General features: G+C 46.9%; 10 protein-coding genes across 24 annotated transcripts in view; 6 read left to right on the top strand and 4 right to left on the bottom strand.

Moving 5' to 3' along the window:
- LOC310701359 (zinc finger protein RFP-like) overlaps positions 1-6,306 on the top strand; it is a 13,000-nt gene extending 6,694 nt beyond the window's left edge. The window contains exons 5-8 of the mRNA XM_083492126.1: positions 1,603-1,718; positions 3,923-3,949; positions 4,818-4,844; positions 5,184-6,306. Coding sequence (XP_083348252.1) covers positions 1,603-1,718; positions 3,923-3,949; positions 4,818-4,844; positions 5,184-5,917 — 904 coding nt within the window. The 3' untranslated portion in view covers positions 5,918-6,306. The remainder of the gene's footprint in view (positions 1-1,602; positions 1,719-3,922; positions 3,950-4,817; positions 4,845-5,183) is intronic.
- Positions 6,307-11,253: 4,947 nt separating this feature from the next.
- LOC310701915 (tripartite motif-containing protein 10-like) lies at positions 11,254-26,022 on the top strand. 3 transcript variants are annotated; one of them, XM_083493435.1, is made up of 7 exons: positions 11,254-11,433; positions 14,798-15,223; positions 16,750-16,845; positions 18,202-18,432; positions 19,661-19,776; positions 22,405-22,458; positions 23,957-26,022. In XM_083493435.1, exons 2-5 carry the CDS (start codon positions 14,810-14,812, stop codon positions 19,664-19,666), a joined length of 747 nt encoding a protein of 248 aa, XP_083349561.1. In that variant the 5' UTR covers positions 11,254-11,433; positions 14,798-14,809; the 3' UTR covers positions 19,667-19,776; positions 22,405-22,458; positions 23,957-26,022. The 3 variants fall into 3 exon arrangements, with proteins under 3 accessions (XP_083349561.1, XP_083349563.1, XP_083349562.1); XM_083493437.1 differs by lacking the exon at positions 11,254-11,433 and adding an exon at positions 11,525-11,573; XM_083493436.1 differs by lacking the exon at positions 11,254-11,433 and adding an exon at positions 12,015-12,083.
- Positions 26,023-27,906: 1,884 nt separating this feature from the next.
- Positions 27,907-45,262, top strand: LOC310701572 (zinc finger protein RFP-like). Of its 4 annotated transcripts, none has more exons than XM_083492690.1 (9): positions 27,907-27,985; positions 30,301-30,714; positions 33,610-33,705; positions 36,073-36,303; positions 38,124-38,146; positions 38,270-38,388; positions 40,348-40,374; positions 43,117-43,947; positions 44,680-45,262. In XM_083492690.1, the coding sequence occupies exons 2-8, from the start codon at positions 30,313-30,315 to the stop codon at positions 43,662-43,664; spliced, it is 1,446 nt and encodes a 481-aa protein (XP_083348816.1). In that variant the 5' UTR covers positions 27,907-27,985; positions 30,301-30,312; the 3' UTR covers positions 43,665-43,947; positions 44,680-45,262. The 4 variants fall into 4 exon arrangements, with proteins under 4 accessions (XP_083348816.1, XP_083348814.1, XP_083348815.1 ...); XM_083492688.1 differs by lacking the exon at positions 27,907-27,985 and adding an exon at positions 28,100-28,175 and having other exon boundaries at positions 43,117-43,719; XM_083492689.1 differs by lacking the exon at positions 27,907-27,985 and adding an exon at positions 28,100-28,175 and having other exon boundaries at positions 43,117-43,887; positions 44,861-45,262.
- A 3,730-nt stretch (positions 45,263-48,992) lies between these two features.
- Positions 48,993-55,086, top strand: LOC310701744 (uncharacterized protein). Of its 4 annotated transcripts, none has more exons than XM_083493065.1 (5): positions 48,993-49,274; positions 51,063-51,555; positions 52,703-52,807; positions 53,072-53,146; positions 54,464-55,086. In XM_083493065.1, the coding sequence occupies exons 2-5, from the start codon at positions 51,063-51,065 to the stop codon at positions 54,949-54,951; spliced, it is 1,161 nt and encodes a 386-aa protein (XP_083349191.1). In that variant the 5' UTR covers positions 48,993-49,274; the 3' UTR covers positions 54,952-55,086. The 4 variants fall into 4 exon arrangements, with proteins under 4 accessions (XP_083349191.1, XP_083349193.1, XP_083349194.1 ...); XM_083493067.1 differs by lacking the exon at positions 48,993-49,274 and adding an exon at positions 49,278-49,354; XM_083493068.1 differs by lacking the exon at positions 48,993-49,274 and adding an exon at positions 49,833-50,021.
- Positions 55,087-60,568: 5,482 nt separating this feature from the next.
- Positions 60,569-67,572, top strand: LOC310701927 (E3 ubiquitin-protein ligase TRIM11-like). 3 transcript variants are annotated; one of them, XM_083493471.1, is made up of 3 exons: positions 60,569-60,707; positions 64,690-64,894; positions 66,323-67,572. In XM_083493471.1, exons 2-3 carry the CDS (start codon positions 64,819-64,821, stop codon positions 66,958-66,960), a joined length of 714 nt encoding a protein of 237 aa, XP_083349597.1. In that variant the 5' UTR covers positions 60,569-60,707; positions 64,690-64,818; the 3' UTR covers positions 66,961-67,572. The 3 variants fall into 3 exon arrangements, with proteins under 3 accessions (XP_083349597.1, XP_083349599.1, XP_083349598.1); XM_083493473.1 differs by lacking the exon at positions 60,569-60,707 and adding an exon at positions 60,717-60,953 and having other exon boundaries at positions 66,323-67,176; XM_083493472.1 differs by lacking the exon at positions 60,569-60,707 and adding an exon at positions 62,825-64,222 and having other exon boundaries at positions 66,323-67,176.
- A 1,730-nt stretch (positions 67,573-69,302) lies between these two features.
- LOC310701829 (galectin-9-like) lies at positions 69,303-88,133 on the bottom strand. Its single transcript, XM_083493261.1, has 9 exons — positions 88,074-88,133; positions 85,782-85,861; positions 85,500-85,659; positions 82,264-82,368; positions 78,765-78,863; positions 77,294-77,407; positions 73,609-73,688; positions 72,157-72,328; positions 69,303-69,518 (listed from the first exon to the last, which is right to left on the bottom strand). Exons 1-9 carry the CDS (start codon positions 88,080-88,082, stop codon positions 69,372-69,374), a joined length of 966 nt encoding a protein of 321 aa, XP_083349387.1. The 5' UTR covers positions 88,083-88,133; the 3' UTR covers positions 69,303-69,371.
- LOC310701462 (uncharacterized protein) lies at positions 78,392-105,369 on the top strand. 3 transcript variants are annotated; one of them, XM_083492365.1, is made up of 11 exons: positions 78,394-78,473; positions 91,251-91,417; positions 93,106-93,179; positions 93,645-93,771; positions 95,726-95,839; positions 96,277-96,359; positions 97,429-97,555; positions 98,140-98,250; positions 98,951-99,208; positions 100,472-100,885; positions 103,617-105,366. In XM_083492365.1, exons 2-11 carry the CDS (start codon positions 91,327-91,329, stop codon positions 103,961-103,963), a joined length of 1,746 nt encoding a protein of 581 aa, XP_083348491.1. In that variant the 5' UTR covers positions 78,394-78,473; positions 91,251-91,326; the 3' UTR covers positions 103,964-105,366. The 3 variants fall into 3 exon arrangements, with proteins under 3 accessions (XP_083348492.1, XP_083348491.1, XP_083348490.1); XM_083492364.1 differs by having other exon boundaries at positions 98,948-99,208; XM_083492366.1 differs by lacking the exon at positions 95,726-95,839 and having other exon boundaries at positions 78,392-78,473; positions 98,948-99,208; positions 103,617-105,369.
- A 2,729-nt stretch (positions 105,370-108,098) lies between these two features.
- Positions 108,099-113,024, bottom strand: LOC310701832 (uncharacterized protein). 3 transcript variants are annotated; one of them, XM_083493265.1, is made up of 2 exons: positions 112,087-113,024; positions 108,099-112,016 (listed from the first exon to the last, which is right to left on the bottom strand). In XM_083493265.1, the coding sequence occupies exon 2, from the start codon at positions 111,716-111,718 to the stop codon at positions 110,762-110,764; it is 957 nt and encodes a 318-aa protein (XP_083349391.1). In that variant the 5' UTR covers positions 111,719-112,016; positions 112,087-113,024; the 3' UTR covers positions 108,099-110,761. The 3 variants fall into 3 exon arrangements, with proteins under 3 accessions (XP_083349391.1, XP_083349392.1, XP_083349393.1); XM_083493266.1 differs by having other exon boundaries at positions 108,099-112,019; positions 112,094-113,024; XM_083493267.1 differs by having other exon boundaries at positions 108,099-112,350; positions 112,526-113,024.
- A 1,992-nt stretch (positions 113,025-115,016) lies between these two features.
- Positions 115,017-119,926, bottom strand: LOC310697546 (E3 ubiquitin-protein ligase TRIM7-like). The gene is made up of 4 exons (XM_083484268.1): positions 119,828-119,926; positions 118,169-118,258; positions 117,082-117,165; positions 115,017-115,760 (listed from the first exon to the last, which is right to left on the bottom strand). The coding sequence occupies exons 1-4, from the start codon at positions 119,907-119,909 to the stop codon at positions 115,237-115,239; spliced, it is 780 nt and encodes a 259-aa protein (XP_083340394.1). The 5' UTR covers positions 119,910-119,926; the 3' UTR covers positions 115,017-115,236.
- A 5,195-nt stretch (positions 119,927-125,121) lies between these two features.
- Positions 125,122-134,943, bottom strand: LOC310701903 (E3 ubiquitin-protein ligase TRIM39-like). Its single transcript, XM_083493407.1, has 4 exons — positions 134,448-134,943; positions 131,293-131,382; positions 129,066-129,149; positions 125,122-127,426 (listed from the first exon to the last, which is right to left on the bottom strand). Exons 1-4 carry the CDS (start codon positions 134,527-134,529, stop codon positions 126,906-126,908), a joined length of 777 nt encoding a protein of 258 aa, XP_083349533.1. The 5' UTR covers positions 134,530-134,943; the 3' UTR covers positions 125,122-126,905.
- Positions 134,944-138,069: the final 3,126 nt, after the last annotated feature.

The raw sequence follows: 138,069 nt of genomic DNA, 5'->3' as shown, positions 1-138,069 counted from the left end.
ACAGTCAGTCATTAGAAACCATTTCCTTCCAACGGCAGTAGATGAAGGTTCTGGAGTTTTATGTTCTCTGAAAAGGGTGACTTCTCTACAACCTCACAATCAGATGCCCTTCAGATACCTAGGAGGGAGTAGTGGCCTTTTTACCTTTAGACTTAAAGGTAAAGGGACCCCTGACCATTAGGTCCAGTTGTGGCCAACTCTGGGGTTGCGGCGCTCATCTCGCTTTATTGGCCAAGGGAGCCGGCATACAGCTTCCGGGTGATGGGGCCAACATGACTAAGCCGCTTCTGGCGAACCAAAGCAGTGCACAGAAAGGCCGTTTACCTTTCTGCGGGAGCGGTACCTATTTATCTACTTGCACTGGCGTGCTTTAGAACTGCTAGATTGGCAGGAGCTGGGACCGAACAACGGGAGCTCACCCCGTCGCGGGGATTCGAACCGCTGACATTTTGATCAGCAAGTCCTAGGCTCTGTGGTTTAACCCACAGCGCCACCCGCGTCCCTTCACCTTTAGACTTAGTCCTCTGCTATACAGTCGTACCTTGGAAATCGAATAGAATCCGTTCTGGAAGTCTGTTCGACTTCCAAAACATTCGGAAACCAAAGCGCGGCTTCTGATTGGCTGCAGGAACAAAATCGTTCAAAAACCCGGAACACTCACTTCCAGATTTCGATTGTTCGGGAGCCGAGGCGTTTCAGATCCAAGGTACGACTGTACTTGGGATCCTTTTTATTGAAGCTGCCATGGAAAGAACATGCAGACATGTTCATGTGAAGTGCCTGCCCTGCCGCTGGGCAATCGGCCCCTGCTTTCTTCTGCGCTGGTGTTTCCATTTTGGCCAGGCCAGGCCCACCTGCTCTTAAACCTGTTGCCGCCTGCGGAGTAAAGACTCAGGTCGCCAAAAAAGGGGCGCCTGCAATGTCCGGTGACTCAGCACTTTGAAGCCCCGCAAATGCACCAATGATCAGCCAATTGCCTTCTGTGGCAAACACCAGATTGTCCTCCTGCCTAAGGCAAGTGTGGGAGACTGGGTCTAGGCCAGTGGGCCAGGTCTTTACCTCTCTCCGCCCCCCGTGACCCCATTCTGGCAGGGGGGTGGTCTTGGCCACCCCCTTGTCACCTGAGATTGATAGTCATGGGACTCATTTCCACCTGCACAGTGTGAAATTAAACCACGTGTGTGCCATCAGCTGGTTATTGGGGCTTCAAAGTGCTATGTGTGGCCTGCTAGCACCCAAGTATCTTAACTGCACCTCTGTTGATGTTTGCTTCATCCTTTGACACACGTATTTCGTTCTTGGCGCTGGGCCTTTGCTTCTCCCTTCCCTGCAAGCTTCCTAGGCAATTTTTATAACCAATCTAGATGGTTCTCCTCCAGGGTGGACAGGTGCTAGAGGAGGAAATATAGGAGGCTGTCCCAGTTCAGGATGAATTTGACCGGATTAGAAGCAGTTGGCTCAAAAGATCTCAGGCCGCGAAACAGTAGTTTAGGGCACCTTCCCGATAAGTACATCTTGAGTAAGAGCTCAGCCCTCTCGTTTAACGTTTCGAAAGCTGTACGTCTGCTGCTGTTATTTAAACTTGACCGCGTTCCCTTCCAGGTGTGAGAAGAAAGCATCCGAGCACGAATCGGACCTTTCTCACTGGTGGGACGAGACGCTCAAAATCGCCGTGGAGAAAAGTTCTGCGCTGGAAAAGGCTACGGAGAAGTATAAAGGTACCGCCAAAAGCATAGCAGGGTTTCCTTTACTTGCTAAACACAAAACACAGTTGCTTCAAGAAGGCCTCTCTCTGAGCCCAGAGAGGGCTTTCAGCTTTCATAGTCCTTGCTTAAAGTGCAAGTTCAAAGCCCTGCAAGTTTAGTCTTCTATTTCTTCTTCACATGTCTTTCCATTTCTGTCTTCCAACAATCCTTCTCCACAGTTCTGCGCCACACAGTACCACAGAATGCTGTAATTGGAGCTTATGGTATAGGCCAGAACTACGTGCCTGACCACACAGGAACAGAGATAAGACAGTCATGAGTATTCTGCAGATGCACCCTGGAAAGAAAAGCATTTTGTACCAACTTATGGAGAATTAACTCACTCCTTAACCTGTCCTACCCTATGAGATTCCGCAGAATGTCTGAGGAGACATCTCAAAAAAAATCTTTTCCCCCTTTGGTTCTGCATCAGCAAAGAAGCAAGGTTCTGCTTATAATATCATGAAGCCAATTTGAGGAGGACAAACTGGTGTATAAGTGACCTTACCTTTAAACCTCCCCCTCACCATTCCATTCCGAAAGCTGTCCATTTCTTGTTGAAGAAGAGAAACTTTCAGAGCCAGGCCCACCTTTTTCTGCAAGGCGGCATACCGGGACGCGGGTGGCGCTGTTGGTTAAACCAGAGAGCCTAGGACTTGCCAATCAGAAGGTCAGCGGTTTGAATCCCCGCGACGGGGTGAGCTCCCGTTGCTCAATCCCTGCTCCTGCCAACCTAGCAGTTTGAAAGCACCTCAAAGTGCAAGTAGATAAACAGGTACCGCTCCAGCGGGAAGGTAAACGGTGTTTCCGTGCGCTGCTCTGGTTCGCCAGAAGCGGCTTAGTCATGCTGGCCACATGACCTGGAAGCTGTCTACGGACAAACGCCGGCTCCCTCGGCCTATAGAGCAAGAGGAGCGCGCAACCCCAGAGTCGTTCACAACTGGACCTAATGGTCAAGGGTTCCTTTACCTTTTACTATATCAGAACACAGTGTTTCTCCTAGTCAACAAGAGATCAAAGCAACATTTGTTTTGGGAAGCTTAAGTGAAAATGCACCCGATTCGCATGGAAAGTGTCGCCTCTTGCTGCTTCAAAGTCCTCCTTGTGACTTGGCTTCCCTTTCATCTCCTTGCCATTAACCTGGCCTTCAGATTTAAGCAGCAAAACATTATTGCAAGCAGCATAATCTTAATTTTGAATTGGGTGGGGCAGCCCAGGGGCCACGGTCCCTTATGGCCATCTTTCCAGAGGCAAAAGCAGGCAGAGCAACGAACGTTAATTTTGTCGTTGGTACAGAAGGCTAGTTTCCACACACCTTCGTGGATCCTTTTCTAACCATCCCCCAGACAAGCAGGCAGGCATGGTTAGAGTTCAATGGCACGTTCCAGGCAAAAAAACTAGATGAATAATAATAATTTACTATTTATACCCTGCCCATCTGGCTGGGTTTCCCCAGCCACTCTGGGCAGCTTCCAACAAAACACTAAAATACAATAACCTGTTAAACATTAAAAGATTCCCTAAACAGGGCTGCCTTCAGATGTCTTCTAAAAGTCAGATAGTTGTTTTTCTCTTTGACATCCAGTGGGAGGGCGTTCCACAGGGTGGGTGCTGCTACTGAGAAGGCCCTCTGCCTGGTTCCCTGTAACTTGGCTTCTCGCAGCAAGGGAACCGCCAGAAGGCCCTCGGAGCTGGACCTCAGTGTCTGGGCAGATGACTAGTAGAGGATGTGTCCTGCTGAGATAGAGGCCTGGAGGTGGCTGCTGTTTTTAACCTTTGGACACAATGAAAACTTTCCTGTTTTCCTGTGCTTCCAAGCTTAACACAGGCAATTAAGAAAAGGTGTTTCTGAAATATTTGATCTCTGGTTTCAAGTACTAACCTGGTCTTCATTGCGTGTGTGTGTGTGTGTTGTTTGTGGTTGGAAACTGCTTCAGCCTTTACCGTATGGTATAGCAATCTACAAATATTTTTATAAGTAAACACGAAAAGGTGCTGATGTAATAGCACAGTCCTATATGTGTCTACTCAGAAGTAAACCCCACTGAATTTAATGACAATCCCGTTTAAGGGAGTGGGAACCTGAAGGTGAAACTGCTGCGATTCTTTGTTTGCAAAACAACTTCCTGTATATATTATCTGATTGATTTATTTTTCTGTCTTTTCTTCTGCATCAGCATCTCTGGAGCAAGTTCAAGACACAGGTAATTCTCTCAGACATTTTGGATGGAAGAGGGGTGTTTGGAGGAGCCACACAGCTGCATCTAGGAAACCATTTGTGTGGTCCATGGGGGGAGGGGGACTTCCCACAGCAATGAATTCCAACAGAAAATCAATTAAAATGCTAAATTTAGTTGCACTTTAACGTGAGATGTTTTTATTGCACCAACACACGTTAGGATAGTCCGGCTTTATCAAAAGATCCTAGGGTGTTGTACAACATTAAAAACATTTTACAAAACCTGGTACAAAGCATAATAATAATACAAAGCAGAAAAGCATAATAATAATATTAACAGGTCCCTGTCCCCCCTGAGCTTTAACAGACCATAGAGTAAAAATAAAAAAAATTCCTTCCAGTAGCACCTTAAAGATGTGTATCTGAAGAAGTGTGCATGCACACGAAAGTTCATACCAAGAACTAACTTAGTTGGTCTTTAAGGTGCTACTGGAAGGAATTTTTTTATTTTGACTATGGCAGACCAACACGGCTACCTATCTGTAACTGAGACCATAGAGCATTTAATGGTCAAAAGCCTGGGTAAAGAGGAATGTTTTTGCCTGTTGCCTGTAATGATGGCACTAGGTGAGGCTCCCTTAGTGAAGGAAATTATCTTGGAACATGGAGATCACAAGGGAAAATAAAGTAATCCATTTCATATCTCAGAAGGTGGTGGGCTTTCCTTCCTTAGAGTTATTTAAGCAGAGGTTGGATGGGCACCTGTCATGGATGCTTTAGTCGACATTCCTTCAGGGAGGGTCCCTTCCAACTCTACAATTCATTGAGAGGGTTTGTTTTGGTTTTAGTGCTAATCTGTCTCCAAACTTGTCACTCTTTCCTCCCTGCCGCAGCTCCTCTGATGCAAGACCTGAACAAAGGTAACTCGGGGAATGATTTGGATAACGTGGGGGTGGGAGAGACTGGATGGTTCTTAGGACCGGAAGAGGGCTGAAATGGGTAGAGAAGCAGCAGGCTTTATGAAGGCTTAGTCTCAGATTGCTTGGGGGGAAACGCTGGAGAGGAGAGAATGTGGAAGGCTGTGGGGAGGTGGGGCTTTTCGTCTTGGCAACAGATCCATGGAGTGAGACCCTAGTGGGGATGAGCTGCTGTGTTCATTAGGCCGGACGCCCTGCCAAGCCTGTGTAGATAGTGTGATTTACTTCCGTCTCGCTCCTGACACCGCCACCCGGCATCCTCTCCCCTCTTTTCTCCTGCAGTGGATGTCACCCTTGATGCAAATACCGCACATCCTTGCCTTACCGTCTCTGAGGATTTGAAGAGTGTGTGGTGGGAGGTGGAGAAGAAGAAGAAGGGGGGGAAGAAGAAGAAGAAGAAGAGCAACAACAGAGGGGCAACGGGGGACCTCCCAGACAACCCAGAGAGATTTAACGGGGAGCTCTGTGTGCTGGGCCAGGAGGGGTTCACGGCAGGGAAACATTGGTGGGTGGTGGAGGTGGAAACCTGGGGGAGGGCAATGTGGGCTGTGGGGGTCGCCCGAGACACCATGAGGAGGAAAGGCGTTATCTGCACCCATACGAACGAAGGGGTGTGGGCGGTGGGGAGGTTTTCCCGTAGCCCATCTAGGCCTTGCCAGTTCTTTGCTTTCACCTTCCCCGCACCAACCCCTTTGGCCTTGGCAAAAGATCCCCAGAAGATCCGCGTGTCCCTGGATTACGAAAGGGGTCAGGTGCAGTTTTCTGACGCCGACACCGACGGTTCGATTTTCACCTACCACACGGGGTCGTTCTCTGAGGAGAAGCTCCGGCCCTTTTTCCAAGTGAGGAGCTGCGGGACGGCTTTGAAGTGCTGGCCTCGGAGCCCTGCTGCCGTGAACGGAAATGATAACGCCAGAACAGCGACGGGGAACCGGTGGTTCTTGGATGAAGTTAGACTCCAACGTCCACCAGCCGCGGAAGCGTTCCACATTGATGAGGGATGGTGGGAATTCTGATCCTGCAACGTCAGAGAGGACCGCAGGTTTCCCTGTTCCTCTTCTGTAGTTGTATAAGAAGCCAAGGAGGACCACAGTCTAAATGGCAGGATTTCCAGTTCCTCATCGCAGATCTTGGAATATTCCACCTGCAAAATATTCCACCTGCAAATGATGTAGGCTGGTTTTGGAGTCGTCTTTGTGTGGCTGTACCTTTGAAATGATCATTTATTGAGATAAAATAAAATAAAAAGAGGAACAGGCTCTTTGTGTTACACAGAATGATTCGGTATGTTCAGGCTCAACACAGTTGCTATGTTGAGTCCCCACCCCAACCCCACTTTTGTGTGATTTATAGGCACAGAAACTCTGCCAGGGGAAAAAATGAACCCAGCCAGGGAAAAATGTATGTACAGTGGTACCTCAGGTTACATACACTTCATGTTACAGACTCCGCTAACCCAGAAATATTACCTCAGGTTAAGAACTTTGCTTCGGGATGAGAACAGAAATTGTGCTCTGACGGCACGGCAGCAGCAGGTGACCCCATTAGCTAAAGTGGTGCTTCAGGTTAAGAATAGTTTCAGGTTAAGAACGGAGCTCCAGAACGAATTAAGTACTTAACCCGAGGTACCACTGTTTAAAAAAGAGTTCCTGTATGCCAAAAATCATGTTTGGGGCAAGGACTCTTGGTGAGAGAACCCCTGCAGAGATTTAAAGTAACAAAATATGCAGCAAAGTGAAATGTGAAAATATATGTTGTTAGACCTTGAAAATACACCATTCCAAAATTTCCCTCTTCCTCCAGCCTAAGAAAAGGCCACACTCTTAGCAAGTTAAAAATTAGTTTACAGTGGTGCCTCGCAAGACGAAATTAATTCGTTCCGCAAGTTTCTTCTTCTTGCGAGTTTTTCGTCTTGCGATGCACGGTTTCCCATAGGAATGCATTGAAAATCAATTAATGCGTTCCTAGGGAAACCGACTTCAGACCAGGTCCGGGGACAGTCTGTCCCCCGACCTCTTCTGAAGGCTGGGGGGGGGGGACAAGGGCTTTTCTTCCCACCCCCAGCATTTTAAAAAACCCCGGGACAGCGGAGGGCTTCTCCGCTGTCCGGGGCGATCTTAAAATGCTGGCGGGCGGCATTTTAAAATCGCCCCGGGACAGCGGAGGACTTCTCCGCTGTCCGGGGTGATTTAAAAGCCCCTGGGAAGGCAGGCAGGGGGGACAAAGACTTTTGCCCCCCGCCAGCCTTCAGAAGAGGTCCTGGACCTCTTCTGAAGGCTGGCGGGGGCGAAAGTCTTTGCTCCCCCCGCCTGCCTTCAAAAGCTGTCCGGCCAAGGCTTCGCGGACCTCTGCCGGCATGCCGAAGCCTGCGCGCGCTGACATTAGCGTGCCCAGGCTTCGCGGAGCGCTCCGCCGGCAGCGCTGCCGCTGCTGGCGGAGACTTGCCTGCATCCCGAAGCCTGCGTGAGCTGACATTAGCGCCCCCAGGCTTCGCGGAGCGCTCCGCCAGCAGCGGCAGCACTGCCGCTGCTGGCGGAGACTTGCCCGCATCCCGAAGCCTGCGCGCGCTGACATTAGCGCGCCCAGGCTTCGCGGAGCGCTCCGCCAGCAGCGGCAGCGCTGCCGCTGCTGGCGGAGACTTGCCGGCATGCCTCTCCTGCCTTCAAAAGCCGTCCGGGATAGCGGGAAGCGCTTCCCTGCTATCCCGGACTGCTTTTAAAATGCTGGCGCTGGGGAGCAAAGCCTTTCGGCCCCCGCCAGCCTTCCTGGACCTCTTCTGAAGTCCGGGGGGGGGGAAAGGCTTTGCTCCCCACCGCTAGCATTTAAAAGAGGTCCCCAGAGATTTCCCTATGGGCTTTCGTCTTGCGAAGCAAGCCCATAGGGAAATTCGTTTTGCGAAGCGCCTCCAAAACGGAAAACCCTTTCGTCTAGCGGGTTTTCCGTCTTGCGAGGCGTTCGTCTTGCGGGGTACCACTGTACTTACAAACTCTTCAAAGGTCCAGTTCATGTGCTTTTCCAAACACCAGTCAGGAAAGTTGCATAGGCAGTAAAGCAAGTTATAAAGTAGTTATTGGTACAGGAGTGGCTGGTGAGAGCCATGTTTTTGAGCTGAATCAACCAGCTGAACCCTCTTCACAGCCTCAGCAGAGGGAGGCTGGAACACAACAAAAAGCTTGATTACCTATTTCCTCCCAATATGAGGGGAAGTGACATGGCTAAGTCTGGCAGGGCAGCCTATGCTATGGTAGTGCTTGGTGGGTGTAAAACTGGGTGCCAGACTCCTAATTCCCAGCTTCAGGAAGTGTTCAAATCAAGCCAGGCTATCCTGGTTAGGTGTATGGAGGGCAGAGGAAGGGGCTCTGGCAGATGAATGGGGGGGGGGCTCTACTCAAGGAGAAATAAAGCCAGTTTAGGGGAGATAGCTTTGTGAACTAGCAGGCTGGAATGGTGGAGAGAATGCCAAGCCTGAATTCGGAGTCCAAGGCTGTGGTTATGGGAGAAGACCAACCCTTTTGGGGTGTTATTACTATTAACCCCTCCATCATAGGCTCAGGTTGTATATACAGTGGTACCTCGGGTTAAGAACTTATTTTGTTCTGGAGGTCCGCTCTTAACCTAAAACTGCTCTTAACCTGAAGCACCACTTTAGCTAATGGGGCCGCTGCGCTGCCGCAGCACGATTTCTGTTCTCATCCTGAAGCAAAGTTGCTGGTTTTTTCCTTCATTTTTTGGGGAAAAGTTTTTATTATTAAAATAATTCAACATTAATACACACATATGGCGAATATACAAGCATATATTTCTGTACAATCCTTAAAAATGTTCAAACATACCTACACTCAATCCCACAGATAATTCCTTCTGGAGGTCTGTTCTTAACCTGAAACTGCTCTTAACCTGAGGTACCACTTTAGCTAATGGGGCCTCCTGCTGCCGCCACGCCACCAGGGCACGATTTCTGTTCTCATCCTGAAGCAAAGTTCTTAACCCGAGGTACTAATTCTGGGTTAGCGGAGTCTGTAACCTGAAGCATCTGTAACCCGAGGTACCACTGTATGTGTCAATAAACCATATATCCTGGAGACGCCACAGTCTTTGCTGTGCCTCAATTCCAAAAGGAAACATGAACCCCGCAGCCTGGAACCCCTGAAATGTCACCTTTCAGAGTTTGGGGTGGTGGTGAGCAACACTATTAAACCCTGCATGTGTTAATAAGACTAGCATCTTGGCCACGTGAGGCTGTTTATCCCACTAAAAAGCCCCCCTTTATGTTGCTTTCTTTCAACTTGTGTGCCCAGAGAACTGGATTATCCAAAACATTGCAACGGAGAGAAGCTGCTAATCTTGTTTTGTGGTCTTGGCAGTGATCCCTCTTTTTAACGCCAAGGACACACAGCTGTTCCACCTTTCTTCATCTTTTGACGGTTAGCAAAACCTAGTAGCAAAGGTGCATTTGCACGCAACCCTATTTGAGTCCTCGGCCAATAAAGCAAGATGAGCGCCTCAACCCATATTCCCCTCTTTTTCCCTTTCTCCTCCTGTGATGAGGCTGTATTTTAATGTTTTAATGTTGTATTTTAATCTTGTTTTTCCGTTGTATTCATTCAACTTGTTTTTATTATTGCTTGTTAGCTGCCCTGAGCCCAGCCTTGGCTGGGGATGGCGGGGTATAAATAAAATGTATTATTATTATTATTATTATTAAACTCCAGAGTCATTCACGACTGAACTTAGCTGCCAGAGGTCCTTTACATTTACCTTTTTTATTGAGTTCTGTGAGGTTTCTTTCAAGGAAACACCAGATTGCAGCCATGTTACCTTCCCAAGGAATCTAGTTTTGGCTCAATCAGCCAGGCAGGACCTGGGGGGGGGGCACCTCAGGTTTCCCACTCCCCACCCCCTGTTTTGCATATGGTAGGTGAGAGTTAGCACCAGAAGCTTCCATGGGCATAACGAGGATTTAGGAGGGGCAGGCTTTGTGTTGGGGGTGGGGGGAGAACTGAGTTATCTGTGACACAATTGGCCAGTTAAGTATTTTATTTATTTACTTACTGACTTGATGGGATGCGGGTGGCGCTGTGGGTTAAACCACAGAGCCTAGCACTTGCCGATCAGAAGGTTGGCGGTTCAAATCCCCGTGACGGGGTGAGCTCCCGTTGCTCGGTCCCTGCTCCTGCCAACCTAGCAGTTCAAAAGCACGTCAAAGTGCAAGTAGATAAATAGGTACTGCTCTGGCAAAAAGGTAAACGGCGTTTCCGTGCACTGCTCTGGTTCGCCAGAAGCGGCTTGGTCATGCTGGCCACATGACCTGAAAGCTGTACACCGGCTCCCTCGGCCAATAAAGTGAGATGAGCGCCACAACCCCAGAGTCGGCCACGACTGGACCTAATGGTCAGGGGTCCCTTTATCTTTACTTACTTGATGGGGGGCAGCTGTCTCCCCCCCCCCCCAGGCTATGCCCATGGCAGTTCTCCTGCTTCACTCTCAGACCCTAGAGAGTGAAATATTTTGATTTCCTTTTGAACAACACATAAAACACTACGGTCATACCTCATCTTACGTCCGCTTCATGTTACGTTCTTTTAGGTTACATCCTGCGTGGACCCGGAAGTACTGGAAAGGGTTACTTCCGGGTTTCGCCGCATGCGCCAAATGATGTCACGCGTGTGCGCAGAAGTAGCGAATCGCAACCCACACGTGCGCAGACGCGCTGCTGCGGGTTGTGTTTTTTTCATGTTGCAAACGGGCCTCCAGAATGGATCCCATTCGCAACCAGAGGTACCACTGTATATGCATATATGGTGTACATTTTTAAAGAGATAATCTTAATTGCATTATCCTTTTTTTGTAAACCGCTTTTGGAGGTTTTTCCCTATGACTGAGCCATATATAAAATTTTATGAAATAAAAAAATTATAAATACAGGAAGATTTCCTTCTCCCCCCCCCCCCCGCCCCCAATAAAAGCTCATAAAGATCCCATACAAAAATAATTTTTTAAAATCTTATTTCATATCCTGGTGGGCTCTCCTTCCTTGGAGGTTTTTAAGCAGAGGTGGGATGGCCATCTGTGACGAATGCTTTAGCTGAGATTCCTGCATCAAAGTGGGTTGGACTAGATGACCCCTGGGGTTCCCTCCCAACTCTAAAATTCTAACAATTCCTTACACGGAGGTTTTAGAGAGGGGACTCATGCAGCCACTTTGCACAGGGAGGGTCCCAGGTTCAAATCCCCGTGGGAGGCAGCTAGCTCTTATTTCCAATTCTTCCCACCCCAGACAGCATGGCAGGAAGGGCTTGGAAAGAAACGAGATTTCGGGGCGGGGTGCGTTTGTGTGTTTTAATTGCCCTTGGTCCGCCCCGCCCCTTTCCCCGATTGGACGGAGGAGCGCAGCCTGAGCCGTCCTGACCAATCCCAGGCGAGGCGCTTTCGAATTTTCAGAGGGACTAGCGCCTTTTAGCCTCCTGTTTTGGTTTGTCTCCCATTCGCAGCCTGGGAAAGCGGCGCTCGCTCTGCAAGCGGATAAGCTAAGGTGATGGTTTTGTGCAGAAGGGCTGTGAGAAGCGAAAGAGCCTTGGGGGGGGGGGGGTTGCAGGGTTTGGGTGGTCCGTTGTCCTGAGCAAACCGTGCAAGAAATTCAATCCTCCTCCTCTTTCGTAGAAATATTAGAAAGTATGTATTGTATTTGGTTGCATTTTCTATCCCGTTTTCCATCCAAGGAGCGCAAGGTGGCGCACGTGGTTCTCTTCCCGTTCAAAATTATGTGTAATTTATTAGTTTATTTCTGAATTCTTTTTTTTAAACACTGTGTTTTAAATGGCTGTGACCTGTCCCGAGGCCTGGGTAGGCAGCAAATCAAATACAGCCAGTAAAAAAAAAAAAATCTATATCTGGGTTGCTGTTCTTTTAATTTTAATTTACCTTAATTGCCTTCTGGATTTCAGCTGCTTCTCATCTACCGTTTATACTAGAGCCTGCTTTGATTAAGCGGTTCATAAATGCTATTAGAATGAAAAGTGACACACGTGGGTTTAGCAAAGGGGTGTGTAAGTGAGAGTGAGGGCTAAGCGTTTCAAAGTGCCAATTTTTAAAATGACCTCCCCCCCCCCCCAGCTTGAGTTTGCAACAGGGTGTGGTTAGCAGCCAAGAAAGCTTCAGCTTTCACGTTGGAGGCAAAACGAGGTAAGGTAACAGCCTTGCTGTTTCAATGTGTTAGCCCCACTCCGATTCAATATTAAATGCTGAACATGAAACGTATCAGCTATCAGCTCCCCTTTCCCATCTATGGTCCATTTGTGCCACAGCCCCATGTAAAGTTTTATTCTACAGTGGTACCTCGGGTTAAGAACTTAATTCGTTCTGGAGGTCCGTTCTTAACCTGAAACTGTTCTTAACCTGAAGCACCACTTTAGCTAATGGGGCCTCCCGCTGCTGCCGTCCGATTGCTGTTCTCATCCTGAAGCAAAGTTCTTAACTCGAGGTACTATATCTGGGTTAGCGGAGTCTGTAACCTGAAGCGTCTGTAACCCGAGGTACTACTGTACTTGAACTGTGCCCAGTAGTATGTGAAATGGTATTCAGACATCTTGTGAAGGCGTATCTTCTTCCTCAGGAGTTGCCTGCTCCTTGATTTTATTATTGTATTGTGTTTATATCACATTTTCTCGGAAGAGCTCAAGGTGGCGTTCAGCGTTTTCACCCACCCTCCTTTTTTCAGGGTTTTTTCAACAACCCTGTTAAGCTGAGAGTTGGAGACTGGCCCAAGGTCACCCAGCCAGCCTTCATGTCTGGTTGTTTGGGGATTTTAACACTGGTCTCCTGATTTTCTGTTTTTATAATGCTGTTTGTTTGCATTTTTTTTGTGTGTGTGAGAGAGATAATAAAAAAATTCCTTCCAGTAGCACCGTAAAGACCAACTAAGTTAGTTCTTGGTATGAGCTTTTGTGTGCATGCACACTTCTTCAGATACACACGAAAGCTCATACCAAGATACTGGAAGGAATTTTTTTATTTTGACTATGGCAGACCAACACGGCTACCTATCTGTGAGAGAGATAGGTAGTCTTTTAGTCTTTATTTGTTATTTTGTTACACCCCCTGGGAATTTTAAAGTGGTTTAGGCATGGATTTCGAATGAGATAAAATCTCAAAAGAATATAGTTCTTGAGCAAGTGCAGAGTAATAATGACTCTGAAGCTCCTCTTCCAAAATTGCAAGTACTGCTCTTCCTCCTCATAAGAAGAAAAGCACATTAAAAAGGTGGAAACAAGAGCCCTCTTTTGCCTTCAGCTTTGTTTAGCACAACAAAAGGACAAAAAGCCGAATGTGGGAGAGGAAACATTTTTTTAAAGAAACAGTTTGATTGGTAGAATTAAGTAGGAATGGAAAATTTAGTTTTTTCTCAGTGCACAACAGCCAAGCTCTACAGATTCCTCTTTCCAGTCCATCTTAAGGAGCAAGTCTGTACTTCCATAGGTGGTGGTTTGGGTGATGGTAAAGGAAGGGACGGATTATCCCATATAAAATAATCAGAGCAGCAGAGGAGTGAATGTAAAAGAACTGGAAAAATTAAAAAGAGGTGTGTGAAAGCAGTCCTATGGACCCAGGGGATCTCAGTGGGTCTCCCTGCCCCCATCTCCCACAGTTCTAGGCAGGGGAAGGCAGTGCGGTGTAGTGGTTAAGGCTAGGACCTGGGAGACCAGGCTTCAAATCCCTGCTCAGCCATTTTGTTGACAGGGTGACTGTGAGCCAGTCTCTGGTGGCCTTCCTCACAGGGTTGTTGTGAGGAAAGACCACGCATGCTGCCTTCAGCTCCGTGGGCGAAAGGTGTGATAAAGACAGGGCTTGTTTTTAGCCAGAACTGAGTTTCCGGCACCTCTCAGGTGGGCGCCATTGCCATCCTAAGAGCACAAGGAGGTATTCATGGTGAGTTCTGGCGCCTTTTTTTCCCCCTAGAAAAACAGCACCGGATAAAGATGTACAGTGGTACCTAGGGTTACATACGCTTCAGGTTAAATACACTTCAGGTTACAGACTCTGCTAACCCAGAAATAGTGCTTCAGGTTAAGAACTTTGCTTCACGATGAGAGCAGAAATTGTGCACCGGTGGCGCAGCGGGAGGCCCCATTCGCTAAAGTGGTGCTTCAGGTTAAGAACAGACCTCCGGAACAAATTAAGTACTTAACCCGAGTTACCACTGTACAGTGGTACCTCGTGTTACGGACAAGATCCGTTCTGGAGGCCCGTCCGTAACACGGAACTGACGCAAGCCGAAGCGCCACATTTCCGCATGCACACACGCAATTTAGCGCTTCTGCGCATGAGTGAGCAGCGAAACCCAGAAATAACCCATTCTGGCACTTCAGGTTGCTGCGGGACGCAACACAAAAACATGTAACCTGAAGCGGACGCAATATGAGTGTGACTGTACAGTGGTACCTCGGGTAAAGAACTTAATTTGTTCTATAGGTCTGTTCTTAACCTGAAACTTTTCTTAACCTGAGGTACCACTTTAGGTAATGGGGCCTCCTGCTGCCCCCCCTCCGCCTCACGATTTCTGTTCTCATCCTGAAGCAAAGTTCTTAACCCGAGGTACGATTTCTGGGTTAGCAGAGTCTGTAACCTGAAGCGTCTGTAACCTGAGGTACCACTGTAGTGATAAATAAACGAAGCACAGCCTCATTGGGTTGGACAAATTCATGGCGGACCGAACTATCAAGGATGACCATATCAGAGGAAATGCTCTGCTGAATAACAGGGGGAAGGGAGGGATGTTGTCCTCACGTCCTGCTCTCAGGCTTTTGGTTGGCCACTGTGAGAAAATATTGCAGGCCTTTGATGGGCCTTTGGCCTGATCCACAGAGCTCTTGCTAACCAAGCCTGTCCTTTTGCTTCAGAGGGAGGCAGCCATGGCAACCAGGAGTCCCACCAGCGCGTCATTCTACGATGAAGTAACCTGTCCCATCTGCCTGGACTACTTCGAAGACCCAGTGACTGTAGACTGCGGGCACAACTTCTGCCAAGCCTGCATCACCCAATATTTGGGCGAGTCCGACACAGACCCTTCCTGCCCGATGTGCAGAGAACGGGTTGAGGCAAATAACTTCAACCCAAACTGGCAACTGGCAAGCCTTGTGCTTATCAAGAAAATTCAGGAAGAAGGACAAGTCGAGGGAAAGGATGGGGTATGCAAGACGCACGGGGAGCCCCTGAAACTCTTCTGCATGGATGACAAAGTCCCCATCTGCGAGGTGTGCGACGGGTCGAACTTGCACAGAGGCCACAGCGTGTTTCCCACTGAAGAGGCTTCTCACCAGTATAAGGTAGGAAATGGCCATAGCAGGTGGGTGAGGAGCAGCGTTCGAAATTAGCCAGGCGCCAGGCGCATTTTGCACCTGGCTCCCGGCCACTTGCTGGGACGCGGGTGGTGCTGTGGGTTAAAACCACAGAGCCAAGGACTTGCCGATCAGAAGGTCAGCGGTTTGAATCCCCGTGACGGAGTGAGCTCCTGTTGCTCGGTCCCTGCTTCTGCCAACCTAGCAGTTCGAAAACACGTCAAAGTGCAAGTAGATAATTAGGTACCGCATGGTGGGAAGGCAAATGGTGTTTCTGTGCGCTCTGGTTTCCATCACGGTGTTCCGTTGCACCAGAAGTGGTTCAGTCCTGCTGGAAAGCTGTCTGTCGACAAACACCAACTCCCTTGGCCTGAAAGTGAGATGAGCTTTCTCCGGCAAGTCTTGCGCAAAAAGTTTTTGCAAAACTAGGAGCCGACACTGATTGAGTGCCGGAAAGCCCTATGCGAATGTCCAGTACTGTTATGGTTATCTCCATTTAGGCATAGTATTTAGTAATAATAAGTACTACTTTTGTTTCAAACCTTCTGGGTTTCCTGTTTTCAGTTGCTGTTTACTGTTCTGTTTTGCATTGGCTGGAGACGTTGGTATGTTGTTGTTTAGTCGTTTAGTCGTGTCCGACTCTTCGTGACCCCATGGACCAGGGCACGCCAGGCACTCCTGTCTTCCACTGCCTCCTGCAATTTGGTCAGACTCATGCTGGTAGCTTCGAGAACACTATCCAACCATCTCGTCCTCTGTCGTCCCCTTCTCCTTGTGCCCTCCATCTTTCCCAACATCAGGGTCTTTTCCAGGGAGTCTTCTCTTCTCATGAGGTGGCCAAAGTATTGGTATAAAGGTAAAGGGACCCCTGACCATTAGGTCCAGTCGTGACCGACTCTGGGGTTGTGGCGCTCATCTCACTTTATTGGCCGAGGGAGCCGGCGTACAGCTTCCGGGTCATGTGGCCAGCATGACTAAGCCGCTTCTGGCGAACCAGAGCAGCGCATGGAAACGCCGTTTACCTTCCCTCCAGAGCGGTACCTATTTATCTACTTGTACTTGATGTGCTTTCGAACTACTAGGTTGGCAGGAGCAGGGACCGAGCAATGGGAGCTCACCCCGTTGCAGGGATTCGAACCGCTGACCTTCTGATCGGCAAGTCCTAGGCTCTGTGGTTTAACCCACAGCACCACCCGTGTCCCATAAGTATTGGTATAGAAGGCGATAAAAGTAATAACGAAGCATGTGACCCCAAAGTTTCAACCTCTTATTGAAGTTCTTCCCATCTCTTCCCAAAATATTGCCACTTTGAGCAGGCTAGTCAGTGATGGGGACAAGAAGAAGAAGAAGATAAAAGCAGTGATACTTGATTGTCCTGGAATAAAAGGGGGGGCAGGCAGGGCAGGGAAGAATCTGTTGCCTTGAATCGGGCTTTATTTTCTAAGAAAATGACTGCTTAACGTCAGGTGGGTTGAACTCCTGACAGAGCTAAATGACTTTTCTCTTCTCTTCAGGAGAGAATTGGTGTCCTGGTGAAGTCTTTGAAGCAAGAGAGGAAAAGGCTTGTGGACCGGAAATTAGCTAAAGATCAGAAAAAGCAGAAATGTCTGGTAGGTTTATGTCATTACGGTGAGGAATCTGTGGGCCAGTATTGACAGATGGGCAGGGACCACCCACCTATCAATCAAATGACATCATGGCCGAGTGACTGATAAAGTCACCTGTGAAGGTCAACCTGCAGGACTGAGATGGGGACGGGTTTGCCTCTCCAGCACACCTCATGCAGACAATCTCTTGTCAGAGAGATTGTGGGTACGATATCAAGGCAAGGTGCCCCCCTTTTCTGTACCCGCAAGTTCTGAACAACCAGCTGTTTCGGTTTTTGTAATTTAGACCTGCCTGGCTTGGTGCCCTCAAGATTGTTAAAAAAAATATTATTAAGACTTTTCATAATGTGTTACACTAAAAAAACTTAACCTAAACAAAAATAAAACAGAAAAAGAAGAATACAAAATCCTCTCTCCATGGGCATAGCCAAGGGGGAGCGGGGGCCAGTTGCCCCCCCCCCAGACAGTAAAAATAAATACAAATCTGAAGTTCTGTCCTCCTAGCAAAAGCCTACCCACTCCCAAAAAATCATGGCTACTTCCATGCCTCTCTCACAGTCTTATCCTACTACGAAAGAGGTAAACTCTCCCAGCTGTCCCTTGGGAGCGTCTCTTCCCATCAGTCCCAACAAGGACAACCAATGACCAAGATGGTGGGATTTGTTGTTCAGCAATATCTGAAGGGCCCAAGGTTCCCTCACCTGATCCTCTCCCACCCTTTTGGGGGCCCCCCCAAAAATTAAATGGGGGAAAACTGGGTGTACATTTCCAAAATTATATTTCAGTTCAACAATTACTTTGATAAAATACATATTTTGTTATGTGCAAATGGCTTTAGAAACCTATGAGGTCCATAAATTACCATATAGCATATATTCAACACAAAACACAGCGACAGTTTGTTGTTGACAAAGGACAGCTGGACATATAAAGGGCCCCATTACCTTCAGTAGCTTGTTGTTGTTTAGTCATTTTGTCGTGTACGACTCTTCGGGACCCCATGGACCAGAGCACGCCAGGCACTCCTGTCTTCCACTGCCTCCCGCAGTTTGGTCAAACTCGTGCTGGTAGCTTCGAGAACACTGTCCAACCATCTCGTCCTCTGTCATCCTCTTCTCCTTGTGCCCTCCATCTTTCCCAGCATCAGGGTCTTTTCCAGGGAGTCTTCTCTTCTCATGAGGTGGCCAAAGTATTGGAGCCTCAGCTTCAGGATCTGTCCTTCCAGTGAGCACTCAGGGCTGATTTCCTTCAGAATGGAGAGGTTCGATCTTCTTGCAGTGGCTTAGGGACTCATCAAACCTAAATCTGGCCCTGTTCTTCTCCCTTATTTCTTCTTAATGTGTTTTCTCCCACTCCCAGGAACAGTTAGAAACGGAGAAGCAGAAGATCATGTCCGCCTTTGAGAAAATGCACGAGTACCTCATTCAGAAACAGCACCTCTGGCTAGACCAGCTGGAAGACCTGACCAAAGAGCTGGAGAGGAAGCAGGAAGAGAACCTCGCCAGAGTCTCTGAGGAGATTTCCCGGCTCAATGGGCTGATTGCAGACATGGGAGGGAAGTGCCGGCAGCCCCCGAGCGAATTCTTGCAGGTGAGACTTAGAATCATACACACACACACACAAAATGCATGTTTCAGGACCCTTGGAATGAAGGAGGCAGGATCCTAGGAACAGCCATTTGCTTTACACAGTCAAAGAAATCGGCACTAGGACAAGAGGAAGCCCTGTGTGTGTTTTGTCTGGGTAAAGGTAAAGGGACCCCCAACCATTAGGTCCAGTCGTGGCCGACTCTGGGGTTCCAGCGTTCATCTTGCTTTATTGGCCGAGGGAGCCGGCATACAGCTTCCGGGTCATGTGGCCAGCATGACTAAGCCGCTTCTGGCGAACCAGGGCAGCGCACGGAAACGATGTTTACCTTCCCGCCGGAGCGGTACCTATTGATCTACTTGCACTTTGACGTGTTTTCGAACTGCTAGGCTGGCAGGAGCTGGGACCGAGCAACGGGAGCTCACCCCGTGGCGGGGATTCAAACCGCTGACCTTCTGATCGGCAAGTCCTAGGCTCTGTGGTTTAACCCACAGCACCACCCGCGTCCCTTTTGTCTGTGTAGCTGAGATCTATTTCTCTCTTTCTTTCAGGACATTAGCAATGTCATCAGTAGGTATGTAGCTCCTCTTTTTGTGTCCTTTGCTCTTTGCATGGACGAGTTTCGGTCACACTGGGGGTGTTCCTGCAAACAAATGACGCTGTGTTCCTTCACTGTGTGTGGTTCACACTGTTGTCTGTCTGTCTCTCTTAATTTTGAGTTGGTGCTGCCCTACTATTTTAAAAAAACAAGCATAAATGGATCTCTGTAAAATATAGTTCTAACATCCCTTAGATGCACTCAACTGCTGCAAGCAGTTTTCTTCGTAGGGATAATATGGAAGATTGTGGCTTTCTTATTTCCTCTGCAATGTGAGAGCTGTCTACCTGCTTTGGGGGTTTCATGGAGGATAGGTTTGTCAACGACAAAAGGATACTGGGCCAGATACAATCTGGGCCTGATCCAGCTTTGGGAGAGAAGCTCTTTTTTTATTACTATTTTACATTGTTTTATGTGACCCTCTTGGAAGTTTTTTTCTTTCATGATTAAGTGGTCTATAATTTTTGTTTTTACTAAAAAAATTAATGTTAAAATGTACAAGAGGTCTCAAGTTTTAAAACACCAGGCCCAGGCACTTGTTCAAGAGTGGTTCTTGAGTTAAAAGCCTTGTCCTTTAATGATACACGTTCACAGGAGAATGGCATTATTTTACTATTTTGTATTTCCTTCTAGGTGTGAAGAGAATTTAGTAGAGCCTGTGGTGGACCGTCATTCCTGCTTGGAAGCCCGTTTCAGAATCTCCATTCAGAAAACCACTGCTTTAGAGGAGGCCATGGAGAATTACAAAGGTACAGTTTGTTGTTGTCTGTGTGGCATTTACACTTTTGTTTTCTTCTTCTAATAGACTTGCAGCGGAGTTTCCTTTTAACTGAGTATCTTTATTATTTACAAACATGTACACTGGTTGGATACAAATAAAATAACACAATCCTTTCCTCTTCCACCCATCTGGCCAGAAACAACCCTTGTTGATCACATGCCCTTAGTAAAGGCACCTGTTGCTGGGTAGATTTTTCTGTTGCCAAGCAACCTGTTCAAGACCAATTCTCAAGTTCTTTCTAGAATATTCCAACACAGTTGATATTTGAAGGAAGGGAAATGGCTACAGGTGTTCTCAGAAAGCTCCAATTTCAGGCTGTCAACTTTTCCCTTTTCTTGCGAGGAATCCTATTCGGAATAAGGGAATTTCCCTTTAAAAAAGGGAAACGTTGACAGCTATGTTGCTCTGCAACGAATGTAATTTAAAAAGGGGGGGGGGGAGAGAATTCCCCTGCAAAGTCCCTCTGTAGGTCTTCAAAAAAAGGCATTGTCTGCTTCTATTTCTCCTTCACACAATATATATTCCAGCTACGGAATTTGCCACCACAACATGTAAGGCTGCTGTCTTAGATGAGTTTACAAAAGGCTCTTGGGGGCTACAAATCATAATAGCTGCAAGTCCTGTGAAGGTCCTGAAGTGTAGGTGAGTTCCCACAAGGCAAGACACAGTGAATAACAGCAAGAACCTTTATTGAACTAACAGAACTGGACAACAGGGGCAAAGCAACTGCTTATATACCTTTCTGAAGGCATGGGCCACTCCCACCCCCAACGTGATTGGCTGTCTGAACTTCCAAGCTGCCAATCATGACTCAGCGTTTCATTTTTTTAAAAAAAAGATATTTATTGAAGGTTTTTAAGGTATAACAAAAAAATGAAAAAATAAACATACAAAATAAAAAACAGTTAAAAACATCCATTAATTTTCGATAACATAACCTTCTTACCCTTATTTCCCCGGACCTCCTCATACCTCCCTTCTTTGTATTCCAGTTCAATTTGTTAGTTCAGCAAATCCTTACCATTAAGCTTTTACCCATTTGTGAAACCTTATTATTTTCATATCTCTTAAAGCATTACAGCTGGAAACCACTTAGTTTCTATCCAACATCCTTCTAACATTCATTAATTTTACAGTATTTCTGCAAGTAGTCTTTAAATTTCTTCCAGTCTTCTTTCACCGACTCTTCTCCCTGGTCTCGGATTCTGCCAGTCATTTCTGCCAGTTCCATGTAGTCAATCACCTTCATCTGCCCATGACTCAGCGTTGCAGGGCCAGTGGCAGAGGCCCAAATCCTGAAATGTCCTGTGATTGGATATCATGTATCGAATCAGAACACAGGGGCTCAGAATCCGTAGTCCAGACTCAAGCTCAGGCAAACACAGCCCACTGAATAAATAAAGGGTGATCCTTTGTGGCTTGCTCAGTAGGGCAGGTGGGCATGGTTGACCGAAAAGGCTTCACAGGTATAAATGGGCAGACACAGCACCACCATTGCTCTATCTCTGCCCCAGTTAGCAAAAAGTCTCTGAGTGCACCGGCACAAATGGAAAATGCCTCCTCTTCCTGCTTTGGGAATCCTCCCCTCACTTTCACCTCCGTATGTCGTTGGACTCGATTACAGGCTTTAAGAATAAAGTGTTATTCCAAACAGCATGATCTCAATTTAAATGCTGACTCCCTAGGGTTTTCTGCGCCATGAGAGAGCTGGTTTTTGTTGGTGTTGTTCATGAAATCACCTTCAAAATAAAATTTATATACTGCCCTATACCTGCAGGGAGGTTCACAAGATAAAATTACAATAGAAAAACACAAAATACATAAAATATAAACAAAAGTGGCTGGATAATACCCCCCCCAAACACACACACACACAGAGTGTTAAAACAATTTTTAAAAACGTAATTACAAAGCAGTTTAAAAGAATGTAAGCAGTACTCTCTGCTGGGTGGTAAGCAGTCCTTTTGTAGTCTAGATTCAGGTAGGTAACCGTGTTGGTCTGATGCAGTAGAAATAATAATAATAATAATAATATAATACAGTGGTACCTCAGGTTACATACGCTTCAGGTTACATATGCTTCAGGCTACAGACTCCGCTAACCCAGAAATAGTGCTTCAGGTTAAGAACTTTGCTTCAGGATGAGAACAGAAATCGGGCTCCGGCGGCACAGCAGCAGCAGTAGGCCCCATTAGCTAAAGTGGTGCTTCAGGTTAAGAACAGTTTCAGGTTAAGAACGGACCTCCGGAACGAATTAAGTACTTAACCTGAGGTACCACTGTAATAATGAATTGTCCAGTAGCACCTTAGAGACCAACTAAGTTTGTTCTTGGTATGAGCTTTCGTGTGCATGCAAAATACCAAAAGCAGATACGAAAGCTTATACCAAGAACAAACTTAGTTGGTCTCTAAGGTGCGACTGGACAATTTATTTTATTTTTAATATATATTTCTTTTGTAGTCTGTCAGGCCCCACTCTAGGCCTGGGGAAGAGAGGCAGGAACAGGACCCTCAACCTCTCTGCAGATGTTCCTTCCTTGCCCATGGCCATTTTCTTTATGTTTTAGGGTCTGAGCAATTTCCCTCTCCTTCACAGATTCTCTGGAGCGAGCTCTGGACGCAAACAACTTGGAGGAAGCTGTCAACACAGGTAACTTCCCTGGCAAGACAGAGAGAGGGGACATTTTAACAGAAGGTGGTACTTAGGCGTTGGGGTCTAAGAGAGCCCCCTCTGCATAACCCAGGGGGCTACTTTTGCAATGAGGATGTACGGGAGATGGAATAGCATAGGATGAGGTGAACTGCCCTGAGTGTGAGATCAAATGGCACTCCGGCCACAAACTCACAAAATTGGTTGGGAAACCTGTGGCTGTTTGCTGTGCCTCCTTGCCTACATTCAGCTGAAGTTTTGGGGAAGAGTCTGGGGGTGATTCTGCAGCAGATGAAGATTATCCTTTGCATGGGAAGCTGTGTTGTACTGACTCCAACTACAGTTCTCGAATGGAGTCCGTTCCGTTCAAGATCCGAAAATGTTCAGAAACCAAGGCGCAGCTTCCGATTGGCTGCAGGAGCTTCTTGCACTCCGTCGGAAGCCATGTTGGACATTTGACTTTTTGGAACGTTTGCAAACTGGAACACTCACTTCCGGGTTTGTGGCGTTCGGGAGCCAAAACGTCCGAGTCACAAGGCGTTCAAGAACCAAGGTACCACTGTATTGGCCGATCCAGTTCAGTATGGTCTACAACCAGGGTTTCCCGAACTTGGGCCTCCAGCTGTTTTTGGACTGCAACTCCCATCATCCCTAGCTAGCAGGACCAGTGGTCAGGGATGATGGGAATTGTAGCTGGAGACCCATATTTGGGAAACCCCGGGCTCTCCCGGTATGCCCCATGGAGAGCCTCAAGGTCCATAAATAGCAACACCCTAGTGGTCCCGGGCCCTAAGGAGGTTAGATTAGCTTCAACCAGAGCCAGGGCCTTTTCAACACTGGCTCCGGCCTGGTGGAACGCTCTGCCTCATGAGACCAGGGCCCTGCAGGATCTGATTTCTTTCCGCAGGGCCTGTAAGACAGAGCTGTTCCGCCTGGCCTTTGGCTTGGAGCCAATTTGATTCCCTCCCTCTCTTTCTTTTTTCCTTTCCTTCTCCTCCTGCGATGAGGCTACATTTTAATATTTTAATGTTTCAATATTTTAATGTTGTATTTTAATTTTGTTTTTAAGTTGTATTCATTCAACTTGTTTTTATTATTGCTTGTTAGCCGCCCTGAGCCTGGCCTTGGCTGGGGAGGGCGGGGTATAAATAAAAATTATTATTATTATTATTATTACTCTGACTGGTAGGGACCTTCAGGCTTCTCAGGCATGGGTCTCTCCCAGCCTTACCTGGAGTTGCCCGGGATCTAACCTAGGACCTTCGACATTACCTGTTTAGGGAAGCTTTTAATGTTTGATGTATTACAGTGTTTTAATATTTTTTTGGAGGCTGCCCAGAATGGCTGGGGAAGCTCAGCCAGATGGGCGGGGTATAAATAAATTATTATTATTGTTGTTGTTGTTGTTGTTGTTGTTTATTATGCAAGGCATGCACCTCTACCGCTAAGCCACAGGCCTTCTTCCCTGAAGCCACTCAATCTTCCCTCTTTCCTACAGTGAATGTCGTTCTGGATCCAAACTCAGCACACCCCTATCTCGTTCTCACTCCGGACCGGAAGAGCGTGCAATGGGAACCATCGTGGAAGGAGAGGGAGTGGCGGAAGAAGAACGTTTCCCAGCATTTGGACAGATTTGACTGGGAGGTCTGTGTGCTCGGCCGCGAGAGGTTCATTTCGGGGACGCAATGGTGGACAGTGGAGGTCTTGGGAGAAGGAAGCTGGACTCTGGGGGTGGCGAGAGACTCGCTCGCGAGGAAAGGACCCTTCAACTTCAGCCCTGACGAGGGCATCTGGGCTCTGAGGAAGCCCTTTTGCGACACGTACCTGCCTCACGAAGTCTTGGCCTTAACTTTCCCCGAAACCACTCCGTTGATGTTGACAAAGGAGCCCAAGAAGATTCTGGTGGCCCTGGACTACCCGTTAGGCTGGGTGGGCTTCTTCGATGCCGATACCGACGAATTCATCTTTGCTTTCCACTCGGCGTCATTCGCTGGGGAGAGGATCAGGCCCTTTTTCCAGCTGCGGGAGAGGGGATTCACTCTGAAGTGCTGACTCTTGAGGGGGGGCCTCCTGTCACCCTGAAAAATCCCACCCAGAAAGATGGTGACACGCTAGAGCTTTATCTGTGACTATATTAGGGTGGCCATTTTAACTGGTTTTCAGGCAGGACTTCGTTTCCTGACCACAGCTTTTAGATTGTTTTCCCATCTGCTTTATTTGCATGTTTTCAAGAAGGCTTAGGGGCCCTCCGTGTCATTACTGTGTTTTGAAATAATGATTCCTTCTATCCTTTTTTATATATATATATAAAGAAGCTGCAGACAATCGAAAAATTTAGGGGTATTGATCCAGTACCTTTGACAGGGGGGGGGGAAATGAACGGATTTGAGAATTGCCCTCACTGTGCAAGTGTCGGGGGCAAACAGAAAATGTGAACTCTACCAGAAAACCTTTTCAAAAATTATTTTGGGGTAGAAAGCAGGTTTATTTTAGGATATTGCAGTTGGAAGAAGCGTCTTAACTGTGTTCACTAAGGGCTTTTGCATTTATTTCCCTGCGCTTTATTTCCACCATTCTTTCCCTCCATATGAAGGAATATATATATCTGTCCCTCAACAACTGCAAAGGGGCAAGTTTCCCCCTTGTAGCCATTCCACGCAGTTGGGTCCCCTCCATGACCAGGGGTTGTGATCGCAAAGAGTGGTCTGTACTTAAACAGCTGCTCATGCCTTACTCTCTCTTTCGGAAATGTCAGGGGGTGGGTTTGGGGTGCAATTTTGGGATGGGGCTCACGGTGCATGCCTCTGCTTCCCTTCTACATAAAGAGGCTTGTAGCTGCAAAGGGGAGGTCTCACTGGTGAGGAATACGTTTATTTTGGTGGGTAAAGGGCTTAGGTAGTCACATGACATTTTAGATCAGGTGACTGAATCTGAGAGCCGAGGCAGAAGTTTCCTGCAGGAGGGGAACCACTATAAAGAGTGGACAAGTGTGGTAGCGGAATGAGGTCAGAATTAGACAAGCTTAATTCCCATCTTTGCAAGACGTTTGAAGCTATATCATGATGCTTTGAATAGTCATGGCTTCTCCAAAAGAGTCCTGGGAAATGTATAGTTTATTAAGGGTGCTGAGAGTTGTAAAGAGCCCTCTATTTCCCTCGCAGAGCTAGACTTTCCCTGGGAATGGGGAATGATTGGAAACCACTCTGGAAATTGAGGCGTGTAGGGGTTTTCTAACAACTCTCAGCACCCGTAACAAACTACAGTTCCCAGGATTCATTGGGACTGTTCAAAGTGGCATGCTACAGCTTTAAATATTTAGTGTAGGTGGGCCCTTAGAGATTGGGACATACCCCTCAAGTGATTTGATTGCTAATAGGGAGAAATTCCCACTTTTAAAATTCTTCTTTTATTACCTTTGACACGATACTGATTTGGGAACATACAGCTCACACTTTCCTCGTAAAAGTGTCGTTACTTCTGTTTTTAGGGGTTTTTTAGCCATCATTTGTGTGCTTTTAAAAGGATTATGTAACAGAGAGAATAAAGTTACTTTTTTTGAAATTTTCATTGCTTCAGCTGGCTATGTGTGTCCCCCCCCCAAAAAAAAACCCCTGCAGGTGTTCATAACATTTTAAAATACTTGCAATTTGAATGCTAGCAGCTTGAATTAAACACTTCTGTCCTGTCATTCTGCACTCTTACGATATTGCATCCCTGATTTTAAACACACACACGAACACACAAAAGCAAGCAGCGAAAACACACCAGTTCCACTTTAAAAACTGAAGCAAAATATTCCCCATAGGCATGTTTGAGAAAACAACCAACACAAAACAGCTGTTCTCAACTTTTGGGCCTTAAAGCACTCTCTAAAGAAGAGGTGGCGAATCCGTTGACCCTCAGGATAATAGAGTTTTATAAGCAGCGGTTGGATGACCATCTGACATGGATGCCTTAGCTGAGATCTCTGCATTTCAGGGGGTTGGGCTTGATGACCCTCAGGGTCCCTTGCAAATGTATGATTCTATGATCCTTGCAGATCCTGCCATCTTCCATTCTGTCGACGTGGAGTAGCATAGACCTTGCTGAGACAGGTGTGTGAACACCTGACCATGAACCTGTTTACTAGCAAGCAGGGCATCACTCGCAAACAAAAACTCTTCTGAGAAACGAAGCTGGTGGAGGCGAGACGACATAGAACATCCCGGGCAAGATTTGGAGATATCACTAATCCTCTCCAAGGTTGCAGAAAAGGCCTTGATTCCTTCTCAGTTCTCCTCCCAGGCCAAATCAAGCACTCAGTTGCCTGCCAAAGCCTTGAGCTCCGTTGACCTGCGTGCAGACTGGTTACGCTTTTAGATATCATAGTAGAGTTGGAAGGCACCCAGTGGTCATCTGATCCAACCCCCCGCCACAAGGCAGGAATCCAAGCTAAAGCATCAGTGACAGATAGCCCTCCAAACTCTGCTTAAAAACCTCCAAGGAAGGAGAGCCTAACGCCTCACGAGGGAGTCCGTTCCACTGTTGAACAGCTCTTACTGCCAGAAAGTTTTTCCCCATATGTTTACAGTGGAACCTCGTGTTAAGTGCTGTTTTTTTCGCACCTTTTCCCCTTCAAAAATTAAGGGGAAATGTGTGTGCGTCCTATGGAGCGAATGCAGGCTCCCTGGCTTCAGCGATAGCAACACAAAGCCCCCGAAGCCTGCGCTCTGGAGGGTTCGCGTTGCTTCCGTTGAAGCCAGGAGAGTCTGGTCTTTGAGGCTGGCGGTGGGGGAAAGCAGCGCTTCCCCCCACTGCCAGCCCCACAGGCTCGGGGGGCATTGGGAAGGCGCACAGCGCCTTCGCGCTACTCCCCGACCTGGTTGTGAGGCTGGCGGTGGGGGAAAGCAGTGCTTCCCCCCACCGCCAGCCCCACAGGCTCGGTCGAAAAGCCCGCAGGAGCTACGCGCTCTTTAAAAGGTCCGCGGCTCCTGTGGGCTTTTGCAGGAGATGGGGGAATTCCCCCACCTCCCGCAAAAGCCGCACGCTCTTTAAAGGGTGCGCGGCTTCTGCGGGCTTTTCTACAAGGTGGGGGAATTCCCCCACCTCCTAGAAAAGCCCGCAGGAGCCGCGCAGCCTTTAAAGAGCGTGCTGCTCTTGGGGGCTTTTCCCCAAGGAGGAAAAAGGGACTGACTGGCCGAGTCAGTCCCTTCTCCCTCCTGTGGGCTTTTGCGGGAGATGGGGGAATTCCCCCACCTCCCGTAATAGCAGGGAGAGGGTCTGGGAGAAGTGTGCAGGCTGCGTGCAGCCTGTCCGCTGCTCCCAGAGCTGGGGGGGGTGTCATATTTTTTTCCTTTACTTCCCCCTCTGAAAACTCAGTGCGCCCTATGGTCAGGTGTGCCCTATAGAGCGAAAAATATGGTACTTAATTCGTTCCGGAGGTCCGTTCCTAACCTGAAACCTCTGGCTAGGTTTCCCCAGCCGCTCTGGGCGGCTTCCGACATATACAAAAAACATAATAGAAACAGAAAGCTCCAAAGAAAAGCAGGTGGTCTCCTCAGGGCAATATTGGAAGGGGAACTCACTCGCCCCAATAGCTGTGGGTTCAGCCTAGGCAGCCAAAAGAACCCAGACCCCAATTTGTCAAACCGGGCGCCTTTATTAAAAGCATTGCAATGGTTGTCACTTCACCCCCACAGATACCCTTTAGGCAAAGAGGAAAGTGCCACTGCTTCGAGGTAAAAGACACAATATTGATGCCACAAGCATTCATAAACAGCAGATGTTCTGTCTCGCTCCAGCAAAGTTGCATAGCAACGGCCTTCGGCCTTCACTCCTTATCTTCTGTTCCCTCCAACCTCCTCCTGCTTACGTGCTACTTTGACCTTCTCTTTTGAAAACGCAAGCTTCCCATGCTGAACCCTTCCCACACATATTTCGATTTTCATTCTATACTTTCTAGAATCACTCCAAAAGTCTGAGTGGACTTATTCAGGCACACCCCAAGCTATTTTGTGGGGCGAGAATGAGTTAATCAGCTTTTATCCACTGCTCGTATTAAAATGTCCCATCTAAAGTTTTTTTGACATTGGCCGAAAACATTTCTCCCCTGCGTTGACAAATGAGAATCAGAGAATTGTAGAGTTGGAGGGGACCCCAAGAGGCATCTAGCTGAACCCTCTTGGCCATGCAGGAATCTCAGCTAAATTAGCCTGCTTTAATTTCTGCATTTTTCCCATTCCTGTCGGTTTGGACACCTCAATATTGTTTCTTTGCAATCTGTATAATGCTTTATTTCATACAATGTGTACAGTGGTACCTTGGTTCTCAAACTTAATCCGTTCCGGAAGTCCGTTCCAAAACCAAAGCGTTCCAAAACCAAGGCACGCTTTCCCATAGAAAGTAAAGCAAAATGGATTAACCTGTTCCAGACTTTTAAAAACAACCCCTAAACACTCAGAATAGAGCACGTTTGGCTTCCGAAAATAGTTCGCAAACCAGAACACTTACTTCCAGGTTTGAGGTGTTTGTGTTCCAGGTTGTTTGAGTACGAAGGCATTTTGAGAGCCAAGGTACCACTGTATACCTCTTGATGGTAAAAAAAAAAAGTGGTTTTGTAAAAACGATAAAATGATGAGTAAAAACAGCTATTTAAAGCATTCAAAAAGTAACCAGAATCATCAATAAGCTAATAACGGACGCAAACACATGTCAAATGTTGTACAGTGGTACCTCAGGTTACATACACTTCAGGTTACAGACGCTTCAGGTTACAGACTCCACTAACCCAGAAATAGTACCTCGGGTTAAGAACTTTGTGCAGCGGCAGCGGGAGGCCCCATTAGCTAAAGTGGTTCTTCAGGTTAAGAAAGGACCTCCGGAACGAATTACCGTATTTTTCGCTCTATAGGACGCACTTTTCCCCCTCCAAAAATGAAGGGGAAATGTTTGTGCGTCCTATGGAGCTAATGCAGGCTCCTTGGCTTCAGCGAAAGCAAAGCGCAGAGAGAGCGCTCCCTCCGCGCTCCGGAGGCCACGCGTTGCTTTCGCTGAAGCCTGGAGAGCGAGAGGGGTCAGTGCACACCGACCCCTCTCGCTCTCCAGGCTTCAGGGATAGCCGCCTGAAGCATTTGGAGTGCAGCGGTACCTCGCGCTGCACTCCAAAGGCTTCGGGGTTATCTGCGCAAAGCCTCCGCAGGGCAGCGGGGTGAAGGCACCCCACTGCCCTGCGGAGGCTTGAAAGGCTGTCCCCAAAGCCAGAACAGAGAGACGGAGTGCTGCGCAGCGTCTCGCTGTTCTAGCTTGGGGATGTCGGGGCTTTATGGGGAAACCCCGGGCTTCCCCCTTCAGCCCTGACACTGATTTGATTCAAAAAATTTTTTGCTTGTTTTCCTCCTCTAAAAACTAGGTGCCTCTTGTGGTCTGGTGTGTCTTATAGAGCAAAAAATACGGTAAGTTCTTAACCCGAGGTACCACTGTATTTTGTAAGTGTTATTGTCAGGTGGGTGGTTTGACTGGAGATGGGAAGCTGTTCTATGGTGGCATACATTTTTGCAGGGCTTTTTTCTATTAAAAAAAAAATTAAGGTAATCTCATTTTCCTACTCATATTGAAATACTGCCCCTCAATGAGGCCAGAAGTAGATTCACAAAATGTTTAGGGGTATACGTACCCCCAGGAAAAAGCACTGCGTTTTTGAACGAATCTTTGGCAACGGTCAACGCCCACCTTCTAATATGAAGGGATGTGGCTTAGAACGCTTAATCTGGGATGACTCATGCTGGAGAGCCTGGCAGTTCCAGGAAACAGTCGGTGCCTTGAAACCAAAAGCAAAACATCCTCCCTTTCTCCCTTCTCTTTCAGAGCGGAGCAGACATGGCGAGCGCGAGCCTGACCAAGCAGTTTGTGGATGAAACCTCCTGCCCCATCTGCATGGACTATTTCACGGACCCAGTGATTCTGGACTGCGGGCACAGCTTCTGCAAATCCTGCCTCGCCATGTGCTGGAAAGAAACCCAAAGGCCAGCATCTTGCCCCCAGTGCAGGCAAGTGGTCCAGAGAACCAGCCTCAGGCCGAACCGGCAGCTGGCCAACGTGGTCGAAATAGCCAAGCAGTTCAACTCTCAGTTGGAGACAACCGATTGCGAGAGACATGGGGAGCCCCTGGAGTTTTTCTGCAGGGTTTGTATAGCCTCCATCTGCAACGTCTGCAAGAGGTCGCAAGAGCACAGCGGACACGCCTTGGTTAATCTGGACCAGATTTCACAGCGGGTGAAGGTAGGAAATCTCCTTCAAGCATCAATTCTCAGAACTGTGTCTTAGGTTGCATGAGCGCTATACCTGGAAAGCCCATTTTCCCCTTCAAAGAATTCTGGGCATTGTAGCTAGTTCCTGAGAGTTGTAACCCTGCGTGGGGTAAACTATAGTGGCCAGAATTCTTTGAGGAGGGAGATGTGCTTCAGAGGTCTACCTTTAATCCTCACCATGCTATGATGTGTAGATGGTACCTAATGCCAAGCAAATTAGCCAAAATATACCATATTTTTCACTCTATAAGATGCACCAGACCACAAGACGCACCGTTTTTGGAGGAGTAAAACAAGAAAAAAAATATTCTGAATCTCAGGAGCCAGAACAGCAAGAGGGATCACTGTGCAGTGAAAGCAGCAATCCCTCTTGCTGTTCTGGCTTCTGGGATAGCTGCGCAGCCTGCATTCGCTCCAGAAGATGCACACACATTTCCCCTTACTTTTTAGGAGGGGAAAGTGAGTCTTATAGAGCAAAAAATACGGTATATAAATCAACGTCAGATCTTTGTTGGAAATGTAAAGAAGTAGATGTATTGTATAAATAAAAGTTTGTAGGGAGGTAAAAGGAAATTATATAAGAAATATGTAACTGGGCGGTATAAAGTAATGGATAGATAAAGTACAGTGAGATTAATTGGAAGTCAGTTTGAATTTCTTCTCTATAAGTTTTATAATTGTGTTCAATACCAGGAGTATATACGATGAGAATTATATTAATCTTCTTATATCTTATAGTGTGGTGGTTTGTTTGATCTTTCTGTTATTTGTTTGATTGACTGGATGCTTGTTTACCTGTATATACGTCTGTTTTTTCATAAATGTGTTTATTTTAAATTAATAAAGATACATTTTTTTTAAAAAAAGAAGAAGTAGAAGGCTCCTTTTACCACATGTGGTGGACGTGCAAAGTAGCTAAGGACTTTTGGGAGATTGATTTATAATGAGTTGGAAAAGATATTTAAGGTAGCTTTCCCAACAAGACCGGAAGTGTTGCGGTTTGTTTCCTAAGGTTAACTGGAGCAGCCTTTTCCATTTGCAGCTTCTGCTTAAAAGGTGGTAGCTGAGTCACCTCCAAAGTGCATATTTGTCCTTTAGCATGAGAAAAGTTGAGCTACAACACACTTCACCCCTGAGAATAAGGCCGGGGCAAAAGGTTATCGCAGTGATGGAGAAACTTGGCCCTCCAGCTGTTTTGGGACTACAACTCCCAACATCCCTAGCTAACAGGACCAGTGGTCAGGGATGGTGGGAACTGTAGTCCCCAAACAGCTGGAGGGCCGAATTTCACCATCACTGGTTAGCGGTTTCCAAAGATGGATTTGTTACCAGTAGGAAGCGGTATCGTTGATTTTGCGGCTTAATTCTATGTTTTGATATTGTAAAGTGCCCTGTGATCTTTAAATCTTCAGGCGGAGCGTATCGTTTAAATTTAACACAGTGGTATCTGAGGTTACATACGCTTCAGGTAACATACGCTTCAGGTTACAGACTCCGCTAACCCAGAAATAGTGCTTCAGGTTAAGAACTTTGCTTCAGGATAAGAACAGAAATCATGCTCCAGCGGCGTGGCGGCAGCAGGTGGCCCCATTAGCTAAAGTGGTGCTTCAGGTTAAGAACAGTTTCAGATTAAGTACGGACCTCCGGAACGAATTAAGTACTTAACCTGAGGTACCACTGTAGATGTAATAATTAATTGCCAGTGGATTATGTAGTGCGGAGCCTACTAATAGATCTTTGGTGATGGAAGGAATCGGGAGGAAGGATTCCACTTATAAATGGAATTATTAAATAAGATATCCGCAAGGATTTCTGACTCTGAATTGTTTCACAATGGCGCCACCTGCACATTTGGAGCACTATGCGTTTAATACCGTTTCAACAGCCATGGCTGTTCTGGGGCCTGGAGCTTGTAAAAAGTGCTGAGCGTTTTTAGGAGACTCGCTCTTCTCCTCACAGCTACAGTTCTCAAAATTCCCAGGGAAGAGGGATTGGTTGTTAAACTAGGGTTCTCATATTTCAAAAAAGTGAAAATCTGGACACAAAGGTGTTGAGGTGTGGGGTTTTTTTTGGCAAAATCTCCAAAAATATTTTAAAGGAATTTTCCCCTCAGGCATTTTAGACGTCTGGAATTGTACCGAAAGTGAAAATCTGGAATTGTTCGAAAGTGAAAATCTGGACACAAAGTGTTGAGGTGTGGGTTTTTTTGGTAAAATCTCCAAAAATATTTTAAAGGAATTTTCCCCTCAGGCATTTTAGACGTCTGGAATTGTACCTATGAGAGGCGAATGAGGGGCTCTCTAAACAGCTCTCAGCACCCTAAACAAACTACAGCTCCAATATTTTTTTTTGGGGGGGGGGCGGGAAGCCATGACTGTTTAAAGTGGTATGGCAGTACTTTAAATGGGGATAATGACAACCACAAAAAGACCCTTTCTTTCTCTCTCTCCACACACCCATCAAACTTCTGAAATGAGGAAGCTTGTGGGGCAAAACTGGGTTCTTGAAAAGTGTGGTTTAAAAAAAAAAAAGACTAATAGCATGTACACATACCCCACAAATGAATAAAAATGAATGCTCAGTAAAGACTGGACATAAGGCACTTCCAAATGACTTGTTTATTGAGCATTAATTCTGATTTGTTTGTAGGGAGGTTAGAGGGCGGAGGCTATTTGATTAGCGTTAATTCCGGTTTATTTCTGGGGAAATTCGATGACTTTTATCCCATGCTTTCCAGTGCATTTCCTTGTCACTCTCCTTATTGCAAAAATAAAAATAAATCCAATATTTTGTGGGGGGAATTGTGTCTGGGCATCAAACTGGCTGATTTCTCACAGCTCAAAAAGCCTCATTTTGTTTTCCACAGCAAGGAATCCAGACTCGGGTGCAGTTTCTGGTGCAAGAGAGACAAGTGGTTAGGGAATGGAAACTGGCTGAAGAAGAGAGGATCAAGGCATTTCCGGTAGGTCTTTGCTGTTACAGTATAGTTCTCACATTGGGGATGAGTCCTGGCTGGCCAACAGTTCTGTCATCCTGGATATGTATGCCGGCAGATGTATCAGGCTGTGTTCACGTTTGTTTGTTTTTAATGATTTTTATTAAATTTCCAGGGACGCGGGTGGCGCTGTGGGTTAAACCATAGAGCCTAGGACTTGCCGATCAGAAGGTCGGCGGTTCGAATCCCTGCGACGGGGTGAGCTCCCGTTGCCCGGTCCCTGCTCCTGCCAACCTAGCAGTTCGAAAGCACATCAAAGTGCAAGTAGATAAATAGGTACCACTCCGGTGGGAAGGTAAACGGCGTTTCCATGCACTGCTCTGGTTCACCAGAAGCGGCTTAGTCATGCTGGTCACATGACCTGGAAGCTGTACGCCGGCTCTCTCGGCCAATAAAGCAAGATGAGCGCCACAACCCTAGAGTCGGTCACGACTGGACCTAATGGTCAGGGGTTCCTTTACCTTTACTATTAAGTTTCTAGCAAATATAACACCTATTACAACAGAAACTGAAGAGACAAAATTAATAATATAAACAAAAAAGATAATAAGAAAAATAAAAACACATATTAACACACACACCCAAACCGCACAAATTAATTGACCATTTAAACTTCTAGCGTCATTAACATCATTTCAACTCCGTCTGAGCCCTCCCTTCTGAATTTCCTTGTACTGTATTTAAATGTAGCAGTTTTCCAACATCATTATTAAAACACAATATTCCAATTAAATTCTAATTTGTTAACTTTTCTTAAAGTTCAGATCTCAGTTATTTTACAACTCTTACTCTCTAATTTCTTAGTTTCTAATTTTTCTTTCTTAGTTTCTAATTTTTAATATTACAATATTTGTTCAAATAGTCTCTAAATTTCTTCCACTCTTCTTGATGTTCCTCTTCTTTCTGGTCGTGGATTCTTCCAGTAAGGTCAGCCAGCTCCATATATTCCATCATTTTCATCTGCCATTCTTCCACAGTTGGTAATTCTTGTGTTTTCCATTTCTGAGCTATAAGAATTCGAGCAGCGGTTGTGGCATACAAAAATAACTTTACATCTTTATTGGGCATTTCAGAACCTATTATCCCAAGGAGAAAGGCCTCTGGTTGTGTTCACATTTCTGCCTTAGAGCTCAGCAAAGTTGCTGTGCATCCCCCGTCAGGGAAAAAACAACACATCTGTGCTGTGTGCTCATTTGCAACTGGCTCAGTGTGCTCCTGTGTTAATACGAAGAGCCCTGAACATCTTGCGTCCAGGATACCTTAAAGCAGGGCCGGCCTAGGACATTTTGCCAGCCCTGCCACCAAGACCACCTGAGCCCTTCTAATCAAAGACGGGGATAACATGAGGGAGCAATGTTATGGCAGGCAGCCTTTGCAGGGCTGGATTAAGACCTTTGGAGTCACTTTAAAAAATTTGGTGCTCCCATATATATCTAATTCAAAATATAAACATGTGAACCGAGTGGCCATTTTTACCAGTTACCTGATTCTAACTTTGTTGCATTCCCAAGATTAACGTATATCATTAATCTCTAATATTGCTATTTATCTATTTATTTAGTGTATTGTGTGTACAGTGGTACCTCGGACGTTGAACAGAATCCATTCTGGAAGTCCGTTCGACTTCCAAAACATTCGGGAACCAAGGCACGGCTTCCGATTGGGTGCAGCGGAAGCTGCGTCAGACGTTCGGGTTCCAAAGAACGTTCGCAAACCGGAACAGTCATTTCCGGTTTTGCGGCGTTCGGCAGCCAAAGCGTTCGACTCGCAATGCGTTCGGTAGCCGAGGTACGACTGTATGTAAATTTTTTTCATTTATTGTGAGAGCTTTTCCCTCCAGCTTGTACCATAAGCTCCATGGTAAATCTGGCAACGGAAAAAATTCTGCAGGCAGTCCCCCTTCCAAAGTCAGTACAGTGGTACCTCGAGTTAAATACGCTTCAGGTTACAGACGCTTCAGGTTACAGACTCCGCTAACCCAGAAATAGTACCTCGGGTTAAGAACTTTGCTTCAGGATGAGAACAGAAATCGTGCTCCGGCAGCAGTGGGAGGCCCCATTAGCTAAAGTGGTGCTTCAGGTTAAGAACAGTTTCAGGTTAAGAATGGACCCCCAGAACGAATTAAGTACTTAACCTGAGGTACCACTGTACCACAAACAAAAAAAAAGGTTCATTCTTAAGAATCCTGTGGAAATTTACTGCACTGTGGTACGTTAAAGAAGCATTATGTATAGAATTCTTTTGCAGTATCTGTTGCAGGCCTGTAGCTATGCTCCCTTGAACGGCACTCAGCTTCCACCTCTACTCCCTCCCCAATTTCTGTTTCCCCTTCAGGCGGAGCTAGCGGAGGAGAAGAACAAGATCACAGGCGCTTTTGAGCAAATGCACACCTTCCTGCACGAGCTGCAGCGCTTTTGGCTGAATGAGCTGGAGGATCTGGAGAAAGAGATGAAGAAAAAAAAGGAAAGTAATATCTTCAAGCTCTCACAGGATATCGCCTTTCTCAGTAGCCACATCACAGACATGGAAAAGAAGCGCCAGCTGCCACCTATGGCGTTCCTGCAGGTGAGACAGTGAAACATAAAGGCAGCTCCCTGATCCCAGGAGTACGGGTCCCTGGTGAAATATACTCAGAGTCAAGGGTGGATTTCATGCTCTTTATTCAGCTCATAGTGGTGAGGAGGAATGAAAGTTTCCCCAAAGTATCTGCTTTATATACATTATTTACACAATGGGCTGCACGTGATTGGCTAATTCTGGGATTCTCCTGTAGGCCAATCAGGTTGTGGATTCACTTCCATCTGGAGCTGGATTGGGTGGCTCCTGCAGACCAATCATACTGCAGCATTGTTCTAGGACCAATCAGACTGCTGCATTCTGAATCCTATTGTTCTAGGACCAATCAGACTGCTGCATTTTGGATCCTCTTGTTCTAGGACCAATCAGACTGCTGCATTTGGATCCTATTCAACTCAGTACATAACACCTGGGGAGGACACTTATTATCCATTTGTTGCACAAAGGAGTAGCTTTTTCTTAGCGTGGAACCATGCATGCTCATCCTCAACATGCTGGTTTCAGTCCTGGTTGCTTCTAGAACCTTCCATCCCCCAAAGTGGGTGTGGTTACTTGATACACATTTGAAGATGCTCTTCTTGATTAGATTTCTCCTGACTTTTCCTCCTTGCCCCATATCCCAGGTGAACAAAGAAGGAATTGTGGGCTGAAATCTTGGCGTACACCCAGCCACAGTGACATTGGGCAGGTCCCAGCCCCCATTGCTGGGGCTGCCTCCGTCCATTTTCAAATGGAGGGGGGCGGGTAACGCAGAATTGATCTGCGTTAAGCTTTTATTTTGAGAACAAAACTGATGTGTGAAAAAGGTCCAGGTTGTGTATGGACTACTTGATAGAAGAAAATACAGTCTCTGTGTCCATTGAATGTATAATGTTTCCGTGCGCCCTGGCTTCCGTTATGGTGTCCCATTGCGCCAGAAGCGGTTTAGTCATGCTGGCCACATGACCCAGAAAGCTGTCTGAGGACAAACGCCGGCTCCTTCAGCCTCAAAGCGAGATGAGCACCGCAACCCCATAGTCGCCTTTGACTGGACTTAACCGTACTGGGGTCCTTTGTGGTTGCTTAGTTGTTTAGTCCTGTACGACTCTTCGTGACCCCATGGACCAGAGCACACCAGGCACTCCTGTCTTCCATTGCCTCCTGCAGTTTGGTCAAACTCATGCTGATAGCTTCAAGAACACTGCCCAACCATCTAGTCCTCTGTCGTCCCCTTCTCATTGTGCCCTCAATCTTTCCCAACATCAGGGTCTTTTCCAGGGAGTCTTCTCTTCTCATGAGGTGGCCAAGGTATTGGAGCCTCAGCTTCAGGATCTGTCCTTCCAGTGAGCACTCAGGGCTGATTTCCTTCAGAATGGAGAGGTTTGATCTTCTTGCAGTCCATGGGACTCTCAAGAGTCTCCTCCAGCACCATAATTCAAAAGCATCAAGGTAAAGGGTAAAGGTGTCCTTTACCTTTTTATAATATTGTGTGCATGGAGCCTTCCAAGAAAAGTAATATCCAATACAGTCATACCTCGAGTTGAATGTGCTTTGGGTCGAGCGCGTTCGAGTTGCATTCCGCCGCAAGCCGGAGGTAACGGAGCGCGTTACTTCTGGGTTTCACTGCTCGTGCATGCGCAGACGCTCAAAATGACGCCACGCGCATGCACACGCACAGACGCGCCGTTGCATCTTACGTTCCGTTTGGGATGCGAATGGGGCTCCGGAACGGATCCCGTTCGCATCCCGAGGTACCACTGTCGAGCAAAATGCCCTGTTTGTGTTCTGCCTGTGCAGCTGAGACCCATTTCTCTCATTCTCTCTTTCAGGGCCTTGGGACTTGGGTGATCAGGTACGTGGCTCTTTCTCAGTCTCCTTCCCATCCTTTTCCAGTGGCCGGTCGCCCACACTGGGTGCTGTTGTTGCTGCTGCTGCTGTTTAAACCATCTCTTAGGCTGACCCACCTTCCTTACAGGTTTGTGCGGTGGAAAAGAAAGCGGACAGTGCTGGAAATCTCTACAGGCATGGAAGAGAGACTCCAAAGTTACACTCAGAAAAATTCGTTTCTGAAGGATACCCTGGAGAAATGCAAAGGTATTCTTTGGGGTCGGGGGGTCAGTTCATGGAATGAGGAAGGACGCTGTTTGTCAGGCAGTTCCGCATCTCTGTTGGTTGCTGCGAAAGTCAGAATTTTGCTAAAGAGGAGCTGGAATGATCCAGCGGGTCTCGAATCACATTTTCCGCATTCCATCCGCTTCCTAGAATTCCTTTGATGCAAAGGAATCCTCCTTGCCTGTGCGCACACTTAGCCATTTGTAGCACAAAAATGCAGTTGATCTCAGTCTGGAATTTTTTCCTGCTCGTCCTCAACATGCTGTTTTCAACCTACCGTATTTTTCGCCCCATAAGACGCACCGGCCCATAAGACGCACCTAGATTTTTTGGGGGGAAATAAAGGAAAAAAATTTTATTTCCCCCCCAGGTGCGCTGCGCTACACCAGGAGCTTGGGGCGTGCGGAGCTCAGCGCGCCCCAAGCTTCTGCGTGCTGGCAAGGTCTCCGCTAGCGTGGGAGAGCCGGGCGCCTCTCCCAGGGCTAGCGGACCCCTGCGCTAATCCAGAAGCTTGGGGCAAGCTGAGGTCAGCGCGCCCCAAGCTTCTGCGTGCCGGCAAGCAGTCCGCTAGCCCTGGGAGAGCCGCGGGGCTCTCCCAGGGCTAGCGGATCGCTGCGCTATACCAGGAGCGCGCACCTAGAAGCTAGCAGTCCGCTGCCGCCCCAAGCCTCGCGCACCCGGCAGGAGGTCCCACCGGGTGCGCGAGGCTTGGGGCGGCAGCGGACTGCTTGCGCGCACCTAGAAGCTAGCAGTCCGCTGCCGCCCCAAGCCTCGCGCACCCGGCAGGAGGTCCCACCGGGTGCGCGAGGCTTGGGGCGGCAGCGGACTGCTTGCGCGCACCTAGAAGCTAGCGCACCCGGCAGGAGGTCCCACCGGGTGCGCGAGGCTTGGGGCGGCAGCGGACTGCTTGCGCGCACCTAGAAGCTAGCGCACCCGGCAGGAGGTCCCACCGGGTGCGCGAGGCTTGGGGCGGCAGCGGACTGCTTGCGCGCACCTAGAAGCTTGGGGCGTGCTGAGCGCCCCAAGCTTCTAGGTGCGCGCAAGCAGTCCGCTGCCGCCCCAAGCCTCGCGCACCCGGTGGGACCTCCTGCCGGGCGCGCGAGGCTTGCAGGCATTCGCCCCATAAGACGCACCCCGATTTCCTCTTCATTTTTGGAGAGGAAAAAGTGCGTCTTATGGGGCGAAAAATACGGTAGGTGGATTCTAGATCCTGCCATCCCTAATGGGGCATGTGGTTACCCTATAGTTGTTTGAAAACCCTTCCCTTGAATAGGTTATCCATGCCTTTCCCTCCCTGAACATGACCCAGCTGAGCGAAGAAGCAGGGAAGTGGTGTTTGTGATCTTGGTATATACATGGCAAGGTCACGCAGAATCCATCTGCGATTATATTTTTCCTCCCCATGCCAGGGATACTCTGAAAAGAAGAGGGGATGAGAAAACCTGGGATTGAGGAAGGCGAAAGTGTGGGGAGGTGGTGATTTAGAGGGGACCCATCATATGGGTAACAGAGAATTGACGGAACCTTACAGCCCACATTAAACAACAGTATGGACGAGCCCTTAGAAGATGGAGAGAAAACTAGAAATAGTTTTCTTTGCTTGTCATTGACTCTGGCGCCATCTAAAGTTTGCCTTTATGCCTGCCTACTCCCCATTCCCAATGGCCGCCATCCACTGCTCATCTATGAGCAGAACGTGTGACAATTTTATTCACAGTTGTTGTTTTTCTTTTTAGGCGATACATATCCTTGTTTTCCGTCCACGAGTAATTGGCCACCTGACCCATCTTCCGTCCCCCCAATTATATCCACGATAGGCCTCATTAACCAAGAATTTAGTATGAGGGTGGGGCTTGGGGGGCAGGGACGGTTAACAAATTATATACTTGATGGACTTTTGACCACGTTTTTTAATTTGTCCCTCTTTCTTCTGTGTAACAGAGCTGCTGATGCAGGCACCGAACAAAGGTAAACTATCTGTAAGGAATGGAAGAAAAGAAAATGTTCACCAGTGACAATCCCTCGTTCAAGTATTTCAACTGGTTGCCTTCATTTTTCTTTTATTTAGTTTGTTAAATTTAGATACCCAATCTTCATCAGAAGATCTCAGGGCCTTAGGCGGGTGGCTTCTTGCAACACTCTTCTTGAAAAGTCAATTTATTTCCTTTCATGGTTCCAGTAGTAGATAGGTAGCCGTGTTGGTCTGCCATAGTCAAAATAAAAAATTCCTTCCAGTAGCACCTTAAAGACCAACTAAGTTAGTTCTTGGTATGAGCTTTCGTGTGCATGCACACTTCTTCAGATACACTGAAATAGAAGTTGCCAGATCCTTCTATATAGTGAGAAGGTGGGGAGGGGTGTTACTCAGAAGGATGGTGGGAATGGGAGATAGGCAGATAGCTGGGAGAGCCTGTTGACGACTCTTAACGACTGTAATAGGTCTTACAGGAAAAGGCAAGGGGTGGGAAGGTGAGAAATGGTTTAGTTATGTATAGTGAGATAAGAATCCAATGTCTTTGTTAAGCCCAGGTCTTTTCATGGTTTTAAGTTTGGTAATGAGTTGTAATTCAGCAGCTTCTCTTTCCAGTCTATTTCTGAAATTCCTTTGTAGTAAAACAGCTACTTTGAGATCTTGTATAGAATGCCCTGGGAGATTGAAGTGTTCTCCTACTGGTTTCTCTGTTCTGTGATTCTTGATGTCAGATTTATGTCCGTTTATTCTTTGGCGTAAGGTTTGGCCTGTTTGTCCAATATAGAGAGCTGAAGGACACTGTTGGCATTTGATGGCATACACAATGTTAGACGATGAGCAATTAAATAGTCCCGAGATGGTATGTGTGATGTTGTTGGGGCCAGTAATGGTGTTGTCCGGGTGTATGTGGCAGCAAAGTTGGCATCTGGGTTTATTGCAGGCTCTGGTGCCAGTGTCTGTGTTAAGTCTGGTTGTAGTATTATTGTGGGTTAGGAGTTGTTTAAGATTGGGTGGCTGTCTGTAGGCAATGAAAGGTCTTCCTCCCAGAGCTTGAGAAAGAGAACTGTCATTGTCCAGGAGAGGTTGTAGACCTCTGATGATGCGTTGTACTGTTTTAACTTGGGAGCTGTATGTGATGACTAGAGGTGTTCTGTTATTTTCTTTTTTGGGTCTGTCTTGCAGCAAGTTCTCTCTGGGTATCAGTCTGGCTCTGTTGATCTGTTGTCTAACTTCATCTGCTGGGTATTTTAGTTCTGAGAAGGTTTGCTGTAGATCCCTTAGGTGAGAGTCTCTGTCTGTAGAATTGGAACAGATGCGGCTGTAACGTAGTGCCTGGCTATATACAATGGACTGTTTGGTATGTTTGGGATGGTAGCTAGAGGCATGTAGATATGTTTGTCGGTCAGTTGGTTTGCAGTATAAGGTGGTGTCTATGCGCCCATCCTGTATTTTTATAGTAGTGTCCAAAAAATGTATTTCTTGCATAGATTGATTCATTGTAAGGTTGATTGTGGGGTGAAAATCATTAAATTTCTGGTGAAAGGTGTCCAGGGTCTGTTGACCATGTGTCCAGATGATAAAAATATCATCAATGTATCGCAGGTACAAGAGAGGTTTGAGTGGGTAGGAGTTCAGGAAACGTTGTTCTAAATCTGCCATGAAGATGTTGGCATACTGTGGGGCCATGCGGGTGCCCATTGCTGTGCCGCTGATCTGAAGAAACAGGTCATCACCGAATTTGAAGTTGTTGTGGGTAAGGACAAATTGGCAGAGTTTGGTGGCAAGGTCCGCTGTGGTTTTATCTGATATGGTGTTCCTTATGGCTTGTAAACCATCGTTGTGTGGGATGTTGGTGTACAGAGATTCCACATCCATAGTAGCTAGTATATTTCCTTTCATGTGAACAGAAATTGGGCACATCAATAAGAGGACAACTAAGATGCTTGATGGCAGAGATTCCACATGTGGTATAGTCAGTGCCTGCTTAATCCAGAATGGGGCAGCTAGACTGGTGACTAGGAGCAGCTGCTGAGACCATATAACACCAGTCCTGAAAGACCTACATTGGCTCCCAGTACATTTCTGAGCACAATTCAAAGTGTTGGCCTTTAAAGCCCTAAACGGCCTTGGCCCAGTACACCTGAAGGAGCATCTCCACCCCCATCGTCCAGCCCAGACACAGAGGTCCAGCTCTGAGGGCCTTCTGGTGGTTCCCTCACTGAGAGAAGTGAGGTTACAGGTGACCAGGCAGAGAGCCTTCTCGGTGGTGGCACCCGCCCTGTGGAACGCCCTCCCCTCAGATGTCAAGGAAATAAACAACTACCAGACTTTTAGAAGACATCTGAAGGCAGCCCTGTTTAGGGAAGTTTTTAATGTTTGATGTTTTGTTGTGCTTTTAGCATTCTGTTGGGAGCTGCCCAGAGTGGCTGGGGAAACCCAGCTGGATGGGCAGGGTAATTAATAATAATAATAATAATAATAATAATAATAATAATAATTTAGGAATGTGGGACTTCCAAAATATCCATATGTGAGTGGGGGTCCACAGTGCCTCTCTGTCCTCATCCTGCCTGTAATTGAAGGAGTGGTCCTTTCCACTCTTTGCTGGGCCCCAGAAACAGGCCTGGAGTGTTTTCGAGTCTCTCTCCAGTAGTGAGACTGAGCCTTCACCTGGCATCATCAACCACCCAACCTCCTTTGTCATATCCTCCTCCTCCTCTTCTTCTTCTTCTTCGCAGTGAGCATCACTCTGGATCCAGGAACCGCCCACTCCTTTCTTGTTGTAACCGAGGACCTGAAGAGTTTGAGAAGAAGAAGGGAAATGCAGGACGTTGAGGACAACCCTGGGAGATTCGACAACATGCTCTACGCGCTGGGCCATGCAAAATTCACCTCAGGAAGATATTGGTGGGAGGTGGAGGTGGAAGAGGAGAAGGAGGAAAGGGAACGGGCCAACTGGGCCATAGGGGTTGCAAAAGAGTCTGTCAGGCGCAAAGGCTTTGTCCGCTTAAGTCCTTCTGAGGGGATCTGGGTCATTGGCAAGGGAAAGGATGAGTCAGCCTCATCTGATCCCTTCTGGGCTTCAACCCTCCCTGAGCGGACCCCTTTGATCTTGAGCTATGAGCCCAGGAAGATCCGGGTGTCCCTAGACTATGATCAGGGCTGTGTGGAATTCTATAATGCCCACACCGACGACTTGATTTTCAATTTCCAACAAGCCTCATTCTCTGAGGAGAAGGTCCAGCCCTTTTTCCATGTTTGGTGGGGAGCTGGTCTGAAGTGTTGAGTCCTGAGGACGAGCCTCACCGCCCTCTGCTCTACCACCCCCACCCTGAGAGGAGGTGACAGCCTAGCAGTGTTATGAATTTGTGGGTGCCAGACACCCTAAATTTCTGGATCCAGTAAATGTTAGAATTTAATCTGTATGTGGAGTGTCAGAAGTGGATGCCAAACAGTAGGTTTAGCAAGCATTAAAATATAAGCCAGGCCAGCTCCCCCATGTCAGGAAAGTGCCTGGGAGACGAGCCATGACACCCACACCAGCTCTACCACCCCCACCCTGAGAGAAGGTGACAGCCCTTCTCCAAGATTTGGTGTTTAATATCAAGGTCTATCAAAAAGACCGGCAGAGAGGAACTGAGAGACCATTAAGAGCCTCGGATGTGAGATCTCCAGGCTGATAGTAGATTAAGACTGATGGACATTGCTGGGGGCTGAAACCGGGAAAGGGGGGGTGGAGTTTGGGAATCTAAAGGGTCCATAATTACAATTTATTTCGTTTTTTATTTTGTTTGTTATTGTTATGTAAATTGGGAAATTCGTGGAAGGGAATCTTGGTCGACCTTAGAAAAAATGTTTTAAGAATAAGAAGTGATGTATAAGTTCGATGTTTAAGTTTGGACAAGGTAAAACTGGATTCTCTTCTTTTTTTTTAATGAACTAAACTAAATGAAAATAAGGTTATCAAAAACAAATTGAAGGAAGGGCTGAGAAACATAGCAAAATTAATGAATGGTAGAATGATGACGGTTTAGAAGCTAAGTGGTTTATAGCAGTAATGTTTAAGTTAAAAGAAAAGAAAGGTTTAAAACTAAATGAAATTAAGGGAGAGGATTTGCTGAATAAATAATTTGAAATTAGAATACAGAAAGGGGAGGTAGGAGGAGGTCAGCGAAGTAAGGTATAAGAAAATAAGGGATTGAAATTATACTTGGTTTTTTGTGTGTCTGTGTTTTGTTTGTTTTCTTTATATAATTTCTGAAACTTCAATAAATATCTATTAAAAAAAACAATGAGAGGAGGTGACAGCCTAGCATTTTCTCTGCAGTGTTAAGAGTTTGTGGGGTGCCAGGCACCCTAAATTTCTGGATCCAGTAAATGTTAGAATTTAATCTGTGTGTGGTGTGTTAGAACTGGATGCCAGACAGTAGGTTTATCAAGCATTAAAATATAAACCAGGCCAGCTCCCCCATGTCAGGAAAGTGCCTGGGAGACGAGCCATAGCTCCCACAACATTATTTTTCCACCTTATTTTGTACAACTTTATTTTGTGCAACTGAAAAACTTTAAAATGTTAATAATAATAAAAACTACATGGTGGAAGGAAGAAAAGAAGGAAGGAATGGGCCATTAAGAAAAGTCAAGGAGAATGGGATTCTGGACCAGATAGCTGTTGGGTGGGGCCCCTCCTGCAGTTCTGAGTTGGTTCAGAAAACAAAGCAGAGTTTGAAAGGAGAGTCTTTAGAATTGGTGACCTGGGGGGAAGAGGTTGCAGTCTGGTAAAGGCGGCAAGCTGGGGAGAGGGTCAGAGCACAACGGTTGATGTTATTTTCTATGGAAGAGTTTGTTTTTTGATAAATAAAAAAATGAAAAAAAACCTACAAACTTTTGCAATCCTATTTCATGTTCTTCACACACACATTCCTATGAGGTCAATAAAGGTAAAGGGACCCCTGACCATTAGGTCCAGTCGTGGCCGACTCTGGGATTGCGGCTTCTGGCGAATCAGAGCAGCGCACGGAAACACTATTTACCTTCCTGCTGGAGCGGTACCTAGTTATCTACTTGCACTTTGACGTGCTTTCAAACTGCTAGGTTGGCAGGAGCAGGGACTGAGCAACAGGCGCTCACCCCGTTGCGGGGATTCAAACCGCCAACCTTCTGATCAGCAAGTCCTAGGCTCTGTGGTTTAACCCACAGCGTTGCTTTCGCTGAAGCCACCTGAAGCCCCCGGAGCGCAGGGAACTCCCGCTGCGCTCCGGGGGCTTCAGGCAGCTATCCGCAAGCCTTCGGAGTGCAGCAGGCGTTCCCGCCGTACTCCAAAGGCTTGCGGATGGCCGTCTGAAGCCTGGAGAGCAAGACGGGTCAGTGCACACCGATCAGTCTTGCTCTCCAGGCTTCGCTTCATTGGAGAGACGCTGCACAGTTTTCCCTCTCTGCGCAGCGCCCCTTCAGCGAAGCGGGAAGAGAAATGGAAGGGGCTCTGTTTCTCCTGCCGCTTCGCTGAAGGGGCACTGCGCAGAGAGGGGGAGAGTTCCACCCCCACCCCCCGTTCTCCCCCTCCTATGGTCCGGTGCGTCCTATAGAGCGAAAAATACAGTATATCCTGCCTTTCCTGCAAAAGGAGCCCCGGCCAACTTAGGCAGAAGGCAGCATTCTTTGGAGAGGCCTGGGACCCCATCCTGACCTCTTTCACTAGAACTTTCTTAGGTCCAAGCTTGAGAGTTTCCATGGCCCCACCAAGAATCCTGGGAACTATAGTTTCCCCCTGGAAAAGGATGCCATTTGTGGGATCCTCAACAAACTACAGTTCCCAGTATTCTTTTTTGGGGGAGAAAGATGTGCATTGAATATGCTATAATTGTATAGCACGGATCCACCCTAAAAACTTTTATTCATGCTAATCAATAAAATTGGAAATAGAACTAGCGTGGCTTTTTGACCAGAGATGTTATACAGTGGTGCCTCGCAACACGAAAAGAATCCGTTCTGTGATTCTCTTCGTCTAGCGGTTTTTTCGTCTTGCAAAGCAAGCCCATTGACGGATTAGCGGATTAGCGCTATTAGCGCTATTATCTGCTGAACGGATCAGCTGATAAGCGGTTTAGCGGCTTAGAAAAAAGGGGGAAGGAAAAAAAACCCGTAGGAACTCGCAAGGCATTGTCGTCCCATAGGAAATTCGTTTTACGAAGCACCTCCAAAATGGAAAACTCTTTCATCTAGCAAGTTTTCCGTCTTGCGAGGCATTCGTCTTGCAGGGCACCACTGTATTGTAGGAACCATTAATGCCTCCATGTTCTGGTTGCCACAAGATCCCTTTGCGGCCATCGCTCATCCACAAGCCTAGGGGCTGAGGTCCTTTCACACACACCCCAATAAAATATTTGAGGTGGCTGCCCCCCCCCAGTTGATGGCCGTTGCTATTCAAATGGTGTTCGTGCACCCCGTCATGTGATCAGTTATGCGAGGTGACGCTTACCTGGGCTCCCCATATTTTATTCAACTTGGCACCCCTGTCGCCAAGGGCATAATGGGGGGCAACTCCCATCTCTTGCGGGGGCCCAATTAGTGCCAGCACCGTCCGTAAGAGTTTGGGTGTAATCTTTGACACCTCCCTTTCCATGGAGGCGCAGATTGCAGCTATAACAAAGGCGGCATTTTTTCATCTCCGCCAAGCTAAGCAGTTGGCTCCTTATCTCTCTCGCCCTGACCTAGCCACTGTGATCCACGCGGCGGTCACCTCCAGACTGGATTATTGTAACTCGCTCTACGTGGGGCTGCCCTTGAGACTGACCCAGAAACTCCAGCGGGTGCAGAATGCCGCGGCGAGACTCCTTACGGGGTCCTCACTGAGAGATCAGCCAATGCTATACCAGCTGCACTGGCTCCCGGTGGAGTACAGGATCAGGTTTAAGGTGCTGGTTTTAACCTTTAAAGCCCTATATGGCCTAGGACCCTCGTACCTACGGGACCGCCTCTCCTGGTATGTCCCACAGAGGAACTTACGGTCTTCAAACAAAAACATCTTGAAGGTCCCAGGCCACAGAGAGGTTAGGCTGGCCTCAACCAGAGCCAGGGCTTTTTCAGCTGTGGCTCCGATCTGGTGGAATGCTCTGTCACAAGAGACTAGGGCCCTGCGGGACTTGACATCTTTCCGCAGGGCCTGCAAGACAGAGCTGTTCCACCAGGCCTTTGGCCAGGGCACAGCCTGACTCCCTCCTTTGGCAATCCTCACAGAACCCTAGCCCAGTTGGTTGCCATTAATCTGATTTGAATTAATTTTATAATGAAATGATTTTAGAATGTGTATCATTTTATTGTTGTTAGCCGCTCTGAGCCCGGCTTCAGCTGGGGAGGGCGGGATATAAATAATTTTTTTTAATTATTATTTATTATTAAATGTGCTTCCTCACACCACTGAGGCTGGGTTAGGTTCTGTTGACCTGTATCCGAGATAGATAAGGTACCTCCAGAATGGGATTCAGTCATGTACTATCAAATTCAGATTGCACCATCGAAGTTGTTTTGGCGCTGTTGTGGATTAAACCCGCTTCCCCTCCAAAATCAGTCTGATGAGGGCTTGGGGGAAAGCACTGGGAGGTGTCAGATAACACTTGCTTTGACGCAACATCATTTAACTTCCCTGAAATCAAATCAGGATGTTCCATAAACAGCCGGCGTCCCTGTAAGCTTTCTCAAAACAAATCAGACATGTTCTCCGGAAGCTGATAGCTGAATAGATATCACTGGGCATATTTCATCAAGGCTGCCAATTCTGAAATTAATTTCTGAGCAACCGGAGGCAACAAGGACTATTCCGCTCAGGGTCACCCCAAGACATTTTGCTACCCGAAAGGGGTAGCAAGAAAGAAAGGGGAAAAGTTGACAGCTATGCTTGAGCTCCTTGGAAGATGTAAAGTGGTCTAGGTAAAGGGACCCCTGACCGTTAGGTCCAGTCGTGACCGACTCTGGGGTTGCGGCACTCATCTTGTTTTATTGGCTGAGGGAGCCAGCATAAATCTGGTCATGTGGCCAGCATGACTAAGCTGCTTCTGGTGAACCAGCAGCACACGGAAACGCCGTTTACCTTCCCGCCGGAGTGGTACCTATTTATCTACTTGCACTTCGATGTGTTTTCGAACCGCTAGGTTGGCAGGAGCAGGGACCCAGCAATGGGAGCTCACCCCATCGTGGGGATTCAAACCGCGACCTTCCATTCGACAAGCCCTAGGCTCAGTGGTTTAGACCACAGTGCCACCCGCGTCCCGTAACGTATATAAATGTAATGAATAAAGAAGTAAAACAAGGCATTTAAGCCACATGCCAAAGTTAGATTGTTCCACGAATAGGGCAACCCATGAAATTAAAAAAAGAAACCGGCGCTTCTTTTGACATGCACTGGCCAAGGTCGGCTATACTACGAAGGGCTGCCTGCGGCCAAAGAGGGAGGGAACCACAGAATCGGGACCCCCCAGAGTCATCTAGTCCAACCCCCCTGCTATGCAGGCGTCCAACCTAAAAAGGAGGCGCGTGGCTGAAGGAGCTCTGCTGCCCCCCAGCGCCCAAACCCGGAGTAGCACGCTTTCAGTAACGATACGCGCACACAGCCCAGGGCACCTCCCAGGAAGGAGCAATCCGAAAGCAAAGCTCCACGGATCCACCCACTTCCGCTGACTTTCCGCGCGGAGAAAGCCGTGGGAATCCGCGGTGTCCCCCCCCCCCGCCCCCGCGCCTCGCTACAGGATTGGACGAGGGGGCTTCCTGGAACGTTCCTGAGCCGCGCCAGGTCCAATCAGAGGAGCCGCTCCGCGCCGCGACCCCCGGCGACTCGAGCCGCCTTTTGTTTTGGGCTCCGCTTTGCAGGCGCGGCTCCTCCTCGTTGCTTCTTCTCTGCAAGGTGTTTGGTGAAAAATCCGTCGGTGTTTTTTTGGGGGGGCGGCAGGGGGGTGCAATGGTTTCCGCGTGGACTCCCACCTCGTAAGCTGTTGCTGCCAAGCGGGGAGGAAGGCGGCGGGTGCCCCCTCTGTGCTGAATCGGGAGGCATTTTAGGGTGGGGTGGGGCAGATGCAGGGCCGGATTGAGGTCTGATGAGACCCTAAGCAGCCTTTCTCAGCCTGTGGGTCCCCAGATGTTGTTGGACTACAACTCCCATCACCCCTAGTAAGCAAGGCCGGAGCTCAGGGATGATGGGAGTTGTAGTCCAACAACATCTGGGGACCCACAGGTTGAGAACCACTGCAAGGTAATGGTTCCCTTTATATGTCTAGCTGTCCTTTGTCAGCAACAAATTGGCCCTATTTTGATGTGTTGAATATATGCTATATGGTAATTTATGGACCTAATAGGTATCTAAAGCTATTTGCACATAACAAAAAACAGTCGTAAAGGTAAAGAGGGACCCCTGATCACTCGCTTTACTGGCCGGAAGTACAGCTTCCAGGTCATGTGGCCAGCATGACTAAGCCGCTTCTGGCGAACCAGAGCAGCGCACGGAAATGCCATTTACCTTCCCGCTGGAGCGGTACCTATTTATCTACTTGCACTTTGACGTGCTTTCGAACTGCTAGGTGGGCAGGAGCTGGGACCGAGCAACGGGAGCTCACCCCATCACGGGGATTTGAACCGCTGACCTTCTAAAGCTTAAGTAGGTAAAGAAATATGGGGAAAGCAAAGTGTCACTTAGGGGAGGACCTTGAAGCTTGAATTTGTTTTATCCTGCATGATTTTATTTGATGCTTTTATATGTTGCAAACTGCTTGGAAGTCCCCCCCCCCTTTAAAATATAATGTGGCATAGGAACAAGATGAATAATAAAAAATAAATTCCATTTTTAAAAAGGTGCTTAGACATTAGGTTCTGGTGACCGCAACCTACGCTTAATTTGGCAATTAGCTTATAGGTTAGGGTTTCTAATGCTTGTCCCGAGGGTTTCAGACAGGAGAATTCTCCCAGCCCTGCCAGGACATGCCAGAGACTGAACCTGGAACCTACCTAAGAGTTATTGTAACAACAACAACAACAACAACAACAACAATAATAATAATAATAATAATAATAATAATAATAATAATATATTACTAATACCCCGCCCATCTGGCCAGGCCTCCCCAGCCACTCTGGGCGGCTCCCAACAAAATATAAAAAACACTATAAAATATCAAACATTTAAAACTTCCCTAAGCAGGGCAGCCTTCAGGTGTCTTCTAAAAGTCAGATAGTTGTTTATTTCCTTGACATCTGATGTTACAGCCCTTTTCCATTCCTTTACATGACAGCGATACTGTAGTACAGTGGTACCTCGGGTTAAGTACGTAATTCGTTCTGGAGGTCCATTCATAACCTGAAACTGTTCTTAACCTGAAGCACCACTTTAGCTAATGGGGCCTCCTGCTGCCACCATGCCACCGGAGCAAATTTCTGTTCTCAACCTGAAGCAAAGGTCTTAACCTGAAGCACTATTTCTGGGTTAGCGCAGTCTGTAACCTGAAGCATATGTAACCTGAAGTGTATGTAACCTGAGGTGCCACTGTAGTGGTTTTCCTGTATTGATAGGTGACAGAGCTAGATTAGCTTTTTTGAGGTCTCTTTAGTTTGGTTAGCTTTTAAGGTTCTGTCGGTTGTAGCTTATGCATTCTCTGCGTGCGTTTCGAAACTCTCTTTATTTTCCTCCCCGTCGTTTCGATAGATGACTGGCCACAGCAGCGCGGGAACCAGCAACGGCCGCAAGGGCCGTGGCGTTTCGTGGCGGCTCCAAGAAACCTTGAATCTCCTGGACATCTGGGGAGAGCAGAAAATCCAGGACCAGCTCCGCAACAGCCACCAGAACATAGACTTTTTCGAATACATCGCCCAGAAGATGGCCACGCGGGGCCATCGCCGGACCGCCCTGGAGTGCCGCTCGAAGACCAAAGTGATGCGGCTGGAATACAAGCGTGTGATTGATCACAACTCCAAGGCGGGGAGCAGCAAGGTGACTTGCCCTTTCTACGAACAGCTGCACCGCATCCTCCAGGGCAACGCGAGCATGAAACCCAGCCGGGTGGGCCGAACCCTGAGCTTCCACCTGGTGCCACAGCCAGAAGTAGCTCAGGAACAGCCACAGCCGGCAGCGGAAGAAATCATCCCACCCGACGTCCATGTGGTTAACGTCGGAGAATACCTCAAGCAAGAGGACTCTGGTAGGTTTCCACAGCCACAGCAGCCCAGAGTCCTGCTTACGCTATTCGGTCATTTTAATATTTCTCCACACCGATATTTAGCGATGCCAGCTCAACAGGATCATTTCTAGGGGGAGTTAGATTGGCAGTATGCGTTGCGGCCTCCTGTTTCCTTTCTCAAGAGAAAATTGCCGCAGTTATAGTTTTGCTCTGTAGCGTACAGTGGTACCTTGGTTCTCAGACTTGGTTGGTTGGTTCCAAAACCAAAGCGTTCCAAAACCAAGGTGCGCTTTCCCATAGAAAGCCATGCAAAATGGATTAATCCGTTCCAGACTTTTCAAAACAACCCCTAAACTCAAGTTAACATAAATTTTACTATCTAACGAGGCAACTGGTCCATAAAATGAAAGCAATTAACAATGTACTGCAGTCACACAATCAATCAGTAGCAGAACTGGGTTCCACACAGTCACAGAAACAAAACGAAAAGAAAAAATGCAAAATTAGCAAAGACAGACAGACCTCAGCGTGGCACTCAAAACGGAAGTGTAACACTCAAAATGGAGCACATTCAGCTTCTGAAAAAAGTCCGCAAACAAACACTTCCGGGTTTGCAGTGTTTGGGTTCCAAGTTGTTTGAGTATCAAGATGTTTGAGTACCAAGGTACCACTGTACATGAATAAACGCTATTCTCTTGTGTTGTCTTTTTCAGTCCTTGGTGGGACTGAAATGAAATTTGGGTGGTTGTTTTTACCCATTTCACTAGGCCAGCCTTCCTCAATCCAGTTTTCCCCAGATGTTTGGGGCTGCAACCAGTAGTCTAAACATCGGGGGGGGGCACCAGTTTGGGGAAGGCGGACCTGGGCTATTGCTCATTTTTACCTGGTGATATCCTATTATTTTAGCACCTGCCATGAATTATTGTTGAGGGTCGAGCGTTCAGGGGTTGGCATGAAAGGGGAAAAACTAAGCCACATTTTTTTTAAAAAAACATTTCTTTATTATTTTCTGAAGTTGCGTTACAAACCGAACCAGTCGTCTGAAATATTTGCATAAGAAGTAAAGCACCACCTGTGTCTTGGGAACATGTCTCTGTGTCTATTTCCTTTAGCTGTTTTAACTTTGACTATTGGTGGGTATTTTCCCCCTGCTTGCTTTGTTCTCCAGATGACACAGGAATGGCGACTGGGAATGGCACTGAGGAAGACATGGCAGAGGCTGGGGAGAACGACATGGCAGCGATGAAGGAAGAAGACAGCAATGAAGGCAGGGGTAAGAGTTGGCCCCTTGAACTGTGCGTTTGGTGGGTGTGTTGCTTTGCCCCGTGGGTGCTGGAGAAATTGCGGTGAAAATGTTCTGCATGGTAACTCTGCTATGAATCTTTTTGCTGTTTCATTTGCAACACCCTTAATCTTTTTGTGCAACAATTTTTAAAATAAAAAAACCTGTGCATTTCTGTTGTGCAGACCCAGCTCTGCTAACCATCTTTGGTCTCAGATAATTCTGCTTTGTTTTTCTCCCTGCGTTTTGCCACAGGAAGAGACCTTGATTATCAGAGACCCCAAGTTAACCAAATAAGCCCCTCGCATCAGGATGCCCCCGTCAACACAGGTACGCGTTGTCTAAATACAACTCTTGGTTTTGTTTTGTCTGCAACATAAATTTACATTCAAGAATAGTCACGGCTGCTGTTTTTACTGTTCTTGCAATTGGTGTACAGTCATACCTTGGTTTTCGAACAGCTTAGTTCTCAAACGCCGCAAACCTGGAAGTGACTGTTCCGGTTTGTGAACTACTTTTGAAAGCCAAATGTCCGATGGGGCTTCCGTAGCTTCTGATTGGCTGTAGGAGCTTCCTGCAGCCAATCAGAAGCCGCGCTTTGGTTTCCGAACATTTTGGAAGTCAAACGGACTTACGGAACGGATTCTGTTCAACTTCCAAGGTATGACTGTAGCCGTTGCTTTCTTTTGTTAGAATAGTAACGATTACTAAGTTTTTTCGAACTCTGTAGTTTTAGTCTGTTAGTCGCCTGGAGACTATTTTCACATTAGATGACTAATAAAAAGATGATAATCATATCAGTTCAGCCATTTGAGACAGATGGAAGAAGTCATTGTGATCTGTGCTCAGTTACTCAGTTGAAGAAGTTCCAGCAGATCTGGATTCTTGAGTACAGTGGTACCTCGGGTTACAGACGCTTTAGGTTACAGACGCTTCAGGTTACAGACTCCGCTAACCCAGAAATATTATCTTGGGTTAAGAATTTTGCTTCAGAATGAGAACAGAAATCGCTTGGCGGCAGCATGGCAGCAGTGGGAGACCCCATTAGCTAAAGTGGTACCTCAGGTTAAGAACAGTTTCAGGTTAAGAATGGACCTCCAGAACGAATTAAGTTCTTAAGCAGAAGTACCACTGTAATGTGGAAAGAGCTTTGGTTCGGTTGCATTAGGTTTTCTGGGAGTGGTGAGAGTGGTGTTGACCCACGAGAAAAGCCAGCAGAGATTGAGACCAAAGTCTCCACAGCCTCCACTTCTTTCCATCAAGTCTTTTTCACACACGCTCACTCACGGTTGCCAGGCTATAAGGGACGAGGGCTTTTCCTTGACCTCATGCTACCTCTTAGAAATGTTCTTAACCTGAAACACCACTTTAGCTAATGGGCCCTCCTGCTGCCGCCGCGCCGGGACAGCACGATTTCTGTTCTCGTCCTGAAGCAAAGTTCTTAACCTGAAGCACTATTTCTGGGTTAGCGGAGTCTGTAACCTGAAGTGTATGTAACCTGAAGCGTATGTAACCCGAGGTACCACTGTACCTGTGTGGGCGAGCATCTTTTGACAAACCATTGTTTCATTTCTTGTTGTTGTTGTTATTAAAAAGTTAAATAAAAGTAAATCAGTAAATAATTTTTTCATTTCCTCCTGCCCTCAGAACCCCCCGTGGCCCACCCGCTCCCAGCCCCATCTCCCCTGGCTGACTTTGCCATACTGCGGCCCAAGAAGAGGAAAGGGGCCGAGACCCTGTTCCAGGAGTTGCTGCAGCAGTCGAGAGAGGAGCAGGAGGAGCTTCTCCTGGAGATGGGCCGCGACAGGGAGGTGGCGCTCAGTCTCCTGAAGACCCTGAGGCAGGACGTGGCCGGGTGCCGGGAGGAGCGGAGGCAGATTATGGAGATGATGCGCGCCCACAACGAGATTCTGAAGGGACTGGCCGCCAGCCTCAGCAGCCTCACCGATGCCTTTGCCAGCCAGCCGCAGGCCAGGACACCTCGCCCCGGCGTGCCCAACAGCGCCACGGCCCAGAGGGGCCACGCCAGGCCGAATGACGAGAACTGCAGCCCGCGGAGCCCCCTCCGTCGGTTGCACTCCAACAGCCTGTCCTCATCGCTGTTCCCCGCCAACAACACGCACCACATGGCCTAGCCCTGGAGAGACCAAAGAAATGGTGGCTGCGAACACTTGTGTTTTTTACCAAGAGACGTTTTCCAGTAAGTTTTTGAAAACAGGTTGTTGTGAAAGAAAGGGTAGCTTGAAATAAATTCGTTGCTGAAAAAGGAACTCCGGATCACCTGTTTCTCTGCAGGCCCATTCACCCAACTGCTGACAGCACAGAGGTGCTTTTCAAAGGGTGTCAAACTGCCCTGGTCCATTGGAAAAGGCAGGAGGAAATCATCCTTTAGTTGGGAGCCCTTAGTTGTCTAGCTAGTGCTTCCTGTGCATGCTGAAATAACAACAACAACAATAATAATAATTTATTTATACCCCATCCATCTGGCTGGGCTTCCAACAAAATATTAAAATATAGAGGTACCTCAGGTTAAGTACTTAATTCGTTCCGGAGGTCTGTTCTTAACCTGAAACGGTTCTTAACCTGAAGCACCACTTTAGCTAATGGGGCCTCCTGCTGCCGCCGCGCCGCCAGAGCACGATTTCTGTTCTCATCCTGAAGCAAAGTTCTTAGCCTGAAGCACTATTTCTGGGTTAGCAGAGTCTGTAACCTGAAGCGTATGTAACCCGAGGTACCAATGTACCGCAATGCATCAAACATTAAAAGCTTCCCTAAACAGGGCTGCCTTCGGATGTCTTCTAAAAGTCTGGTAGATTTTCTCTTTGAGGGCGTTCCACTGGGCGGGCGCCACCACCGAGAAGGCCCTTTGCCTGGTTCCCTGTAACTTGGCTTCTTGCAGCAAGGGAACCGCCAGAAGGCCCTCGGAGCTGGAGACCTCAGTGTCCGGGCTGAACGATGGGGGTGCAGATGCTCCTTCAGGTATACTGGACCGAGGCCGTTTAGGGCTTTAAAGGTCAGCACCAACACTTTGAATTGTGCTCGGAAACGTACTGGCAGCCAATGTAGGTCTTTCAAGACTGGTGTTATGTGGTCTCAGCGGCTGCTCCCAGTCACCAGTCTAGCTGCCCCATTCGTCCAGCCCCTGGCTTAATTATTATTAATTATTGAATTTATATACCAAGGAATTCAAGGTACTGTACAGGGTTTTCCTCCTCCCCATTTCCTCCTCGCAACAACCCTGTGATGTAGGTTATGGTAAGAGATGGTGGCAGCTTCAAACACATATGAAAACCTAATAGAACATCAAACATTAAAATCTTCCCAATACAGAGCTGCCTTCAGATGTCTTCTAAAGGTTGTGTATATCTTTATCTGAAGGGATGGTGTTCCACAGGGAGGGTGCCACTGTTCGGAGGTCTCAGGGCGGTTCACAAAACAAAACAAAATATAAAACCATGAAATACCTAATCAAAATAAAAACAACAACCCAATAACCTCACCCCACCCCCATTTTAAAAGGTCAGTCAACTGAACCAAAGGCCTGGTTAAATAGGAGCGTTTTTGCCTGGTGCCTATTGGTGTATAGTGAAGGCACCAGGCGAACTTCCCTGGGGAGAGCATTCCACAGACGGGGAGCCACTGCAGAGAAGGCCCCGTTCTCGTGTTGCTACCCTCTGGACCTCTCGAGGAGGAGGCACATGAAGGAGGGCCTCAGAGGGTGATCTCAGGGTCTGGGTACGTTCATATGAGAAGAGGCAGTCCCTCAGGTATTGCGGTCCTTAACTAGAGAGTTACCGTATTTTTTGCACCATAACACTCACTTTTTTCCTCCTAGAAAGTCAGGGGAAATGTCTGTGCGTGTTATGGAGTGAATGCCTACAGGCGGCGGGGGGGGGGGATCTGCTGCAGTCGTGAGCAGAGGATCCATGGTTCCCCTTCCTTCCCTCCTCTGTGGCTCGCTTTGGGAGAAGAGCCGTGAGTGGGGAGGAGAGAGGGACAGAGAGCCTGCTTGCTTTAAAGGAGCAAAGCGGGAGAGGAGAGGAGCCTTCTCCTCTTATACCCCTCTTCTTCATTATTAGCAGCATCCTTCTCCACACACCCCACGCGTGCTTCTTGTCCCTTGAGTGCTTTTCCTTCCCTCCCCACTTAAAACGTGGTTCCAAAGCACAGATCCACATGGATCCTCAGGATTTTTGCACTGGGTCACCCCAAATTCACCATCAGATCACATAGCATGTCCATGGCTACAGCTTGCACACAAACAATCACACACCCACTGTTGCCTGGGGCCGCAGTGGTGCAAAAACATGGTTACAAAGCATGGATCTACATGGATCCTCAGGATTTTTGCATTGGGCTACCCCAAACTCACCATCAGATGTGTCTGTGGCCACAGCATGAACCACAAAAATCATAAATCCACTGTTAAGTTTAGAATATTTTTTTTCTTGTTTTCTTCCTCTAAAAACTATGTGCGTGTTATGGTCGGGTGCGTGTTATAGAGCGAAAAATACGGTACGTCTTCCCTCTTGTTTTCTCAAACAGTTTCTGGGGTGGTTTAACAATCCCTCTTTCCAGGGAACTGGGAATGGTCATTCGTGGAATAGGGATCTCCCGGCAACACTTTTTAACAGATTACATTTCCCAGGATTCTTGGGGGAAGCCATGCCCGTTTTAAAATGGCGGGACACTTCTCTAAATGCAGAGAGTCTTGCGCACCTGTGGTTGCTGTTATGTATAATTTGTTCCTTTGGAAATAAACAGTTAAAGAGCAACTGCCACAGACGAGATATGGAGTTTCCACCCTGCGGTTTCTGTTTCTCGTAATCACCAGCTTTCTTTTTCTCCTAAGTTTCTTGGGCTGACCCTTTGAACCACTTGGTAAAAACAGTTGCGGGGGTTAATGATGATAATTTTATTATTTGTACTCTGGGTTACCCCAGCCAAACGGTGTGGCTTCCAGCATATAAACAAACATAATTAAGCATTAAAAACCTCCCTACACAGGGCTGCCTTCAGAAAACAAGCACCATGTTATCATGGAAACCAAATAGAGCTGATGAGACAATTTCACTCCTGCACAAAAACATATGCTCCCAATTTTCCAGGTGTCTGCTATGAGCTCTAGCTGGCTAATCCACCGACACAGCTTTTCCACCCTCAACTTTTATACTTGCAAGCAGCCTGGAAGCTTCAGAGATATTTGACAGACCGCTTCATAAAAATATATATTTATTTACAAAATTTCTACGTCACCTTTCTGTGATTCTATGAGAGTGGATAGGGAAGGGGTTGTACCATTGCAGTGTGGCCCGGGGCTGGTCCTGGGATCACTAAGGTGATTTGAGGGTATGGATGAGGAGCAGGAGAGCTTTGATTCATTTTGCATCTCAGGCTGAGCCTACCTGATTCACTTTCTGAAACAGCACAGGAACTGAAATGCAGCCATCCTTTGAAACCCACGCTTCTCCAGATTTTGCAATGCAGCTGTCCATTTGTGCATGCACTGATGTAAAGTGTGCATACAAATGCGTATAATGGGTGGGAAAAACAAACATAATGCGTTACATTAGGCAAAATTGCTTTGCAAAAATGTATCTATTTGGAGTGCTGGAGGAGACTCTTGATGCTGGAGGAGACTCTGGAGAGTCCCATGGACTGCAAGAAGATCAAGCCTCTCCATTCTGAAGGAAATCAGCCCTGCGTGCCCACTGGAAGGACAGATCCTGAGGCTGAGGCTCCAATACTTTGGCCACCTCATGAGAAGAGAAGACTCCCTGGAAAAGACCTTGATGCTGGGGAAGATGGAGGGCACAAGGAGAAGGGGATGACAGAGGACGAGATGGTTGGGCAGTGTTCTCGAAGCTACCAGCATGAGTCTGACCAAACTGTGGGAGGCAGTGGAAGACAGGAGTGCCTGGCATGCTCTGGTCCATGGGGTCACGAAGAGTCGGACACGACTAAACGACTAAACAACAACAACATCTATTTGGAGAAGGGGACATTAAAATGCAAATTAACTTTCACGAGTCCTTTAACAATAAAAACACCAGAAACGAATGTGGAGAATGGAGCTTGAGATTGGAAAAATGAGACATTTGCCCATCTGTGCTTGATGGACCTTTGTCCCCGGGTTTTAAACATGCAGCTGGAAAGTCCCAAGTTTACAACTGAGATTGGAAATGCCAGGCTGAAGGCCATAAAACCTTTAGTTGGCCTTACGATAAATCATATAAACCTGAAAGTGGCAACAAGAGAAGTGCCCTTGAAAAAGGGGCTGTATCCCTCTAGATTGGAGCCCAATCCATATTATACATTTCAAATAGCACCATACCCCTCTAAACACCCTCTAGAATAGCACCATTTCCCCTCATAAAATCCTGGGAACCGGAGTTCGTTTAGGTTTCTGAGAATTGTTAGATGAAACGAACCCTGTTCCCCTCACAGAGCTTCACACAGCTTCCTGTGGGAATGAGAGCTCTGTGCGGAGACCTAGAGATGTCCTAGCAATTCTCAGTCACCTGTATCATAAACTACAGATCTTTTACGGGGTTCTTTTGAGGGGCTAGCCATGACTGTTCTAGACTGCTTTGAGTCAATAGTGCAGATGTGGCCTTCGTTCCCGTGCAAGTCAATGGGCCTGAAGTCATGGCACGAGGTATCCCATTGATTTCAGTGGGAACAGACTACAACTGGGCAGACTGGGGGATTTTTTCTGCCCCCAAGCCCCCCTGGAAAAGGGTGCCTCGCTGGCTGGCTGCAGAGTGGAGCTGAACGGCTTCTTGGAGGAAGTTGATGTCACCTGTCGGCTTTCCTCATTGACTTTGTGGGCTCCTGTGGTTCAGCTAGAGGACACTCGCAGCCCCTTCCAACGCTACAGTTCCTTTTTTTTAAGATTCTTTATTACAAAACAATTTACATAGAATGTAAACAAAATGGAAAACAACATAAACAGATCATTAAAGGTAAAGGGACCCCTGACCATTAGGTCCAGTCGTGACCGACTCTGGGGTTGCGGCGCTCATCTCGCTATACTGGCCGAGGGAGCCGGCGTACAGCTTCCAGGTCATGTGGCCAGCATGACTGAGCCACTTCTGGCGAACCAGAGAAGCAAACGGAAACGCCGTTTACCTTCCCACCAGAGCGGTACCTATTTATCTACTTGCACTTTGATGTGCTTTCAAACTGCTAGGTTGGCAGAAGCAGGGACCGAGCAACGGGAGCTCACCCCGTCGCAGGGATTAGAACCGCCGACCTTCTGATCGGCAAGCCCTAGGCTCTGTGGTTTAACCCACAGCGCCACCCGCGTCCCTCCTGTGCATAAAGGTACCAACCCCTTTTTTGCATCTCCAGCAAATGTCAGAGCTTTTCTTGTGCATCTTGGCCAGTTTGGCTAGGGTCAGATACTATTGGTACAGCGTTTTCATTAGGTTTTCTCTCAAATTATAACATGTGGTGAACCTTATGTCTTCTCTCCACGCTGCATACAGTTCCATGAGGAGGCTTCTCTGCCCCCCAGGCGGCCGACCCTCTCACATCTTTCCAGGGTGCTATCCTGAGGCAACCACCTCGCCTCGCTTTTCCCCGATAACTTAGCTCATAAATACAGGCTTGTTTGAGCACTTACATCCGCTTACGTAAAATACAACCGTTTATGAGAAATGCAAAACTGATAAGCAAAGGTTTCGTTTTGCAGAGCTTGGCCTTGCCCAAAAGTCCGCTGAGTAAACAGTTAGGATTGCATCGGATGGAGTAGTATCAAGGGCAGGCTATAAAACCACCTGAGGAGGGAGGTAGGGAAAAACATTGATGTGAAGTCTCTGCCTGGAGGCTGCTGTCAACTTCAGAGACACGGAAACTTGAAGACTGGAGAGGTCCGAATAACCAGCAGGTCTGTTTATTCCGCTTTTTCATGTCCTATTGTGGATGGAAGTGTGGTTTGCGTTTCCCCCGGCAGCCTCATCTTGCGGCTTTGCTTGATATCCTGAGTCTGCCTTGGCCTTTGTAAGTTCCCTTGTATGTGTACGCGATAACTGCAAATGTGCATTTTGCGGCGATGCCTCCGGTTGTCTTTAGTTATCCTCTGCCTCAAAGCAAAAGGTTTCACAGTCAGAGGACTTCTGGGTCTGGGATCAAGGTAAGGAGGAAGGAGCAAGATGCAAAGCTATTTATTTATTTGTTCGTTTGTTTGTTTTGTGCTTACTTCCTTACACTCTGCACCTTCAAAAAGTTTCTGTTTTGTTTTTTTACCCCCCAAAAAAAATCATTTAATTTTTAAAATAATTTATATACCTCCTTAAGTACCACAGTTTCTAAGCAGCATACAAAACACAGATAGGCAATAAGAAATAGCACCATATAAATGGAAAACCTCAAGAATATTAAAACTTTGCAGAATAGAAAAGCAGGATAAAAGCACAGTGGAATTTAGAACATTTATAAATTCCCATTAATGGGTTATATTTGCTGAGACTAGTATTTTTTTAAAAAAAATAAAAAAGCAGTTTTGGGATTTATGCTGGGAAGCAGTAGTTTTTATAGTTTTTTGTCTGTCCCCCCAAAAACCGGTGATTCTCAGACTTCTTCCTCACTCCCATAGACTACTTGAAAATTGCTGGTGGTCTTAGCACCCACTGGATTATTTTAATTATTTTGCCTGTTGTAGCTATTGTAATCATAGCTGTCAACCTTCCCTTTTTTTGGCGGGAAATTCCCTTATTCCAGTGCCATTTCCCACTGCTATCCTGGATTGTTAGATATCCCATAGACTGTCCCTGGGACAGGTGAGGCTGCTGATCCCTTATTTTCAAATCTGAAAGTTGACAGCTATGATTGTAATTTGCACTGTGCTAGGTTTTTCACTGTATTTTAACAGTTTCTTTCATTTCTTACACTGCATTTTGCTTCATCACCGTTTGCATTCCGTAGAATTAAAAAAAAACTGTAAAACTACAAAAATGCGAGGCAAGAAATAAAATAAGCAATCGAACGTGCAGTTAATAATCAAGATGAACACGTAATATAGAGATGCCATGGACCACCAGAATGAAGTTCACATATCACAGTTTAGGAAACCCTGTGCTAACCTATTAGGAATAGAGGAGCAGCTGTATATTATGGAATGTCAGTTCTTGGCGGGGGGGGGGGGGGAGAGATGGGGGCAAAACAAAGTTCTGATTAGAGTAATTTATATGGCACAGAACAGTCCCCACCCCACCCCTTTTAAGACCACCTAGTTCAGGGTTTCTTGAAATTACTTTGCAGCACCACAATCTGGAGGGACAATGGTTACCTACGTAAAGGTAAAGGGACCCTTGACCATTAGGTCCAGTTGCGGACGACTGGGGTTGTGGTGCTTATCTCGCTTTACTGGCCGAGGGAGCCGGCGTACAGCTTCCGGGTCATGTGGCCAGCATGACTAAGCTGCTTCTGGCGAACCAGAGCAGCGCACAGAAACGCCGTTTACCTTCCCGCCGGAGCCTAGCAAGTCCTAGGCTCTGTGGTTTAACCCACAGCACCACCTGCGTCCCTTAATGGTTACCTACTCTAGTTTAAAGCTCATCCTATTATGGAGTTTCCTTAGGGTGCCTCCAGGCAGGAGTCTGCTGTGAGATTGGAGCCTCTCATGGTTGCAGGACTTTCACAGTACCCACAGGATATCATTGGCCAGTCCATATTCCCCCACCCCCTTTAATCCGTATCTGCCCTTTCCAAGGAAAATCCCATAGAATCTGTTGCCAGCACTCTGCTTGCAATACTCTTACCAGCATGTTTTTTAGTACAGTGGTACCTCGCATTACAGATGCTTCGGGTTACAGATTCCGCTAACCCAGAAACAGTACCTTGGGTTAAGAACTTTGCTTTGGAATGAGAACAGAAATCGTGCGGTCACGGCGCGGCAGCAGCAGGAGGCCTCATTAGCTAAAGTGGTACCTCAGGTTAAGAACAGTTTCAGGTTAAGAACGAACCTCCAGTACGAATTAAGCTCTTAACCTGAGGTACCACTGTATTAAGCTCTCTTCTGGAAGCGCCTATACTATTTCACTTTGACTTTCAGTTCAGTAAAAGGAATGCTGTTGTAGGTGTAGCTGCTGCAAACTTGTTTCAGTTATCGCTTCTGAGCACATCTGAAGTTAGCCACAGACTAAAGGAACCTATCGACACATCTGCTTGGTGAAACTACCCCATGTTATCTCCCTAACCCAGGGGTAGGCAACCTAATCGCCCTCTCAATCCGGCCCACAGATGGTCTGGAAATCAGCATATTTTTACATGAGTAGAATGTGTCATTTTATTTCAAATGCATCTCTGGGCTATTTGTGGGGCCTGCCTGGTGTTTTTACATGAGTAGAATGTGTGCTTTTATTTAAAATGCACCTCTGGGTTATTTGTGGGGCATAGGAATTTGTTCATTTTTATTTTTATTTTCAAAATCTAGTCCGGCCCCCCACAAGGTCTGAGGGACAGTGGACCGGCCCCCTGCTGAAAAAGTTTGCTGACCCCCTACCCTAAACCGTGGAATCCAGCACCCATAGACACCCCGCCACACTGCGCTTCAGGTCGCAGTGTGCAGAGCAGCGCAGCAACTGACGCCGACAAATGGGCATCTGCAACAAAATGTTGCAGTGCAGCCACAACAACACCTCATGGAAGTGCTTCTTTTCAGGAGCAACAACAGCTAGCCTTTGACAGGAGTCTGATACTGCTTTGAGGGCTCACGAAGGAATGGGGGAGCTCATACGACATGGCTGTGGTATACGACATTGCATTAAGTTACAGAACAACCACTGCAGTGTAAAATTAGTAAACATCACCCACCTGCTGAAACAGCAATAGAATAATGCAAAGGAACTCTCACTGTCCCCTACAAATGCACAGAAATGGGAGATACTGGTGAGAAGAGTTTTAACCATAATACAGTGATACCTCAGGTTAAGAACGTTCTGGAGGTCCGATCTTAACCTGAAACTGTTCTTAACCTGAGGTACCACTTTAGCTAATGGGGCCTCCCACTGCCGCCGCGCGGTTTCTGTTCTCATCCTGAAGCAAAGTTCTTAACCCGAGTTACTATTTCTGGGATAGTGGCGTCTGTAACTTGAACTGTCTGTAACCTGAGGTACAGGGTTGGAGAAAGTTCCCATCAGGCCCAGGCAGCATAGTCAATGTTCAGGGATGATGGGAAATGGAGCCCCAGAACATCTGAAGGGCTGAAGGTCTCCCAGCATTTCTGTAAAGGGACCGTTCCTCTCCCTCAGGGTTGGAGAGGCAGAGAAAGAGGAGGTGGGGCTACCTTTGAAGGTGACGGGGAAACTACAACTAATTCAGAATGCGGCAGCTAGACTCGTGACTGGGAGCGGCCGCCAAGACCACATAACACCGGTCCTGAAAGACCTGCATTGGCTCCCAGTACGTTTCCGAGCACAATTCAAAGTATTGGTGCTGACCTTTAAAGCCCTAAACGGCCTCGGTCCTGTATACCTGAAGGAGCGTCTCCACCCCCATCGTTCTGCTCAGACATTGAGGTCCAGCTCCAAGGGCCTTCTGGCGGTTCCCTCACTGCGAGAAGCGAAGTTACAGGAAACCAGACAGAGGGCCTTCTCGGTAGTGGCACCCGCCCTGTGGAACGCCCTCCCACCAGATGTCAAAGAGAAAAACAACTACCAGAAGACATCTGAAGGCAGCCCTGTTTAGGGAAGCTTTTAATGTTTAATAGACTATTGTATTTTAATATTCTGTTTTAAGCCGCCCAGAGTGGCTGGGGAAACCCAGCCAGATGGGTGGGGTATAAATAATAAATTATTATTATTATTATTATTATTATTATTATTATTATTATTATCCGTTGCCTTCAGATTAAACGTTTTGCCTTGCAGGATTCATGCCACACCACAGTCATGGGAAGAACTGTCCTCTGAGTGAACATTTTTATTCTTGCCAAAGTCACCCCTCTGCACTGCCGAAGCTGCCAACTTTTGCACCATTGTGCCGGCAACACCAAACCCATGGCAAGGTTGTACCTGCATGAGAAGTTCACGGAGAACATGCCTCTGCGAATACTTTCACAAACACGGAAGAAAGGTAGATCTCCGCGACTGAAACATAAGGGAGTTTTGGCTCTTTAAATGCATGAGATGGAGGTCAAGTAGGGGGCCTTTGCGTTAAATCGCACCTGCTCCCCATGAAAAACATCTTTTCAATGTAATCCTACGTTAAAACAAGCATTTCTTAACATAAGATTGCACCTTGCACCTTGTTAGAACACCTAGGTATATCTAATAATCGGTTGCCAGTCCAGTTCTTGGTGAATTTAAGGTGCTCTTGCCGGTGGTGTTTAAAGCTCTAAATGGCGCCAGGCAGCCGTTTAAATTTCATTGCATTGAAATCCCATACTTTTGTAAGCTGGAGGTGGCTTACGTTGCTCATATTTAATACTGTATACTGTGTATAGTTTTACTGTGTATACTGTGTTAGTTTTATGATGTTAGCCACCCTGAGCCCACCTCCAGTTGGGGAGGGCGACGTACAAATAAATTATTATTATTATTATTATTATTATTATTATTATTATTATTATTAATCCCCGCAACACCTCTGTGAAGTAGATTCGGCTGGCCTCCTGACCAGCAGCTGGTGGAAAGCGAGTTTTGCGAGTCCTTCTCTGGTTAAGTTTATGCTTCTACTGGCACCATACAACATACCACCACATGTGGTGGGAGTGCCCCAAAATCCAACTATTCTGAACAACAGCCACACGAGAAATACGTAAAATAACTAAGCAAGTATTAGACATCACCCCAGAATTGGCCCTACTAAACATCTTCCAAGACAACAATTCCCATTTACACCGCAAAGAACTCATAACCCACCTACTTTCAGCAGCCAGAAAACCATAACCAGACACTGGAGAGACCTGTCAGGAGTAAGCATGGACCAATGGTACCAAATAGTATGGGAAACAGCCCTACTAGAAAAATTAACCAATAAACTGAAACTGACACGGGGACAAACAGAAGACGACACCTTTACTTCGGTATGGCTCCCTTTATCACATACACAGCCCAACAAGACAATGACAAAAATCCACCAACAGCCTACAAATCAATATGGCTAACCTGATACAAAACACCCACCCACCCCACTCACACATGAAAACAAAGACCACCACAGCCAACCACAACCAACCAACCACACCCTAGGCCAACCCCAACCTCTCTCACCACCAAAGGAACACAAGTGAACAGCACAAGCAATGCTGACACCAAACTCTACATACATGAAGCATAATAGAAACATCCCCACCCCACCCCCACCCATCTTCCCCCCCTCCACCCCTTTTTTTCTCCTCCTAATGTCTCAGCAAACGCAACAGATTTGTAAAAATGTTACATGGAAAAAATACGAAAGACATTACACACATACTTCTGTAAAACAAGAAAATCTTTAATAATAATAATAATTTTAAAAATCCAACCATCCTTCTTTCCTTCTTTTTTCTCTTCTCCGCAGTGAACGTGACTCTGGATCCCAGCACAGCTCATGCCAACCTCATCCTCTCCCAAGACCTGAAGAGAGTAAGATGGGGGTGCAGGACGCAGGACCTCCCTGACAACCCTTCGCGATTCGACTGGGAGCCCTTTGTGCTGGGCCAAGAGAGGCTCGCTTCGGGAAGACACTGGTGGGAGGTGGAAGTAGAAGAGGCGACGCCGCAGGCCCTGCGGACTTCGCGAGAACCATCCGTCAGGAGGAAAGGAGAGTCTCGTCCAAATGAAAGGCAATGGGAGTTGAAAGAAAACATGGAGATCTGGGCAGTGGGAGCTGCCAGAGAGTCCGTCGTGAGGAAAGGAAAGGTCAGTTTCAATCCCAACGGGGGAATCTGGGCTCTGGGCAAGGCCCTGCCAGACTCACTGAGGATGCCATTGTCTCCTTATCGGCTCACGGCGTTTACATCCTCTGGGAGGACCATCTTGAGCTTGAGATACGAGCCCAGGAAGATCCGGGTGTACCTGGACTACGAAGGAGGTCGCGTGGATTTCTTTGACGCCGATACGGATGACTTGCTATTCAGTTTCCCTGCATCCTCGTTCTCCGGGGAGAGGATCTGTCCCTTTTTCGGGGTGTATTGGGGAGTCAGACTGAGCTGCTGAAGTCTCAAATTCCCCAGCAAAACCCAATGGCCGAGTGGCAAATTCTGAACTGTGAGTGCTTTGTGACCAGCCGCATGTGAGGCATAAAAGGGAAATGGATTTTTGACCAATGCAGATGTCAAGAGCAAGACAGCTTTCCTCCATCACTCCTCTTCCTTGCTTTGCTTAACACCTACGTTCTGGTGGACTCAAAACCTTTCATGATTTTACTGTCTGGTTTTACATTGCTGTAAACCACAGACATATTTTTTTATGATACAGCAGTACAGTGGTGCCTCCAGTTAAGTACTTAATTCGTTCCGGAGGTCCATACTTAACCTGAAACTGTTCTTAACCTGAAGCACCACTTTAGCTAATGGGGCCTCCCGCTGCCGCCACACGATTTCTGTTCTTAAAGTTCTTAACCTGTTCGTAAAGTTCTTAACCTGAGGTACTATTTCTGGGTTAGCGGAGTCTGTAACCTGAAGCGTATGTAACCCAAGGTACCACTGTATATAAATATTTATATAAATAGCTAAATAAAAGCTTGCTCACCAATTTGTGACATTTTGGTTGGCCATAATGTTAAACTAATTACAAGTAGGTTGGTCTGCCATAGTCGAAACAAAATAATTTTTTTAACTAAGACAGCTTAGGAGTAAGGAGTACAGTTACCATATTATGGTGACAGAAAGATCTGAACTCATTTCTTTCAAGTACAGCCATACCTTGGTTTTCAAACAGCTTAATTCTCAAACGTTTCCGTTTCGGCTCCAAAACACCGCCAACCCAGAAGTGAGTGTTCTGGTTTTTGAACATTCTTTTGGAAGCCGAACGTCCAACAGGGCTTCTGATTGGCTGCAGGAGTTTCCTGCAGCCAATCAGAAGCCGTGCTTTGCTTTCTGAACGTTTTGGAAGTTGAATGGACTTCCGGAACGGATTCCATTCGACTTCCAAGGTACGACTGTACTGCATTCATTGTATTACACTGGGTGCTCGTGTAATCTCACTGTATACAAGTTGTACAAGTGACAATAAAGTATTTCAATTTCAATTCTTTCAAGGCACCAAGGGACCAGACTGCTGTCACCAAGAAGCTCAAATACATAAGGCCAAGGTGGCATTCGTACTTTTCACACACACTGCAAGATCATGGGAGCTGTAGTTTACACTCAGAGATACAAAGCTCAGCATCCTTAAAACTAGAGTTCCCAGCATTTTGGGGAAGGGTCCTTTAAGCATATGGGGTGTGTACACAGCCAGAGGGTTGTGCCACACTTTGAAAGAGCTTAGTGCTTTTGCTGCACAACTTCACTGGCAGAATTATTGCATTTCTATACATTCTATTAAATGCTTATTTACTGAAGTCACCTGAAATGATAACCTGTCAGGAGGTAAGGGAAGAGAAAGCAAAAACCTTTGGCTCCTGCTCTCCTTGAACAGCTTCCATCCCAGCTGGTCATTCAAAGAAATTGTAACTAAAAACTGTTCTGAGTTTGCTTACTTCCTCCTTCCAATCCATTTTCCTTTTGTGTTGTCTTTTTAAGATTCTAAACTCAAGAACTGGGACTGTCTCATTTTCGTTGATCTGGGAACAGCAGCGTAAAAACACTAAATTGATTTCAATGAAACAAGGGTTCTAGATAAATCTCATTGAACATAATGAAATTGTGCATGCATTCACACCTTAGCCAAGGAGAAAACCTGGAATTCAAATTGGGAACAATCTAACCTTAATCCAAGTTCGCATTTGTTGTTGGCTGGTATCTGTTTGCCTCCCAGAGTGGAGTGGCATTTGTATGTCAATAGGAATCCAATGACAAGCAATGACAAACCTAGACAGCATCTTAAAAAGCAGACAAAAGCCAACAAAGGCCCGTATAGTTAAAGCTATGGTTTTCCCAGTAGTGATGTCTGGAAGTGAGAGCTGGACCATAAAGAAGGCTGATCGCCGAAGAATTGATGCTTTTGAATTATGGTGCTGGAGGAGACTCTTGAGAGTCCCATGGACTGCAAGAAGATAAAACCTCTCCATTCTGAAGGAAATCAGCCCTGAGTGCTCACTGGAAGGACATATCCTGAAGCTGAGGCTCCAATACTTTGGGCCACCTCATGAGAAGAGAAGACTCCCTGGAAAAGACCCTGATGTTGGGAAAGATGGAGGGCACAAGGAGAAGGGGACGACAGAGGACGAGATGGTTGGACAGTGTTCTCAAAGCTACCAGCATGAATCTGACCAAACTGCGGGAGGCAGTGGAAGACAGGAGTGCCTGTCGTGCTCTGGTCCATGGGGTCACAAAGAGTCGGACATGACTGAATGACTAAACAACAACAAGGAATCCCCAGGAAAATGGCAAGGCAGACAAGGTCAAGCAACACATTTTATTTTGTTTTTCCTTCTATAGACATACAAAATAAGACATGGCTGAACTTCAGTCAAACTTGACACTTCTGATCGCAATGTCTCCCTCCACTGAGAATATTTTTGCAGAATTCACCCCAAGCCGATTAGGGAACTTGACTTCCTGGTCTCCATTGATCTTCACAGTCACTGCCTCGTAATCAAAGGACAAACAGATCTGGGAAGAAGAGGAATCAAGGAGTTAGGTTCATGGGTTGTTCCTTGGAAAGAGGCAATTAGATGCTTCCAAGAGATTTATGGCCCAAACAGGAGTGGATTAATGGAGGGAGGGAGGGAGGGAAATACTACTATCACCCTTGCAATTACACCTCCTGACCAATTTTGTTTGGGGGGGTTCTGTTAGGGCAGTTCAACCTGAAACCATGACACTCATCGTTTGGCTGTAGAAATTAAGGTTGAGGAGAGAAATTCAGAGTTGTAGCTAATGCCAGTTCTACTTAGGCCCCCTGAATTAATAGGCATGGAAAAATTGAGCTCATTCATTTCACAGAATCATAGAGTTGGAAGAGACCACAAGGGCCATCGAGTCCAACCCCCTGCCAAGCAGGAAACACCATCAGAGCACTCCTGACATATGGTTGTCAAGCCTCTGCTTAAAGACCTCCAAAGTAGGAGACTCCATCACACTCCTTGGCAGCAAATTCCACTGTCAAACAGCTCTTACTGTCAGGAAGTTCTTCCTAATGTTTAGGTGGAATCTTCTTTCTTGTAGTTTGGATCCATTGCTCCGTGTCCGCTTCTCTGGAGCAGCAGAAAACAACCTTTCTCCCTCCTCTATGTGACATCCTTTTATATATTTGAACATGGCTATCATATCACCCCTTAACCTCCTCTTCTCCAGGCTAAACATGCCCAGCTCCCTTAGCCGTTCCTCATAAGGCATCGTTTCCAGGCCTTTGACCATTTTGGTTGCCCTCCTCTGGACACGTTCCAGTTTGTCAGTGTCCTTCTTGAATTGTGGTGCCCAGAACTGGACACAGTACTCCAGGTGAGGTCTGACCAGAGCAGAATACAGTGGCACTATTACTTCCCTTGATCTAGATGCTATACTCCTATTGATGCATTTCAAGGGGTCTACTGTAAACAGGACATGGATGCAGCCCTCTTTTTTAACGAAAAAACCCCAGCTAATTGATGCTTTTCATACCAAAACACACCTATCCTTTCTCTCCCTCTAGCAGTGCAGCAATAAAATTGCTAGAACGTTTGAAAAGCTAAGCAGGGTCTGCTATGGTTTCAGATTAGATGGGAAACCATGTGTTGAGATGCCTGCATTGCAGGGGGTGTCTGGAGGCAGTTGGAGGATGGATGGCGGCTAACAGATTGAGGTTGAATCCTAACAAGACAGAAGGACTGTCTTCTTGGGGGGGGGGCAGGAGGTGGGCAGGTGTGGAGGACTCCCTGGTCCTGAATGGGGTTACTGTGCCCCTGAAAGACCAGGTGTGCAGCCTGGGAGTCATTCTGGACTCACAGCTGCCCATGGAGGCGCAGGTCAATTCTGTGTCCAGGGCGGCTGTCTACCAGCTCCATCTGGTACGCAGGCTGAGACCCTACCTGCCCACAGACTGTCTCGCCAGAGTGGTGCATGCTCTGGTTATCTCCTGCTTGGACTACTGCAATGGGCTCTATGTGGGGCTACCTTTTAAGGTGACCCAGAAACAACTACTACAACTAATCCAGAATGTGGCAGCTAGACTGGTGACTGGGAGCAGCTGCTGAGACCACATAACACCGGTCTTGAAAGACCTACACTGGCTCCCAGTATGTTTCCAAGCACAATTCAAAGTGTTGGTGCTGACCTTTAAAGCCCTAAACAGCCTCGGTCTGGTATACCTCAAGGAGCATCTCCACCCCCATCGTTCAGCCTGGACACTGAGGTCCAGCTCCGAGGGTCTTCTGGCTGTTCCCTTACTGAAAGAAGCCAAGTTAAGGGAATCAGGCAGAGGGCCTTCTCGGTAGTGGCACCCACCCTGTGGAACACCCTCCCATCAGATGTCAAAGAACAACAACTATCTGACTTTTAGAAGACATGTGAAGGCAGCCCTGTTTAGGGAAGTTTTTAATGACTGATGTTTTAATGTATTTTTAATCTTTTGTTGGAAGCCACCCAGAGTGGCTGGGTAAGCCCAGCCAGATGGGCAGGGTATAAATAATAAATTATTATAAGAAATTATGTGCCGAAATTAAGAGAGAGAATCACCACAAATGATCATACTTCACTTCAGAACCCCCTCAGAAAGGCAGAAGTAGCAGAAGAGAATTAATTCATTACATTCCTATCTGGTTTGCAGCCCTTCTGAGGATGCTATAAGCCCAGGGTAAAGAGCAACCATATCACATGCAGAAGATCCTGGGTTCAATTTTTCAGCATCTTCAGGTAGCCTCTCCCTGAAACCCAGGTGTTATGTATTGAAGTTCTCACCCCGGCCACCAGGGGGTATTGTGTATATAGTTTTCTCTCAGGTCCAAGTCAGTTAATTTAGGCGGGAAACCCTGTGTTGTTATGATGTTGACAGTCGGCTGCCTATAAAAGCAGGCCGGCTGAGCTGTTTGCAGTTCAGTTCAGTTCCAGTTTACTTATAAAGAACTACTTGGAGAAATCTCTGTCGTCTGCCATGTCCACTCACTACTTAATACCAGGAGAGTCAATGCCAGGTAGCGAAGGCAGTGCTGAGAGAGATGGACCAAAAATCCAACTTACTTAGAAGTTCCCAGTGCCCAAGGAGCCCCCCAATCCAGGAATGACCACTGCCTCTCCTTGAAGTTCTGGCGGTGCTGAGGCTATTCCTGCTCACCTTGGTGTCTTCTCCCTGCTGGAAGGGGAACACCGACTCCCGCAGCTCCGAGTCCCACTGACCATTCGTCTTTGAGTTGCACACAATGGTGTTGACGTCTCCGTGACTATCAAAGCGAGGATTGAAGTGGAGGATCGTGTCTGAATCATCGTGGCACAAGTTGAGGGCAAAGCTGGAAAGAGGGGAGGACCACATGAGACAAACACTCTCAAGATGGATTAGCAGGAGCTGGCGGAGACAAAGTCTAACGGTTCTATTGTTATGGTGATATTGGAAGTAGGATACTGTTGCTGATTGACAAGAACCAAGCCTGGGTTTGTGACTTGGCTAAAGTCCTGTTTGGCAGTGATGTAGCCCGGGGCGCAAATTTCAACACCCGGTGCTGCCTCAATACAGTTGTGTGCTTCTGTCGCTGGGCTCCATTGAAAACAACTTCTCCATGTGAACCAGGAAGTAACCTCTGCAGACAAAGGAAGTCAACTCTTCTTATCTCTGCAGCTGCTATCTCCCGGGTGATGCGGATGCCATTAAGCAGTTGAATGTGCAAGCGTACTACATCCATTTACCTCCCTCTCACCCCCTCCATGTGGCCCCGGGCACTGCCAACCTACGCTAAGCCACTGCTGAAGGTATCTGACTGCATCTTTCAAGTCCTTTAACAGCCTGGTGGTGGTGATCATGGGACCGTTTAACTCGCTTGTACTAAGAGGAGTCAGATAAGGATTAATGGGAAGATATGTAACCTCCCCCAAAAATCTATGCTCTGCCTCCACAGAACAAATGCTCAATAAAGCGCAGGCATTGTATAAGCTTCACGTAAGCTGTGAAAAGCAGGATGAACAGTTCATCTGGAGGAGCCCATAAAAGCACACAAAAATAGCATCTAATAATTCTTAAGGAAAGTTAAGCTAAGCATCCTTTAGTAGTGCTCAGCATCAGTGGCTGGTTAGATTACTAATTAAAAATATATGGTTGTACTGCATCTTTGACCTTATCATTCCAATAATGTATTCGTTGCTCCAGCAGCATGGCTCTCATAAACCATGACTGAGTTCATATACCAATAATTTAGGCACTTTCACCAGTTTGTAACCAAGCTAGGTTTTACTGCCTGTGCAACTTTTCTGAAGCACATGAATCTGACCTTTGGAGAGTTTGTAAATAAACCATTTATAACATACCAAACATGTGGTCTTTTCTTATGCAGGGGGAAGAGAGAAACTTTGGAAAGATTTTTTTAGGGGGACATTTTGGAGGAGCATATTTTAAATACAGCCTGTATTTCCACGCTCTGCTTTGCTGCATATTTTCTGACTTTAAATCTCTGCTGGAGTTCATTCACCAGAGTACTTGCCCCAAACTTAGAGCTTGGCATTCTGGAATTCTCCTTTCTATATGTGGGGTTTTTTTGCACCAACAAAAATAGACCAGCCCACCTTCACCAACACAAACCTCTTGGCCTCTGGTGGCACTTTCCCCTTCACTTTGATGCATTCACCAGGCTTGATTGACAAGTGGGAAAAAACCATTTGCTGGAGGAAAGGCAGAAACAAAGAGCATTAGAATGCACACAGGTAACATCTTATCACTGTCATTCCTATCTGGAAAGGGGAACCATTTTCACTCCAGTTTCTCTTGGAAGAAACTCCCTGCAAATATTTGCAGTTCCCAGAAATGGCCCAGCTGCACCTAATCAATGAAGAATTGTTTCCTTGTCCCCACCCCCCACTGGCTTGGCCTCTCTATTATTGAACACACAAACCCTTAAACATGCCCACAGCTCATTGGGTTCCAGAATCCACCTATTCCGAATGAAGGAGACATGTAACAGGCTTCTTGCTGTGAGCAAGTGGGGGCAGTGGCCATTATTTCCATTGATGGAAGGGACATGTCCATATCATGTTCTGGTCCATAGCTGTCAACTTTTCCCTTTTCATGCGAGGAATCCTATTCGGAATAAGGGAATTTCCCTTTAAAAAAGGGAAACGTTGACAGCTATGTTCTGCTTCTGGTCTTTCAGATGTGGCGGCCATTTCGCATTATGCTATGCTGCACTGCCACCGCCATCTTGTATTGCGCCACAATTCCACAGGCACCATTTTGCATTATCCCAACCCCACGACAACAGCCATGTTATGACTGGTGCCCACACCCCCAAAAAAGGTTAGGAACACCCCCACCCTTTCCCAGGAAACCTGGGAACTGTAATTTTGCAAGCATGGAAGGGGAAGGGAGAAGGAACCAGAAATCCAACCGGAGAAGTAGGTCACATCTGTATTATACATTTAAAACACTCATACCACTTTAAAACAGCTATGTTCCCAAAGATTCCTGGGAACTGTAGAGGGTGCCGAGAGTTGTTAAAATCTTAAACCACAGTTCCCAATATTCTTTAGGGGAAACCAAGTATATGAGCGATTTAAATCTATGGTCTGGACATGATCACAGACAAAGTGTTACACAGCTGTTATTGCTAGTTTCCTTGTGAATGCAGAGCAGGGACACAGGGCAAGAAATTACAAGCCTTCCCCATTTCCCAGCAATTCTAGGAATCCAGCTGGAAAAGAGGCATTTTCGGGACAGCTCACCTGTGGCCTCCAGCTCTTGCTGGACTCCATCTCCCATCAGACCCCAGCAAAATGGTCAATGGCCAGAGAGGATGGGAGTGGGAGTCCCCAACAGCTGGAGGGTACTATGTTGGTTGCAGATGTAGTTCACGTCAGATAAGGGAGTCACACAAAGAGTTCATTACTTCAGAATAAAATTATGATGTGGGGCGAGGCACTGTGATAGGAATTTTGAGGTCTTAGATATATGGTAATGGTCATAAGCATACCAACCAAGCACATACATAGATCAGCACAGGAAGACCGACCTGGAACCATTTTGATTCCCAAACTGAGCAAATGTTTTCTCTGCAAGGTCAAAGTGGGAAACCTCCCCATTGTCTCTTTCCTCACAGATCCTGTCTTGGGGGGTACATTTAAGATATGAATAGGGTGTGAGCCTGTGACCTGGCCCAGGAACTAAGTATTTATCATTACAAAAGACTGGCCAGGCTCCCCAGGCAATCCAATCAAGTAACCTGCCAGACGGGAGATAAACAACGACAGGCGAAAAACAACATTCAAAATTCTGTTTTAGACCGCCTTTTTTGTGATGTAGGTGTGATGTATCTGAGGCGTGGTCTTAGGTTACACCCCTTCTGTGATGTATGTATGATGTTTCTGGGGGTGGTCTTGATCTACAGGGTGGCAATTTCAAAAGTCTTTATAAGGCCTTGCGCGCCATTGTTCTGGGTCCCTCCTCTCTCCTGCGGGTGAGGGGAGCACCCTGTTGCAACAGATCAATAAAGATCAGGCTTACTAGCTGCTTTGCTTCTCAATATTCTCTGGCTGGCCTCTGTTATTCTCTCCTACCAATAGGGAACCTACGTAAGGACTCTATATGGGCTCTTGGATACCCCATAAGGGAAAAGGGGGCAGATTTTTGTTTACAACATTACAGAAAACCATTAGTGCTTTAACAAATGTGTTTGTACAGGTGAGAAAATTTGGCTATTTCGATTCCGTTTCACAAGAAGCCAGCTGCAGGCTCTCTCCATGTAGTTAATGAGTAAATGAGCAAGACAAGTTGTTTGAGTTTCTCTGACCCAATCCAACAGGAATGTTCTTTTTTTTGGTTAAGAAAATCAAAGACGTCTTTTTTCAGGAATGTCCGTTATCATTAGGTGCTATAGCTAAGCGTTTGCCTTTCCGTTTTGCTCACAAGGCCTCTGCCCTCCTCAAGGCCAGACCAGACAATGGCTGGAATCCTCCTACCCACAAGTCTTCCACGTAGTATCATGGCTTGCAGAGCAACAACAAACATGTACAACCCCTAATAAGCCCAGTGGCATCATCAGGGAAAACTTTCGGGCAGAGATTCAGGGCCACACTCTGTGGAATATGCCGGAAGGCCCCAAACCCAGCAGAGTTGCTTTGCTACCTTTTGAAGTGAATTTAAGTAATAGGCATTATCTAAACAGAAGAACAATAAGAAAATGAAGTCCAGAGAGCTTTAAGCAATTTAAGATCTATCTGCACTGCCGAATAATTTCTAAAGGCATGCCTGGTCACACGCACAGCACAATAATTAAATTCGTTTATTACCAGTCGTTATATCAGCAAAAAACTACTCTGAAGGCATGAGTAACTGCCGTAGCCTTGACTCCTGTTCATAATCAACTCATGGATAAACATAACTGTAGAGTTGGAAGGGACAATGAATGTCATCTAGTCCAACCCCTGCAATGCAAGAATTTTTCACCCACCGATGACCCCGAGATTAAGAGTCTCATGCTCTACTGAGCAAAAACAGGAATGACCGTGAAAGATACATTTTGTTGCCCAAAGCAAATTACGCACAGCCGGCCACCTCTAACAATTTACAGGAACCTTTCCTTTTTCTAGCAGTAAGGAGATACGGGAAGTTAGATGCCGCGAATTTGCTACCCTTTCACAACGCCCAGCGTCAACTGCCTGAGGCTGGAATGTCACTTGGCCTAAACGGTAGGGCCAGGGCAGTTCTTTGAGCTCAAAGTACTAGGCAATACTAGCCTTCATTCAGAAGGGACTGCTGCAGCTATGAACAGTTCATCCACCTTGCCCCATATGAGAAGGAACTAGGAAACTATCACCACTGGCTGCAATTCTAACCCCACGTTTACACCCAGAAGTACACAGAAGCACAATAGGATTTGCAACCTGGCAGACCCAGACAGAATGGATTGGATTGGATTGCTAGTTCCTTTTGCATTCTGTCCAGCAGCGGAGCTTTTGGGGAGAACGGTTTTAAGAAGGTTTTGCTAGAGCAACATTCAAGAATCCTTAGATATGGGCATGCCACAATGAGCTGCAGAAACCTATTATTGACTCAGAGCCACCAACCTCTGTTCCCCGACTCATTAAGGCTGCAATCTCTCAGCTCCACTTAGAAATAAGCCTCCATCTATTCTACCGGGCTGACTTCCAAATATACCGTACTTAAGAAGATTAAACAGTAAGCTAAAATGCTTACCAGCTGACCCTATCTAACATTAAAGAACAAAATTAACTCCTCTCATACTCTCATAGCCCACTCCCTCCGGACAACTTACAGTCTCCATTGTGAAGGTTTGATGACTCAGCTGCTGACGAACACAAAAGCAAGCAAGTCTTCCTTCTTCTGCCTGAGCTTTAAATAGTGGCCAAGAGGAGGTGTGGCCTTCTTCCTGCCAATCAGAAACAAGCCTGTAAGGACCAATCAATCAGAGAGGAAGAGAATGGCCAATGGAAATTGGAGTCTCTCCAATCATTAACCAAATTGCTAAGTGACGTGACTTGTGTCTCTCTCGGTCCATTTGATGTCCTTTGCATTCCTGACTCCATGTGAGGAACCCATAATTTTAGTCAGGTCCCAGCATTATGAACATAGAGCAGTGATGGCCAAACTTGGCCCTCCAGTTGTCTTGGGACTACAACTCCCATCATCCCTAGCTAACAGGACCAGTGGTCAGGGATGATGGGAATTGTAGTCCCAAAACAGCTGGAGGGCCAAGTTTGGCCATCACTGACATAGAGCATGGGTAGGCAAACTAAGGCCCGGGGGCCGGATCTGGCCCAATCGCCTTCTAAATCTGGCCTGCGGATGGTCTGGGAATCAGCGTATTTTTACATGAGAAGAATGTGTGCTTTTATTTAAAATGCATCTCTGGGTTATTTTGTGGGCCTACCTGGTGTTTTTACATGAGCAGAATGTGTCCTTTTATTTTAAACGCATCTCTGGGTTATTTGTGGGGCATAGGAATTCGTTCTTTTTTTCTCTCCCAAAAATATAGTCCGGCCCCCCACAAGGTCTGGGGGACAGTGGACCAGCCCCCTGCTGAAAAAGTTTGCTGACCCTTGACATAGAGAAAGTGTTGAACTACAATTCCCATCATCTCTGGCTGTTGGCCATGCTGATGGAAGATCAGGGCATCACCACCCACAAAATGTCTGAGCAATGTTTTTGAGTCTGTCACTCAGACAACCTCAGACATCTACTCAGATGTTAAGTCCCATTGGATCCAGGTAAATTACACCCAGGTAAATAAGTATATAGGATTGCTCCAGGCAGCTGCTACTGGAATCATCTCTCAGAGCCTCAATTCTGAGTGTGATTTAACAGTCAATCCCTCTTTTTTGGGATATCTGCGAATCGTTGCTCCGGGGAGAATGGGGTCTCCATGCATCTCTCATTATCCTTAACGAACTAAAGTTCTCAGAATCCTTTGGGGGAAGCCATGGAAGTTTAAAGAGGTATGATACTGCTTTAAATGTATAGCACATTGTTGTAGTCCTTGTTGGAATTTGGCAAATACCTTGCAGATATAACTTACACCTGTAGTGACCAAATGTAAAGCCTGAAAGAAAGTGAGCTACTTTAGCAGCAGAGCAATTATTATGTTCTTACAACTTTATTTGGAGGCCGAAATCAAACCTTCAGACAAATAAACCTTGTTTTAATCTGTAAGACTTTAAGCCATATATCTCCCCCTCTCTCTGAATTCCCCATGCATGCCTAGAAAATAAAAGTGTGATTGACCTTACCAGTGAAAACATGGGCAAAATTACTGTGTAATGTATCCAAACAAAATCTTTCGTTGGAGATTTCTCCTCTTCTTTGGGTGTAGAAATGATCCCTCTGTCCTGCCAAGGAAATTGAAGAATATATTTATGTACGCGACAATGGCAGCAAGAGTCTTACTAGCACAAGGATGGAAGAAGGAAGAAATCCCGGCCAAATAACCGTGGCAAGAGAAACTGATGGATTATGTGGAATTGGCGAAATTGACACATAAACTGCGTGATAAGGACAACGGTGACTTTAAAGAAGAATGGGAACCTTTTACAAAGTACTTAAAGAAACAGCAAAGTGAACTGGACTCCTTGGCAGGTTTTGAATAAACATACACAAATTTATTACAGTGGTACCTCGGGTTAACTACTTAACTCATTCCGGAGGTCCGTACTTAACCTGAAACTGTTCTTAACCTGAAGCACCTCTTTAGCTAATGGGGCCTCCTGCTGCCGCCGCGCCACCGGAGCACGATTTCTGTTCTTATCCTGAAGCAAAGTTCTTAACCTGAAGAACTATTTCTGGGTTAGCAGAGTCTGTAACCCGAAGCGTGTGTAACCTGAAGCGTATGTAACCTGAGGTACCACTGTATTGGTAACATATAGACAGATAAATTAAGGATCTTTACAATTTTACAATATGCAGAAAATAACATATGTTGAAAAACCAGAGAGGGGGCCTGAGGGGAGTCTGGGGGTGGGAGGGAGTGTTTCTTGGGGAGGGAAAAACTAAGGGGAAAAATGAGGATGATATGTTTTTGATAAACTGTTATGTTGAAAATTCTAATAAAAATTTTAGAAAAGAAAGAAAGAAATCATCCCTTTGTTACAGGGACTCTCTCAACAACACCATCATCAGAGTAAAGTCCCTAATTCTTTTGGGGAAAGCCACAACAGCTAAACATCAATTACCGCACAGCATTTTTTAAAGGCGCTAAAAAATGATGATGATGATTAAGAATCTCTTGTGTGGATTCCTCCTTGGTGAATTCACACTGTGGGTGCCTCCCAGGGATCATTAGCTCAGACACAGTTGGGAGACGTTAACAGCCAAATTACTCCCAACTGCATCTGCGCTGATGCTAATAAGATGTTTTAAATGGAGACCTGCCAACTTAAAGGGCCCCCTCTGTGCTCCCACAGCTTCTATTTGCATTGAAGCTGATTTGACAGAGACGGTGGGCAGGTGTTTCTCTTGTCGCCTTCCAAAACACCTTCCTCTGTCCCCAGGGGGGGATAATCTTCGCTGCTGTCATTATAAGAATTGGTCGGCCTGTTATCATCTTGCACATTGAACTCCAGAATTGTACATGTACAAAAAAGTTATTAATGAGGCCTCTAGAGGCACGTTGGTGGCGCTGTGAGTTAAACCACAGAGCCTAGGACTTGCCGATCAGAAGGTTGGCGGTTCGAATCCCCGCGACAGGGTGAGCTCCCATTGCTCGGTCCCTGCTCTTGCCAACATAGCAGTTCAAAAGCACGTCAAAGTGCAAGTAGATAAATAGGTACCGCTCTGGCAGGAAGGTAAACGGCATTTCCATGCGCTGCTCTGGTTCGCCAGAAGCGGCTTAGTCATGCTGGCCACATGACCCGGAAGCTGTACGCCGGCTCCCTTGGCCAATAAAGCAAGATGAGCGCTGCAACCCCAGAGTCGGTCACGACTGGACCTAATGGTCAGGGGTCCCTTTACCTTGACCTTTCCCTCTGCCAGACTCACAATGGCTCAGCTGGCAGGAACATTGCTCCTGAACAGATTTGGGTCAGGCGTGCTTTACACCAGCTTCACCTAAATTGCGCTGGCTTCCCATAGTTTGGATTGCTCCCTCGTATGGCTACATCTGTTTAGGGAAGTTTTTAATGTTTGAAGTTTTATTCTGTTTTTAATGTTCTGTTGAAAGCCGCTCAGAGTGGCTGGGGAAACCCAGCCAGGTGGGCAGGGTAGAAATAATCATCATCATTATCTCTGCAAGTTGATGACTCTTTCAGTGTGGTGTAATAAGAGTGCTGAACTAGGACCTAGGAGACCGGGTTTTAATCTCCACTCAGCTGTGAAACTCAGAGCCTTGGACCGGTCACCATCTCTCAGGGCTGCTGTTAGGATAGAATGGGGAGGGACAGCTTGAGCTCTTGGGAGGAATATCTGGCATTATACAGAGGTACCTCGGGTTACATACGCTTCAGGTTACACACTCCGCTAACCCAGAAATAGTACCTCGGGTTAAGAACTTTGCTTCAGGATAAGAACAGAAATTGGGCTCCAGCGGCGCGGCGGCAGCAGGAGGCCCCATTAGCTAAAGTGGTGCTTCAGGTTAAGAACAGTTTCAGGTTAAGAACGGACCTCCGGAACGAATTAAGTACTTAACCCGAGGTACCACTGTATTGTAAATATAATAGACAATACACTAAAATGGACTAAAAGGCAGAGGCTGCTAAGGGTCCCTACAGATAAACCATTTATTGAGTTATATGTCGCGATTTGCTTGCACACTGATTACAGAGAGGTTAGATTATAGCTGGCCATTTGTTTTGATTCATTTACGGTTCAGCAATGAGCATTTGTCCTGATGTTCTTGCAGGGTGTTTACACGACCTTTGTCATTCATCCACCCAAACCCCTGGAGGTATTTTGTCATCACATTCCAAAATGCAAGTCTGTGGCTTTATTTATTTCTGTTTAAGTGGATTTGTTGCACTAGGGCAGCACAGCACTTTAAACCTTTTTAAGTGTGCAAACCAAAAGAAGAAGAAGAAGTTCGGATTTGATATCCCGCTTTATCACTACCCAAAAGAGTCTCCAAGCGGCTAACATTCTCCTTTCCCTTCCTCCCCCACAACAAACACTCTGTGAGGTGAGTGGGGCTGAGAGACTTCAAAGAAGTGTGACTAGCCCAAGGTCACCCAGCAGCTGCATGTGGAGGAGCGGAGATGCGAACCTGGTTTCCCAGATTACGTGACTACCGCTCTTAACCACTATACCACACTGGTATGCAGCTCAGTCCCCTCCAGCAACCACTGACAACCCAGAGGCACCCTGAGTTAACACCTTGGTTAAGTACCGTATTTTTTGCTCTATAAGACTCACTCCCCCCCCCCTAAAAAGTAAGGGGAAATGTGTGTGTGTCTTATGGAGCGAATGCAGGCTGCACAGCTATCCCAGAAGCCAGAACAGCAAGAGGGATTGCTGCTTTCACTGCGCAGCGATCCCTCTTGTTGTTCTGGCTTCTGAGATTCAGAATTTTTTTTTCTTGTTTTCTTCCTCCAAAAACTAGGTGCGTCTTGTGGTCTGGTGCGTCTTATAGAGAGAAAAATATGGTAATTTGGAGGGCATGGTTCCCGATTTCGCATTCAAACAACAGAAACTCTGGGAGACGGGACTTTATTTGCACATTCTTTCCCCCAGCTAGTTCAGAGCTGCAAAGGGAGCATAATAGTTCAGAAACTTGACGGATTTGATCTTGAAGTCTCCAGCCACCGAGAAGAACTGTGCAGAATCCATCCCGAGCCGGTTGGGGAACTTGAGCTCCTTGTTTCCTGGCATCGTCACCGTCACTGCCCTGGCGTCAAAGGAGATGGAGATCTAGCAAGGAGAAACCAATGACTTAGCCAACCTGGGGCTCACCAGAAGTTGTTGGAGTGCAACAACAACAACAACAACAATTTATTATTTATACCCTGCCCATCTGGATGAATTTCCCCAACCACTCTGGGCGGCTCCCAATCAAGTGTTAAAAACAGTACAGCGTTAAATAAACATACTGGGAGCCAATGTAGGTCTTTCAAGACCGGTGTTATGTGGTCCCAGCGGCCGCTCCCAGTCACCAGTCTAGCTGCTGCATTCTGGATTAATTGCAGTTTCTGGGTCACCTTCAAAGGTAGCTCCACGTATAGCACGTTGCAGTAGTCCAAGCAGGAGATAACTAGAGCATGCACCACTCCGGCAAGACAGTCTGCAGGCAGGTAGGGTTTCAGCCTACGTACCAGGTGGAGCTGATAAACAGCTGCCCTGGACACAGAATTGACCTGTGCCTCCATGGACAGTTATGAGTCCAAAATGACTCCCAGGCTGCGCACCTGGTCCTTCAGGGGCACAGTTACCCCACTTCACTAGTGTCGGCCAGACTGTTTGCTGAGGTTGCTGGGAGTTGTAGTTCTAGATAGACCTTTGGTGCAATGCAGTCCATTCTTCTCCAGCCAGAAGGCAAGCAGGTGGGAGCTGACTCAGGGCAGAAGGAAACTGGTGGAGCAAATGACCCCAAATTGCAGCAGAGGCACTTTGGACAGTGCTGTATGATGCCCACTTTGGGATTACCAGCAGATGCGGTGCCGGAGTGCAAATATCCGCCCAGTGCCCTCAAATTACCATGGATTGGGGGGGCGAAGCTGCGCACTGCCAGCCGGGGGGGAGGGACTATATGGTTGACAGGGTGCAGCTGGTGGGCGTGCAGGGAAAGGGGAGGCCGCTGGCAAAGCCACACAGTTCCCCTACTCCCTGGGTGCCCCTGAGGCCAGCGCCCTGGCGCAATGAACCACTAAGCCCTATGGGAAAGACGGCTCTGATTACCAGGAATAGGGCATTCAGTGTGGCAGCGCCAGGACTGTGTCATTTGCCGCCAAGCAACTATCATCTGCTCAGAGCTTATTTATTCTCTCAAACTTTCCCCGTTATGCAACTTACCCATGCGCTATTCGTGTGTTGTAAACTGTTTTCATCTTTTATCATCTTAAAATCACGTTCGTGTGTTTGCCGCTTAGGTTTTTTATCATTAAGCGGCATACAAACTTATATAAATACATTAAAAGGGTCTGGGGGGAGCCAAAAGGTTACAAAATGCCTGCTTTGCAACATTATCGCCCCACATTATCCAACTCACCTTATGAGTTAAGCGAGTTAAGACCATTGATCGATCATCTAGCTCAGTACAGTGGTACCTCTGGATACGAACGGGATCTGTTCCGGAGCCCCGTTTGCATTCTGAAGCGAATGCAACCCGCGTCTGCTTGTGTGCGGGTCGTGATTTGCCGCTTCTGCGCATGCACATGATGTCATTTTGATCATCTGCGCATGCGCAAGTGGCGAAACCTGGAAGTAACGTGTTCCGTGACCCGGAAACTACAACTAATCCAGAATGCGGCAGCTAGACTGGTGACTGGGAGCGGCTGCCGAGACCATATAACACCAGTCTTGAAAGACCTACACTGGCTCCCAGTACGTTTCCGAGCACAATTCAAAGTGTTGGTGCTGACATTTAAAGCCCTAAACGGCCTCGGTCCAGTATACCTGAAGGGGCGTCTCCACCACCATCGTTCTGCCCGGACACTGAGGTCCAGCTCCGAGGGTCTTCTGGCGGTTCCCTCACTGCGAGAAACCAAGTTACAGGGAACCAGGCAGAGGGCCTTCTCGGTAGTGGCACCCGCCCTGTGGAATGCCCTCCCACGAGATGTCAAAGAGATAAATAACTACCTAACTTTTAGAAGACATCTGAAGGCAGCCCTGTTTAAGGAAGCTTTTAATGTTTAATAGGTTATTGTATTTTAGTGTTTTGTTGGAAGCCACCCAGAGTGGCTGGGGAAACCCAGCCAGATGGGCAGGGTATAAATAATAAATTATTATTACCTGAAAATGCTCCACCTGAAGCAACTTCAACCCGAGGTATGACTGTATTGTCTAAAGCACTGGTTCCCAACTGGGGGTCCATGTAACCCACCCAGGAGATCCATGACACATACCTATTAGCACCCCATTTTTGAGCACTGTGCTCTCATGTGGGTCATGTGACTTGTGCAGGAGTGTGGCCCGGAAGGTGCGCATCCTGGTTTTGTGCTAGGACATGTTGGTGCCCAAGGCTGGGGGATTTCTGGTTTTGCAACGTCACAATATATCACCAGCTAAACATTGCGATGTATCAAGATGTCTGAAATAAGGATGGAGCTATCTGGAGGCATTGGCTGGCTTCACTGTTTACCCCACAATGTGATTTTTGCATAGCGCGCACACACACATTGAATGATTCACTATGTATTGCCAGCTCAAAAACTACGAAACCATTATCACGATATGGACTTGAAACTGGTTTTGGACAGTATATCTATCACCCAGTCCTAACACACATCACGATTTGCGATATATTTGCCAGGTCAAAAACTATAAACTGATTATCACAAGATGGACTTCAAACCAGTTTCAGACAATATTATTGATATATCACCCAGCCCTAATGGTGGCACAGAAATATCAACAATTTCAAAAGTGTGAGAGTCTGTAGCTTGGCTTTTGGAAAAATAGAGGGTTCGCAGTACAGTGGTACCTCAGGTTACGTACGCTTCAGGTTACATACGCTTCAGGTTACAGACTCCGCTGACCCAGAAATAGTGCTTCAGGTTAAGAACTTTGCTTCAGGATGAGAACAGAAATCGTGCGTGGCAGCGCAGCAGCAGCGGGAGGCCCCATTAGCTAAAGTGGTGCTTCAGGTTAAGAACAGTTTCAGGTTAAGAACAGACCTCTGGAACGAATTGAGTACTTAACCCGAGGTACCACTGTACTTAGCTATTTGGGAACCACTGGTCTGGAATGATTGGCAGTGGCTTTCCAGGGTTTCCAGCAAGAGACTTTTCCCGCCCTACCTGGAAATTCCAGGGACTGAACCTGTGACCTCTTACTTGCGAGGTCGATGCTCCACCCCTGAGCTAATGGCGTATCCCCATATTCACCTTGGCTTCTTCTCCCTGCTGGAAAGGGAACAGCAACTCTCGCAGCTCCTGGCCCCACACTCCACACGCCTTGGAGTTACACACAATGTCGCGTGTCTCAAAGCGAGGGTTGAAGTGGAGGAGGAGGTTGTGGCGATCCCGGCCCAGGTTGATGGCAAACCTGTCATGGAGACGGAGGAGATACTGGATACGAAACTCACATTTGATAGGAAGCAGCAGAACCCCATGCGGCTCCATCCCTCTTCAACCCATGTATTTTTCTTCTGCTTTATCAGTACAAACCTCTTGGCATCTGGGGGCACTCTCCCCATCACCAGGATGCCATCGCCAATCTTGATCGTCTTGTCGGTGACAGCCAGCTGCTAAAATAAGACCAAAGGGCAGAGTTAGACCAGGCATGGGGAAACATTGGCCCTCTTATTACTTTTTTGACATACGATGTCCCATTTTTAGTTGCTACTTTAATTATAAAGGGTCGCGGGTGGTGCTGTGGGTTAAACCACAGAGCCTAGGACTTGCCGATCAGAAGGTCGGCGGTTCGAATCCCCGCGACGGGGTGAGCTCCCGTTGCTTGGTCCCTGCTCCTGCCAACCTAGCAATTTGAAAGGACGTCAAAGTGCAAGTAGATAAGTAGGTACCGCTCCGGCGGGAAGGTAAACGGCATTTCTGTGCGCCGCTCTGGTTTGCCAGAAGCGGCTTAGTCATGCTGGCCACATGACCCGGAAGCTGTACGCCGGCTCCCTCGGCCCATAAAGCGAGATGAGCGCCGCAACCCCAGAGTCGGTCACGACTGGACCTAATGGTCAGGGGTCCCTTTACCCTTTACCTTACCGTAATAATGGGTTTTGATGGACAACTCCCATGATCCCTGCCCACTGGCTATGCTGCCTGGGGCTGATGGGAGTTGTAGTTCGGGAACATCTAGGTGGTCAAACATCATGGCATTGATAATGAGCAGGGCCAGTTCAACATACAGTGGTACCTCGGGTTAAGTACTTAATTCGTTCCAGAGGTCTGTTCTTAACCTGAAACTGTTCTTAACCTGAAGCACCACTTTAGCTAATGGGGCCTCCTGCTGCTGCTGCGCCGCTGGAGCACGATTTCTGTTCTCATCCTGAAGCAAAGTTCTTAACCCGAGGTAATATTTCTGGGTTAGCGGAGTCTGTAACCTGAAGCGTATGTAACCCGAGGTACCACTGTATCTCCCAAACAGAGGAGAGTTCCTGCCATGGTTATCTGCCAATACTTTCCCCAGACCAATCTACTGTTATCTCTCTCTCTCTCTCTCTCTCTCTTGTAGGGCAGGTAAAAGCAGAACTCAGCCAAAAGCAAATTTGCACTGTCAATCAGCTGACTGATGCCGCCAGTCAGCTGGCTGGTGCACTTGCAAACCCTGACAGCTGATCATTTGGTATAACACAGATGGCTTAATTTCTTCTTTTAAAAAATTGCATCTTCAAAAACAGGAACAGGTGCTACTAGCCCAGAGATGAAAAGAAGAAAGAGTCCCTACCAAAGAGGAATGGGAGACTAAGCTGATGGACTGTGCCAAAATGGCAAAGCTGACTGGGAAACTCAGGAACCAAGAAGACAAAAACTTTAAAAAAATAATAATGGGGGAAATTTATAATTTACTTAGGAGACCACTGTAAACAGATGAAAATATTAGCAGGATTTTAATTTATTATTATTTATTTATTATTAGAATTTAATATCACTTGTAATGGAACAGGTATTATGGATAATATGGATAAATACAAAAAAATAGATCACGAAATAATATGTTTTTGAAAATGTTCACACTAGGACCCAAGGAAGGGTTGGAGGGGAAGTCGTGAGATTCAGAGAAATCTCTTTAAATGGATATGGATTTGATATTGTTATAAACTTTTTTTGTTTGTAAAATCTAATATAAATGATTTTTTTAAAAAAACAGGAACTGAACATATTTAAACCCCTCCTGTCCCACTTCTCTTTAAAAAAACAGGGCCATGGTTAGTCACTTGTTACGAAAGAAGATCTCCAAGCAACTTATAACATAAGTACAGTGGTACCCCGGGTTACATACGCTTCAGGTTACATACGCTTCAGGTTACAGACTCCGCTAACCCAGAAATATTGCTTCAGGTTAAGAACTTTGCTTCAGGATGAGAACAGAAATTGTGCTCCGGCGGCACGGCAACAGCAGGAGGCCCCATTAGCTAAAGTGGTGCTTCAGGTTAAGAACAGTTTCAGGTTAAGAACGGACCTCCGGAACAAATTAAGTACTTAACCCAAGGTACCACTGTAAACAAAAAACCCCACAATATAGGCATATTTACACAAACATGCATATTATTAGAAAAATATACAAGCAGCTCTGCCACCCCAGTGAAGTTGCACAAGGGAGACTGAGTCACCAGACTGCTCTTTCTCCTACACTTTCTATAACGACTTGACAAAATTGCAATTTAATCTGCTCCCCCTAAGAGGCATTATATAACCACACGCCCCCGACAAACACAACACAATACCGTAGTCAGCTAGAACTATTCCTATTGCTACACAGATCGGCCACACTGGGGAGTAACTTACATACTCCATAATTTTCTCAGAGCTGCTTCAAAAAAGACACAGGAGGAATCCACGAAAGGCTTCAAAGCCTGACCCTTAAAGCAGTGATCAAGCAGTCTGTCCTTCCTCCTCCCATCCAATCAGAAGTGCAGGCCTGTAAACACCTTACAGTCAAGAGTAGGCGAGGCTGGTCAATGGAGCAGATTGGAGCCATCTCACCAGGTGAGTTCCTTCCAGACCAATTGTTAAGTGTTGTTGCAGGAATTTATGTATAGGTTGGGGGGGGGGGGGTTGCACCTCCAGCAGATATCCGGCACATGCAGCCCACTGCCAAAATCAGCACAATCACTTTTGTGACTTTTATGATTTGTCCCCACAAAACACTTCAAGACAGTTTCTTCCTATCTATTCAAAGGGCCTTTGCTGCACAATACCAAACGTAACATTTCACTGATAAATGTATCTATGTACTGGCTCACTGGGAAAACTTCAGAAATTCATATAGACATGTGAGCTCAGCTACTAAGCAGCCTCTCTGCCTGAGTGATAATTCCTGACATCCTGAGTGCCAGACAGGTAGCCATTCCAGAAGTAGCCAAACTCGGCCTTCCAGCTGTTTTGGGACTACAATTCCCATCGTCCCCAACTACTGGTCCTGTTAGCTAGGGATGATGGGAGTTGTAGTCCCAAAACAGCTGGAGGGCCAAGTTTGGCTACGCAGTACAGAGCTTTATTGGCACTCCCAGCATGAAACTGATCTGGTTTATGATGTGACTGCCAATTCCATGTACATGAAGCTTTTGGAGCAAGTAAAACAAACAAACAAACAAACAAACAAACAAACAAACAAACAAACAGGTAAATTAAAATACAGTCTCCCAAATAATTATGTATGTGCAGGACATTCTTCTAACCCAGTTAGAGGTCTTTGCTAAAATAAACTATCAGTTTCACTGGGGAATAATCACAGATGTGATCTGTTAGCTGAAGTCTGAAATCACACGGAGAGTGCTATTGTACTCATGCCCTTCATATATATACAGTGGTACCTTAGGTTAAGAACTTAATTCGTTCTGGAGGTCCGTTCTTAACCTGAAACTGTACTTAACCTGAAGCACCACTTTAGCTAATGGGGCTTCCCCCTGCCACCGTGCCGCCACCACGTGATTTCTGTTCTCATCCTGAAGCAAAGTTCTTAACCCAAGGTGCTATTTCTGGGTTAGCGGAGTCTGTAACCTATAGCGTATGTAACCCGAGGTACCACTGTATTCTGTTTCACAATTTCAAAAATTCATTTAAACAACCTTAAAATATCAAAAGCTGCCCTTCTCTTTCCATGGTTCATTTTGCATAACATAAATCCCTGCATATTTTATACAAACTAAACCATCTATTATTACATCCATCAAAACCTATTTACACTTCGCCTAGACATCTGATTGGCCTCCATGCAAACAGGACGATGAATTAGATAGACCTTAGGCCCATGGCAGCTAAACAGTTTTTATTGTTCTTCGCCACTTCTGCCCAGTGTATTAACTGGGCTTGAGACAGGATTGATCTGAGGTGCCCGTTAAAGCCTTAATCCTGCAACCACTTATAGACCTTCTGTAACAGGGAAGGGATAGCTGTAGCCATTCCAATGTTGCTGGACTTTAACTCCCATCAGCTCCAGCTGACATAGCCTGTGGCCAAGGATGATGGGAGATGGTAGCAATAAAGGGAGGAACCCGCTTATATTTAATTAAGGATGAAAGAACAGAGCTTTGAAAACTCTGTGTTGCAACATGTTAGTGTGTCGGCTGTAGTGTGCAGGGGCGTCGTGCGAATGCTCTTATAAGGGGTTAGTTTAACCTCCAATTTGCTAATAAAACTGAATTACTGATTACTCTCCAAAAAGTGTATCACCAACACGAAAAGTTTGGAAAGCTCTGATGGCGCTGTTATCTAAACCACTGAGCCTCTTGGGCTTGCCGATCAGAAGGTCGGCGGTTCGAATCCCCGCGATGGAGTGAGCTCCCGTTGTTCAGTCCCAGCTCCTGTCCACCTAGCAGTTTGAAAGCACCTCAAAGTGCAAGTAGATAAATAGGTACCGCTCCAGCGGGAAGGCAAACGGCGTTTCCGTGCACTGCTCTGGTTTCGCCAGAAGTGGCTTAGTCATGCTGGCCACATGACCTGGAAAAACTGTCTATGGACAAACGTCGGCTCCCTCAGCCAGTAAAGCGAGATGAACGCCACAACCCCAGAGTCGTTAGCGACTGGACTTAACTGTCAGGGGTCCTTTACCTGGCTTACATGCCCAGAAAATAAAACAAGGACATTCCTTGCCCGCAGGTTTACAATCTTAAGGTCAAAACACAAAAGGAAAGGGGGCAGGGAGGGAAGAGGAAGAAAGCAAACTCATGGGCTGGTTATTTAAGTCAAATGGAAGTTTGAATGATTGCATTCTCTACAGAACAAGTCTAAACTAATGGGAAGCTTAGGTAGCAGGAAGGATTTTGAGGGGTGTATGTGTGTGTGGGGGGGGGGTGTCACAGCACACAGAGAAGGGTTAACCCTTCCCTTCCCAGCTGTGTGGCAACAACCAGGCTTGAAAAAGGCCTTCCAATGCCAGACGGGTTTCCCAGCAGTTTGCACACCCCGCCTACAAAGGCTGGCCTCTAATGCAGGACTCCTAGAGCAGCGTAATAAAAGCACACCTACTAATCTTAACACCTGGACCCTTGCTGCATGTGTAGGTCTAGCAGTCTCAAAAGCAAAGACCCCGTGTTATAGGGTGCTATGTAAATATAACCCAAGTAGTACAGGGAATTTGAAAAATGGAAAGATTTCAAAATTTTAATATTCTCTCTCTCTCTAATTCTGTTTTACAATTTAGAATACTCATTTAAGCATCATTAAAATATCACTGACTTTCCTTCTTCTCTTTCCATGGTTCATTTTGCATAACATAAAATCCCTGCATACTTTACATAAACTAAACCATTCAGCATTCCATTATTACATCCATCACAACTTATTTACACTGTTGAATTTATCTTAATGCTACCAAGATTCAACATTTTAATTCTAGACAAGAATGAGAGCTGTTGGATAGAGAGAAGCGACGTTTTAAAAGGGATTCAAGCAGTTACAGAGAACCTGGAGCAGTGGCAAACACAATATACTGTATGACAAATGCGTTGCTTTATTACCCAGCTCCTGTTGCGTTAAGGGTTAAAAGCCAAGCGAGTCCTTTCCTAGCTCGGCTGGATGGCGGGGAGATCGATGGCGGATGTCGCTTCCTGCTCCGCCCACCGTGGGAAATAATTCATGGAATTTCCCAGGCCTTGGGGCGGTGCTTTGTTCCTTGGGGGAGAAAGCCGGTGAGTTTAAAAATAAATAAGCTGGAAAGCCCGTGGGTGAAAGGTGCAATTCCGGGTGGGAGAAAGGAAGCGGGTGCAGATTGGATTCGTGGGGCCGGAGGGAGGCGAGGCATTGTTCGGGCTAAGAGCATCCGAAGATCAGGATCAGGCCAGGGGATCTCCCCCGTCCAGCGGCCAACCAGATGCCCCAACGGCAAGCCCCTCCAAACAGGACCTCCCCACGCGCGGTCCCCAAATACTCGTTTCTAAGGGAATAAATAGCCATTGGCACAGCCTTTGCCCTCTTTTAAAGCCGTTCTTGCATTTTTGGGGGGTGGGGTTGGACTAGATGACCCTTTCAGCCCTACAATTCTAGGATTCTACCTCTTGTACGGAGCAAATTCCACGCGTGCAAATTCCACCTTCTTTGGTCTGTCCCGAATCTCCCAATATTATGCTGTCCGTTAGTATGCTTTTCATTACGTTTTTATTACTGATGTTCCATAAAATGTGTCCTCCCCGCCTTTTCTTAAATCAATTTTTTATTGGTTTTTAAAGAAATACAATAAGCCTTAAACACTTATCCAGCAGTACAGCTAATGGTGTTTGTTTTATCCGTTGTCTCTGGATAAATGTTCAGCATTCAAGCATATACTTAGCATAACCTCTCCTGAAATCAATATCTTCTTATACCAACCTCTCGGAATGTGCTCTTAATGTTGTACAACGCCCTGGGGGTCTTTTCATAAATAATAATAATAATAATAATAATAATAATAATAATAATAATAATTTATTATTTGTACCCCGCCCATCTGGCTGGGCTTCCCCAGCCAATCTGGGTGGCTTCCAACAAAGATTAAAAACACATTAAAATGTCACACATTAAAAACTTCACTGAACAGGGCTGCCTTCACATGTCTTCTAAAAGTCAGATAGTTGTTTATTTCCTTGACATCTGATGGGAGGGCATTCCAGATGGTGGGTGTCACTACTGAGAAGGCCCTCTGGTTCCCTGTAACCTCACTTCTCACAGGGAGGGAACCGCCAGAAGGCCCTCGGACCTGGACCTCAGTGTCTGGGCAGAACGATGGGGGTTGAGACGCTCCTTCAGTTATACTGGGCCGAGGCCATTTAGGGCTTTAAAGGTCGGCAACAACACTTTGAATTGTGCTCAGAAACATACTGGGAGCCAGTGTAGGTCTTTCAGGACCGGTGTTATGTGGTTCTGTATGTAAGCCGAATAAATAATGACAATATTAAATAATAATAATAATAATAATAATAATAATAATAATAATAATAATATTATTATTATTTAATATTGTCATTATTTATTTTTTTAAATAATAATAATATCTTTATTGTCATTGCCCCCTCTCGGGGACAACGAAATTATGCACACTTAATGTGGGAGTTAGCCCCGCTAAACTCAGTGGGATTTGCTTCCAAGTAAGCATGGGCAGGATTGTGATTGTTCCGTTGTCCCACTCAGAGCCTGGCTGGGAGACTTTTGTCTTGCTAGTTGGCGGGACTACAACTCCCATCTTACCTGACCATTGGCCGAATGATGGCAGCTGGAGTCAGTGGGATCTGGAGCTCAGCAACATCTGGGTCCCCACCCCTGAATCAGAAAATTTCTAGCACATCTTAAGACAAGATGTGATCCCCGTCCCTGAAACCATCTCCTTTCAACTTTGTCCTAACAGGCTGTGGCATGTTTGAGCTCCGATGGCCCTTTCATCCTGAAGGAACAGAGATGTCAGTAACACACCTGGCTCAGGTATGCAGGAGGATGAAGGTGCCAGGGAGGTGTGAGCTCAGAGAAATGCTCTTTTTTCTCTTTCTCTTGCCGACCTATTACTATTGTTAATCCACTGAGCCTCTTGGGCTTGCCGATCGGAAGGTCAGCAGTTCGAATCCCCGCGACGGGGTGAGCGCCTGTTGCTCGGTCCCAGCTTCTGCCAACCTAGCAGTTCTAAAGCACACCAGAAACGGCTTAGTCATGCTCTTCTTGACCTGAAACTGCTCTTAACCTGAGGTGCCACTTTAGCTAATGGGGGCTGCCGCGCTGCTGGAGCACGATTTCTGTTCTCATCTTGAAGCAAAGTTCTTAACCCGAGGTACTATTTCTGGGTTAGTGGAGTCTGTAACCTGAAGCGTATGTAACTCGAGGTACCACTGTATTGATGAAATCAGCCTGCCTGTTTTGCATTTCCTTCTTGTAGTTGTTCTTTCCCCCTTTCAGATGCTCGTGAGCTTTGAAGACGTTGCTGTCTATTTCACAAAGAGTCAGTGGGATCTTCTGCATTCGCATCAAAAATCTTTGTACAGCGAAGTCATGGGGGAGAATTACAGCCATGTGGCTTTCCTGAGTAGGTACTATTTCTCATCATATTGTTGGGACAAGTATGTTCTTAATCAGCCATCTTACACCCCTTTTAAATGTGTGGGAGGGGAAGCGGGGCTATTGGTTTCTTTGTTTGCTCTTGTTTTTAAGAGGTATTTTGTGCTCTTATGTTGCATTTTTATGTTGCGAACCGCCCTGAGCTCTGCGGATGAATGACAGCATGCACATTTAATAAATAATAATAATAAGGCTGTTCTGGAAAATCAGTTGAGGGCATTTGCCAGGTACAGTGGTGCCCCGCAAGACGAATGCCTCGTAAGACGGAAAACTCACTAGACGAAAGAGTTTTCCGTTTTGGAGGTGCTTCGCAAAACGAATCTCCTATGGGCTTGCTTCGCAAGACGACAATGCCTTGCGAGTTCCTGCTGGTTTTTTCCCCACCCCCCCTTTTTCTAAGCCGCTAAGCCGCTTATCAGCTGATCCGATCAGCAGATAAGCCACTAAAAGCCGCTAATAGCGCTAAGCCACTTATCAGCTGATCTGATCAGCCGATAAGCTGCTAAAAGCCGCTAATAGCACTAATCCGCTCATCCTTCAATGGGCTTGCTTCGCAAGACGAAAAAACCCGCTAGACGAAGAGACTCACAGAGCGGATTCTTTTCGTCTTGCGAGGCACCACTGTATAAGAACACCTGAAGAAGACTTGCTAGATCAGGCCAAAGGCCTATTTAGGCCACATTCACAACATACATTGCAGGGGGTTGGACTAGATGACCCTTGGGGTCCCAACTCTGCGATTTTATGATTCTATACATCTAAAGCCCTATGATAACATTTTAAACAGTCCTGGCTTCCCCCAAAGGATACTGGGAGCTGCTGTTTCTCAAGGTTTGTACCTTCATTATGCACCTTTACGCACCAGGCAAAAATGTTTCTTTTTAACCAGGCCTTTGGTTGACCTGTTTGACATCCTATACCCTTTTAATATGTGGCTCTTTTTTACGGTGTGTGGGTATTATTGGGTTATTTTTAATTTTTATTTTATATATTGTGATCTTTTCTGTGAACCGCCCTGAGACCTCCAGGTATCGGGCGGTACAGTGGACGCTCGGGTTGCGAATGTGATCCGTGTGGGAGGCACATCCGCAACCCGCAGTGTCCGCAACACCACGTCTGTGCATGCGCAAAGTGCGATTTAGTGCTTCTGTGCATGCGCGAGTGCCAAAACCCGGAAGTAATCCATTCTGGTACTTCCAGGTTTCGGCATGTCCGTATCCTGAAAACGCACAACCTGAAGCATCTGTAACCCGAGGTATGACTGTATATAAATTCATCATAATAAACAAACAAACAAACAAACAAATAAGGGTGTCAAGAGTTTGGAGGCCCACAGGTGGCACTGTGGGTTAAACCACAGAGCCTAGGACTTGCCAATCAGAAGGTCGGCGGTTCGAATCCCTGTGACGGGGTGAGCTCCCGTTGCTCGGTCCCAGCTCCTGCCAACCTAGCACTTCGAAAGCACATCAAAGTGCAAGTAGATAAATAGGTACCACTCTGGCGGGAAGGTAAACAGCGTATCCGTGTGCTGCTCTGGTTCGCCAGATGCGGCTTAGTTATGGTGGCCACATGACCTGGAAGCTGTACACCGGCTCCCTCGGCCAATAAAGCAAGATGAGCGCCGCAACCTCAGAGCCGGTCATGACTGGACCTATTGGTCAGGGGTCCCTTTACCTTTATCTCCTTCCCAAAGCTACACTTCCAAAAGTAGTGGAACAATCAACCTGTCTTCACCGCCTCTGATTGCTGTGCTGTTTTCATGGGCTTTCTTTTATTGCGTGTTTCAGTTATGGATGTTCATATGTGCAACTGGCCTTTGTACTTCGTAAAGCTCTTGGAAGCCAGTTTTTGACGTTAGGCGGTATACTGAGTATTGAATAGCAACCGGAACAGTAATAATAATGTTCACATCCTTACCCAAGTGGGGTCTCCAGTTCTCAAACCCGACCTGATCTCTCGGCTGGAAGAAGAGGAAGAGCCCTGGATTCCGATCCGCTGTGAGGTGGATGGAGGGAAGACTCTGGACTCTGGACCAGGTGCGAAATTAGACGAAGCCAGCTTTCAAATAAGGTGTTTGGGATTGTGCACGATGCAAAAAACCCCAGATTTTTGTTGGACTACAACTCCCATCATCTCTGTTCAGGAGGGAAGATCCCACTCGGGCAGGAAGTTGCCAGCATGGTGGGGTGGTGCCACAAAGTTGCCCTCACGTAAGCCCCCTTGAGATTATATTTTGTTGCCTTGAGAACCGCGGTTTAGCTCACAAGGGTGATGATAATCGATGTAATCAAAATGGTGCTACCTCTGTGTGCCTGTTGCCCCCCTGCATGCATTTTCTTCTGCATGTGGTATTTGCTGAAGGAGAAGAATTCCTTTCTGCAGAGTTCGCTCACTTTCTGAGGCTTGGTTTGAACGGAGCGTCCAAATTCTGAAATGGAAATGGAATTGTTCTCTGCATTTTTTGTGCCTTCAGGTGCAAGAGGTCCGTACTCTCTTTGTGCTGGTGCATCCGCTCCTCCTGGCGAAAGGGATACAACTGAGGCAGACCCTGGGCAGGTAGGAAACTCTGATTGCAGAGCCCAGCGGCAGAAATCTGTCATTCGCCCACATTGAGAAGCCAGTGTAGTGGATTGAAATCCCCACTGGGCCAAGGAGACCAGCATTTCAGATCTCTGTTGGGCCACTTGTTTTCTTTTGGCCACCCCTGCCTCACAGTGTTGCTGTGAGGATGGCATCAGAGAGTGGCTGTGGGAGAGGGGAGGCATACAAACTTGTACCTCGGGTTACATACACTTCAGGTTACAGACTCCGCTAACCCAGAAATATTACCTCAGGTTAAGAACTTTGCTTCAGGATGAGAACAGAAATCGTGCTCCGGTATGGCAGCAGTGGGAGGCCCCATTAGCTAAAGTGGTACCTCAGGTTAAGAACAGTTTCAGGTTAAGAACAGACCTCCAGAACGAATTAAGTTCCTAACCCGAGGTACCACTGTATTGTCTACAGAGCCTGTGATGACTGGCAGAAGCTCTCCAAGGTTTCGGGAAGTGGGTGGCACTGTGGTCTAAACTACTGAGCCTCTTGGGCTTGCTGATCAGAAGGTTGGTTTAAATCCCCGGGGCAGAGTGAGCTCCCGTTGCTCTGTCCCAGCTGCAGCAGTTCAAACCACACCAGCGCAAGTAGATAAATAGGTACTGCTGTGGTGGGGAGGTAAACAGCGTTACCGTGCGCTCTGGCTTCTGTTACGGTGTCCCGTTGCACCAGAAGCAGTTTAGTCATGCTGGCCACATGACCCAAAAAGCTGTTTGAGGACAAACGCCGGCTCCCTCGGCCTGAAAGCGAGATGAGTGCCGCAACCCCATAGTCACCTTTGACTGGACTTAACCGTCCAGGGGTCCTTTACCCTTTTTTTGCCTGGGGTGCCAGGGATTGAACTCAGACAGACACGAGCTAGCTGAGGACAGACTGAGTTTAGTACCTCCACTGAATCTCAGATCAGAGCAAAACCACATTTCGAAGCAGATATGCCACTATTGTGTGTGATTTGGGGTAGAAGCCTCTTTGGGATGGTATCTGGGGAAGTGAAGATCTTTAGTTTGCAGACCTGTTGTTGTCGTCATTGTTGCAGAGACCAGTGACCTTTGAGGATGTGGCTGTGTACTTTTCAGAGCAGGAGTGGGCCTTGCTGGATTTGGCTCAAAGAAGCTTGTACAGGGATGTCATGCTCGAGAACTATGAAAATACATCTTTGCTGGGTAAGTACCTTGTCAGGTTGAATCCTAACAAGACAGAAGTACTGTTTTTGGGGGACAGGAGGCGGGCGGGTGTGGAGGACTCCCTGGTCCTGAATGGGGTAACTGTGCTCCTGAAGGACCAGGTGCGTAGCCTGGGAGTCATTTTGGACTCACAGCTGTCCATGGAGGCGCAGGTCAATTCTGTATCCAGGGCAGCTGTTTACCAGCTCCATCTGCTATGCAGGCTGAGACTCTAAAATGCAGCCTCATTTTAAAAGTAGCCCATAGATCAAAACCATGAGGGGATGGAAACATAAGGGTCAGGCTGTGCCTTGGCCAAAGGCCTGGTGGAACAGCTCTGTTCTGCAGGCCCTGTGGAAAGATGTCAAGTCCCGCAGGGCCCTAGTCTCTTGTGACAGGGCGTTCCACCAAGTCGGGGCCAGTACTGAAAAGGCCCTGGCCCTAGTTGAGACCAAGAAATGATTGTCTGATTCCTCTTTATAATAATAATAATAATTTATTATTTATACCCCGCCCATCTGGCTGAGTTTCCCCAGCCACTCTGGGCCACTCTTTGATGCTCTTAGCCTTTTCTCTCCAAACAGGGTCTCCTGTCCTCAAACCCTCCCTGATCTCCAGCTTAGAAGAAGAGGAAGAACCTTGGGTGCCAGATGCACAGGCCCCGGAGGAAAGGAAGGCCTTGGACTCCAGCTCTGGTGAGAGAGGAAGGATGTGAGATTTCTTTGCTTGTTTTGAGTTGAAGAGCATTTAAACATAACACTGGGAAACAAAAATTTTGTTGCATTGACACCTGCAGTTGTTCTAACTTAATTTAGACGTGCTGATTTCATATCTGAAGTTGGTTTTGTTCTGTAAGCTCTAGTTGTTTTTTTTGCAATTCATGCACCAGGCTTGTTTACACATTTTTGCCTACTTGAAGAAGCCATGGTCCGATCTGAAAAATACAAATATTTAGGTTACAAAACTATAAAAATAAAGAAAAATCAAGTTTGCAAAACAATAATTACCATGTGGTTAGGGTAGATCAACGTGTCAGTGTCCACTTATCCCCAGTGTAAATATGACGTATCGGCAAAAGTCGGAAATTGAAAGATAACTATAGCATGTACGCGAAAATCGATTTCAGATTTGAAATCAGCATAGAAAGAACATGTAAGAACAGTTGAAAAAGCTCATGCAACAGAAAATGAAAAAAAATTATTCCTCAGTGCTCCCCGCCTGTTCCTGGAGAGGACTCTGCCTCATGTTTTTTCAAACATTTTAATTTCCTCTCAGCTCTTTCTAATTTGTTTAGGTTTGTGTTCTGTTATTACTCCCTCATGTTCTCAGCTCCTAAAATGTCTCTGGTGTATTCCTTTGTTTACATGAGCGCTCTCTCTGTCTCCCTCCCAGCAGGCGACAAGAAAAAAAGGCACTTTTGCCCAGATTGTGGGAACAGTTTTACGGTGCTCGCGAGCCTCGTGAGGCACCAGAGATCCCACACGGGGGAGAGACCTTACAAATGCCTCGAGTGCGGGAAAGGGTTTCGCGACAAAGGAGGCCTCGTCAAACATCGGAGGATCCACACTGGCAAAAAGCCCCACGAGTGCCACGAATGCAGAAAAAGGTTCACGGAAAGAGACGCGCTTATTCAGCATCAGAAAACCCATCTTGGTGAGGGAATTGTGGTCACCATGCTTTGGGGTGTCACTTATTTATTCGCGCACTGTTCTGCAACAACTAAAGCACCGTTTTTTTTAAAAAAAACAAGATAGAAACAAACTGCCGTGGGCAATAAAAATCTACCATAAAAGGAAAACCTAAACTAAACGGCCTGAGCAAATAAGCTTTGTTCCCATGTTCTGAAAAGAGGACAAAGGCAAAACTAATTTTAGCATTTTTTTCCTTCTATTTTTCTCCTCTTCATTTTCTTTCGGCTACTCTTAACCAATTCCTGCTAGACTTTTGCTTAATGATAGTACATGCCCAAATATCAAGAAGAGTTGCTGTTCGCTTTGTTGGCCCACTTAAACTTTTAGTTATAAATCAATAATGCTTATGTCACAACCCGTCTCTCCCACTGTTTATCACTGGTTTTAGTAATAGTAGTAGTAGTAATAATAATAATAATAATAATAATAATTTATTATTTATACCCCGCCCATCTGGCTGGGTTTCCCCAGCCACTCTGGGCAGCTCCCAACAGTATTTTAAAAACCACGATAAAACACCAAACATTAAAAACTTCCCTCAACAGGGCTGCCTTCAGATGTCTTCTAAAAGTCAGATAGTTGTTTTTTTCCTTGGCAACTGATGGGAGGGCGTTCCGCAGGGCAGGCGCCACTACCGAGAAGGCCCTCTGCCTGGTTCCCTGCAACCTCACTTCTCGCAGTGAAGGAACCACCAGAAGGCCCTCGGAGCTGGACCTCAGTGTCCGGGCTGAACAATGGGGGTGGAGACACTCCTTCAGGTATACTGGGCTGAGGTCGTTTAGGGTTTAAAGGTCAGCACCAACACTTTGAATTGTGCTCGGAAACGTACTGGGAGCCAATGTAGGTCTTTCACGACTGGTGTCATGTGGTCTCGGCGGCCGCTCCCAGTCACCAGTCTAGCTGCCGCGTTCTGGATTAGTTGTAGTTTCCGGGTCACCTTCAAAGGTAGCCTCACGAAGAGCGCATTGCAGTAGTCCAAGCGGGAGATAACCAGAGCATGCACCACTCTAGACACAAACTCCTTTGCAGATATACCTGACATCTTTCGATTCTCATTGTTATAGAACCCAGTGACCTCAAATTCCCAGGCTTCAAAATAATCTCTGGACCTTTCCATTTTAACTTCGTCCCTGCCAAGCATCAAGTAGGGAGGGAGAGACGGGCATTAGTCCTGCCACCATCATTTCCAGAGGGGTCACTCCTTGCCTGTTTGGTCCCTTCGCAGGTGACCTGAGGAAGCGCTACCTGTGCCTCGAGTGCGAGATGAGCTTCCTCAGCAAAGGAGGCCTCGAGAGGCACCAGAGGGTCCATGCAGGAGAGAGGCCCTTCCAGTGTCCCGAGTGCGAGAAGAGCTTCTACGACAACGGGAGCCTGGTGAGGCACCAGAGGACCCACCGGCAGGACAGGCCCTTCCCCTGCCTCGAGTGCGGGAAGCGCTTCAACATCCGCTCCAACCTCGCCAGGCACCAAATCCTCCACAAAGAAGCCAAGCCCTTCCAGTGCGCCGACTGCGGGAAGCAGTTCAGCAGGAAGGGGCGCTACCTGAAGCACGCGAGGGAGAAGCCCTATGATTGCCCCGTGTGCGGCAAGGCCTTCTGCGAGAGGGGAGACATGGTCCGACACCGGAATCAGCACCCAGGTGAGCGGGGCAGCACCAGGGGGGGTCTTCTCCAGGTGGCAAGGCCATAAGAAGCCCCCACCAGGTCACTCCAGTACAGTGGTACCTTGGGTTAAGTACTTAATTCGTTCTGGAGGTCCGTTCTTAACCAGAAACTGTTCTTAACCTGAAGCACCACTTTAGCTAATGGGGCCTCCCGCTGCTGCCGCGCAATTTCTGTTCTCATCCTGCGGTAAAGTTCTTAACCCGAGGTACTACTTCTGGGTTAGCGGAGTCTGTAACCTGAAGCGTATGTAACCCGAGGTACCACTGTATCCTATTTTCACAGCGGCCAGCCATATCTTAGAACTGGAAGGGACCACAAGGGCAGCGTTTGAAACTCCCATAATTCCAGGCGCATTTTACGAGAGGGAATTTCATTAGCGCGAGCGGTTTCTGAGCTCTGGGCGCAGTGCCGTGCCTAAGATTTCGGATTAAAACTGCAGAATGGAAGGAAAGGAGGGCCTTTTTCTGCCTCCCCACTTCCAGCTACTCTCTGAAGACTGGGGAAGAAACCCTCTTAAGAATATTAGGGGGGTGGGCAGGGGAAGGACTAGACCCTGTGAAAAATGAACATGATACTTTAGCTGCGGTTCCTTCATTTTTCAGCTTTGCATTCTTGTTATTAAAAAAAGCACACATAGACATTCTGTTGTCCAATCCCAAAAATAATATCAGGTTTTAATTCTTTTTATAAAATAATAATAATAATATTTTATTGAATTCACACAAATTTCACATAAAAAATCCAATACAGTGGTACCTAGGGTTACAGATGCTTCAGGTTACATATGCTTCAGGTTACAGACTCCGCTAACCCAGAAATAGTACCTCAGTTAAGAACTTTGCTTCAGGATGAGAACAGGAATCGCGTGGCGGCAGCGGGAGGCCCCATTAGCCAAAGTGGTACCTCAGGTTAAGAACAGTTTCAGGTTAAGAACGGACCTCCAGAACGAATTAAGTTCTTAACCCGAGGTACCACTGTAATATTTTAGCTGCAGTTCATTCATTTTTCAGCTTTGAATTCTTGTTATTAAAAAAGTACTCATAGACATTCTGTTGTCCAGTCACAAAAATAATAGCAGTTTTTAATTCTTTTTTTAAAAAAATTTTTTTTATTGAATTCACACAAATTTCACATTAAAAATCCAATACGTAATAAATGTTTATTTTATTTTAATGGCTTCATGTCCCATTGTCTGTGGGGTTTTTTTTATTCTGTCTCATTGCTTCACTCTGTTTTTAAATATCGGTGGCCATATTTCAAAAAGTAAAAACCAGGACATCCTGAAGGTTGTTTATTTAGGAAGACCCCAAAATTTTTGAGCTTTTTCCCCCAGACGTCACTTTCATCTTGGAAATCCTGGACGTATGGCACCTCTATTTTATATCGTAACCATAATACAATAATCTCTCATTCTTATTTATTATAATAAATCCTGCTTGCAAATTCATCCTATTATTATAGTCTGAAAAATGCTTCCGTTCTTCCAATAGGTTTTAATTCCTCACACCCAAAAGCCTATTTTTAAGGCTTCTCACTGAGTTTCACATCCTAAAATGGCCTCCCTTTTCTCTTACGATTCTTGCCCGCCCTGGACTTTGAATGTGTGCCTGTTCCCTAACGGAGAGGAGGCTGAACTACACAGGCACGAGAGAAACTGAATGGACGTGATATATATATTAAAAATGGGATATTATAACAGATAGCGAGATCCTGTCAGGGGCCATGCAAACTGTAGCATGATTTGCCTTACAAAAATACAGAGAGACACAAGTATCTGTGTGTGTGTATACATATTATATATGATTGAATATATACATACAGTATATAGATATATGCACATTCTTCAGGTTACATACGCTTCAGGTTACAGACTCCGCCAACCCAGAAATAGTGCTTCAGGTTAAGAGCTTTGCTTCAGGATGAGAACAGAAATTGTGCTCCAGCGGCATGGCAGCAGCAGGAGGCCCCATTAGCTAAAGTGGTGCTTCAGGTTAAGAACAGTTTCAGGTTAAGTACGGACCTCCGGAATGAATTAAGTACTTAACCTGAGGTACCACTGTGTGTGTGTGTGTGTGTGTGTGTGTATTAGTATTTTCCACACAACAACACAAAAATATCAAAAAATAACAATACACAAAACTCAAAAACCAACATTCAAAAAACAAAAAAACCCAAATCCATATCTTACAAGTTAATAATATACAGTGGTGCCTCGCAAGACGAAAAGAATCCGTTCTGTGATTCTCTTCGTCTAGCGGTTTTTTCGTCTTGCGAAGCAAGCCCATTGGCGGATTAGCGCTTTTAGCGGCTTTTAGCGGCTTATCGGATCAGCTGATAAGCGGTTTAGCGGCTTAGAAAAAGGGGGGGAGGGGAAAAACCCCGCAGGAACTCGCAATACATTTTCGTCTTGCGTTGCAAGCCCATAGGAGATTTGTTTTGCGAAGCACCTCTAAAACGGAAAACTCTTTCGTCTAGCGAGTTTTCCGTCTTGCGAGGCATTCGTCTTGCGGGGCACCACTGTAAACACTAAAAAGAAAAACAAGCATTGACTTCCACCAATCCCACAGCACCTCCTTTATCTCTCATTGTGTCTTCCTGTTTTCCTTATCACCTCTATCCTAACATCTAGATATAAATCCCTCTTTCTTATCCTTTCACTTCACAAGGTTATTCCAGACTCAGCCATTCTGCTCTTTGTTCCAACAGATGAGCTGAGGGAAAAGTTCGCCTGCCCGGAATGCGGGAAGGTTTTTAGCAAGAAATCCAGCCTGGGGAGCCACCAGAAACGCCACACGACCGAGAGGCCCTTCGAGTGCTACGACTGCGGCAAGAGGTTCAAGAAGAAAGGGGACTTGGGGGCGCACCAAAACAGCCACACTGGAGAGAGGCCCCACAAGTGCTTTGAGTGCGGGAAGATGTTCGGTAGCAAAACAGCCCTCTATCAACACCACCGGATTCACACAGGAGAGAAACCCTACTCCTGTGCGGAGTGCGGGAAGCAATTCACTCTCAAAGGAAACCTCGATCGGCATCGGAGGACCCACGTTGGATGAGGCAAGATGGCGGCAGGGAAATGATGTCTTTGGCCAGAAGCTGTGTGGCAGAAAAGGAGAGAGACCTTCACCCTGCCTTTTGCGTGTGTGTATCGAATGACTGTCTATTTAGAGCATGGGTAGGCAACCTAATGCCCGGGGGCCAGATCCGGCCCAATCGCGTTCTCAGTCTGGCCCGTGGATGGTTCAAGAATGCACATGTTTTCCCATGAGTAGAATGTGTCCTTTTATTTAAAATGCATCTCTGGATTATTTGTGGGGCCCTCCTGGTGTTTTTACATGAGTAGAATGTGTGCTTTTATTTAAAATGCATCTCTGGGTTATTTGTGGGGCATAGGAATTCGTTCATTCCCCCCCCCCTCAAAATATAGTCCGGCCCTCCACAAGGTCTAAGGGACAATGGACCGGCCCCCTGCTGAAAAAGTTAAGTTGTTAAGTTGTGGGTGAACATATCAGACGACACAGCGATTCTTCAAACAGCTCTTGTTTATTCACAGGCCAGAACAGAACTGAACTGAAGGGTTCAGCCAGCCTGCTTATTTAGAGCTCCACTACAACGCAACAGTAACCTTTTTCTGTAACTATCCAATCACTGAATGTCACTTTCAATCCCTTATTTGCATATGTGGACCTGAGTGAAAACTATCTACATTATCCCCCTGCTGGCCCAGGGTGAGAACTTCAGTACATAACACCCCTGATTTAGAGGAAGGCTCACCAACTGTTTTGGACCACAAGGCACCCATTTTGAATTTTGAGGGTGGGCGAGGCACCCATCTCCCCTCACACCAAAAGCCTTACGGAGCCCTATTTTAGGAAGTGAGAGCTGCTTGAACAGCGCTTTGCTGAGGCCACGCTTAACCCTGTGTAGTGGTTTAAGAGACTTGAGGTCAAATCCACACCGTTCCTTCAAAGCATGTGGGGCAGGATTCAGCTAACTAGTCCCACTAGCAGAAGCCTATGCATTGAGGCTGCCCCACACGTCCTGAAATAGGCCCTGGTGGTGTCAGGGAAAGGGAGGAGAGTTCGTTTTATCTGGCTGGCTGAAAAGATTGCAGTGGCGGGACAATCTCCTCGGCGCCATATTGAATTCCTCACTCAGCTTCCCCCAAAGAATCATGGGAACTGTAGTTTCTTAAAGATGCTGCGTGTCTTAGCTATGTCAGAGGTAAAGTGCAGTTTCCTCCCCATGCCCAGTGCAAGGATCTTAATACAGTGATACCTCGGGTTAAGTACTTAATTCGTTCCGGAGGTCTATACTTAACCTGAAACTGTTCTTAACCTGAAGCACCACTTTAGCTAATGGGGCCTCCTGCTGCTGCAGTGCCGCTGGAGCACGATTTCTGTTCTCACCCTGAAGCAAAGTTCTTAACCTGAAGCAATATTTCTCGGTTAACCGAGTCTGTAACCTGAAGTGTATGTAACCTGAAGCGTATGTAACCTGAGGTACCACTGTAATGAGCTAAGTTGCAGGGTGTTTGTCAGGGTTACAGAGTTCATGTGAAACATTATCAGCGTCCCATCTCTGAAAAGAAATGTTACTCATTTTTATTATATATTAAATTTGTATACTGCCCTGTACCTGCAGGTCTCAGGGTGGTTCACAGGATAAAAACACAACGTAAAAACACAAAACACACAATGAGAACACCCCCCTCCATTTTAAAAGGGCATTGGATGTGAATCAGCCCAAGGCCTGGTCGAAGAGGAACATTTTTGCCTGGCGCCTAAAGGTGTATAATGAAGGCGCCAGGCGAAGTGCCCTGGGGAGAGCATCCCACAAACGGGGAGCCACTGCAGAGAAGGCCCCGTTCTCTCCTCCCTCCTTAATTCCTGTTTGCAAGCATGGGTAACCTGTGGCACAACGGCTCCCATGTTTGCCGGCCCTTGACCCTAGCAGCTGAGGCAGGTGGCCGTTGGACTCCAGTAACCTCTGCAAGGCCACAGGTGAGCCACCCCTCCTGCGTGTGCCGTTGCTGTGTTCCGTGTTGCGTGCCATGTGTGAAATAGTGCTGAGCTGTAGCAGCCCCTTGAGCAATTTCCCCCTTTCACAGTCGACTGCCAGGCTATGTCTCAAAACAGGAAGAGGAAAATCCGACAGGTGAGTCCAAAATGTGGCCTTTCTCCTCTTCCTCCCCCCCCCCCATTCTTGTTTAATTTTTTATTTTATTTTGACAAAGTAATAATCATAGATAAGAATAAACATGTGCACCCCACCACTGAGACTATTCCATTGTAACTATCCCACCTCCCAAAATTTCAACACCTCTTGTGATGGTTTGACCCCTTTCTGTTTTAACAGTATACAAATTCTACAAATACCTTCCATATCTCCTCGAAATCATTTCTCCTGCATATTCCCCATCTTACCTTAATGGCACATGTTAATTTATCATTAATAACTACATCCCAAACCTCTTTATACTATTTTTCCATTTTATATTCTGCTTGCCCCCTCCTAGCTGTAATAATTCGTGCAGCCGTCAATAAATATGTGAGCAAGTCCTTCATAGCCTGCGAACCTTCCACTCCATCGTTAATTTATAATGATGCTACTTCTGGACTTTTGGTCAACTTTAACCCAGTGCTTTCTGTTCTCTCATTAAACACCCTTTGCCCCCCCCCCCAAATTGTACATATTTACCACATGTGAACATAATTCCCTGTTTCCTGACACCCCCTCCAACATAACACCAAGTATCCATTGTTTATTTGATTTAATCTGACTGGTGTTAAATACCATCTCCAAACTACCGTATTTTTCGCTCTATAAGACGCACCAGACCACAAGACTCACCTAGTTTTTGGAGGAGGAAAAGAAGAAAAAATATATTCTGAATCTCAGAAGCCAGAACAGCAAGAGGGATCGCTGCGCAGTGAAAGCAGCAATCCCTCTTGCTGTTCTGGCTTCTGGGATAGCTGCGCAGCCTGCATTCGCTCCATAAGACGCGCACACATTTCCCCTTACTTTTTAGGAGGGAAAAAGTGAGTCTTATAGAGAGAGAGAAAAAAAGTAATTTATAATTTATTATTGTAGTCAACATTTTCAGTGTACGTTTCTCCCATATTTCCCCCCAGCTTTAACTATCTATCTGTCGTGTTATCTCCTTTTCCCACCTTCTCTTCTTCCTCACTGAGAAAGCAATGTCCATCGCAAAATTATGCGAAGCTAGCTGATGCTTCTAGAAATAAAACAGAACGGCATGCTGCACGATGCTCGCTGTTCTTTTCATTGCAACAAGTGCAAGGGAAATGCAGCTGTGTGTCAGCCATCCCGGATCTTCCAGTTCAAAGGCAACGCCTAACAAATCGCTGGCAGGCTGCGCAATGTCCGTTGCTCATCCAGAGCGTGCAGCTAGAAAATGCCCAAAAGGAAAGAGCAGAGAAGTGGCAGTGGGAAGGGTCAGCATCCGTCCCAAATGGATAATGTAAGAAGAGCCTTGCTGGATCCGACCTCAGGATCTGCAATCCTCTTATCACAGTGGCCAACAAGATGCCTCTGCAAAGTACGACATGAATGCAATAGCTGTGTTCCCTCCAGCTAAGCTTCCAAGCAGCAGGTATTCAGGAGCCCCCTGGCCTAAAACAGTGGCTCTTCAAAGGGACTGAAGAGACAGGATTCCCAAATGAGGAATTCCTATTCATTTCCCCCCAAATAATGCAGGGGCCTGCCTAGTGTGTCTCATGCAATTCCCTCCCTGCGAGAAGTGAGGTTGCAGGGAACCAGGCAGAGGGCCTTCTTGGTAGTGGCACCTACCCTGTGGAACGCTCTCCCAGCAGATGTCAAGGAAATAAACAACTACCTGACTTTTATAAGACATTTGGAGACAGCCCTGTTTAGGGAACTTTTTAATGTTTGATCTTTTATAGTGTTTTTAATGTTCTGCTGGGAGCCGCCCAGAGCGGCTGGGGAAACCCAGCCAGATGGGCGGGGTATAAAAAAATAAATTATTATTATTAATAATTTATTATCTTTGCAAGGAAATGCAAATGCAGAACAAAGCTGAAGGCTCAAAGCTTTATTACCTGACAAAAGATTTACACAGCGAAGTGTCCTTGTAGCCTTATTAATCCATGGGTCGGAATAATTGTTGCACCCGAGCAGAGACAAAAGGAGCCAAACGACACCAAGGGGTTAATCCAGAGAAAGAGCGTTTTATTCTGCCATCCGGGGGGACAGAAGGCACCTGTGTGATTCAGTTCACAAAAGACAGGCTGCACCGAAAACATTTTACAAGCAGGTTTTATCCTTTTTTCAAACCCCTTTTTTCCTCTCCCCCTTCACAGATTCTTACATAGAAATGTTGCTTTTCGTTCTCTGGCTCTGTTCCCGGAAGTATGTTGCAAATCAATGTACAAGGACAAGGTTAGCTTGGATCTGGGAAGCGAAAGCTTTACTGTTCTCAGCTCTGAGTTGTTACAGCGTTTTTGTTACAGAGAGGACTGCTTAGCTCATGCTTTTTGTCTTAGAGGAAAATGCAGTTTTTAAAATGCGTACTCCGAGGCCTGGCTGGGGGGGGGGGGGAGATTCACAAACGGTTTTTAGGGCTTTCTGGGGTAACCCTAACTGTACCCCTTCATTCCATACCTCTCAATTTTGGACAGCCCTTTTCTTAAAAGGGCTCGTCCCAGGAAGGCACAGGCTGATATTCTCGGGTCAGAGCTATAATCTGGGGGCGAAGCATGCGAGAAATCATATTGTGTGTCATTGTATGCAAGCATTGCAGGAAGCAAGGTACAGAAAAGCAAAAAATTAGCAAAATGAAAAGTGGGCCAAGCAGCAGCAAAAACAGGCCTTTTGCCCATCCTAGGTTTGGCAACCAGTCAAGCCATGACATGTCCCATCCCTCCCAGGTTTGGGTAGGAATATGGGCCACTGTTTCAAGTCCTGCTGCCAAATTGCGAATGGCCTCACCATGATCAGAGATGTTAAAGCAACAGGCCCCACCTGTGAGATTTAACGCTGCACAAAAACCGCCATGTTGCGCCAGAAGAAAGTCCAACGCTAATCGGACTGAGAGAAACGCATTGCGTGTCTCATCCAATTGTGTGGCAATTAGCCTAAGGGCTGTGGCTGTCGTGTTAGCAACAATCTCTACCACTGCCTGGAGTCTGATTATGCGGTTCAAGTTATAGATCGGCCCCCTTGCTCCAGAGATTTTCTCTCCCCGATTCCATGAGGCTGGAGCATCATGGGCCAGTATCCTTTCCGGAGGCCACTGATTTTTTGCCCCAATTCTGGGAGCTGCCACCTGCAAGTGTTGCCAGGTCAGTCGAACGCCTCCTTCTAGGGGGTGCAGAGGGTATCTGGTCAGGAATCCACATGGGGGGTATTAAGTAGGCTGGAAAACAGACCCCATACCATCCTCTTGGGAGGGCATGATAGGCCTTCCTGCCACACACCCAGTAAACGTCCTGACCATGGGCAGATATGGTGCCTCTCAGCAAGCGGGCCAGGCATGCAGTCAAATTGGAACCAGAAAAGGTTTCTGTCTCGGACTCAGGCATGTTAGTTGGGGCTGGGAAGGTACGATCACAGTGGGAAGTGCCCACATAGGTTTGAGCGTCACTTGTGTCATTTGATTTGTTGACACAAAGGCAGCCAGTGATCCTGTGAACCTGGAAAGGGACGGAATGATTCCATAAAGAAGAATGGTTGCCCAGAGGCTGGAAGGCAACAAGTGGAGTTGTAACCAAGGATTCATTCCAAGGCACAGGGAGGAGTGACATTCCTCCCAGAGCATCTACAGGGGCCAGAGTGCAGACGGCACAATTGGTCCGATTTGCAGAGAACACAACCATCTCAGCAACCTGAATCCACTTATTATATGTGTGGTGGGCCCCCCACGATTGCAGCAGTTGTCTGGTCACTGTGAGTGGTATCGGCATTTCAAAGGTCAAATGCAGCAGAAATACCAGCACGGGGACCCACAGTCGTATTTGAGCCATTGTATTCATGGGGAGGGGCTTAGGTAAGTGCTAGAGAGTGGGCTGGGGTGTAATTACGCTGAAAGAAAAGACCCACTAGACACCCTCCTCTGCAGGGGTGGCGTAAAGCAAACCAGGCCCAGGTACCTTCAATAAAGTTCAGTTATGCAAAAGGAAAGAAAAGAAAATGTGAAAATGTCCTCTTTCAATCCATGCTGGATTCTTGAGCCGTGCAAAACGCCAGCGTCCAGGAGTGACGTTTAGCAGGGCTGTCTGTAGTCTGGTGGGCGTCGGGTCGTCTGGTGGGCGTTGGGCATCTTGGGTCCCTTCCAACAAGGCTGGAGCGATGTCTGGGCGTCTGGGTCCTCTTCACCTGGTTCATAGGGATGCAGAGGTATCCTGGCAAAAGTCCACCTGTTAAGAGAAGAGATAACAAAGACGGCAGCGATTGCACAGAACAAATTGATAGATAACATTTGCACATAAGGTATATTAACTCAAAGGGGATGCTTGGCAGGAAACTTTGCAAGGGGTTAACAGTTCTGTTCCTTGGGTTAAGTTTGCCAGCCGAGATTTTTTAAAAGTCTTATTCGTGTGCTCTAAGTTTCAGAACTCTAAGCCATGTTGCAAATTTCAGTTCATTTGCCAGTGTCTGTAGAAAGAACAATGCACTCCTTGCTTCTGGCAAAGTTTCAAATTCCTCAAAGTATCAATTCCTATGTATGCTGCGGCTCCTTTCAGAGTAAAATTGCACCTTAAAAAGAAAAACTTGACAAAGTTCACAGAAAGCATTCACTTGCTTTTTTAAGAAAGTTACTTTTCCAGGTTAGTTCTTGGGGCAGGGGGGTGGGTAACCCTTGGCCTTCTGGTTTATGTGGCGAAACTGTAAATCCAGAAAGTGTGAGGTTCAGGGTAGCTGGGTGGTGAGAATGCAGCATTTTCCTCAAAAGAAGGATTTTGATTTTTCCAATTGCAAATATCGGAGCTTGTAAAAGGGACATGCTGAATGGTAAAGGTCCTTGGGGGTCGAACACCCCGATCATTTGGCTGTTCCAAAGGATCATACACTTGCCTGAGAGGGGCCACCACAGTGGGCTTGGACAAAGCCTTCGATTTAAGTGTCTCTACATGTTTTGTTGCCCTGTCCCACGCTGTTCTCAAAACTTTTTGCTTTTTTCTCCAATTCTCATCCTGGCACTGGGCTGCTTCTAGAACCCAGGGAGCCACATCCAGTTCTGTTTTAAATGGTTCTACATACTGGAACACTCTGTCAGACTGCTTACTAGTCCATCTTATCTCTTTATCTAGAGTTAGAGTTTTTCTGAAGTCATCATCATCATCACCTTTCTCTTCACCTTCCTTGCTTGCATCACAAGGGGGTTGGGGAGGGGCAGAGGGGGGAATCTTCTCATTTGGGTCCCCAGTCTGGGCATTGGGCGGAGAAGCAGCCCTATTTGCTCCCAGATTTGGTTGCCTTGGCGCAGTGGCTGCATATGGTGGTGGTGGGGTAATTATCTCCTCTTCTAGGACTGGCAAAACTGGTGGCTTTTTAACTTGTAATTGTACTGAACACAGTTTGACTTGGGCAGTCACAATTCTATTTGTCCGAAGCCATGAGGGATTTTGATCCACATTGGCTTTCCAGATAGAAATATAGGGAATCTGATCTGTGTGGGCCTTGAAAATGTTACTCCATAAAATGTTGACCAAGTTTGGATCAAAGGATCCTCCAGGAGGCCACTCTGGTAAATACAAAGTCCAGTCAACTTCACATAAATGTTGGAGTCTGCTTTTTTTGAGTTTACATCCCCCCTCTTCTGCTTTCATGGCACTTTTCCAGTTTTCCAGAAAGCTCTGTAGTGGTGTCTCAAGAATTGTTTTTACTGCTTTTATTTCCCATGACTCTGGGATCCTGGGGACACTGGGACACTCAGCCCTCCTAACGTTATTTCACTCAGTCACAGGCCAGACGTTGCTTTCAACGTCTCACACACTCAAAACATTCACTGGAGTGTCCCCACACGCACATTCAGAAAAACCCATGCACCTCCCCCAATCCCTTTTCCCCCAAAAAACCACAACCGGCAGCGCTTAGACTTCGACCGGGGCCCAAGAGCACCTTTTACTGCTTCTTCTGGGCACAAAAACCAACCACATCCGGCAGCGCTTAGACTTCGACCGGGGCCCAGCAGTACCCTTTACTGCTTTTTCTGGGCACAAAACCAACAACCAACCATAACCGGCAGCGCTTAGACTTCGACCGGGGCCCTAGCAGCACCCTTTGCTGCTTTTTCTGGGCGACACCAAAACCAGTGGCACTTCTTCTACCCTGCTGGCGGAGCTGATCAGGCTCTCTTTTTGCTCGCACCTATCCTTGTGGAGCTTGCTCCCACCTATACCCTGTGGAGCTTACCTTTTTTCTCGAGGTACCTTTTTTCTGCACGGCCGTTGCTCTTTCTCTCCGTCACTTTGTCGCGTGTCCACTCAGGAACGGGTGGCCAGTTCCTCCCACGAAGTTGGCAGGATGCGCGCTGGAACTGCTGACCCGGGATCCCGAGCTGCTCGCCTTGCAGTGACGCCCTGGACCTCTTTGTCCCTCGATCTCGGGGAACGTGCTTTTCCCGGCCAACGCACCAGAAATATGTAGCCTTATTAATCCATGGGTCGGAATAATTGTTGCACCCGAGCAGAGACAAAAGGAGCCAAACGACACCAAGGGGTTAATCCAGAGAAAGAGCGTTTTATTCTGCCATCCGGGGGGACAGAAGGCACCTGTGTGATTCAGTTCACAAAAGACAGGCTGCACCGAAAACATTTTACAAGCAGGTTTTATCCTTTTTTCAAACCCCTTTTTTCCTCTCCCCCTTCACAGATTCTTACATAGAAATGTTGCTTTTCGTTCTCTGGCTCTGTTCCCGGAAGTATGTTGCAAATCAATGTACAAGGACAAGGTTAGCTTGGATCTGGGAAGCGAAAGCTTTACTGTTCTCAGCTCTGAGTTGTTACAGCGTTTTTGTTACAGAGAGGACTGCTTAGCTCATGCTTTTTGTCTTAGAGGAAAATGCAGTTTTTAAAATGCGTACTCCGAGGCCTGGCTGGGGGGGGGGAGATTCACAAACAGTTTTTAGGGCTTTCTGGGGTAACCCTAACTGTACCCCTTCATCCTCTCCGTTGTGGAAGTTGACCCCAGGGAAGATATTCCCCAGTTAGCACTCACATATCCCAAAGAACTGGCCTAGAAATCCCATACAAGCAAAAATTGAAAGAAAGTGAGGCCTGTGCAAGCATGTGTACTTCTCGAGGTTTCTGCTGTTTTAATACTTCTCTGGATTGTAATCTCTCCTTCAGGCTTCAATCCTTTTCCTCAATTGCTTTCTTTCCGTTGGCCTTCTCGGAATTGTCTTCTCAGTTCCAGTTGGTTTTCTTCACAGTTACCATATTTTTCGCCCTATAGGACGCACCGTCCCATAAGGCGCACCTAGTTTTTTTTGGAGGAAATAAATGGGGGGGAAATTATTTTCCCCCCCGAGGCGCGGGGCTGGGGCGGGGGAAGCCCGAGCTTCCCCCGACCCCAGCCCCCAAACAGGCAGCTCTCTGCAAGCCGTGGGAGCCCAGCGCTGGCTCCCGCTGCTTGCGGAGAGGTCCGCGAAGCCTGGACGCACTGAGTTCAGCGCGCGCGGGCTTCAGCATGCAGGCAACTCTCCGCAAGCAGCGGGAGCGCTCCCGCTGCTTGCGGAGAGGTCCGCGAAGCCTGCATTCGCCCCATAGGATGCACACACATTTCCCCTTCATTTTTGGAGGGTGAAAAGTGCATCCTATAGGGCGAAAAATACGGTAGCTTCTCTGCACAGATTGCCTTCTCTGAATTGGAATTGAGAGGGAACTGTTTTTATTCTGTAGTCACAAGTCCTGGCCAGCAAAATTTCTTCCCCGTAGAATCCTGGAAGTAAATTGGCTTGTAAAAAATGGCAGTCTTCTCTGCCAGGGCCCAGGTTCGAAATGTCTCAATATTGTTCTCTCCGCATGCATGGGAACTTTTCTTAAAGTAGCAAAGAGTTTAGATTTCTCATCTGCTAGGCCAAACCTCTGTCTTACCCATCTGCAAGCAAAATCCGTCCAGAAATTACAGAAATGTAAATGTTCTGGCCATTTTGTTTTGGTTCAAGGCTGGAATTACTTTGCAAAGGTGAAGGTCTAATTCAGGAATCCTCAACCTGCGGCCCTCCAGATGTTTTGGCCTACAACTCGCATGATCCCTAGCTAGCAGGACCAGTGGTCAGGGATAGTGGGAATTGTAGTCCAAAACATCTGGAGGGCCGAAGGTTGGGAATGTCCGGTCTAACTAGGTTAAAATTACAACTTTTTTTAGCTTTTAAAAGGATAGAATAAAGAGGTTTGATACATGGTTTTAACGGCAGATGTGACTGTATCATAAAGGTAAAGGTAAAGGGACCCCTGACCATTAGGTCCAGTCGTGACCGACTCTGGGGTTGCGACGCTCATCTCGCTTTATTGGCCGAGGGAGCCGGCGTACAGCTTCCGGGTCATGTGGCCCGCATGACTAAGCCGCTTCTGGCGAACCAGAGCAGTGCACGGAAACGCCGATTGCCTTCCCGCTGGAGTGGTACCTATTTATCTACTTGCACTTTGACGTGCTTTCGAACTGCTAGGTTAGCAGGAGCAGGGACTGAACAACGGGAGCTCACCCCGTCGTGGGGATTCGAACCGCCGACCTTCTGATCGGCAAGTCCTAGGCTCTGTGGTTTAACCGACAGCACTACCTGCGTCCTATATCATAAAGGGTAAATGTCTCTAATAAACATTAAATTACCAGGTTGCTAAGCGGGCCCTAGTGTTTCTGTTCATTAGGGTTGAAAAGCTCTCTTGAAAAACCCCAGATGTATTTTAATTGTGAGATTAGCACAAAAACCGATGTTGCCCTGTTCAAATGTCTCTCTCTCAAGTTACACAAAGCACCTATTAGCTTCTGTGGCTTTTGTCAAAAAAGCAAAAGCTTGCTTGTAATTGTAGAGAGTTAACTATATTGGAACCTCTCCCACAGTCTAGCCCTCTCATGTTTGGAGATGTTTCCTTTTTTTTTACATTTGTAACCCTTTTTTACATTTTTTTTACATTTGTAACCCTCCCTTCCTTGCTAAGGAGCCCAGGGTTGCAAATACCCAAGCTGTCAAAGCCATGCAACGAAAAATAATATAGATCTTATTTAAAAACAAGTAAAAGCTGAGGGAAAACGAGGGAAAGGTGCTATCGAGAGGCATCGGGCGGGGGTTCCGGCATCACAGAGCTTGGGTTCCCCAGAACCCTTTTGTGCGGAGTCCAGTGTCTCAGGGACGCACAATAAGTTCGGTTCCATCCCACACACGGAACCAAGGGAGAACCTTTTCCCCACCAAAAACAGCTGAATGGAACATGTAGATTGTGGTCTGGGTTTCTGGATCGAAAAAATCCACCTGCCCTTCAGTGTAGTCCAAAAACACGCGGATCCACTGTGGCCTCTTGCGAAAGGAGAGCCTTGTGTGTTGTGGGGAGGTAAAAGCTATGTAGTTACCGAGCCCCTCGTATTCTCCTATCCCCCAGATGCCTGCAGCCGGGCTGAAGCCTGTCGGCCCCTCTCTCTTCACAGACTCCTTGGCCACCCCCACTGCCCATTCCCCCTTGCCCTTCACGCCAACCTCCCAGCAGTGTTTGCCTGAAGCGAATCCCTCCTTGCCCAGCACAAAAGCGCGCTGGTTAAATCTCTTGGCGCTGTTGGGAAAGGTCTGCTCCACCTCTCCCCATCGCACACTTTTCACATCCTTGGATACCACCAGCCGCCGGTGGGCCGTGTCTGGATCCAGAGTCACACGGGCTGAAAGGAAAGGAAAGTATCAGATCGTAGGATCATAGATTCCTGCCCTAGGAGAAGACTCGGTGGCTCTCGCTGACACTCTGTACCAGCTGTTAGATCCCACTTTCTGAACCTTGGGGAAATATATTTGATCAATCAAGGGAGATTATATTTGCACCTATCAAGGTGTAATATTGAAAGGCGAAGCATCACCTCACCTCCTTCAGGGGTGGGGGACTTCTTTTTTTAGCCTCAGGGGTCCCACTCCCATGTGAGGAACCTTCCGGAATCTTCATGCCTCAGGTTGGCAGTGTTAGGATTCCTGCTCCGTGTTTGCAGTCATGAGATTGTTGTCTATCACATGACAGTGTATGTTTACATTCCACAGTGTGGGAAGTGACGGAGACAGGATGTTTTGTGTTACTGTGTTCCGTGAAGTGGGACTATTGTCCATTGTTCTTTCTCTTTTTGCTGTCTGATAAGAAAGAGGAAGGAGCTAAGTCAGAATGCTCCGAGTGTATTATATGTAAATAAAGTAGATTAGCCAAAATGCTGAGCTATTGTGTCTGTTACGTGAACCGCCAGTACTCTGTGGATCCCTAAGTGTGCTGATGCTTCTTGGTACCAGTCGCTGTGATGTTCGGGCTGAAGAAAGTTTTTGAAGCTCCCGAACAACTGACGAGGAGGGAGAAACCATGCCAGTCGGGCATGTGTCTCTGCCAGGGTCCTACACAAGAGCAGGACGATCCTAACAGGCAGATCAAAAGGCAGAAGCGGGCAGCGCAACTGTCTTGTAGGCTTACGTCCCAACCGCACGAAATAATTCAGAGTTTTCTACGAATACCTCTCTCCCTTCTGCATGCAGGCAAGCCAGAGGCCTTACCGCAGTTGAAGAAGCCATTCCAGTAAGGTGCAAACAAAACGCAGGAATGTGACAAGATAGATTTAGTGAGGTATGTAGCCTGAGGAGGAGACACCTGAGGGCCAGATACGGAGGTACAGAGGGCTGCAGTTGAGCCTGAGGCCTGAGGTTCCCATCGTTTTTCATTTCCTCACATTTCATTGTGAGGCAATCCTCCCACATCTATTATGGAGGGAGCCTTCATGGACCACAGGCCATTTCAAGAGAGGCAACGCTTCATGAGTGCTGTTGCTCAGCTCCTGCTGGTGGGCTCCCTGTAGGCCACTGGTCGTTAACTGGTGGGTTGAAACCCACAACTGGGTCACTGTTTGACCCGAGCAGAATGACCACCTTGCTAACAATACAGAGAAATATTAAGAACTGGAAGTTCAGGACAGGCTTTGTATTCCAAGAGAGGCAAAGAGGAGGAGATGAAATTACCTGCTGGACTTCCTGGGAGCGAGTCACACGAATTGGGCAAAGTCCGTGGGCAGGAACCGCCTTCTATGTTTTTTATCTGGAAAACTTTCAACATAGCTTAGGTTAGGGTGGGGATGGAGAATCTGTGGCCCACCAGAGGACCTTAGGGAACCCCTGTTCAGCAATAGCAGGGAGGTGTGGTCTAATCTGGACAATCCATGATTGCCCTAGTAGTCCATCCACAGAAGAAAACATGGTGCCATACTGCTTTAAAAGTATAGTGCAGATGGGGCCTTTAAAAAAAAAAAAACAATGAACCAAGAAGCGGCCAAGAAGCATTGGCAACAAGAAAGAAGAGGCTGTTTTCCAGAATTTTTAAGGGCAACATGATTCCCCCCCACTCACACTGATTAGCTCACTTACATAAACTCTTAAAACGATATTTTCTGAGGTATTTTTAATAGCTAGGACTACAGTGGTACCTTGAGTTACAGACGCTTCAAGTTACAGACTCCGCTAACCCAGAAATAGTACCTCAGGTCAAGAACTTTGCTTCAGGATGAGAAAAAAAATCGCGCGGTGGCAGAGGAGGCCCCATTAGCTAAAGTGGTGCCTCGGGTTAAGAACGGACCTCCAGAACGAATTAAGTTCTTAACCCGAGGTACCACTGTATATTTCCAAGTGCCAGACCCCTGTTAAGAAATAGGATGAGAAGCGGAAGCGGAAGCTTTTTCAGCCTGAGGGCCTCATTAGTTTGGGGCGACCTTCCCAGATGTGGCAGAGCCAGAGGCAAAAGTCGGCAGTTAATTGATGTAAATTGTTGCCTTTGCATGGTAGGCTAGTTTCTACACATACCCTCCATCCAGGCAAGTAGAGGTATTATTTGAGTTGGAGGATATATTCCAGCCAAATGAAAACACTCAAACAAGGTGCCAAGTAGGGCCAGTGAGGAGGAATCTGGCCTGGGGAGAGTCCCAGGGGCCAGGCAGAGAAACCTGAAGGGCCACATTTGGCCCCAGGCCTGGGGTTTCCCAAGCCTGGCACAGGAGGAGGGCCAAGAAAAGACGTGGCAGCCCAACCATGAGTTAAGACTACGCCAGAAGCCTACCTATCAGAAGAGTGATCAGGGCCACGTTCAGCGCGATGCTCACTGCCAGGAAGACCCTCTGCGTGATGTTGCAGCATTTTGAAGGAGATTCTGTGGAGTTGATAAGTTCCATCAGGAAAACGCAACTTATTATTATTATTTTTTAGTCTTATCCGCCATTCTTTTGAAGCTCTCAGGGCGGCATACATCGTTTTTAGATTCACAACACCCCTCAGTAATCCTGGCTCGGTGGCCTCAAACTCCACTTCCTTCATTGACTTCAGAGTGTGGTGAACCTGCCCTGCTGTTTTGGGGGTCCCTGCTTCTCATTCTGCTGAGTGTGGATCTGGACCTCCGCACCCAAGTCCTGCCCCCAATTGTGGCACTGGGTAGATCAGGCTGAGACAGATTAAATACCCCAAAGTGATTTTTGTTGCTGAGCAGGGATTTGATCACTTTGATCCGTCCTCTCCCCCATGCTTTTTAACATCTACATGAAGACGCTGGGAGAGATCATCAGGGGGTTTGGGCTGGGTGTCCATCAATATGCAGATGATACCCAGCTCTACCTCCCTTTCGAATCAGAACCAGTGAAGGCGGCGAAGGTCCTGTGTGAGTGCCTGGAGGCGGTTGGAGGATGGATGGCGGCAAATAGATTGAGATTGAATCCTGACAAGACAGAAGTACTGTTTTGGGGGGACAGGGGGAGGGCTAGTGTGGAGGACTCCCTGGTCCTGGATGGGGTAACTGTGCCCCTGAAGGACCAGGTGCGCAGCCTGGGAGACATTTTGGACTCACAGCTGTCCATGGAGGCGCAGGTCAATTTTGTGTCCAGGGCAGCTGTTTACCAGCTCCATCTGGTACGCAGGCTGAGACCCTACCTGCCCGCTGACTATCTCACCAGAGTGGTGCATGCTCTGGTTATCTCTCACTTGGACTACTGCAATGCATTCTACGTGGGACTACCTTTGAAGGTGACCAGAATGCGGCAGATAGACTGGTGACTGGGAGAGGCCGCCGAGACCACATAACACCGGTCTTGAAAGACCAACATTGGCTCCCAGTACATTTCCGAGCACAATTCAAAGTGTTGGTGCTGACCTTTAAAGCCCTAAATGGCCTTGGTCCAGTATACCTGAAGGAGCGTCTCAACCCCCATTGTTCTTCCTAGACACTGAGGTCCAGTGCCGAGGGCCTTCTGGTGGTTCCCTCCCTGTGAGAAGCAAAGCTACAGGGAACCAGGCAGAGGGCCTTCTCAGTAGTGGCACCCGCCCTGTACAACACCCTCCCATCAGATGTCAAAGAGATAAACAACTACCTGACATATAGAAGACATCTGAAGACAGCCCTGTTCAGGAAAGTTTTTAATGTGTGACATTTTAATGTATTCGTAATCTTTGTTGGAAGCCGCCCAGAGTGGCTGGGGTAACCCAGCCAGATGGGCGGGGTACAAATAATATATTATTATTATTATTATTATTATTATTATTATTATTATTATTATTATTATTATTGAACCCCTGCCTCCTGAGCCTTAGTCTGACACTGACCACTACACCTCACTCCCCCTCCTCATAAACAGTAACAGCCCACAACTTCACTAAGAAATTAAACACCCTTGACCGGAATTACTGCATGCCAGCCAGCTGAAACCTGCAATGTCCAAGTTTCAGTCCATACCTTGTGCCTTTGGGGGAACAGGTGGTGAGCAGGTGTTTCTGCTTCTTTCATCTACTGCCATGTAACCTTCTTCATCTTCCATCTTCTAATATCTCTCTTAAGCCCCAGGGGAGGGGGTTCAGCAAGGAAGGTAATTCCTGAAAGCTAGACTTTCTGTCTTTGGAAAGAGAATTTAGCAGTTTTTAGACCACTCAAGCTGCAAAAATAGCACGTAAAAATAGCCCTCTACTCCTCAGTCTCATGAATATGAGACTTCCCCAATTGCCACGGGAGTTGACCACACCAAACATGTGAAGCAATGCACCTTTCCACTCTGTCGGTTTGTGACACACTCGCTTGTGCAATGATTGCGTACGGCGGCAGCACACCATAAACCGAAGCTGAATCCTGCGAAGAAGGAAATCCCGTGGGTTAGCGGTTTGCAGGTTTGGGAAACTGGAAGCTCACCTGTTATCGATGGGGTTGCACTTTCCCCGAAGGGACAGGTACGTGGCTTGGATGCACACTGTATATAAAAAGGAAATGGACCCCTGGGTGGTTAAGTCTGGTCAAAGGCGACGATGGGATGTGATGCTCATCTCGCTTTCAGGTCAAGGGAGCCGGCGTTTGTCCACAGACAGCTTTCTGGGTCATGTGGCTTCTGGCGCAACAGGACACCGTGATGGAAACCAGAGTGCACGGAAACGCCGTTTACCTTCCTGCCGCAGCAGTACCTATTTATCTACTTGCAGTGGCGTGCTTTTGAACTGCTAGGTTGGCAGGAGCGGGGACAGAGCAATGGGAGTTCACCCCGTCGCAGGGATTCGAACGCCGACCTTCTGATCGGCAAGCCCAAGAGGCTCAGTGGTTTAGACCACAGTGCCACCTGTGTCGTCTTATATCACTTTACCAGTCATGGCTAACCCCAATGTTAGGCAAACTAAGGCCAGATCAGGCCCAAAATCCTTCTAAATCTGGCCCACAGACGGTCTGGGAATCAGCGTGTTTTTACATGAGTAGAATGTGTCCTTTTATTTAAAATGCACTTCTGGGTTATTTGTGGGGCCTGCCTGGTGCTTTTACATGAGTAGAATGTGTGCTTTTATTTAAAATGAATCTCTGGATTATTATGGGGCATAGGAATTCATTCATTCCCCCCCCCCCAAAAAATATAGTCCGGCCCCCCACAAGGTCTGAGGGACAGTGGACAGGCCCCTTCCTGAAAAAGTTTTCTGATCCCTGGCTAACCCCAAATAACTGTAGTTTGCAAAAAGTGCTCACCCACAGAGCCACAATTCCAGGCACCCTTAACAAGCGACAGTTCCTGGGGTTTTCCATGAGTATTAAAGTGTTATTAATAAGTGTGAATGTGGCTTTAGGTCCTTCGCTGTCCCTGGAGGCAGAGCTAGTTGCCCTCAGTGACTGAGTGCTTTGTCCCAGCTTTGGTTGATGCACCAGCTGTGGCCATTCCTGGACAGGAACACAGCCTGGTCTCAGAGGTGCAGACATTGGTAATTTCTAGTTTGCATGGCTTCAATGTGCTCCTCGCAGGGCTGCCCTTGAGGTTGGTGAGGAAACTGTAGCTAGTGCAGAATGCTGGGCTCCAGTTTTTAGCCAGAACAGCTCTGCACCAGCATATTACACCAGCGAGGAAAGCTTTGCATTGGTTGCCAGTGTATAACTAAGCCACGTTCAAGGTACAGTGGTACCTCGGGTTACATACGGTTCAGGTTACAGACTCCGCTAACCCAGAAATATTACCTCGGGTTAAGAACTTTGCTTCAGGATGAGAACAGAAATCGTGCAGCGGCAGCAGGAGAACCCATTAGCTAAAGTGGTGCTTCAGGTTAAGAACAGACCTCCAGAACAAATTATGTTCTTAACCCGAGGTATCACTGTATTAGAATTGTAGAGTTGGAAGGGATCCCCTGCAACGCAGGAATCTCAACTAGATCCTACATGGCCCTCCAACCTCTGCTTCAAATAACCTGCTTTGAATTTCTGCTTTGGATCTTGTGGCGCCTCTTTTTCGACCTCATACCCAAGCTGACGTTTCTTCTTTTTCTAGCTTGTCCCATCTCAAAGGTTGATAGTATTTCTAGCTCCTTTGCAATTTCAGGGGCATCTATCAAAACCCCACAAGGCTTCTTGGACACTTGGGATTGGCTTGCAGCTGAATTTAAACAGCTTCCTTATTTTTTCGTAGTTTGCAAGATGGACTTCGAAAAGGATGTTGTATCATGTTGACACGAAATACCACAAACTTGCACCAGCAGTTTAAAAGCAAGTGTGTTTTAACTGTGTGTGTGTATAATACAGAACCACCTGCATTGCAGGGCACTAGACTAGATTGCCCTTAGGGTTCCCTTCCAACTCACAGCAGGTATAGGGAACCTTTGTGTTAAGTTGTGGGTGAACATATCAGACGACACAGTGATTCTTCAAACAGCTCTTGCTTATTCACAGGTCAGGACAGAACTGAACTGAAGGGTTCAGTCAGCCTGCTTATATAGAGCTCCACTACAACGTAACTGTAACAATTTTCTAAAACTATCCAGTAGTAGATAGGTAGCCGTGTTGGTCTGCCATAGTCAAAATAAAAAAATTCCTTCCAGTAGCACCTTAAAGACCAACTAAGTTAGTTCTTGGTATGAGCTTTCGTGTGCATGCACACTTCTTCAGATACACTGAAACAGAAGTTGCCAGATCCTTCTATATAGTGAGAAGGTGGGGAGGGGTGTTACTCAGAAGGGTGGTGGGAATGGGAGATAGGCAGATAGCTGGGAGAGCCTGTTGACGACTCTTAACGACTGTAATAGGTCTTACAGGAAAAGGCAAGGGGTGAGAAGGTGAGAAATGGTATAGTCATGTATAGTGAGATAAGAATCCAATGTCTTTGTTCAGCCCAGGTTTTTCCATTGTTTTAAGTTTGGTAATGAGTTGTAATTCAGCAGCTTCTCTTTCCAGTCTGTTTCTGAAATTCCTTTGTAGTAAAACAGCTACTTTGAGATCTTGTATAGAATGTCCTGGGAGATTGAAGTGTTCTCCTACTGGTTTCTCTGTTTTGTGATTCTTGATGTCAGATTTATGTCCGTTTATTCTTTGGCGTAAGGTTTGGCCTGTTTGTCCAATATAGAGAGCTGAAGGACACTGTTGGCATTTGATGGCATACACAATGTTAGACGATGAGCAATTAAATAGTCCCGAGATGGTATGTGTGATGTTGTTGGGGCCAGTAATGGTGTTGTCCGGGTGTATGTGGCAGCAAAGTTGGCATCTGGGTTTATTGCAGGCTCTGGTGCCAGTGTCTGTGTTAAGTCTGGTTGTAGTATTATTGTGGGTTAGGAGTTGTTTAAGATTGGGTGGCTGTCTGTAGGCAATGAAAGGTCTTCCTCCCAGAGCTTGAGAAAGAGAACTGTCATTGTCCAGGAGAGGTTGTAGATCTCTGATGATGCGTTGTACTGTTTTAACTTGGGAGCTGTATGTGATGACTAGAGGTGTTCTGTTATTTTCTTTTTTGGGTCTGTCTTGCAGCAAGTTCTCTCTGGGTATCAGTCTGGCTCTGTTGATCTGTTGTTTAACTTCATCTGCTGGGTATTTTAGTTCTGAGAAGGTTTGCTGTAGATCTCTTAGGTGAGAGTCTCTGTCTGTAGAGAGAGCCGCATCTGTTCCAACTCTACAGACAGAGACTCTCACCTAAGAGATCTACAGCAAACCTTCTCAGAACTAAAATACCCAGCAGATGAAGTTAAACAACAGATCAACAGAGCCAGACTGATACCCAGAGAGAACTTGCTGCAAGACAGACCCAAAAAAGAAAATAACAGAACACCTCTAGTCATCACATACAGCTCCCAAGTTAAAACAGTACAACGCATCATCAGAGATCTACAACCTCTCCTGGACAATGACAGTTCTCTTTCTCAAGCTCTGGGAGGAAGACCTTTCATTGCCTACAGACAGCCACCCAATCTTAAACAACTCCTAACCCACAATAATACTACAACCAGACTTAACACAGACACTGGCACCAGAGCCTGCAATAAACCCAGATGCCAACTTTGCTGCCACATACACCCGGACAACACCATTACTGGCCCCAACAACATCACACATACCATCTCGGGACTATTTAATTGCTCATCGTCTAACATTGTGTATGCCATCAAATGCCAACAGTGTCCTTCAGCTCTCTATATTGGACAAACAGGCCAAACCTTACGCCAAAGAATAAACGGACATAAATCTGACATCAAGAATCACAAAACAGAGAAACCAGTAGGAGAACACTTCAATCTCCCAGGACATTCTATACAAGATCTCAAAGTAGCTGTTTTACTACAAAGGAATTTCAGAAACAGACTGGAAAGAGAAGCTGCTGAATTACAACTCATTACCAAACTTAAAACAATGGAAAAACCTGGGCTGAACAAAGACATTGGATTCTTATCTCACTATACATGACTAAGCCACTTTTCACCTTCTCACCCCTTGCCTTTTCCTGTAAGACCTATTGCAGTCGTTAAGAGTCGTCAACAGGCTCTCCCAGCTATCTGCCTATCTCCCATTCCCACCACCCTTCTGAGTAACACCCCTCCCCACCTTCTCACTATATAGAAGGATCTGGCAACTTCTGTTTCAGTGTATCTGAAGAAGTGTGCATGCACACGAAAGCTCATACCAAGATAAAACTATCCAGTCACTGAACGTCACTTTCGATCCCTTATTTGCATAACTATCTACAGTATCCCCCTGCTGGCCGAGGGTGAGAACTTCAGTACATAACACTTTGGCTCTCCAGCTATTGCTGAACTACAACTCCCATACTGATATTCTATGAAGAGCTCAGAGTTGCATTGGATTGTTAGGCCTACAACCCAGTTCGGGGATCAAACTGGATAGCAAACTTCAAATAACAACCTTGCTGTATGCGTCTATGCCATGGGTAGGCAAACTAAGGCCCGGGAGCCGAATCCGGCCCAATCGCCTTCTAAATCTGGCCCGCGGATGGTCCAGGAATCAGCGTGTTTTTACATGAGTAGAATGTGTCCGTTTATTTAAAATGCATCTCTGGGTTATTTGTGGGGCATAGGAATTCATTCCTCCCCCCCCCCCGAATATAGTCCAGCCCCGACAAGGTCTGGACTGGCCCCCTGCTGAAAAAGTTTGCTGACCCCTGGTCTATGCCGAGACACGCAGTGTAAGGTGCTTTCTTTGCAAAAAGCAATGCAAAAGGTATCAGGATAAACAACCAGACCACAGTCTGGGGTTTTCCTTTGCAAAGGAATATACAGACAAATAACCAGACCCAAAACGAAAGCTCACAGCTTTATTACCTGACGAAATACAACAAAGTGTTTTCGCCCTTGTGGGGATTGACCCTGCGAAGATATTCCCCTATTCATATACGCATCTACAAAAGACCTCAGCCAGAGATCCTGTACAAGTGCAAAAAGGGGAGATATGCAGACGGGTGCAGTTCTTTGAATTCTGCTCTTTAAGTCTTCTCTGAATCGTCATCCTTTCTTCAAACTGTGATCCTTTCCTTAATTGGCTTCTTCCAATTGTCCTTCTCCGAACTGATCGTCTCATTCCATGTGGTCTTCTCTACAGTTGCATTCTCTGAGCTGGTATTGAGAAGAAAACCATTTTTATAGTGACATGTCCTGGCAAACAGAAGTCTGCCCCCCTCCATTGAATCCAGAAAGCCAATTGGCTTATGAAAATAGCATTCTTCTCTGCCAGGATCCAGGTTTGAACTGTCTCAATTTTGTTCTCTCAATACGCATGGGAACTTTTTCTCAAAGTTTTATGGAGTCCAGACTGCTGATATTGCTCACCTGCTAGGCCAAACCTGCTTTGCAGTTCTCTGGTAAGCAAAATCTTTAAACCATGCTTACAGATACAAGATGTATACAAGATGCTAGATTAGCACAAAGTAGGATGTTGCCCTGCTCCAATGACTCACATGCTCCCAAGTTACTCGAAGCACCTATGGCGGACCTACACTCGAAGTTTATAACGTTAAAAATGCGTCATTAAAATGTGACACCAGAGGGTGCTGCAGAGCAGGAAGCCACTGGCAATGGAAAACTGCATTGAACAACACAGTCGTACCTTGGTTCCCGAACGCCTTAGTACTTGTACGCAGTGCTTTTTTTCCAAAAAAATGTTTGGGGTACTCTCATTTTCCTACTCATATTGAAATACTGCCCCTCAATGAGGGCAAACTTAGATTCACAAAATGTTTAGGGGTATGCGTACCCCTGAGTACCCCCAGGAAAAAAAGCACTGCTCATCTGTTTTGGCTCCCAAACACCAAAAACCCAGAAGTGTTCCGGTTTTCAAACATTCTTTGGAAACAGAGCTTCTGATTGAGTGCAGGAAGCTCCTGCAGCCAATCGGAAACCACGCCTTGGTTTTCGAATGTTTTCGGACATTAAATGGACTTCTGGAACAGATTACGTCCGAGAACCAAGGTACGACTGTATATAACATTATATTCAATAACGTTTAACCGATCAGTGTAGATCTGCCCTTACTCACTTCCGTGGTTTCCTTAAAAAGAAAACCATTTTGCTTGCAATTATAGAGATATAACTATATAGGAACCTCCCCCTCAGTCTAGGGCTCTATAATTTGAGAGGATTATCTTACTTATTGTTCATTACATTTGTAATACAATGGTACCTCGGGTTACAGATACTTCAGGTTACAGACGCTTCAGGTTACAGACTCCACAAACCCAGAAATAGTACCTCAGGTTAAGAACTTTACCTCAGGATGAGAAGAGAAATTGCGTGGTGGCGGCGGGAGGCGCCATTAGCTAAAGTGGTGCTTCAGGTTAAGAACAGTTTCAGGTTAAGAACGGATCTCCAGAACGAATTAAGTTCCTAACCTGAGGTACCACTGTACACCTTTCCTTCCAAAGGACCCCAGGATCGCAAGCATCGAAACGTTAAAACAATGCAACTGAAATCAAACCATTTAAAGACAATTAAAAACTATGTAAAAATACGGGAAGGTGCTATGGAGAGACATCAGTCGGGTTTTCCAGGGTCACAGATCCTAGACTGCTCCAGAGGCGGAGTCCAGTGTCTCAGGGACGCACAATAAGTTCGGTTCCATCCCACACACGGAACCAAGGGAGAACCTTTTCCCTTCCAAAAGCGGCTGAACTGAACGTGTAGATTGTGGTCTGGGTTTCCGGATCGAAGAAATCCACTTGCCCTGCAGTGTAGTCCAAAAACACGCGGATCCACTGTGGCCTCTTGCGAAAGGAGAGCCTTGTGTGGGGAGTGGTGAAAGCTATGTAGTTTCCGAGTCCCTCGTATTCTCCTATCCCCCAGATGCCTGCAGCCGGGCTGAAGTCTGTCGGCCCCTCTCTCTTCACAGACTCCTTGGCCACCCCCACTGCCCATTCCCCCTTGCCCTTCACGCCAACCTCCCAGCAGTGTTTGCCTGAAGCGAATCCCTCCCTGCCCAGCACACAAACGCGCTGGGTAAATCTCTTGGTGTTGTTGGGAAGAGTCTGCTCCACCTCTCCCCATCGCACACTTTTCTCATCCTTGGATACCACCAGCCGCCGGTGGGCCGTGTCTGGATCCAGAGTCACACGGGCTGAAAGGAAAGGAAATGAAGGATCAGACCGTATGTTAAGTTGTGGGTGAACATATCAGACGACACAGCGATTCTTCAGCTCTTGCTTATTCTCAGGCCGGAACAGAACTGAACTGAAGGGTTCCGTCAGCCTGCTTATATAGAGCTCCAGTACAAGGTAACTGTAACAATTTTCTAAAACTATCCAATCACTGAACGTCACTTTTGATCCCCTATTTGCATAACTATCTACAGTATCCCCCTGCTGGCCCAGGGTGAGAACTTCAGTACATAACACCATAGGATGGTAGATTCCTCCCTGGCTGCTATATTCCACCTTCCAAAACTTGGAGAAACCTAGCAGTTCGAATGCACGTCAAAGTGCAAATAGATAAATAGGTACCGCTCCGGCGAGAAGGTAAACGGCATTTCTATGCGCTGCTCTGGTTCGCCAGAAGCGGCTTAGTCATGCTGGCCACATGACCCGGAAGCTGTACGCCAGCTCCCTCGGCCAATAAAGCAAGATGAGCGCCGCACGACTCGACCTGATGGTCAGGGGTCCCTTTACCTTTACAGTGTGAGTTGTTTCCCGCTTATACAGGGAACTTACAAGCTACATGCTTTGAACACGTGCGGTTCCAACTACGCATAGTTTAAGGCTGACCGGCTGACATCACACAGATTAAATGCACAGTGGCAGATGGGCTTAGAAGCCCTTTGTGCAGGGTATCCCCAGTGTGGAAACAGATTTTAAGCTCTCTGCCCTGTTTACAGGGCCCCGGGAGGATCTCCTTGCTTGAGTGGTAAGACCCATTCAGTGTGCCAACTCTGGAAGGTAAGATTGCTGGAGTAGGGGCAGTTCCAAGGGGCGTGGTTCGAGTATACACGATTGCCACCCCTAGAACGTAACTTCCACCTAAGCTGAGAGTTACCTGTATTTGTATCTTTGCTATCTGAAGCAGCGTCCATTTATTCTATCACTCGGTAGTAAACCAGTTTTTATTCCTCTTGTGTGTGAATGTCTTGTGGGCAAAAGGTGAAGGCTTGTAAACACATATTCACAACGAGCACACATTATAAATCTCACAAAAGGTCCCAGACCTCTTGGTAGCGTGTGTAGGGACGAGAGCTGGACACTGGTCTTTAACTGGTGGGTCAAAACTCACCACCAAGTTGCAGTTTGTCTTAAGGCGTCTCACAACAGTAGTAAAAAGGTAAAGGGACCCCTGACCATTAGGTCCAGTCGTGGCCGACTCTGGGGTTGCGGCGCTCATCTCTCTTTATTGGCCGAGGGAGCCAGCGTACAGCTTCCGGGTCATGTGGCCAGCATGACTAAGCCACTTCTGGTGAACCAGAGCAGTGCACGGAAATGCCATTTACCTTCCTGCCAGAGCGGTACCTATTTATCTACTTGCACTTTGATGTGCTTTCAAACTGCTAGGTTGGCAGGAGCAAGGACTGAGGAACTGGAGCTCACCCCGTCGCGGGGATTCGAACCGCCGACCTTCTGAACGACAAGTCCTAGGCTCTGTGGTTTTACCCACAGCGCCACCCGCGTCCCTTAACAGTAGTACTACCACCTTACAAATGTATGGTAAAATTATTAAGGAGGGTTATGGTAGGCTTTGCATTCAAAGAGAGACAAAGGTGTTTAAATTACCTGTTGGATTTCCTGGAAGCGCAGTGCATGAATTGGGGGAACTCGGCGAGCAGGAACCGCCTTCCACGTTTCTTACCTGGAAAACTTTCAGAATAGCTCAGGTTAGGGCAGGGATAGAGAGCCTGTGTCCTTATGTAACCAGCATTGACCAACAGTAGGCCTCATGCACAGGCCGCCCCCTGACAACAAACAGTATAATAAACTAAACACACATTTCTTTATTATGTATGTAAATTATGTACCGTATTTTTTGCTCTATAAGACGCACCAGACCACAAGTCACACCTAGTTTTTGGAGGATGAAAACAAGAAAAAAAAATATTCTGAATCTCAGAAGCCAGAACAGCAAGAGGGATCGCTGCACAGTGAAAGCAGCAATCCCTCTTGCTGTTCTGGCTTCTGGGATAGCTGCGCAGCCTGCATTCGCTCCATAACACACACACACATTTCCCCTTGCTTTTTAGGAGGGAAAAGGTGAGTCTTATAGAGCAAAAAAATACGGTGTATATACTGCCGGGCCGTCCAACACCCTTCAGCGCCTGAGGCAAGGTCTGCCACCAACGTCCTCCATCCAGATGGTCAGGTGGGAAGAGACCAGCAGCAACATGGCTGCTGTGTGGGAGCCTCCCCTTTTCACTGCCAGTCTTGACAGAAAAGGGGCATTCCACAAGGTGTTGCTGGTGTCTCCCCAACTTTGGCTTTCAAATGTGTTTTTGGCTTACTCAGTCTGGTTCGGGATCTCCTGCTCTCTGTGGAACATGCCACTTGAGGCGGATCACCTCACACTGCCTCACTGACGCACCAGTCGTGCTAGGGCAACAAGCTTGTTTCGGGGCTGAAGCCTTTCTAGCCCCTCTCTGCACCTCAGGTTTTGCCACCTCCCTCTGCCACATGGTAGAGCCGGCCCTGATATACTGTATAAATATAAAACTATGATTCACTGGATATACATCGAGCAGGCTTGTAAAAACATCTCCAGAACTCCTGGGGCTGCGCTGGACAAAAAAGAGAGGAGGAGGAGATCTAACATTTCAAGAGATTTCAAACTCCAAGGGCAAGTTCTGCCCGGGATAAAGGTCACACTTTCTTGCAGGCATACTCCACTGCATTCCACAACAATATCTGATGGTAGATAAAGAACCTGGAGGAATATGCAATTACCGCAAACAAGACTTAAAAGACTGTTTAAGTCTTCTGTTTCAGTGTATCTGAAGAAGTGTGCTTGCACACGAAAGCTCATACCAAGAACTAACTTAGTTGGTCTTTTAGGTGCTACTGGAAGGAATTTTTTTACTAAGACTTAAAAGAAATATCCAGGCCTCCTCCAAACTCCTGTGGATCAGCCCATCTGCCTGCTTCTGGAATGTTCTTAGAGGACAAGCTACTGAGCATGCTCAACTACTGTGCAGAGAAGAAGAAGAGGGGTCCATTGATAGGTTTTTGGTTTTGCAAAGTATTGTCCCGATCTTAATAATGAGGATATAGCAACATTCTTTACGCTTAGACTCTCATCACTGCTGATCATCTTGAGTGTTGTTAGTAGACCCTTATTCCCTGCACAGATACACAATTATCTGAGCGGGTTAACCATCAGTCCCTCTTCCCAGGGAACGGGGATCTCCTAAGAAATCTCACCACCCCTAACTACACCACACCAGTGGTGTAGTGGTTAAGAGCAGTGGACTCATAATCTGGGGAACCGGGTTCGCGTCCCCGCTCCTCCACATGCGGCTGCTGGGTGACCTTGGGCTAGTCACACTTCTCTGAAGTCTCTCAGCCCCATTCACCTCACAGAGTGTTTGTTGTGGGGGAGGAAGAGAAAGGAGATTGTGAGCCGCTTTGAGACTCCTTAGGGTAGTGATAAAGCGGGATATCAAATCCAAACTCTTCTTTTTCTTCTAACAAACCTTCAGTAGCCTGCTTGATCTCTGCTTCTGCCTCTGATTCTGGACTGCTCTCTGCCATAGCCTCTTCCTGCTCACTAAACCCTGCTGCCTCTTTCTGCTCCCTACACCCCCTCCTCCAAGTCGGCTCCCTCTTCTCTCTCCAGCCACTCCTCGTTGTCCCACCACCAGTCCCCTGGCTCTGAGTCTTCTTCTCCCACCACTCCTTGGCATCCAGCCAGCCCATGATGACAGCTTGAGGTTCCCCATGTCTCTGACACAGGAGCAGGGCCAGGAAAATATGGGGCAGCCCCACCAGGAGTTAGAATAGCTCAGAAACCTACCTATAAGAACAATGATCAGGGCCACGTTCAGAGCGATGCTGACTGCCAGTAAGACCCTCAGCGTGACTTTGCAGCATTTCGAAGGAGTTTCTGTGGAGTTGATAAAGTTTCATCAGGAAAACGCAACCACAGCCATTTTATGAAAAGCAGAAGCACATGGAGTGCTCGGATTGAGGGTTCCAAGTGAACCCATCTGGGAATACTCCATTCCACCACCACCCCTCCAATTGGTCTTCATTCTGTGCCCCTGGAGTGAGCAAGATTATTTTCATTGGTTTGTTTTGGGGTTCCCTTCCATTAGGGTCCCACTGCTGCCCACCCCAAACTATTATTGATCAGCGCATGAAGGATATTGAGCAGCAAAATAATCTGGCCTATATTAAGAAATTTAGTGCTTGGTACGCTTATCTGCCCCCCTCCCACTTTGATTTTCGGGCACCTTATTTGTCTACCTTAACCATTCCAAAACTCAGACGGGCCTTCACACTGGCCAGACTAAATATGTTACCCTCGGCTGTTCTTGAGGGTAGATATCAAGGAACTTCATTCGAGAACCGGCTCTGCCCCTGTGGAGCTGGCTGCGTGGAGACTGCGTCACACGTTCTCTTGTCTTGCTCCCTATATAAAGATCTCAGGGACGAGACCATCACGCCGCTCCTATCTGCCATCCCGGGCCACTCTTGCGAAGCCAAGCTGTTCTCACTCCTGGCCAACCAGAGCGGCTCGACAACAGAGAAGGTTGCCAAATTTGTCGAGAGAGCAATGAGACTGAGAGCTGCTATCTGAGTGACATTAGCGTCGTCACCCAGATTCCTCTCCTAGGATCTTACTATTATTATCGTTATGTTTTGCTACTATTATTTTGTCGCCCCCTAAAATGTATTTTATATAATTGACTTTTTAGTTTTATTCTTTGTATATCGTATTGTTGTTTTATTGCTATGCCCGATGGCTGACGCAAAGATTCATTCATGCTGCCCAAACCCTCCAATATTTATTGTACTGTACTTTGCAAAACCTGGAATCCACACTCTGGCTTGCTGATTCCGTAGATGGTGCTGTTTTTGCTACCTAAGGATCCCCACTTAGAGAATGAATTCACTATTACTAGATAAGGGGTGGTAGTTAGCTAGATTTTACTCAGAGCAGACCCACAGAAATGAATGAACAGGATTAACACGGGTTCATTGATTTTGCTGTGTCTGCTCTGAGTAAAGCATAGCTGAATAGCACCAAAGATTGTTTTGCCCTCCTTGCCACAAATGGCCAATGTTCAGAGGGGACTGAGGCTAGTTTAAAGGCTAGTTTGAGCTGAACCGAGAGCTGAACTAACAGCTTCTTGCTCATGTGCCTGATGACTGCTATGGTACAAAGAGCCTGGCCTTGATATTCCAGAAGGGGCAGATTTGCCACACGTCTAGAATTTCCTGGACATGTCCAGGATTTAACTGGGGGAAATAGCGTCTGGGGTTGGGGGGAGATTTCGTAAAATCGGCACAAAAAAATCCAGAATTTTGAGGTCAACAACTTTTGTGCCCTGAATTTCACTTCCTGAAATATGGCAACCCTAAGAAGGGGGCTTTTTAATGGGGTTGCAGAAATCTCAGGCAGGTGTAAAGTGCTACTCTTGGATATACTTAGGAATACAGTTGCAAAAACATCAGCTATGCAAGCATCTGCTTGGCCCCTGAGAGATGTTGGCTCCTTTTCTTTAAGTTCTTATGAGTCACAGTGAAGTGATCAGATCCTGGAAGGAACCTTGCCTAATATTAGGCATGACGTACCGCCCTAAAAGTTTCCATTCTTGCTGAATAGTTCCTCACCACAGAGGCAAAGAAAGAAGCGCAATCCGCCTGAATAGGCTACTTTCCCAAGCACGACTCTTTTACAGCTATTATGTGGAGAGCTGATAAGATTAATCATACCAAATGCCTGGTCCTATAGGCGGCATACACACCATACAGTTAAAATACACACCCACCCCCCCATAATCCTGGGAACTGTAGTTTGTTAAGGGTGCTGGGGGTGGTTGCTCTGTGAGAAGTAAACTGCAGTTCTTAGGACTGGGAAGTGTGGGTGCTCTAGGTAAAGCTAAAGGGACCCCTGACCATTAGGTTCAGTCATGACCAACTCTGGGGTTGCGGCGCTCATCTCTCTTTATTGGCCGAGGGAACCAGCGTACAGCTTCCGGGTCATGTGGCCAGCATGACTAAGCCCCTTCTGGCAAACCAGAGCAGCGCATGGAAACACCGTTTACCTTCCTGCCGGAGCAGTACCTTTTTATCTACTTGCACTTTGACGTGCTTTCGAACTGCTAGGTTGGCAGGAGCAGGGACCGAGCAACGGGAGCTCACCCCGTCGCGGGGATTCGAACCGCCAACCTTGTGATTGGCAAGTCCTAGGCTCTGTGGTTTAACCCACAGCGCCACCCGCGTCCCTGTGGGTGCTCTAAATGTGTTTTAATTATACGTAGCCTAGTCTCTTGTTGAAAACGACTGAACCCTTAACATGGTCTCCTTCAATAATAATAATAATAATAATAATAATAATAATAATAATAATAATAATAATTTATTTATACCCTGCCCATCTGGCTGGGCTTCCCCAGCCACTATGGGCAGCTTCCCAAAAAATATTAAAATACTGTAATACATCAAACATTAAAAGCTTCCCTAAACAGGGCTGCCTTCAGATGTCTTCCATCTCCTTGTCTTGTACAGGGCCTGTGCTGTTTGGGGTATATATTCTATAAGACAAGCTTAATTGTTGGAGGAAGAAGAAGGCTCTCTTGAGAAGAGACCTGAGTCAATTTATCGTTCTCCACAAAGAGCTCTGACCTGGGTTGGGTGATTTTTTGCAGTGGAGTTTTCTCCACTCTGGGACTTGAGGCGGCTTACGCAAAATTGAAAACAGGCCAAAAATTAAGAATTAGACTGAGAAAGAATAAATGACCCAAGGTGATCTTTGTGGCTGAGCAGGGAGGCTTTGCTCCCGAGGCTCCCAAACCTTATTCCAACACTCTGGCCACTAAACCACACACACTCTCCTATTAACAATAACAAGCCAGCAACTTTAGTAAGAAATCAAACACCCTTGACAGGAATATTTGCTTGCCAGCTAGTTAAAGCTTACTGTAACTCAGTTTTGGTCCATACCTTGTGGCTTTGGGGGAACAGGTGGCGCATAGGTGTCTCTGCTTCCTCTGTCTATTGTCATGTATCCTTCTTCATCCTCCATCCTCTAGGCTTTCTCTAGAAGCAGCTTCTGCAAGCGAGATGGTTCCTGGAAGCTAGCCTTTCTGTCCTTAGAAGGGAGAGTTCTTAACTTTCATAGACAATTCAAGTTGTAAAAAAAACAACAAAAAACAACAACCACCCATATGTAAAAATTGGCGCAGGAACAACCCTCCTCCTCCGTCTTGTGCAAACGAGACTTCCTCAGTTCCCAGCGATATCATCTGGAGATGAACACACCAAACATGTTTGACAACCTCCCTGAGGTTTGCGACTGACTCGCTTATGCAATAAGGACGTACGGCAGTTGGCATCCCATGAACTGAAGCTGGATCCTGCAATGAAGGGAAATCCTGTGGGTTAGTGGATTTCCAGCTTCAGGAAGTTGGCAGCTTACCTGTTCTTGATGGGGTTGCACATTCCCTGGAGGAACAGGTATGTGGCTTGGATGTGCACATTGTACATTTAAAGTACTCTTATACCACTTATTACTTAATTGGTTTTAATTGGTTACTTTTTCCCCTGTTTCCTGCCTATATTTTTAGCTGTTTCTGTTTTAGTTGTAAGCCACCTAGAGTCCTCATCAGGGAAAAAGGACAGGATATAAAAATTGGATGATGATGATGAAGAAGAAGAAGAAGAAGAAGAAGAAGAAGAAGAAGAGGAGGAGGAGGAGGAAGAGGAGGAGGAGCTTTTTCTGGGCGGGACACAGGTGTACACATACCCCTAAACATTTTGTGAATCTAAGTTTGGCCTCATTAAAGTGCAAAATTTCAATATGAGTAGGCAAATGAGAGTGTCTTTAAACATATATATTTTTAGAAAAGAGCACTAATAATAATAATAATAATAATAATAATAATAATAATAATAATAATAATACTGCCTCCCCCAAAAGAATCTGGGGAACTGTAGCTTGTGAAAAGTGCCGACCTCTTACAGCTGAACCCTTAACAAACTACAATGGTGCCTCACAAGACGAAATTAATTCGTTCCGCAAGTTTTTTCTTCTTGCGAGTTTTTCGTCTTGCGAAGCACGGTTTCCCATAGGAAAATCAATCAATGCGTTCCTATGGAGACCGTCCGGGGACAGAGGGGATGCGCCGCGCGCCTTTCCCTCTGTCCCCGGGCCTGTTTAAAGCAAGGGGCGGTGGGGAGAAGATTGCTTCTCCCCGTTGCCTGCCCCGCAATCTCCGGGGACAGAGGGGAAGGCGCGCGCCTTCCCCTCTGTCCCCGGACCTGTTTTAAAGCAAGGGAAGGGGCAGCGGGGAGAATCGCTTCTCCCCGTTGCCGCCCCTTGGTTCAAAAGGGGTCCGGGGAGAGAGGGGAAGGCGCGTGCCTTCCCCTCTGTCCCCTCTTTTGAAGCAAGGGGCGGAGGGGAGAAGTGATCTTCTCCCTGCCGCCCCTTGCTTCAAAAGAGGTCCGGGGACAGCGGAGAAGACGCGCTGCGCTTCCCCACTATCCCCGGAGCTTGCGGGGCAAGCTTCATTTTGCGAAGCAAGCCCATAGGGAAATGCGTCTTGCGCAGCGGCTAAGAAAACGAAAAACTCCTTTGTCTAGCAAGTTTTTCGTCTTCCGAGGCGTTCGTCTTGCGGGACACCACTGTACAGTTCCCAAGATTCCCTCGGTTGTCTTTTCTCTTGGGTGATATTTATAAGACATTTTTGAAATACAGTGGTACCTCAGGTTAAGTACTTAATTCGTTCCAGAGGTCCATTCATAACCTGAAACTGTTCTTAACCTGAAGCACCACTTTAGCTAATGGGGCCTCCTGCTGCGCCTGCACCGCTGGAGCGCGATTTCTGTTCTCATCCTGAAGCAAAATTCTTAACCCGAGGTAATATTTCTGGGTAAGCGGAGTCTGTAACCTGAAGCGTATGCAACCCGAGGTACCACTGTAGTGATTTGCAAATGGGGAAGCATGAAACTATATATATATCATCAAAAAAATTGCCAGGAAGGGAAGCGTCTTTCTTGCGGTGAAAGCATTTGTTTTCATAGAATCACAGAACTATAGAGTTGGGAGGGACCTCGAGCGTTCTCTAGCGTAACCCCCTGCAATGCCGGAATCTGAGCTGAAACATTCAAGACAGACGGTCCTCCAATCTCTGCTTAAAAGCCTCCCAGGAAGGAGAGTCCATCGCCTCCCGAAGGAGACCGTTCCACTGTCCAACAGCTCTTGCTATCAAAAGATTTAACAAATTTATTGTGCCACTTCATCAAGTCTACTTCGTCAGATGCATGGGGTGAGACCTTAGTTGCTAGACATGTAGAAAGAGAAAACCGTCCGTGTCAGTTCCTGCTGCTGCTGCTGCTGCTTGACTTGGACTGGGTGGAATTGGCCTGGCCTGAATCTCTGCTCTCCTGTCCAACAAGAGGTCACCATGGAGTCAAAAGTAACCCAAGGAACACTGTCTGGAAACCAGTGGCGTAGTGTGGGTTGTCAGCACCCGGGGCAAGGCAAGTAATTTGCGCCCCCTAACCCGTGGATTTGCGCCCCCTAACCCTAACCCCCAGATGTTGCACCCGGTGCGGCCGGCCCCCCCTGCACCCCCCATGCTACGCCACTGCTGGAAACAAAGGGATTGCCGGTCTACCTTATGTACCAACCAAGCACGTACATAGATATGTGGACCACATGTCTGGAGCAGCCTAGGAAGACTGCCCTGAAACCATGTTGACTCCCAAACTGACCAAATGTTTTCTCTGCAAGGAGGGAGGGGGTGAGGGAACCTTCCCATTGTCTCAGGAATTGGGAAATCACCATCTCAAAGGACTGGGCAGACTACCAGGAAAGGCAATCAGATAAGGCATTATCAGATAACCTGGCAGACAGGAAAAACAACAACGCTCAAATTTCTGTTGTAGACCGCCTTTTCTGTGATGTGGGTATGATGTTTGTGGGCGATGGTCTTGGGTTATACCCCTTCTGTGATGTATGTATGATGTATGGAGGGGTGGTCTTGAGCTCCAGGGCAGAGAATTTAAAATGTCTATGTAAGGGCAGGCACACCTTGGTTCTGGGTCCTCCTCCTTCTCCTGCGTGTGAGGGGAGCACCCTGTTGCAACAGTTCAATAAAGATCAGGCTTACTAGCTGCTTTGCTTCTCAAAATTCTCTGGTTGGCCTCTGTTATTTTCTCCTACTGATGGAGAACCTGCAAAGGACTCTATAAAAGGCTCTTGTGTCCCCCCATAAGGGAACAAGGGCAGATTTTGTTTACAACAATTCCTGGATATCAGGCAGATTGATTGGCCGGCTTTTAGAAGGCATCTGAAGACAGCCCTGTTTAGGGAAGTTTTTAATGTTTGATGCTCTATCATGCTTCTAATATTGTGTTGGGAGCCACCCAGAGTGGCTAGGGAAACCCAGCCAGATGGGCGGGGTATAAATGATAAATGATAATTGTTATTACTCAGTGATTGGCTGCTTTGAAGGGATGCGTGAGAATCACTGCATTGCTTCCACACTTTATGGATTGTCCCTGGGGATTGTCTCTTCCCCTGAGGCAGACTGAGGGGGGTGTGGGCGCTTGGGGGTGAAAG

The sequence above is a fragment of the Podarcis liolepis genome (genome assembly GCF_965112155.1).
Source record: "Podarcis liolepis genome assembly, chromosome: 2".
Taxonomy (NCBI): Eukaryota; Metazoa; Chordata; class Lepidosauria; order Squamata; family Lacertidae; genus Podarcis; species Podarcis liolepis.
The sequence above is the reverse complement of the archived record's forward strand: the minus strand, read 5'-3'. Positions and strand labels throughout refer to the sequence as shown.

Coding starts and splice junctions, on each gene's coding strand:
- LOC310701744 (XM_083493065.1), top strand. CDS start 51,063: ATGACTGGCCACAGCAGCGCGGGAACCAGCAACGGCCGCAAGGGCCGT. Junction 51,556..52,702: donor CCTCAAGCAAGAGGACTCTG/GTAGGTTTCCAC, acceptor TTTGTTCTCCAG/ATGACACAGGAATGGCGACT. Junction 53,147..54,463: donor GGATGCCCCCGTCAACACAG/GTACGCGTTGTC, acceptor TCCTGCCCTCAG/AACCCCCCGTGGCCCACCCG.
- LOC310701832 (XM_083493265.1), bottom strand. CDS start 111,718: ATGAAAGCAGAAGAGGGGGGATGTAAACTCAAAAAAAGCAGACTCCAA.
- LOC310701572 (XM_083492688.1), top strand. CDS start 28,113: ATGGTTGTCACTTCACCCCCACAGATACCCTTTAGGCAAAGAGGAAAG. Junction 36,304..38,123: donor CACCTATGGCGTTCCTGCAG/GTGAGACAGTGA, acceptor TCTCTCTTTCAG/GGCCTTGGGACTTGGGTGAT. Junction 38,147..38,269: donor CTTGGGACTTGGGTGATCAG/GTACGTGGCTCT, acceptor CCTTCCTTACAG/GTTTGTGCGGTGGAAAAGAA.
- LOC310701462 (XM_083492364.1), top strand. CDS start 91,327: ATGTCGCTTCCTGCTCCGCCCACCGTGGGAAATAATTCATGGAATTTC. Junction 93,180..93,644: donor CAGTAACACACCTGGCTCAG/GTATGCAGGAGG, acceptor TCCCCCTTTCAG/ATGCTCGTGAGCTTTGAAGA. Junction 97,556..98,139: donor TGAAAATACATCTTTGCTGG/GTAAGTACCTTG, acceptor CTCTCCAAACAG/GGTCTCCTGTCCTCAAACCC.
- LOC310697546 (XM_083484268.1), bottom strand. CDS start 119,909: ATGGAAGATGAAGAAGGTTACATGGCAGTAGATGAAAGAAGCAGAAAC. Junction 118,259..119,827: donor TGTTCCCCCAAAGGCACAAG/GTATGGACTGAA, acceptor TCAACTCCACAG/AATCTCCTTCAAAATGCTGC. Junction 117,166..118,168: donor CCTGATCACTCTTCTGATAG/GTAGGCTTCTGG, acceptor CTATGTTGAAAG/TTTTCCAGATAAAAAACATA.
- LOC310701927 (XM_083493471.1), top strand. CDS start 64,819: ATGGCAAGGTTGTACCTGCATGAGAAGTTCACGGAGAACATGCCTCTG. Junction 64,895..66,322: donor TTCACAAACACGGAAGAAAG/GTAGATCTCCGC, acceptor TCTTCTCCGCAG/TGAACGTGACTCTGGATCCC.
- LOC310701829 (XM_083493261.1), bottom strand. Junction 77,408..78,764: donor TTTTGCCCATGTTTTCACTG/GTAAGGTCAATC, acceptor TCTGATTGGCAG/GAAGAAGGCCACACCTCCTC. Junction 73,689..77,293: donor AAACCTTCACAATGGAGACT/GTAAGTTGTCCG, acceptor CCTTTCCTCCAG/CAAATGGTTTTTTCCCACTT.
- LOC310701915 (XM_083493435.1), top strand. CDS start 14,810: ATGGCAACCAGGAGTCCCACCAGCGCGTCATTCTACGATGAAGTAACC. Junction 15,224..16,749: donor AGGCTTCTCACCAGTATAAG/GTAGGAAATGGC, acceptor TCTTCTCTTCAG/GAGAGAATTGGTGTCCTGGT. Junction 16,846..18,201: donor AGAAAAAGCAGAAATGTCTG/GTAGGTTTATGT, acceptor TCCCACTCCCAG/GAACAGTTAGAAACGGAGAA.
- LOC310701903 (XM_083493407.1), bottom strand. CDS start 134,529: ATGGAGGATGAAGAAGGATACATGACAATAGACAGAGGAAGCAGAGAC. Junction 129,150..131,292: donor CCTGATCATTGTTCTTATAG/GTAGGTTTCTGA, acceptor CTATTCTGAAAG/TTTTCCAGGTAAGAAACGTG. Junction 127,427..129,065: donor GCTTCCAGGAAATCCAACAG/GTAATTTAAACA, acceptor CTTTCCTTTCAG/CCCGTGTGACTCTGGATCCA.